This window comes from Tinamus guttatus, unplaced genomic scaffold (genome assembly GCF_059628265.1).
Source record: "Tinamus guttatus ecotype Peru unplaced genomic scaffold, ASM5962826v1 Tinamus_guttatus_pri_ptg000087l, whole genome shotgun sequence".
NCBI classification, from domain to species: domain Eukaryota; kingdom Metazoa; phylum Chordata; class Aves; order Tinamiformes; family Tinamidae; genus Tinamus; species Tinamus guttatus.
In genome coordinates, this window is record NW_028288621.1 from 1,616,954 (window position 1) to 1,723,327 (window position 106,374).

At 52.2% G+C, this 106,374-nt stretch overlaps 4 protein-coding genes and 1 pseudogene across 4 annotated transcripts; 4 read left to right on the forward strand and 1 right to left on the reverse strand.

Moving 5' to 3' along the window:
• The first annotated feature begins 18,618 nt into the window (after positions 1-18,618).
• On the forward strand, positions 18,619-36,306 carry LOC148595558 (ras GTPase-activating protein nGAP-like). Its single transcript, XM_088520391.1, is given in 13 exon segments — positions 18,619-18,799; positions 19,569-19,675; positions 21,089-21,198; positions 24,736-24,889; positions 26,074-26,172; positions 26,482-26,919; positions 26,921-27,034; positions 28,931-29,075; positions 30,281-30,425; positions 31,287-31,523; positions 32,115-32,316; positions 34,801-35,000; positions 35,646-36,306. Coding segments are annotated over 13 exon segments (2,793 nt in total).
• Positions 36,307-40,605: 4,299 nt separating this feature from the next.
• LOC148595559 (SUN domain-containing protein 3-like) lies at positions 40,606-45,480 on the reverse strand. Its single transcript, XM_088520392.1, has 8 exons — positions 45,404-45,480; positions 45,094-45,161; positions 44,536-44,606; positions 43,224-43,308; positions 42,539-42,651; positions 41,789-41,956; positions 41,321-41,407; positions 40,606-40,725 (listed from the first exon to the last, which is right to left on the reverse strand). The coding sequence occupies exons 1-8, from the start codon at positions 45,478-45,480 to the stop codon at positions 40,606-40,608; spliced, it is 789 nt and encodes a 262-aa protein (XP_088376518.1).
• A 5,198-nt stretch (positions 45,481-50,678) lies between these two features.
• Positions 50,679-59,116, forward strand: LOC148595560 (adenylate cyclase type 10-like). The gene is made up of 15 exons (XM_088520393.1): positions 50,679-50,755; positions 51,211-51,343; positions 51,712-51,771; positions 52,342-52,428; positions 52,829-53,109; positions 53,289-53,437; positions 53,981-54,106; positions 54,360-54,623; positions 55,052-55,375; positions 56,307-56,358; positions 56,730-56,946; positions 57,297-57,404; positions 57,665-57,843; positions 58,293-58,449; positions 58,904-59,116. Exons 1-15 carry the CDS (start codon positions 50,688-50,690, stop codon positions 59,114-59,116), a joined length of 2,418 nt encoding a protein of 805 aa, XP_088376519.1. The 5' UTR covers positions 50,679-50,687.
• A 4,104-nt stretch (positions 59,117-63,220) lies between these two features.
• LOC148595561 (adenylate cyclase type 10-like) lies at positions 63,221-71,262 on the forward strand (annotated as a pseudogene).
• An 893-nt stretch (positions 71,263-72,155) lies between these two features.
• LOC148595562 (adenylate cyclase type 10-like) lies at positions 72,156-83,072 on the forward strand. Its single transcript, XM_088520394.1, has 21 exons — positions 72,156-72,232; positions 72,688-72,820; positions 73,189-73,248; positions 73,819-73,905; positions 74,305-74,585; positions 74,766-74,902; positions 75,455-75,580; positions 75,834-76,088; positions 76,526-76,864; positions 77,384-77,435; positions 77,806-78,022; positions 78,375-78,482; positions 78,743-78,921; positions 79,370-79,526; positions 80,010-80,214; positions 80,292-80,388; positions 80,582-80,697; positions 81,348-81,465; positions 81,704-81,899; positions 82,230-82,418; positions 82,923-83,072. The coding sequence occupies exons 1-21, from the start codon at positions 72,165-72,167 to the stop codon at positions 83,070-83,072; spliced, it is 3,270 nt and encodes a 1,089-aa protein (XP_088376520.1). The 5' UTR covers positions 72,156-72,164.
• The last annotated feature ends 23,302 nt before the right edge of the window (positions 83,073-106,374 follow it).

Below are 106,374 nucleotides of genomic sequence, written 5' to 3' on the forward strand. Positions count from 1 at the left end.
TCACCCGACGGCACCTCCTCGGGCGCACGGCTCGAGTGGGGCTCCAGGTCGCACACGCTCGCTGCAACCGCCCCATCCTCCTCCTCCTCAGCAGCCACCGAGCGGTGGCTGGGGAGTCGCTCCGCCATCCTGGCCGCGTGGCCAAACTCTGCGGAGCTGCCCGGGGGCAACAGGGAAATTCTTGGGTGCGCTCAGGGGGCTTTTCGGCCAGCACCTTTGCTCCCGTCCTCTCCCGTTGCCGTCGTCCCGAACACTGCGGGCCGAGCCCGCCGGGCCAGGATGTCACAGCAGCGCAGTCACAAAGGGCCCCGCTGTCACCTGAGGCCACCTGTGACCCCCCTGGGGAGGGGCAGCGGGTGTCCCTTCAGGGGCGCACACCTGAGGGGTGGCTGCAGCAGGCTGGAGACCTTCTTGCCCGGGCACATGCTGCTCGGCAGCAGAAAGGTCCGTGCCCGGCCACGCAGACGTGTCCGTGGCAGTGCGGACGTTTCTCCACGCGCTGCACCAGCCTTGGCACCTGCAGCCAGGATGGGCTGCTGAGTGTGGGGCTGCCACCAGGCTGCAGCCACCTGCACAGCTCCCACCGCCAACAGCAGCCCTTGCCACCCCTCTGGGCTGGCCTCGGAGGCTGCTGGGGGCCTGATATTCTGGGCACCAGCTTGAATGTCAATGTTTCTGAAGAGACAGGTCAAAAAAAAAAAAAAAGAAATGGGTAGGAGTGGATTTTCAATCCTGGCAAAATAATCTAAGAAACTGAAGATCCACCAGCTGACTCTTCCATGCATGAGTTGAGAATGCTTTAGAATCATAGAATGCATAAGGTTGGAAGGGACCTCTAGAGGTCATCTAGTCCAACCCCCTGCACACGCAGGGACACCTAGAGCACATGGCACAGGGCTGTGTCCAAGCGGGTTTTGAAAATCTCCAGAGAAGGAGACTCCACAACCTCTCTGGGCAGCCTCTTCTGAACACAGATAAACAGGCGTTTATACTACCTACCTGAGTTCTGCATCCCCAGAAGGACCTGCTGCCTGTGAGTCATAACCAGGGTAGTTGGTGCCCTCGTGTATTCGAAATACAGACAGAGATCAAACACGGCATTCAGGCTGAACAGAGATGCAAGTGCAAGTTCTAGAATAAAGAAAAAAAGGTTTTATAATGCTAGATGGTATGACCATGAGTAATAACTTATTTTTAATATTAAAATACATAAACAACTGTCCTTGTAAGTGCCAGTCTGAGGACAGAGGTAAGGCTTCTTCAGGGGTTATTTTATACAAGAACCAGTTCAGACCTTTCTACGTTAAAATTCATTGATGTGGCTAGAACTCATTTATGGCACTATAATGCCTATTTGCCAAAGTGCAAGGTATTTTCCAGGCAGAACACAACTCTCTACAAGGAAGTTTCACGCTCCTTAGCAAGGCTCTTCCACCAAACCTTCTGTCCCTCATATCTGCATTTGCCTCACTCCTCCTCCTTTCCATCCTCCAAGGGGATTTTATACATCTCCTTTGGAGTCTACTCCATTGAAATGAACTTTCATTACCTGGAAATGTCACGCAGCCCCACAACAGGGCCACCAAGAGACTCTTCCATGTCACTACAGTGAGGAAAATCCCACAGCTTTAATGGGGATAAAAGAAAATAAAATGATGTTCTGCCTTTCTTTTTTTTTTAAAAAAAAAGCTGCCTTTAACACAACTTCCCCAGGAAGAAAACAGAAGCACGAAATATTCCTTCCTCCCATTACTCACTGATGGGTAGCGACAACTCACCAATGAAGGCGAGTGGCCAGAAGGGGATATTGTAGTATGTGCTGAGAAGTTTTCCAGTCCTGGTAAGGAAATACAATAAAACAGGAAAAGTTACCAATGGGCAGTAATGGGGTTCTGGGAAGAACCGAGGCCTGCACAAGGCAGGATGTTTTCTGTAACGCAGTCACATTCGCAGCCAACATACATGTCCACGCAGATCATGCCGGCAGTGCAGATATTCAGGAGCCCCCAGGCCCAGAGCACCTTCCGCTCTCCAGCCTCTCTCCTCATCCTCATGCTCCTGTCAAGGAGGGCACCTGCCGAAAGCCCTGGGGCTGCCATGGTCTGCGGCAAGAGGGAGACAAACACCCCACAGTTTAGACAGCCACATCCTGGCTCAGCACCACGCTGAGGAGAACAGCAAGAACCAAGAGCAACCTGGACAGAAGGACTTCACCTGAGGAGCTCCCGGTCCCGATTCCCGAGCGGGGAGCAGGGCTTTTGGCCAGCAACACTCTCCTGCACAGCCTGTGAGCGCCGTCACCCTCTCCAGGGAGAGCACGTCCAGGGGGCACTTCCAGCTCTTAACTCTTTCCTTCACAGAATCACAGAATCCTTAAGGTTGGACGGGACCTCCAGGGATCATCTAGTCCAACCCCTGCACACGCAGGGTCACCCAGAGCACGTGGCACAGGGCTGCATCCAGGCGGCCCCTGGAGATCTCCACAGACGGAGACTCCACAGCCTCTCCGGGCAGCCTGTTCCCGTGCTCCGTCACCCTCACTGCTAATACGTTTTTCCTTAAGTTCCTGCGGAACTTTCGCTGTTTCAGGTTGCGGCCGTTTCCTCTCGCTCTGTCGGTGCCACCGCTGGGCAGAGGCCGCCCCCTCCCCCCGCCGCCCCCCGCGCCCCAGGAGCGGCGCCGCCACGTAGGGGGAGGGGGGTGCGCGCATGCGCAGTGCGCTCTGCCGCGCTCGCTGCTGCCCCCGCGTGTCGGGGCGGAGGCGCTGCAGGAGCGGGGCGCGTGCGCGTGCGCAGTGCGGTCGGCTGCCCCTTGTGGCGCGCGGCGCATGCGCGGCGGGCGGCAGGTGCGCGGCGGCGGCGGGAGCGCGCGGGAAGGGCGCGGGGGGGCGGCGCTCGCGGCCCGTGGGGCGGCCGCGGCCGCGTCCTGCCGGCGGGGGCAGCGCCGCGCGGAGGCGGCGGCGGGGCCGGGGGGCCGGGGCGCGGGGCCGGCCTGCCCGTGTGCGGGGTGTCCCGGGAGGGCTGCGCGCGGGGCCGGGGCGGGGGGAGGCCGGGGAGCAGCGAGAGGGGGGGCGGCGGCGGGGGAGGACGTGGCCCCGGCGCTCGGCGTCCTTGGGCCGGGCGGCTCCTGCCGCTGCAGAGCGCTGGGGGCTGGTGACAGGAACCCGAGCCCTCGTTGGGGTGGGTTTGCAGGGCAGCTCCGCGGAGGGGGCCGCGCTGCAGAGAAGCGGCCGGGGCGTCGCGATGCCGTCGCTGCTGCTGCTGGTGTCGGGATCTGGGAGCTGCTGCCTTTGTAGAGGTGTTGATTGAGCAGACATTGGAAACGGAGCAATGTATTAGCTGGTAAAGTGTCTTTCGTGGACGTGTTCATGTTCATTTGTGATCCCCAAATGCAGAGGACGGAAGCGTGTCCGAAGAGGATGTCCTGTGTGCAGCGGGTGGGAGCGTTTCTGCCATTGCCGTTGCCCTGGGCTCAGTGCGGGCTCAGGGCCGACCTGTGGGCAGCCCCAGTGGAGCGGAGTGAGCTCGGCCGTGGGGCCACAAAAGTGGCCACCAAAGTAAGTTTGCTCCAGCAGAGAACGGGGCTGACACAGATCCGAGCAGCAGCTCCGTGGTCTGTTTTTTCCTGGTACAAAGTGGAAAGAGCAGTAACCACTTTGGTGGTGTAAGACTTTTGGAGGGGAAAAATTCTTTGGAATGGAAATGATTTTGGCAGAGGAAAAAAAATAAGGGTGGATGGGTGACTTTTTCAGAAGCTAAAAAGATTTGGAGGGAAAAAATCAGAAGGAAACATTTGGGGGTAAACATTCCTCTTTTTAGAAGGAATATTTTTTGAGGGAATTTTTGAGCTGGGAATAGGAAAATGTTTTGGGGGAAATTTTCTTGGGAGATGTTGAGAGATAATTATTTTATGGGGGGAAGTTATTGGGAAAGAATAACTTTCTAGTTGGATAAGTTGGGGGAAGATAAATAATATAGGCTCTATAAATAATATTTTGAAGCAAACATTCTTTTAGAAATAGTGGGGTTTTTTTGGCTTTGTTTCATATTTGCAACATCTAAAGCAGGCTCCACTTAAATGAATGTAGCAAAATAACTTTGGAGAAATATATAACTCTTCTTAAAAGTTATTGGTGTGTACTAGGCAAATATCTGAAGTTGGGATTTTTTTTTCCCTTTGCTATCACTGTTGTCAAAGAGAAGCCATTTACTGCTGTTCTTCCTGTGGCCCAAATAAAAATAAAAGCTTTCTCATGGTTCTTTCTTGCAGTAGTAAGGTAGCGTTATGTTCTTGCTGAAATGAGTGGAATTGTTGGAATGAGTGTCCAGGCAGTGACATTAAGGAGGAGACCCAAATGTGTGACCTGCTGAAATGAGGGCTGGGGGGCAGCATTGCTCTGGGGAGCAAGTAGATAGTATTTTCAACCTGTGGAGTTAGTGGAAGAAGTTCCCTGTCCTTGTCCTTGAATTACTAAATCCCGTCTCTCAGAAATTCTAATGAAGAAAAAGGTAATGAAGACCTTTTAAGTTTGGCTATCCTTCAGTGTTCTTTAAGTGTTTCCTTTAGTGGGTCCAGATGTTAACTTTGAAAGAAAAAGTAGAAAAAATAGCAATCGTTCCTCTTGCAAAGCTGGCTCAAGCTGCAATGTTTAAATAGCCATGTTGAGGGTGTTAGTAATCTTAGTGCCTTGAGTCACTTTGTTTTCCTTTACAGAGCTCCTGTAGCCACCAGTAAATCCTGCTGGGAGGATCCCTGTGGGAGATTTCCTACAGAAGGGATGAGGGCAGACGGCTTTGGGAACGGGAGGAATGCGCCGTTGTGGCCTGCTCAGTGCCAGGACGCAGCTGGGTCCTTCGCTAGCGGCGTTTTCATTTTCGCATGTCCCGGTCTGAGCTGCTTCTGCTGATGCCAAAAGCAGTGGTGCAGGTGGAGCGCCGCCAGCTCAGCAGGGCCGGTGAAGCAAAGAGCAGGAGAGAGCAGGTGAGAGCCGGGCCCGGCTCGGTGGGGGTCAGGCCCCAGCCCACGGGGAGGTGGTTCTTCCAGGGCTGCAGTGGGCATGAGAGGCAGGGGCTCCCCTGAGAGTGGGCCAAAGACTGGGATGTGTGAATTTTGGAGAATCTCTTGGCGAAAGTCATCTCTGTTTTCCTGTTAAGGTAAGGTGTAAAATGGGTGCATGCTTTGGGAAGAGCTCCTGTTAGTGTATTTGGTGAGGGGGCTTAATTTCCCTGCCTAGCCGAGGCGTCCGGCCTCGGGGAATTCTGTGTGCGTGGGCGAGCTGAGCTCAGCACTTAGTGCCCAGCGTGGCCTGCAGCGGTGCCGGCAGGCTGGAGTTAACGCTCCGCTTCCCCAGATTTCCTAGGTTAGGCCTAGATTTGCTGTAATGCAGGACTCTTCCCTTTTCTTAATGGGCAGTCTTGACCTCAGATCAGCCTTGGAAGCTGAGCCAACACTCGCTTGCCCTGGTGTGAGAGTCAAAATCCCAAAAACGTAACCTGCAGAGCCAGCTAGAGGAGAAACACGAGGGCAGGGAAAAAGGAAACAAGGAGGCAAGCAAAAATGGACATTTTCAGTATGTGCTCTCTCAGGCTTCTCAGAAGCTACTTTCAGGCATCATTCCTGTAATTTCTCAGCTTCACACCTTTTGCACAGGGTTTATTTATTTATTTATTTAAAGCCATCCTATTCTCGAAGATCCCTATAGACCAATCTTGTCAATCTATGGCAGCAGCCAGCTAAGCTAGAGATCAAGCCAAGGCAAGGTGAGAGCTGCCTGTTTCCTTCACTATCCTTTTTTTCTTATTTGCCTTGGTCATATAAGTGAAAAACCAAGAATGGGGTAAATTGTTCGCCAGTTGAATGTACCAGTAATATACCAGTAGGAGTCTATAAGACTGCCAAGAAAGATTTTTAATGCTCAAATTATTCTACAGTTTAAACAGGCAAACTCAAATGATGTTTTACTGTTTAGCAAAACATATTCAAACAATGCATATAGAAGCTACAGAGAGAAGATGCAGATATTCTGCATGGTACACAAATGCTTGGACATACCTTAAAGATAAAGATGACATGACAGCTGAAACTGGCATACAGAGATTGCACAGTTGGACGTTCAGCATCACTAGGTGCTATGTCCCATGCCATGCACAATAGCTGATACACGTTCTTTATTGGTTTTAATGTTGTTCCATTTTCAAAAAATGCAGAATGTGTATCTTATTCTCAGTTGTTTTTAAGAATATCTCTGTTAAATTTTGTTTGTTTGTTTGTTTGTTTTTTGGACTTCTGGATTGAAGAGGTGTCCATCTCCACATCTCCATGCCAGGAGCCCTGGGCGCAGGTGACGGCATCGCCTCGGGACAGGGAGAGGCTGGAGGGGCCGGGGAACCTCAGCACAGGCCAGCCGCAGGTGAAAGGAAGGTGAATCTCATATATATATATATATATGTATATGTTGTGTGTGTGTGTGTGTGTGTGTGTGTGTGTAATGGTTAGGGGTAGCATCACTGTCCCGTCCCCACGAGTCCGAGATTGCAGCAGTTCCCCCACGTCTGTCAGCTGGGAGGGTAGTTCGGGAGGGCCCAGACCCACCACCCCTGGCCTTTAACAAACTGGCCCAGAATTAAAGATTTAGGAGGGAAAAAAAACCTACAAATCCAAAAGACATTTCTGATTACACCTACTGAGAGCTGAGAGGACCTCTTCAGTTAATACGCACTCACAGGGTCAGTTTTAGGATTTAGCTTAGGGTTTAGTTTTAGCTCCTACCCTGCGTTCTTCCTGCAGTGCTGTGTTTCTACTCACTGTTTTTAGCAGGATTATGGGATTTTGAAGTCAGGCACCCAACTCTGCTACATTTCCCAGAGGTAGGAAAAAAAAAAAAAAAGGTAACTTGTAGGAAGTGTCACTCTCCAGTAGCATTACATGAGGGAAGACCACTGATATTTACTCACTTATACACATACGCTTTTAAAACACCATAGTTACAGTCTCATGCTGAGAGTGGCAGCACAAAAAAAGTAGAACCAAAGAGCCAGAGTTTTATCAGAAGATTGTTTCTGGGTCTGCCTTTCCCACCCCATCCCTTCTTTTTCGGTGTGAGAAGTTTCCCTGTTACCACAGAATGAGCCAACAGCAACTACCTGGTGAAAGGTGCATTTAAGATGTCAGGATTTCAACATCATCTTCAAGGGATAAGCAATGCATTTTTACTTCTGTATTTTTTTCCCTCTCCTCTCCCTGGAGGTGCAAGGAAAATTTCCTGGTGCCCACTGGTGCAAGCATGTCCGGGACGGGGCTGTCACACCAAGCACTAACAGACAAGAATTCTGTTCACGTGACTTGCAGGCATCTACTTTAGAAATCTGGACGTTTTAGTTTCCATGTTTAAGTGAAGCCTGGACAAAACTTGCAAGAAAACAATTGAGATATAGTCTTGGTAATAGGCTTTTGTGTTTTTTGTTTTTTTTTTTTTTTTTTTTTTTTTTTTGTCTAAGATCCAGACAGACCAATCTCGTCAATCTTTGGCAACAACCAGCTAAGTTGGAGATCAAGCCGCCAAGGCAAGGTGAGAGTTTTCCTATATTCTTCACTATACATTTTTCTTGTTTGCCTTAGTTATGAAACTGATAAACCAAGAAGAGGGTGAAGTTTCATATGAGGTATTTAATATACCAGTAAGAAGAAAGAATTTTAATGCTCAAATTATTCTGCAATTAAAACAGACAAGCTCAAATGATGTTTTACTTTTTATTAAAACATATTCAAACAATATAAAATATATATATGCTTTATATAAATCTATACATATAAAACAAGTATATCAATCTGTTTTATATATGGATGTATATAAAATATATGGATATAAAATATATCCATATTTATATAGTATATGTGTTTAGAAGTACTCTTGATTGAACTATATACAGCTAACAGAACAGTATGCAATTAAAATATTATTTTTAATAAAGTAGAAATGAAGTGTTCTGAAGAGCACAATTATGAAGCACTGTGGAGGTTTCTAATTATTTTCTTCATTTCCTGATAATAAAATATATATATCAATAAGCATAAATAGAAGTTTAAGAACCTGATAGTTTATTTCTTCACACAAAGTTAAAGAATCTGTAAATATATCCAACTGTTGGTGATATTCAGCAAAAACATGTGCTAAAAGCATCACAATGCTTCTATATTCTCTGCAGTTTCAGACATCCCTATGTGTCCAGAAGAGTAGAGGATAGAGAGCCTGGAGCAACAGTTGTTTCAACAGTTAGGAGGAGATCCTCCCTGAGAACCACACCTAAAAGCTGAGAAAGTTACTTTGTGACTGCACAATAGTTAATTTACCTTTGCTACTTGCCCAGAGCACTCAGAAGAAGAGAGAACTGTACTTAAAGCTAAAGGAAAAGGGAGAAAGCAAAGAAATCCAGGCATGTTTAATTTGAGCATTCCAATATTAAGTTGCAGAAGCCCACAGGTCCTGGATAACATAAATATTTTCCTTTCTCAAGCTAGTATGTGGCATTACAGGAGATGAGAAGGGAACGTTTTTCAGGCATGACCTCCCTGAATCCAGAATATCCTTATTCCTGCACAGTGAGAACAGAGCGTCCATTCTAACTCTTAATCTGATGTGAAAGAAGAGATTGAGATACCAGTGCCTAAGCAAAGAAGCTCCCTCTTTTCAAGGTGAACTCCAGAGGGACCAAGAATTGTATCTGTTCTCACACACAAGCGCTCAGGGACGAGTGGCCTCATGACTCTTTGGATCTGAGGACTCGATTTCCAACATACCTAAAGCAAACCAACACTGGGATTTCCTGGCTTGGGTGGTGGGTGCCTCCTGAAGACATTTGCTGACTGCTGACAACTCCTAAATCCTCTTTTACAGGGAAAGGACAGAGAACCTGAATAATTCCTCTAAAACCTGCCCAGGCAGAAACCTCCCTTTGTATCAAATTGGAGACACTTGAACATCGAAGTTCAGAAGAGATGATTGGGAAACTAAAGAAAAATCTCCAACTCTTCTTATGCTTTATAATTATTTTAAAGCTGTTGAAGAAAGGAAGGACTTAAGTATTCCCGTGTTTGCCTACTTGTAGGGGGAGAAAGAGTAAGTAAGAGACTGAGAAGAGAACGCTCCTTACATGGTCCCCCCCATCCCTAAGGAGAAAAAGAAAGAGAGAGAGAGAAAAAGAAAAAAAAGAGCAAGAAAAGCTTTCCACAGCCTCCAAGGTTAATTGCTTTGAAGGAGTTGTGCGGGTGGAACCATTGGCTTCAAGTCCAATCTTTTTTTTCTCCTGCTGAAACTGCAAATCATGATGCCAAATTTGTCAATGGTTTTGGAATATGGATAAATGTCTTCCATACGAAAATGACTAAGTCTTATGACAACTAAGCACTAAAGCAATTAATATGAAATAAGCATGATATCCAGAGTGCATGCAGACTGTGTAACAGTGATAGAATACTATATATAACCATTAGAAAATATATATAAAATTGACCATAAAGAGTTTAGTTTTGTCATAATTGTTCCAGTGCTGGTAAATGCACTGGCTGAAGAGAGCATATATTTTTTCCAGGTAAAAGATGTTGAAGTTCCTTGTTAGCTTAGTGACACCATCCAGCAGATGCCGAAAACAAAATGGAGACAACACAAGTTTAAAACAGCATGAGACCTTCTGGAAAAGCTCTTTAAGTCTTCAGGAGCTAAACAATCACATCACAGCACAACTGACTGCCAACACTGTTCAGGAGCTGTGCGTGGAGTGAGGCTGTTGGACCCACAGACAGCAACCGGGCAAGTGGAAATAGTGCCCACAACTGCCCATCAACCTCTGCTTCCCTCACAGCAGCGAGGGGAGAGAGTTCCCCACTTTGTTCTAAAGAACACTGAAAACAGACATACCACAAGCTTGCTGTAATCCCTCACAACTGGGGCATCTGGCTCTTCAGGAATTCCCACGGCTTTCTCCATGTTCATCCGTTGCTGCTGTTCTGCCTGAGAACATCCCGCTGGACTCTCACAACCCATGTAAGTTTCTGGAATGAAAACATGAGGTTTCTTACTGCCCAGTTGTCCAGTCTGTCCAGGTCCCTCTTTGTGGCAGCGCAGCCCTCTGGGCTATCGGATACTCCTCCCAGTTTGGTATCATCAGCAAACTTGCTGAGGGAGCACTCTGTGCCTTCATACAGGTCACTGATGAATAAATTGATCAGGACTGGGCCAAGGACTGACCCCTGGGGGACCCCGCTAGCTACAGGCCTCCAACTAGACTCTGCACTGCTGATCACCACCCTGAGCTCTGCCATCCAGCCAGTTCCTAACCCACCTCACTGTGCACTCATCTATCCCACACTGCCGGAGCCTGCCCAGGAGGATGTTGTGAGGGATGGTGTCAAAAGCCTTGGTGAAGTGGAGATAGATGACATCCATTCTGTTCAGCCTGGAGAAGAGAAGGCTGAGAGAAGACCTGATATCTAAGACAAAACTGCTTAGATGTAAGTTAAATTCTAAAGAGCCTCACGACTCAGCAGAACATCTGTACTTACGTGTCCATCTGTTGTAAAAGCTTAAATGTTATAGTGCAGTAACAAAGTACACTAAAACCAGATCACCTGCAAGCATAATTGTTAAATACTTAATACAACAAAAGATATTAAAAGATATTAAGTAGCAAAAATGCTTTTTCTCTGTTTTAAACTTCCTGCTAGAGTCGGTTTCTTTCTAAATAAGCTACTGTAAAGCAAAAGAAAGGTGGAATTTTACATTTAAGAAATTAGGTGAGCTCCCACCAATGCAGCTGCTTAGAAAAAATCAATCTAAAAATACAGCTCGAGAGTGCTGAGTGACAATCACCAGTTCCTTAGATACGATTAAATATTGCTACAATTTAGAGGTTTTGTAAATTTATTTATCTCATTTATTTAACTTTCCTCACCCTATTAAACTGTTTTCTTTGCACCTCAGTTCCTAGTGAGGTGCTCACAGGGGTAGATGAAAATATTAGTATGAAATTAGTGTAAGATAAGGTAAGAAAGTATTAGTACAAGATGAAAGTGCTTGAGCAGGGGAGTTGGACTAGGTGATCTCTAGAGGTCTCTTCCAACCTCAGCTATTCTATGATTCTGTGTATGTTGCACCTTGCACCAACAGGAGTTTATGTATCAAACTGTCGAATCCTTATGAAATATAAAATGAAATGAATGGTAAGAAAAACTGCCAGAGAAGGAGTATTTGTGCTAACAGACTAATGACAAATCCGTTTTCTTTCCCAATTCGTTCTCCTTAGGGAAATGTGATTTAATTGTCAGGGGGTGCCGTGATGTTTTGGTGCTTTTTTGTTTTCTGGTGCTTTGCTTTCTCGTGAAGCTATGTAGCAAACTCTTAAACTCTTTGCAGTGAGTAATTGTTTTGACTATTACTGGTGTAGCTGACTGGGTACCTCTATTGGCTAACATGTTTTAGGCCTGGAGCATGTATAGTCCGTAAGGGACAGCAGTTTGTGCTGAGGTCACTTCATGCTTCTTGCACTCAGAGACAAAGCCTGAAGCTCCTTTTATTATAGCATGTCCCAGGCAAGGGCTTGTTATGAGAGCCCGTGCCCTGGCACGAGAGTCAGCGTTTGTATGAAACCCCAGATTCAGTTAGCCGTGTGCTTCTCATCTTCCAGCTGCTTCTTACAGAGGATTAATATTCTCTCGGAAATCAGAATCCCTTAACTGTATATTACACAATTTGGGAGATGTTGATCCTCATGAAAATGCAGATGTAGTGGGCAGCTCGAAATGTAAGAACATTCCTTTAATTTGACTGACTAATCTACCTTGTTTTTTCCTGTAGTTACTTTACTTGACACTTATTTCTGCATTTTGGCGCTTGTCTAGTCCCAATTTATGCATTTGTTCAACCACAGACCCAGGCAGCAGCTCTTTTCCAGAGGTTTTGATGAACAGCATGGAAGAGTCTCGGTCTGTCCCTTCAGGAAGGTGGTCTTCCTCACGAGAGCAGGGATGGTCACAGGTCTTTTAGCAGGTCTTACCTGCCATTTACTCCAGCCACTATGTTTTTTAAAGACTCCTCTGTGTATATATGGTTAAGGGTGGTTACGGAAGTGAATTTGTGAACGTCTTGAGAATTGCTGATTAAACTGGAAATATTAAGGTTTAGGTCTTTATTTTAAAACAGAAAACAAAACCAACCAACCAAAAAAGAAAAACACAGAAAGAAAGTCAAGGGTAAATGACATCCTGCCAGCTGTAAGAATGAAAGTGTGTTTCACTCTCTTCTCTTGAGATCCTGTCACTTCTTAAACGTGATTTAATTTGGCTGTCTGCTGGTCTTCAACTGCAGGAGAAAATGCAAATCCAGAAACCAGTTTGCAGGAAATAATTTAAGCTTGGAATATTTGAAAATAGTCTGAGTCCTACCCTAGCTGAAGAGATGGTTAAGTCAGCTGCTCTTAAACATTGTGAGTGTTTGCCTTGTAAAATAAAAAAAAAAAAAGGCAAATGTGTGGAAAACTTGCCACATGAAAGAACTGTGGCAGTAAAGACCTATAAAGTAGGATTTGGCTAACTTTCTACTTCATTTTCTTCCAGTTAATGCTGGGAATGAGGATGCCCCTTATTTCAGCGGTGGGAAGGATGCTGCTGTATCGTCGGAAGGCAGGATGGTGCTGGCTACAAAAAGGTGCTAAGTGAAAGCTGAAGTGGTCCCCTCAAAGCTCCCAAGTAGCAAAAAGCCGCAGGTTTATGGTTTCACCATCTTCTGCTGCTCTCTTGGTGGGTCGGTAGTGCCAGTGTAACAGGAATCTCCACCAACATAGGGGATTTTTAAGCACAATAAGGAATATCTTCCATTTGAGAATGCCCAAGCTAGCACTGTGGGGACCTTTTCAGGAAGGGACCATGCATGAAATCGCGTGGTCTTTTAAGCCGACTCTAAAGGTGATGTACAAGAGGAAGCGGCCGTGCCTCCGTGCCGTTCCCAGCTCCGCGGCTGAACGAGCTCCGGCGGGAATTCTGTCGCCCGGCTCGGTGCGGCGACGGCTCCGCCGCCGTTCCCTGCGCGCAGGCTGCATTCCCGCCCGGAGAGCGGATTAGACTCTCCTTCCCAGATGAGCGATGGATTTAACGTTCAGCTGCTTCACGAGTTAGCGAAATGTTCCACCTTCTACACTGGCTTTAAAACTGGACTAAGAGTAGTGATTCTTGGTGTCCTGTCCGTGTTTGCACTTGGAGAGTCTTTACAGCCCGAGCAAAGGGTTGAGGGATTTTCTGTGTTTCCTGTGGATGTCCCTGTTGTTTCAAGCAGGTTTGTTAGGGATGGACTGAATTTCTCTCCATTCAGTTATGAGGGGAGTCAAGCTCTGTTGGAGGAAAGGCACATTTTTTCTACATAGTGGCATACGTGTGAAGAGCTTGCTGCTTTTTTTTTGTGTTGCACTGTCTGTGTTAAATTATTAATTGCTGAATTATTAATTCACCCAAACTTTTCAGAGATAGGGTTAGTAAATAAACCCTAATTACTCCTGATGTTGCAGGTGCATAAAGCATTCAGATTCCCTTGTTGTTCGTTTTTGCTGGTAGCACGATTAAATATGCCATCCTGAAGGCTGTTATCAGATAAAAGGAAGATAAAATTAACTTTGGAATGAGATTCCCAGGCTTAGAAGGGCCTGCGAGGAGGTAGCAAATCAGGCAAGAGCGTAGGAAGAAGGCTGAGCAAATTTAAAGTGTGCATGCAGTTAGCACTGAAAGTTGCTTTGGGATTGGAAGTTATAATGGGATTAGTTAAGCAAAGGATAAACATATGTAAGCAAAGAGTTTCTCGCTTGTGCCTCTCCTTTTTTAAAAGCTTAAAAAGGCCTGTATGAAGCTTTTGACACTGGCATTGTTTTCTGAAACAATCACAGGCAGTGGCCAGTTCTTCCCTGAGCTAAATGCAGCTTTTTCCTGGGTTAAAGGCTCAAAAATAACTGCCCTTGATAAATTACAGCTTTCTTGCTGTCAGATTTCAAGAGCTCTACCTAAACTGTGGAGTGTGCCCGGCAAGTAAAGGCAGAGTTTGTGCCAGCTGCATCAGAAGAAGCTGCAGTCGACTCTTTGCATCTGCTGTGCCCTGTTGAAAAGCTCTGAAATCAAGATGTGGAGAGAAGGCTGTTTTTTGGTTGTTCGTTTTTGTTTGTTTGTGTCTTTTTCTTTTGTTTTTCTCATGTCATTGATGGCTCTGTAGTTCTGAACTTCAAATACAAGTTTTTTCACTGCTTTCTTGAGGTTTTTTTGTACGTCACTGATCCCTTCTGTATGACCTCCGTGGATCTCGTGCTGCTGAATGTGCCTAGCAGTGTAGCATGCAGGTTCAGAGCAAGAATTCATATGTGGGAACTCTCCTCTTAATGTCAGCAATATGTAATCTCTTAAAATACATACAGCTTGGAATGGAATGGGGATGGTCTAGTCTACTGTGGTAAAAGAGCAAATACAGTGGGAAAGGTTGTATCATTTAATCCATTGATTGATTTGTTTGATAGTTCTTACCTGGAAAGAAGAGCACAAGGGAGAGCTGGTGGAAAAGATAAAAATCGGAAGGCTGAGAAATGAAGGCTGGGCTATTTCTTGAATGTAACAGTAAGTTGCTGGGTAAGGAATTGGTGTGCAGTCATCCTCTGTCTATATCTTGACACTCTTTCTGGAAAACCTCCTCCAGGCTTGCCATTCCCTGGAAGCCTGATTTCAGTAGCAAAACCCATTTAAGGAATTATTTACCCATGAAGCCACATGGCAAACTGAAGTGAAAGCTTTATTAAAAAAAAAAATGCAGGATGGCCAAGCGCTCCCACACAACCCCCTTCTAAGCAGAGCTGCTGCAGAGTAACGCCGTCGTCTCACGTGGCTCAAGTGTTTTGAATGTGCTCGTGTTGTCATCCCGGGTGCAAAGCCAAGTAGGAGGGCGCCTGTTGCAGCTTTGCAAACTTGTGCCCTCCAAACGTACACATCCAAACTTGTGCCATGCAAACCACCACAACGTATTAAATAGGGTGTGCGACCTGAAATCTGAGTATGTCCTAGCGGCTAGGCAGGAAAAGTGAGTTTTAGACCATTTGAGAAAAACGGTCCATTTAATGCTGTTTAATTTAGGCATGGTGGAGGCTTGTAAAAGGGTTGGTTTTTGCAGGGGACGTGCGGGAGATCTCTGCGTTGAAACAAAACGAGTGTGAAAATAGAGCAGAAAGAGCTGAGCCCTTCTCTGCTTGCAAGACCCAGAAAGTAAAGAGCAGGAAGCACAGAAGAGCCTGTTTGAATAAGTCTTTGTATCTAAGAAGTGTTTTAAGCTTATTTTAACTCTCAAAAAGCTACCCCACCTCCAGTGTGAATGCACTGGGGCATCCGGAGTCCCCCGCTGAAGGGTGGTAATGGTGTGTCAGCTGGAGCTTCCAGATAGTGGGGCAAAGGAAACCCTTCCCAAAGCTGGGAACTTCGCATTTCTTACTAGTCAAAGAATTAAATATCTTAAATCCTTCTCTGTTAACCTCAGCGCGATGGTTCCAGAAACTCTGTTGGAGCAGCCACGTCTGGGAGCTGCGAGTGAGAGGTGGCCGGGGCAGGTCAGTCCAAAGGGTTATCCCCAAAGCTCATTAAACTGCTAAGTGACTTGTTAAGGATTATCGGTGGGATTGTTGTTTCATTATTAATTATAGGAAATGATGCACTTAGATGGATAGTCCTTGGGTGTTTATATTCTAGGAAGATAAACTCAGATATATCCCAGATATTTTTTTCCTGTTCCACGCCTTATCCCAGGGTACTGCTCGCATATATTGGCTGTGTCCTGCAAAAATAGCTTGTCTCGATGAGCAGTTGCTGTGCCCTGCTGAGGAGGGAGGCTTGGGCGCTGCGTGTGCTGGGGCACGGGCTGCAGTGCTGTGGTGGCACGTTTCCTGTTGGCTCTGCTGCTCCCTCATAAAGGCGCTATGGTTTAAGCCACTGATGTCTTAAAATGCCAGGCCGTTGCTGTGCTGAGCTTCTTACCAACCTGGGGTAGCGCTGAGTGATCCTGAGAGTCTGTTTTCTTGTCCAAAACATGATCCAGGACAGGAGAGGAATGCAGAAGCGCTGTGAGGCCTCTGCGAAGGAGCCGAGTGGCTTGTCCGGCTGTGGCTTTTCCCAGTTCCTGACCACTGCTTCCAAGCAGGTGACACTGGTGTGTCACTGTCACGCAGAGCTGCCTCTTAGTTACCATTTCTCAGGGCAGGGGATGTCTTGAGTCAGTAAATGCCTTTTAATGCAAAGGCCTGGGAGGATGAATGTGGCATCTGGGCATGGAGCCAAGAACGAGGAGCCAGTGCTTAGCTGGCTAGTTTAACATTTGCCAAAGGAAGCAGCTTCTTTCCAGGACACTTAATTTTCCCCTTTTTGGTTGTGGGGCTTCCGCTAAGCTTTCCATGAATGCCCCAAGTCTGTCAGCAGAAGCGGAGGCCATTCAGTATAAGAGTAAAGTGCCAGTGGGCTTGTCTAGGGAAAATTACTTGAGCGGAGCAGGAGTTTTGGGTTATTTTCACAAAGATGTGACTGGTTCCCATGTGCTAATTGAGAAGTTTGTGTGTGCGCAAAATCCATTTTATTGTGTATGTGTAGCATTTTGAATACGGAGCCTGCCACCCCTCCAAAACCCAACAGCCGAAGCTCCCCTAGGCTGGATTGAAACATGTAGAGTAGTTTCTGCTGCAGATAGCTTGATGCAGCCTGGCTGTATGATTTGCACGCGTGATGCTTTCTGGGTGGTGATGGGGTTGTCAGCGTCTGTAATGTCACATTTGTTTTTGGAGGCACACGGGCCTTCAGTTTGGTAATTCAAAGCTGAATATGAAAGCCGAATGTGAATGCAAAAAAGTGGAGATCATTGTTAAAAATACATCTAATATTTTAGAATATGTGCACTTATATTCCTGTATATATAAGTATATATATTTAGTAAGGTTTCCTAGGTTGATGGCACCTAAACCTACAGCTTGATTCTTCTCGTGTGCAGAGGATTTACAAAGGGACAGTCATGTAGCCCAGGGACAGCAAAGTGATCACTCATGCAAGTCTATTTGCATTTTAATGAGAATTTAGGAAAGCAAAAATGGATTTCTTTTCCCCCCTGTTACCATCATGTCTGATCGCTGCAGGAGTGGCGTCCCTGGCAAACAAGAGATCGTTTTCAGCTCGTGCTGCTGTTGAAGGGCTGCTAGAGAGTGAAGGGACCGGCGGTACCGTCCTGAGAGCAGAAGGAATGGCAGCAGCCTGGGGGCCTTTGGGCAGTGCAAATTAGGAGGAGGAAATTAGCAGGATGCCACACGTGGGTCCTAGCGCCAGAGATTTGCCAAAATACTCCGACGTCCGTCAGGGACCTCCACTTGGATGATGTGGAAGCAGCACGGTCTGTGCCCAGCCAGCCCAAGCTCCTTCTCTGGAGACTTGCTGCACAGTTCTCACTCCTCACTCTTTCATTTCTGCCATCTGCAACAAGATCTTCCTATTTTTGCCACAGTTCCCCCCTCCCTCCTTTGCTCTGCGTTGCTGCAGCCTTGGGCAGACTTCTTTCCTTTCCTTTCTTTTCCAACTCAATTCCTCAATTAAAGCAAGGTGTACGTTAAGCTGGCTGAAGTTTGCTGGCAAGACAGGGCACTAAAGCACCCCGTGGTGCGCAGGCCCCTTGCTATTAATGAGTGTTGCTTTTGCCAAGCTGCATGGGACCGTGGATGGGCCATGGGACATTCGTGGAACTGAGCAGAGTTTCCCATCAGCTTGTTGTTTCACTTGCCTTTGTCCAAGGTACGCTTTAGGGTCAGGATGCTTTTCCTCTAGCAGTCTTCCCGCAGTGCTCCAGGCCGGCTGTGGATTACCAGGAAGGAGGAGGGAAGCAGCCAGTTGGGATCCTTGCTGTGCTGAAGATGCTGATGGAGATGGAAGGGTAATCACCTTAGAGAAACTGGGGAGCAGGGAAGGGTGTAGAGCTGGGCAAGTGAAGGATTGTGTGGAAATGAACAGAAGAAGTGCATATTTTCTCCTGAAAATAATTAACATTTGTCCTGCTCTCCATTTTTTCCTCTTCCTAGACCTCTAATGAAAGTCTGCACTTGCTGTAGGGAGAAGGGGCACTCGAGACTCTTCCCACAGCTGGCAGCGGTGTAATAAGGACGTGTAATCCTTTATAATCCTTTCTACCCGTTTATAAGATCCATTTCTCTTCTGGGAATCCAATGTGTGTTGTGGGTCAAATGGGAATTTAACTGTGAGTGAAAAACATAAGTTGAATGTTCAGGAGCAGAGATGAGTGGTCGGGGCAGAGGATGGTGATGGGAGGGGAGCGAAGCCGCTGAGCGCTGTTGCGGGCCCTAGGGCTGCCTTTGAGGAGCTGTAGTTTCAGCCTGTTGTTTGGAACCCTGGGAACCAGGGAATGGCCCTGCGTTTTGTGCAGCTCGGAACCGTTGTTGTCGTGATGTCACAAGGCGCCGCCAGTCTGCAGCGCCGCGCACCTGCGTGTCCCGCGGGTTCCCAGCGCGACCGGGCGCTTGTCTTCATGCTCCCGCCCGCTGCGCTGAGGAGCGCGACGCCGAGGGCGCGATGGGAGCTTCCCTGCAGCGCTGCATCGTGTGCTGCTGCTTGCCGTTCACGCTGCGTCCCCTGCGCCGGGGCCGTGTCTCGCGGCGCAGGAGGGTGCGACCGGAGCTTTATGCCAGCTCTGCATCCAGAGGTGCTGCTCGCGCTGCGTCCTGCGCGCCCGCGGCGGGGGAGTGGGGCTCGGGTACCCCTGTGCGGGCAGCGGCTCCCCGGGCTCAGCGGCGTCCCCGCAGCGGGCAGCCCCACAGCACCGTTATGGGGGTGAGCTGCTGCGGGGCACCACGGGGGCTCTTCAGCCCAAATCTGTCACGCTGCCCCAGACTAGTTTCAACTCCAGGCCTAATACTGCAGTTGCCCCCAGCTACTTAGCATTCATTCTCAAAGCTTGTAAGAAAGCTCAAAAACTGTCGGCACAGTCAGCATCTGCTTGGTAAACTACTCATAAGACTTGAAGACTTGTGGTTTCTTTTGCTCGTTATTTCCCTAATTAACAGGCAGCCTGGAGCCGCAGCGCCGCGCTGCAGGGCCGGCTTGCTTACCCGCCGCGATGCTCCATCTTGTCCTGCGGCGCCCGCGGGGGCTGCGTGTCCTGGCTCCAGCGCCATCCAAACCCCACGTGCCAGGGCATTGTGGGTAACGCCATCCCTGAAGAAAGCTTATAATAATATAAAGTTTTTGGAATAGTAGCGAACAAACAGCAATCAAATCATAAATACCAGCGGGTATTGATCTGCACCAGTGTTTTTTTTTTATTTTAACTGCTTACTGCCTATGAGCAAGTGGGATTCATAGCCTTGAGTCTCTGAGCGGAAATGCCATTGTAATTTAGCGAATAAATCAGAGATGGAGGAATTGGGCAGTGTTTTAATGCACTCAAAACTGTGCCGGGGCGCCCGCGTGGTGCAGCGCAGAGCCCTCCTGCGCCCACTCACCTCCCTCCTCTTCTCTCTCAGAGGTCCCGGCAGAGAGGTCTCCTTGCAGACAGAGCATCTCGGGGACCAGCACGTCGGAGAAGACCAACTCCGTGGATGCGGCGAACACGTCTCCTTTCAAAGTGCCGGTGAGTCCCGCTTTCCTGCAGGGGAGCAAATTTTCCCATCGAACTGGAGGTGGAGGTTGAAATACCATAACATATAAACAGGCTCTGAGAGGGAAGGGTATTTACTTAGTATTTCCATTTTTTCAGGTGGTTTTGGTACCTGCTGCTGTATATTACGGGTAATATTTCTGGTAGATCTGTAGTTTGCTTATTTCTCCTGGATGGATCTAAGGCTGCAAATAGTGACACGTCAGCATTAACGTGGGCAGCAACCTATATAAATACTTCTGAAGTTGCTGCCAGGGTTTGCATTCTATATTCAATTTTTGGCTAGGAGAAAAGTTCCTCTAGGTTGGTGATGGCATGTTATTTTTGCTGAGCCTGTAATGTTCTTAATGAAGGGGGTAAAGGAAGGGGCACCCACGGCGGCTCCGTGCAGCTGCTCTGCGGAGGGGGAGAGCTGATTCCGCCCCTCAAGTGCTGCTGAATCCTACTGGATTAAGGAGCTCTCTGTTTGCTCGGATCACGCTGAGGAACGCGCGCACGTGTGCCTGCAAGCCCTGGAAGAATCTGATGCAATATGGTTTAAAATGCGTGTTGTCTTCCAAGCCCCGCGCGGGGCTGTGGCGCAGGGTGGAGCGATGCCTGCTGGAAACAGCCGTGACTTCCCCGCGCGCGGAGGTGCCTGGCGCTGCCCGTCAGCAGCTGGAGCTGCAGCGGCGCTGCCAGGGGAACACGTGGCTCCCTGTCCTCGTGGCCCTGCGGAGCGCGGGCTCGGAGGAGGAGGTGCAGGCGGTGGTACCAGCAGCCCAGCAGCAGTTGTTTAGAAGGCAGGTTAGCTGGACATGTAATATGTTTAGGTCCTGGGTAGATTTGGGATTGAGTTTTGCTTCAAAACAGCACCTGGACAAGTATCTGAAGTCACTAATACTGAAATCTTCAGAGATTTTCAAGTCTGGATAGTGAGAGTTTTGAAACTGCCTGTTTTTTGGTAAGGCTTGTTGTATCCCAGTCCAAAAAGAGAGCTTGGATGCAATGGACACAAGGCATCTTCTAATCTTAATCCAAGAACTAAAAACATGGTGTGTGGAGGGGAGCATAGGGTCAAATACTGAGTACCCAAGACTACTGCTTGCTAATAGCGGAGGGGGGTTGTTTGTTTAATTTTTGAGTCTTTTGAGTAGTAATTGGAGTTCACTGAAGTTCACCTGTAACACGAGCAGTGCCGCTTGTTGCAATTCAAAGCTGTCACGCAGGGGAACGGTCATCAACAATCCTGTCCTGCCCCTCTTTCTGTTCTGGGAATCCCAATACAGCAGATCCCTCACAGCGGTCAGTGGGAATCACTGAGTGTGGATGCAGTGACACTGCCCTGATTGATTTGTTCCCGGCACAAGAGGTTCCCTGCTTCACTGCTGTGACTTCTCATTTTAGGGCCTCTTCAGTAAACGTCTGAAAGGCTCCATGAAGAGGACAAAGAGCCAGTCAAAACTGGACAGGAACACGAGTTTCCGTCTCCCTACTCTGCACAACGCCGATGACAGGTAAGGGTCAGAGCATCTCCCATGTGATGTCACCCACAGAGTGCACCTACAGCGTGAGTATTGCTGAGCACAAGCCCAGAGAGGTAAGTGAGGGAAGGATTTTATTGCCAGCTGTCAGATGGGTGTGTTTGGGACTGACTGATATGTTAGAATATGCGAGGCAGCACCAACACAAGGCTGAAACCTTTAACTACTCTTAACAGTTGACAAAAAAGGTCAGGTTAAGCATCTGCAGTCAAATACCTTTTTCATCTTCAGCATCCCTGCAAGTAAACACTGGGCCTTAGATTTCATGATAGAAAACCACTGGATCGGGTGGTTTTAGTGCCCCTTGCCTGCACGCAGTTGCCCCGGGGCTGCTGGTGCAGGCAGGTCGGAGTGAGCAGCCCTGGCCAGCCCCGAGGACGCGCGGTGCCGCTCCGGCACGCGAAGGGGCCTGGCTAAGGCCGTAGTTGTGTATCTGCTGCAGGGTGGAGTCCTACAGTGAACAGAGCATCTATTTCTCAGAAAATGAGAGAACTCAATAAGGAACTTAATTCTATCCATCTAAGAGCTCCTTGCGGTAAATTCTTGCTTGTGTCTCTTTTGCTGGAACTTTGGGCTGGAAATGGATTATATAAGAGGCAGGTAAAAGCTGCTTTTTCCTAACTATTTGTAAAGTCTCTTAATTGTCTTCATTAAGCCTTACAGTGCATTTTATTCCACAGTAGCTCAGCAGGAGTATCAGACAGAGTGAAAAATAGGTTGCCCTGTACTTAAGAGCTCTCTCCCCTTTTGCTGTTTAGTGCATTTTTGCTTCTCCCTTAGCTGAGCAGAATTCATTAGCTGAACCTGTCGTGCTGTGCCATTTCAATCGATGATTCTGTCTTCTCCATCTGAAAGGCAGTGCCATAAAATCGTGGAGATGGCTGTGGGTGTTGGAGGTCTTGTTGACGTGAGGAGCTGGGGAGCGGACGGCTGCTGCTCGCCGATGGTGGATGATGCTGTCCCTTTAGTCGTGGCAATGTCATGCGGTCCGTTTGGAGTGAAGTTTTGTTATAAACCCCTATTTTCAGGAAGCTGCAACTTGGCTGTATGAAACAGTGTGGTGAGCATAACCATATTAAAGAAGGTTACCCTGTGGTAAAGTACTTTTTGCTTTTAGTGACTTCTGTCGCCAGCTTTCTTTGAAGTTCTGTGATGCAAAAATCTCTGCCATAAATAATGTAAAGACATAAGTGTTTCCATAACATGCCACTCCTGGTAAATGTGGGCTGATGAGGCATCCTCTTCCAGTGGAAATGATACTATTTTAGGAAGGTCAATAAGCATTATTTACAATGAGTCGCTATGACTTTGCTTTGATGCATGATCTGCTCCACAACAAAGCCCTCTCCTCTCTTCAAAAATGGATCTTCCTCTACTGCCTGCCAGCGTGGGCATGAATTGTCAGCTAGACCTGAGTGGCACGTGGGTTTTCTCCAGTTGTGTGTGAAGCATAAAACTCCATCCACGGGGGCTGGCACGGCACGGCACTGCTCTGTTCCCTTTGCCCTCCAAGTCTCCTGTGCACGGATTTAAAAACAAGGATCCAAGAGGCAAATGAACAGGGTGGCAGGGCCCGACACTGGGATTTGGGAAGGAGCGACCTGGAAAGCCAGCGGTGCAGAGAACCCTGGATAAGGACAAGTGTCCACGTGATCCTCCTCCTTTCGGCCATGTGTCCGCCGAAGCAAGCGGAGGGCACGCAGCGTGGAAAAGGAACATCCTCGGAGAACAACAGAGCAGGAAGAAGCCGAGAGGAGCTTTCTTTGGAGAGAGACCTTTGTGCGAATGAGCAGCACGGCTCAAAAGCATGAGCCCTGTGCCAGGCTTGACTGCTGGGTTGGTGAAACCTCGTGCTGCAGGATCGTGAGGGTCAAGAGCACTGATGAGTCCTGCTTGGAGAAGGGAAGTGTCTAGGCACTGCTCGACCTCATAGGTACCTTCTGTTGGAAAGCCTGAGGCTTCATAGAGTTCTGTTCCCGCTGGTTGGCCACGCAGGCAGCTGCATGTAGGGTGCTGAAAGGTTGTAGTTAAGTCTACTGCTTTTTGAAGGATGCTTCATCAATCAAACCACAAGGGAAACTCGGTTCCATCATAAAGATAAACTTGAAAATAGTTTCTTCTCTCCCCACCACCGCCTGCCACTACCCCAAAGTGTCAGTGTTTATCTCAGAGCACCTGCAAAATGCAATTGGTGGATCCAATAGCAAGAAAAACAACTCTGAAGTCATGTGGGAATGAAGCTCTTAAGATGAAGAAGAGATTAGGATGCTGGGAGGAGAAGGGCTGGAGGGAAGAGGCGTCCAACAAGATCTCATCTGTGTTTTGAACTATGCTGCTCTTTGGACGTTTTTCCAACAGCAAAGTCAGCTCCAATTTTTTGGGTGCAAAAGAAGGTAGCATAAAGTAGCTGAGTCTGTGTAATTATTTGGAATTCATAGGAGGGAATGGCCATTTCCTCCCCATTTCCTCCTCTCGCTGCCCCTGTTTGTTTCTCCTTGCAGGGCAGTAGGAACATCCCTATCCTGCCCCGTGAATCAGCCCTTTCCCGTTTTAAGCAGGTAGTGCTCGGTGGCACCATGGTGCTGTGCAGGCTTCCAGGGCCAGGGTGACTGATAACATCTACCTTTTCTTGCTCTGACAAACACGGAGCCCTGCCTTCAAAGAAACTGTTGTGTAGCTTTTTAAAGCAAAGCCCTGTGAGGTTGAGAAGGAAATCGAGGCTGTCCTCATGTTGTTTTTCGCATGCTGCTGGGGCAAAATTCAGTTCACCTGTAGTTTGTTTTCGGAAGTGAAAGCATTAGTTTAGGCCTAAAAGTATTGTGTCTTTATTGTAGCTTATCAGCTCGGTGTTGGCCCTGGGGAAGAAGGGCCTAAGGTAAAGATGCCATCACCTGTTTACTGGGCTGTTGACAGCAGAGCTTCCTACTGCACACAAATGTCACCGTAAAATCGAACTGGGAGAATACAGAAAAATTTTCAGTGCCTTGGGTAGTTGGTTCCAAAATGCCTGGAGGAGGGAGGGGTATTTCTAGGGACAAAGAGGAGCCTGCACTGGTAACAGTGTCGTGGAGGTGACCCTGCCCAAGCCAAGGGACGCAGGAGCTGGTCAGCTAAAAGAGAGAAGAGCCACAGGTGTCGGGCTAGGGGCTAAAGGTGAGTAGTGGAGACATGGGGAGGAAGAAAAGGGGAAGCATTAATTGCAAAACTTCAGTATAGCTGAACGACTTGAGCGCCATAAAGTGGGAAATAATTGTGTTTGACTTTAGGTCAAAGACTCTATATCTTAAGAAAAAAAATTGTATCTTGCAGGGGGTATTCTTGCTCTAACAAGAGCAGCTACCATTCTGCGTTGGTTTAGAGATGTAGAGATGTAAGTGTGCTTTTTGCTGTTAGCAAACATTTCCCTAGTTGAAGAAACACCAGCAAGTCGTAGCTTTCTGCAGGATGCTGCCACATCTCTTAGAAATGGTCAGAAAAATAATGTTTCCGTTCCCCATTGTTGTTCTTCAGGTCACGTGGATTGCCAAAGCTGAAAGAGTCCCGTTCCCATGCGTCTTTACTGAGCCCGGGCAGCGCGGTGGAGACCTTGGATCTTGGGGCAGAAGAAAAAGTCTTTGTCAAACCACTTCACAGCAGCATCCTTGGTCAAGACTTCTGCTTTGAGGTGAGCACTTTCCATACACCCAGCAGATTATATGCTGTCAGTCAGTTTGAGTACTTATGTATTAGAGCATGCTGGCCTGTGATGAGGCAGCTGGAGAGCAAACTGGGAACACATGTTCTCCTGAGGTCTGCCGAATTGGCATGAGATCCCCAAGTCCTGATGACTTCAGCCAGTCAGCAAAGAGAAAACATTCTCAATTACTGCATCTTCTAATTGAACTTCTCTTACCTTGGGAAATCTCTAGGCATTTGTAGTCAGCACACGTATGTACGCCCTAAGCGTAGCTATTGCTTGTAAGCTGGATTTTCCTCCTGTCACCTAAATTCACTTGAAAATATACCATAACTGAGAAATGTCATTTCCAGTGTGAAGCATCTTGCAGCAGCTCAGCCCCTTCCCAGGTTGCTTGAGGAGAAGCTTCGGCAGCTGAGCACATTTCCATTGCACCGGGCAGCGGGGAGCAAAGCTCTTCTTTGCTTTTCAACGCGGGCTGCCTCCAGAACAGGCTGTTTGTGCTCCCACGGTCATTTCCCTGCAAGGGCAGCACCAAGCTGGATGCGCCCAAGGCCGTCGCGAGCGGCTGTGGCAGGGGAGAGTCAATGTGGCTTCAGCTGAGTCCTTTGCATGTGTCTAAAGCTCTGCAGTACAACCTGGAAGCGGCCCTGGCAGAAAGCCAGTGGGTAGCAGGCTCTTCTCTGAGCCTCGGCCAGGAGCTGTTCCCGCTCACTTGGCATTAGCTCCCTGAAGTCACCATTTCCAGGGAGTTTTGCCTTGTGCCAACACACTGCTAGTTCTGTCCTTCCGCTGTTCGTGACCAAATCATCTGGTCCCTGGGATTTTCTGGGGAAAACTGCAAGCGTTTCATAGCTATGGATCAATTAACAAGTGTAAAAAATAATTGACTGACTGATTATAGCCTTTGTAAGATGCTTAAGAGTCTTTTAAGAGGAACCTTTGGCCCTTCCTATGTTTCCTTTTATTTATTAATGTGAACTGACTTTTTTTTTTCTCTGTTTTCTGTGAGCCTCTCCATCTCTGCTTTCTGGGTTCTTCTAATGCTTTCCTGCCTTTTTCATATTTACTCCCTGTTTCTCAAACATTCCTAGTTGTCATCTTTACTTTTTGCAGGATTGTCCATGTCTTCTGGACTTGCTTGATCTCAGCTGATCACTTATATATTGCAGGTAACCTGCTCCACTGGCAGTAAATGTTTCAGCTGTTCCTCAGCAGCAGAGAGAGACAAGTGGATGGAAAACATACGCAGAGCAGTGCAGCCAAATAAGGTAATGGAAATTGCAGAAATAAAGAAGCAAAGGATGTGGAGCTCCAGGGCTTAATGGGCAGTACAGCACTGGCAAAAGGAAAAGGGATTTCAGAGATGGGTGAAAGGAAGTCGGGTTTTCCATGGGTAAACATGTGGTAGGTCAGCTCTGGAGCTGGCATGCTGCCTCCCTGGGAGCTTTCTGAGAAGAAGAATGTTCTAGACCCTATCTTGGACATGCAGAAGACAGCAAGTTGCTTCTGCTTTAGGAGAAAATATGTTCAATTTCCTAGAGATTCTGAATCAAAGCTGAGATATTTCTTCCATGCAGGACAACTGCTGTCGAGCTGAGAATGTGCTTCGTCTTTGGATCATGGAGGCAAAGGACCTGACCCCTAAGAAAAAGTACTTCTGTGAGCTGTGCCTTGATGACACTCTCTTTGCCCGCACCACCAGCAAAACAAAAGCTGACAACATTTTCTGGGGAGAGCACTTTGACTTCTACAGCCTCCCGCCTCTTCAAAGCGTCGCAGTTCACATCTACAAGGATGCAGAGAATAAGAAGAAGGACAAGAACAACTATGTGGGCTTGCTCAACATTCCCGTGGCCAGCGTAACTGGTCACCAGTTTATGGAAAAATGGTACCCAGTGAGCACACCTACACCCAAGAAAGGGAAAGCAGGGAGACCTTCCATTCGGATCAAGTCCCATTACCAGACCATAACCATCTTGCCCATGGAGCAATACAAAGAATTTGCAGAATTTGTTAACCAGCAACTACACTACGCTGTGCTCTGTGCTCGAACCAGTGATCAGCATCAGGAAAAAGGAGGAGATGGCTGGTGCTTTGGTGCACATCCTGGAGAGCACAGGGAGAGCAAAGGTAAGAGCAGGCGGCCCCTGTCCAAGTGACTCCCTTTTGCTGCTCGCAGTGGGTGTCTCTGGGGCTGCAGAAAGTAGGAAGCCTGGGCTGGCCTGACCGCACACAGCAGCAGAAGGTGCCTGTGGCATTTCTGGATACAGGATCGAAAGCTAGGAAAAGGGTCTAGAAAATTCCTTTGAGGACTTGGGCAAATGCATGTGGATGGGTGTCTTACCAACAAGCCAGTGCCCTGGTTGATGCCAAGATTGAAGATACTCTGTGCCAAGTGAAGAGGAGGAATTGGAGGGACCATCCAACCTTATGTTACTCTGAGCATTGGGACTGTTCTGAGCACCTGAGTGTTTAGGAATTTTAAGAGAGAAATAAGCTAGAAAGTAACTTCCAGAAATGCCTCTGATGCCTGAACTGCCATTGTTGGCTCAGGCTGAATCAGTTAATCACTTCCAGCCTTGATTTGGTCAGGGTTTGAATGGCTTTTACAGAAGCTGTGCCCAGTTAGTGTTGATCCCCGCTGCCCCAGGGATGTTATCAGGACTTCTCTGTGCACACTGGAAAAAAGTGCGTGAAAATGTCCTGTAGGGCTTAGACAATTTTGAGAAGTATTAAAAGGCATCGATTTACCTGGCTGCTCCTGCCAAGCTGGGTGTGTGAGAGGGGTGCCTAGCTGTAGCCGGCAGAGTGAGTTACGCGCCCCCAAACACAAGTGTGAGGGTTTGAGATGTGGAAGAGCAGCCGTCGGCAGCATCCAGGTGACAGCCCCACTCAGCTGCTGTGAAACAGCCTCTCGTGTGCCCGTAGTCGTGTACCCTGCCCGCCTTGATGTGCCCCTCTGAAGGGGGCTCTCTCGATAAGAGCTTGTTCCTCACCGTGCTGTTTCTCGGATCCAGGGAAGTTCCTAGCTGGGATAACTCCTCTAGGATGGTACTAAAATGCTTTTGGAAAGCAGCCCTTGGATTCCTGCAGCGCTAGCTGCAAGGAGTAGGCACGTTAATGTGATCAGTTTGTCTTTGCAGTGCTACAGTATTTTTGAAGGTCTCTTTTCCAGACACATTGAGAAGTCTGGGCTGCCACAACCTACAGCTACCAAGGTACCTTTGCAGCTCATGCTGTGGTGGTGCTGCTAGAGCTGCATGGCCCCAGCCTGCACCATGTGAAAATATTTCTGTCAAATTTCATCAGAAAGCAATAGCTAATTTGTTCTGAATATTTGCCCTAGTTTGTTCTGAATATTTTGTACTGATACATTAGTTTTGTGTAATCAGTAGGGCTAGGATGCCTCGCTGCAGTGCTCTTTGGAGGACATTAATGTTTGGAGCAGCACTAGCAAGTCACAGTTATCATTTAGTCCTAATTTAGGATCGTGGGTATTTTTTTCTTTTGAAAAGTAAAAAACCTTGGACAAAAATACAGCTCCTGTCCTGGAGATTCGTTAAGTACTGAGTGTTTCTTGTGATGTGCCGAGTGTCCTTGGCTCATAAGCACTTATCACTTGAGGAAAGAAATATTGCTATAGGACTAAGCCCTATATTAAGTGGTTTTTCACGGTGATGAAACTCGATTGTTATTTCCATGCATGTAGATCCACAGCAAGTATGCCAACGTTTTGTTCCAAGTCCAGAGCTGTTTTCATTTTGTGAATTAAGTTGTTGTAAGCTGTTCTTCTTAATTAAATTTTGCTGAGCTGCAAGAATTGATTCCTAACTTCCATCTTGGGTTTTTAAATGTATAGTTTGTCTGTGTTCAGCATGAAAAGCAGTCCTTGGCACCCCATGTCCAAAGCTAGACAGTTATTTCAGTGATCCTCTTGCTCCTGTGTTTATCCTTCCTCCTTGGCTTCTGCCTAGCGTGACTGAGTCCAGTTAGAATAACCTCTGCCCATGTTACTTTTTTCTTCAGGACTTCTTGACAGATTTGGTGATGTCTGAGATAGATCGTTGTGGGGAGCACGATGTCTTGATCTTCAGGGAGAACACACTTGCTACCAAAGCTGTTGAGGAATACCTAAAATTGGTAGGGCAAAAGTATCTTCACGATGCACTAGGTAAGAAAGTGCCAACCTGTCTTTTTTTTTTTTTTTTTTTTTTTTTTTTTTTTTTTTGGTATTGCAAGGGCTAATCCAGTTGCAGAGAACAATAAGTCAAGGAACTGGATTGGACTCTGTGTGCTGGGATCTGGGAGGTGACCCATCCAAGGACCACGGCTGTAGTGGTGAAGCCGGAATGAAAATTAATGACTTTTATCCCGTGGTCTAGAACATTGGTGCTGAGTGATAAGACTGTAAATCACAAGTGTTGGAGATGGAAATACGGCGTCAGTCGTGCAGCCTGTCTGGTGCCCAGGGCAAGGCTGCTCGTGACAATATATCCCTCTCATTCTTCATCACGTGCTGTGTCGCTAGGCAGTTCACTCCGATGCCGTGCTCTTTGAAAGAGTTAGTGACATTACGTTGGTGTGAGCTGTTTATTTTATCTGCGAGAGCGTCTCAATACACGATTAATACAGAGCCTCGTGGACCACAAGGAATGTCTTTCAAAGACATTTAAGGGAAAAAAATAACCCAGGAAGCAGCAGTTAAAGCAGAGCTCACCCACAGAAGTGATGCTGACAGTTTAGCAAGTAAGTGATCTAGATGGCCTCAGCAGGAAGTTTTTGGACCCAAGCAAAGCAGTTTAAGAAAATGTGGCAGCTGATTTCCTTGCAAGAACACTGCTGGCTTTAGTTTAGACAGGCTTGGTGGTTGGTTAAGGCTTTTTAAGAAAACAGAGGTCGAAAAGCAATACCCCTTTGCACGAACAAGCCTTGGGGTGTTAGCTCGGAGCTGGCAAGGTCATGGCAGGAGGTGAACTCAGAAGACACTGAATTATTAAACAAATGAGTGAAGGTTTTGTCTGGTGAACAGCAGCAGTTTAAAAACATTTCTTAGCATATGTCCAAAAAAAAGAAAAAAGGTGAATGATGCATTTAAATATATTAAGCAAGAGAAACCTCATCCTTTAGGACGAGTTCAGAGATAATAAAAATAAACGTCACTGTCAAGTGCATTTCCTGGGGAAGGCCTGAGGACAAGTAGCAAAGCCTCATTCCTCTGGGAGAGCCGGAGGAGCCAGGCCACCAAGGTCTGGTGTCTGGAGGCCGTGTCGCAAGGCAGCAAGGTTGCTCCAGAAAGGCACCAGCAAGATTGAAAGGTGCATCAGGGAGGCTGTTTCTATAGTGACTGTGGTCTGTCATCCTCTTCCCTGTGTCCAGGAGAGTTCATCAAAGCTCTGTATGAGTCAGATGAAAACTGCGAAGTGGATCCCGGCAAGTGCTCACCCAGTGAATTAGCAGACCATCAGAGCAACCTGAAAAAGTGCTGCGAGCTGGCCTTCTGCAAGATCATCAATTCCTACTGGTGAGGTGCTCTCTCCTCCTTCTCCCTGACAGCTCTTTGAGTGGAAGGTGTGAATTCCTCTTCTGAGGATGTGAAGCCAGCAGTCGTGCTAGGAAGTAGCCGTCTATCTTCTGAGACTGCCTTGTTTCCTTTTCTCACTGCCTTATTATCTGGGGCACAATATCGTGGGTGACTTTTCTGCCTAAACCAGGGGGTTCCAGCAGGAGCTTCTGCTGAAATCCTCTACAGGGGACAGATAGTGAGTTGTGCCTGAACAAGGAGGGAGTTAAGGGAAAAGACAGCTTAGCGGGAGCTCGGAATAAAAAGTGGGTTTGGTATGTATAGACAACTCTTTCTCAGCCCCTTTAGAATGGTAAAACCAAAAAGTGTGAGAAATCCCACTGGCCGAAAGATTTTTATTAATCTCTGCTAGTGAGTGTCCTTGGAAAAAAAATGTCCTTTCTGCTTCAGGGCAAAGTATATGCAAAGCAGTGGAAGAGCTGCACAAGCAACATACAAATTTCAATTATAGTTCATATAGAGTTACATAGTTCATTTTGATCCAGTTTGTTTTAAATATCTGGAGCACTCTGTTCCAGTGTGGTCGTGGTGGTTTTCAGTCTGCACATCGGTGGGTCTGAAAACAGCTTCATTTCACATGTTTGAACAAGGGATAATTTAACCAGTACTTAAGAATCACCAGATTAAATGGTGGTCTAAGAATAGATGTCTAATGACATTTTCTGGCCTAGAGAGGTGGAGTGGAAAATATGAGTCAAGGATGATTTCTCACAGTTAATTATTTCAAGCGATTGGTCACCATTTTGACTTTCTGCCTGTCATTGCCCACACGGTTTTGTGTCTCTGCTTGCTGTTTTTCAGCGTGTTCCCTCGGGAGCTGAAGGAGGTGTTTGCATCGTGGAAGCAGCAGTGCCTGAGCAGGGGCAAGGAGGACATCAGCGAGCGCCTGATCAGCGCCTCACTCTTCCTGCGCTTCCTGAGTCCTGCTATCATGTCCCCCAGCCTCTTCAACCTCATGCAGGAGTATCCTGATGACCAGACATCCCGCACTCTCACTCTTATTGCTAAAGTGATTCAGAATCTGGCCAATTTTGCTAAGTAGGTGGTGGTGATGACCTCGAAATCTCTGCTTCTAGGGGTGCAAATCAGGTCAAGTAAGGAGAGCCCTGCTTAGTGGTCACTTTTGCAGACTGCTGATTCTTGGGAAGAGCTGCACTGAATTCAGTAGAGGAACACAGGAGAAAAGCAAGAAGAGGTTAATGGATTAGCATGCCTGTATGTGCCTGTTTTATGCTATTTAAAAGAAAAAAAAAAAAAAAAAGTGCTGTTCCTGCCAAGGATCATGTTTTTTTTCCCCTTCCACCTCCCAGGTTCCCAGCTGAATGTAGGTCCAGGGGCACTTCTCCGTTAGGGAAAGGGATGCAGGGAAGGTGCTGGAGAGAAAACAAGTCTGTGGGAGGGAAGAGATGTTACCAACCCCCTTGTTGACAGTATGAGTGGCGAGTTACTAGTATTTAACCAAATCAAGAAAACAGGGAATCTCTTAAATTGCCCATTTTCTCCCCTTCCCAGACACCTTTTCAGAAAGGCAAGTCAAAAGATAACCATGAAGTGTTTTCAGACAGTTATTTTACCCTTGTGCTTTTTTGTGGTGGTTGTTGACTGAGTTTTCCCTCCCCTTTCTTGCAGGTTTGGTAACAAGGAAGAGTACATGGCCTTCATGAATGGCTTTCTGGAACATGAGTGGGGAGGAATGAAGCATTTTCTCCTCAAGATTTCTGATCCAGACACCATCTCAAACATGCCCAGGTTTGAGGGCTACATCGACGTGGGCAGAGAGCTCTCTGTTCTGCATTCCCTCTTGTGTGAGGTTGTTTCCCAGCTTGATGAGGTAAAGTGGAGCGGAGGCCTGGGAGGGCGAACGCGGCGATTGTAGCGTAGCGACCGTAAACACGAGGAGACATCAGGGGAGCAGCCGGAGCCGCGCTGGGGAGAGAGTGCCCAGCGGCTGGGGAGAGGAATGTGCGATAGGGCCATTGCCCAACGGTTCCCTCGCGCTCCCGCTGCGGCCCCGCCAGCTCCGGGAGTCCCCGGGGCGGCTGCTGGGGGCAGCTGGGCCTCGCTGCTGGTGCAGACACCCAAATCAGGTAGAGAGGGCAGCACTCGAGTGCTTGGCTGGGAAATGGAAATGTTGGGGGGAGGCTCTTTTGGATGCAAGTTGAGGCACCTGGCTGGACCCTCCCCTGCCCACCTTGGGTTGAAGTCATGTCCTGGCCAGGCAGAATTGCTCTCCTGGAAGACCAGGGCCAAACCCGCTGAGATTCGTCCATTTCTGTGACGTTTGCATTAGCTTTTAGCTTAGAGGGGCCCTTGCCAGAGCTGCACTCCTTCCTTGCCACGGGAGACGCTCGGCTGCAGCTCTGAGCACTGGGACAATTGAACTGCACAAGAGCAGAGTCTGGGTTGTTCTTCCCCAGCTACATTCCCTGCAAGACCCCAGATCATTAAAACCTTGTTAACAAGTAAAGCTGACGAGTCAGAGAAGCTGAGCTCCATGTCAGCTTTTTTTTTTTTTTTTTTTTTTCCTGAAAGTACTTAAAACTGTTCCATATTTGCACTTTTGGAGCTGCATAATTTTGTCTGTATTCCGTGCCTTTTGCAACTGGAGAGCTGAGGTGACTTGCAATGTGTTGCTAATGATTTTTGTTGCTAGAATGGTCTGCCAAGATACTGATTTGTTGGATATTTCTTTTCTCACAGCGCATTATTTAAAAGAAGGCACTGAGCTTTGTGCGTCAGAGTAAATCTAAATGTCCTTGACTCAGAAGGATAATGTATATTAATCTCAGTTAATCTTAGGCTGATAACAGTTTGTGGTCTTGTTTTTCTGTTTTCGTCATACATGCACAGAGTTTGCACTCATAGTGTCAAGGCAATAAAACCTTTGTTATAAAGACAGCTCAGCAAGCTCAGAAAAACAGGCAAAGGGAGCATGTAAAAGACCAGTTCCACCATTTCCATAAGTCGGGGTAAATCCGTCAGTGCCATGAACTGTGCCACCTTCCTCCAGCTGCTCAGGCCATCAGGTCAAGGGAAACCCAGTTTCTGCAGGGCAAATGGGTACTGCTCTCCAAATGAAAACGTCCTAAATGTCTCGGGCAGCTGGGAGGAGAAGGAGCCAGACGTAAAGCTTTAAAGCAGATGTGCTTTGTCCTTTCTGTAGGTTAGATGTATGGATCTATCCTAGCAGGCCCCTGGGAGCTGGCGTAGTGGATTGCTATAAAGAGAATTAAGGGATAAAGTTACACTGCAGTGCTGTTCTACTGTGGGTAGTGAGTGGGAATTGAGGAGACAAGTAACCTCACAGATCTTAATAGAGCAGGAGATGCTCTGTAAGAAAGCTTCTGTAAAGAAACCTCTCTCTGGAGTGACCAGATCCTTGCTCACGGGAAAAATAAGGACATCTTTGAAAAGAGGAATGTCTTTGAGGGAGTTTTATTGCAGCATTAAGTCTGTACCACTTTTGTCTCCTGCTTCGGGCACGAGAGCAAGCAGCACCGTGTAGCTGCTACAAGCAGTCTTGACCCAGAGAGGGCAAAAATAAAGAATCCAAAGGGGCAGCTTCCCCTTCGGGCTGCTGCCGTGCTCAGCCTGGCCAGCACCAGGCTAGGGCGGGATTAAACCTGAAGTCAAGCATTTAATCCCACCTTCCATGGCAGTGTTGGAATGAGGGTCGCTGGTGTTTTCATGCAGTTGCTTTTAAGAAGGGAGGAGCGCCTTAGTTTTTGATAACCGTTTGCTGCAGGAGACGGCATCAGCGTAGCATGCCAAGCCCAAAGCCTTCTGAAATGAAAACCTTCCTTTCCCCACCTCCCTCAACCCTCTCAAGTCTCTCATGACCCTCGAATGCCGCATCCCTTGTCTGTTGGCATGCATTTCTTTTACCACATGACTCCCTTTGCCTGGAAGGTTCCCTCCCACTAGCTGAATCTGTAGCCTTTAAACCCCCCTTACTGAGTAGATACTGTAGTTTTCACTTTGACCTCACCCAGCCTGGCTTTAGTTTGCTTTGCATGATAGTTTTGCATTGGAACAGCCACAGCTTGGTTTTGTTGAGCATGATTTTTTGTTTTGTTTTGGGGGATCAATCCTAAGTTCTTTTCTATTTCCCTTTCTTTCCTCAATGTCTGCTGCACCCCGTTGGTCTCCTCCATCCCTCTCGTCGCCGTGATTACGCTGCTCCGTAACACTGCCTCCTAGTCCAGGGACACCCGCACACAACCACCCACCCTCCTTCCTTCCACCTCCACCCCTCTGCCTCTGGGCATCGTTATCCAAAACCTGGCGGGTGTCACGGTGCTTGTTGTCCAATTAGGGTGAAAATTCCTTCCTACAGGCGACTGTGGCAAAGCTGGGACCTCTGCCTCGCATTCTCGTGGACATCACCAAGTCCCTGACCAACCCTACGCCCATACAACAGCAGCTGAGACGTTTCACTGAGCACAATTCTAGTCCCAGCATCAGTGGCAGTCTCCCCTCAGGCCTTCAGAAGATATTTGAGGACCCCACTGACAGGTTGGTCACGGCCGGAGCTGGAGGGGAGATGGGGGATGAGGAGGGTTCACTTCAGAGCGCCCAGGCAGTGGTGAATGCCTTATTGCTTGAACCTTCCCACACTGTAGGAGTGGTTCATGTGAAGCAAAAAGCTGGGAGGTGGCAGAAACACCAGAGATCTTGCACAGGGTGGCCTGTGCCAAGCTTCTGCACCGTCAGGTGTAGCTCCCATTGGAAATGCTGTCCCTCCAAGCTGCCTCGACTTACAGGAGCTTTCAGATAGCTCCTGCTGAATTTTCAGACACATGCAATAATATAGAGCTGGGGAAGGGTTAAATGGGGTCTGAAATGTTCCGAAGTCTTGCTGGGAAGAGAAGGCTGTAAGAGATGGGGGAATTGGTGGGAATGGTTTGCATTTCACCTGTGAAAAATAAATGTGAAGCACTTCTTGAATCAAGCCTAATGCTCAGAGGTAAGTGGTAATTAAGGAAGAGTGTGTTGTAACTTGAAACACTAAGAGCTCATAAAAGGAAATCTGGTTCCTTGAGTCTTTCAGAGCGAGGAAGTTGGTGGGGGGGTTAAATGAGGTAGAGAGGCTTCTCTGGGACAGATCTCGTGAGGATGCGGCTCATTTAAAAAATAACCAAATTCCTTTTTACTCCACAGTGACTTGCATAAGATGAAATCTCCAACACAGGAAAATGTAGATGGATATTTTAGAGGCAAGACCTTGCTATTGGCTCAGCAGGCATCTACCCAGAGCATGAGTTACTCGGATGAGGATGAAAGGGAGAGCATCCTGCCCAACGGCCGCAGCATCTCCCTCGTGAACCTGCAGGACCAGCACGTGGCCCACGGCGAGCACGCCGCGCTCATGAGCGAGGCACTGCTGCACCCGGCGGGCAGCCAGGTCTCCGTGGCCCAGGTGGCCACCATCAAGCAGCTGTGGGAGACACACAGCACACCCCAGAGCGCTCCCCAGGTGAGAAGGCCTCTGCGCCCAGCTTTGAACCGACAGGGCAGTCTCCAGCCCCTCTCCTTCCAGAGCCCAGTTTAGCACCTCAACAACCCTCCCGCGCCAATGCCGAAGACCTCGGTGGACTCCAGCCTGGAGAACTTGAGCACTGCCAGCTCCTGGAGCCGAAGCAGCAGCGAAGACTTCAAACTCAGCGGCCCCAGCAACAGCAGCCTGGAAGACTCCAGCAAGCGCAGCACGCAGAGCGAGGACTTGTCGCGGCGGCGCGCGGCACCCGACGGGCCCGTCCCCATCGCCCTGCCCTGCCAGAACAGCAGCAGCCAGGTGCAGATCCGCAGAACGGAGGCGTGAGAGTGCGTTTGTCCCATGGTGCTCATTTAAAATCAGAGCCACCTAAAAAGAGAAATGAATAAATACAAAATACCACTGGGTAAACTGCTGTCTGTTGTTTTCTCTGGATTTACTGGAGCACTCGCTCCTGCTTCCCTCACAGAGATCGGTTTGTTCCTCCCTCACCCTCACCCCGCAGACACGTCTCAGTGTGTGCCAAGCCGAGCGGCTGCAGTGTTTTGGGAGACAAGTCGTGTATCCTATTTAAATACTGAGATCATAGTGGATTCTTCTAGCTAAGAATGCTATCAGCTTCTTTATATGCACTAATTACTAGCCCCCCCCCTTTTTTTTTTTTGAATTCTGCATATAAACGAGGACTTTATTTCACCCAAGGACTTTATTTCACCCAAATGTCAAATTATACAGTTTTTAATTATTTATTTTAATCATGGGACACAGGAGACTAAAAATCCACTAAAATGGCCAGGCAGACTCTCCCTTTAAATAAATTATCTCTATGTCTTAAGCAAATGATTTCTACTCCTCACAATTAAATAGTCTAAGGTTTTTGGAGGGGGGTTCTGGCTTCAAATCCAAAGCTGAAGAATTTCAGTGGCTGAATGTCAGCCAATATCTTCATGGTCATCTCGGCACTAATCCCTGACTATTGCTCTGTAAACAACTAGTGGCTAACAAAGTTTTCTTAACACCCTCAGACTATCACAGGAATAGTCATGATTATTCTCTAATTCTCACCCATCTGAAAACTCTTTAAAGCACCATTTAGTGACATGACTAATCAGCAATCAAGTGAAGGAGAGATCCCAAGAGAGGTCGGAAAAGAGGTAGGATTTTTATACGAGCAGATGACCTTCTCTGGAAAAGTCACCCCACTTCTAGGGTGCTGACATTAAGGTTAATGTAATCACGGTTCCTTTTTAGCATTTCACCTGCAGATTTAACATAGCACCATTCACTGTATATACTATTACACTTCCTTTTTAAAGGTATTAAATGACCAGACATAGGAAACATAGGAATATATTACCTGGTAAAGTAAAATTCCATCTCAAAGGAAAAGGGTGGAAGCATGTCTGAGGACAACGAGGTATCTGAAAGAGATGGAATCATTTCTTCCACTGATGATGAAGCATTTTCATTGAGATATTGTCTTAATGAAGGTTCCTAAGAAAAGAAGGACATTCAAATATATTTATCTGAATCATGTATAGTCAGCTGAGAAGGAATTTCTGCCTGACTGAGGCACTTTGGTTCTAAAATTCTCCTGACTGGTAGAGGGGCAACTAATAGCTGGTAAATGCTGATCCACTTCTGCACCTACAAGCAGCTTTCGGAAAAAACAACACATTAAAAAAAAATCTTTCAAAGTTAGTGTTTCCCCCTCAGCTTTTCTTGTAGATGAGGGAAGCATGAAAACCTGTTCAGCTTCAATACAGAGACAGGGAAAAAACTTCTGCACCTCCATAGGGCACCCAGGTTCAAACACGCCTGACAAACTTTCAAATGAGGAGCGACATTTAAAGGAGGGGTTTGTTTATCAGCACACAACCAATGTAAGCAACTAAAACCCCTCTAGTTCTGCTGTGTGGAAACTGGGCTGCACAACAAGCAGGGCTCCAGGGCAGGGCTCCCCGGAAGAGCAGAGTTTGGGTCTGTATCCGATGGGCCCTCCCTCGCCCCGGCAGTGTGGAACATCCCGTTGGGAAGAGCCCTGCCTGGGAAGAATGCAGGGAGGTGGCAGATTTTGAAAGATGCATTAAAATCAACGAGCTTTTCCACCTGAAATTGTTCACTTAGGAGTGGTAACAGCACTGGGATGTAGACAGCACAGACAGAACTGCGCAAACTGGTGATTCCCAAGGTTTTGCCCTTAGGTTGTTTAAAAAATAATAATAACAAAAAATCTTTAAACATTTTGGGCTATGCAAACGGCTGACGTAATTAAGTACAAAATAAACATGATTTCTAAGCACTGCTTTGCTCTAAAAGCCCCCCAATGGTAACTCTACACTTTTCCCTGGAGCGTGTGTCACACCTAACTCCCATTGCCCACTGGAAAGCAGTTACAGATAAAACACTCCATGTCAAACATTATTTTTGATGTACATAAGCCATTAAAATGATACAAACTCTCCCTGTAAGTGTCACCTTGGTTATCTTAAAAGGTTTCTAAGGTCTTTTCAGGATGATTACTTTTTTTTATTATTTTTTTTCCCTCCCGAGGAATGAAGCTAACCAAAGCAAGCTGTGATCAGGAAGCAAATTACACTGAATTAGGGTACTCAGACCCGCTTTGAAGCATTTCCTGCTGCTGCAGGCAGCTCAGGGACTGCCTATCAGCAGGGATCAGTTCAGGCTGCCTGGAGCTGCCCTCCTTGCGCAGCAAAAATGCATCAGTTTGGGTGATGCTGATGCCCCCTGCACCAGGCAGATGCAGAGCAGGGGCTTTTCTAGCTGCAGCTGCTCGAGCCCTGTGGAAACTTCCTTTAAAGCCTTTGCTTTCCCTCGCGGGCAGCCCTGCCCCGTGGTCCTACAGCCAGAGGGGGCAGGCGAGGGGCTGCCCTGGGGCCGCCACGGCCCCTCTGCGTGCTCTGGGCCGCCCTCCTGCAGCCGCCCGCGCCCTCTGCCGCACTCACCCCCTGCTCCTCCGCTCTCGGCGCCAGCTCCTCCGTGGCGCCATCCAAGGCGGCGGCAGTGGCGGGCCCGGGTGGGCCCAGGTGTGAGGGCCGCCGTGCGGCGGGGGGAACTCATGGTTGGCCTCCTCGCCGCGGTCGCCAGGCAGGGGGTCCCCGCGCGGCGCCGTGTCATGTCCAGTGCGCGGTGGGACCACAGCACCGCCCCGGACCCGAGCCAGAACCGACACCAGCGTGACCCGAAGCGACAGACCAGGCTGCTTAGCTCCTATGGGGAAAAAGAAATCAAGCTTCAATATGTTAAGGTTTATGTAGCAAAGAACTTTTAACTCTGGGGGCTCATCAGGAGGCTTCTCCTGGGACTGCAGGAGCACTGCCATGGGCCTTGTACCCAGACCAAGCACAATGAGCCCCTGCAGCTTGCTTCTTTGAGGCTTTTAATGTGGCGGCCTCTCCTTGAAGGCCAGCACTGTCCCATGCCAGGGGCTGGCACAGCAAATGCTCAACATAGAAGCACACAAAGAGATTGGTCACAAAATGCTCGTCCTGTCAGGCAATACTAAATGACTACAGCATGAACCTGTGCGTCCTGAGTGCTCCCCGAGAGTCACTTCTGGATTCATAGGTGAGAGGGACACGAGCATGTCCTGATGTCCCTCCACAAGGAAAACATATCCTTTTTGCCCAAGGCAACATATGGCACCGCACACCTAAAAAGTCACAGAAAGTCCAAAAAAGAGCTGCAGCCCCAACCACTCACAACTCACTCCTTGCCTCCAGAGGCTAAAGCTTTGCAGGTGAGAGCTGGCAACCAGGCACCCATGAGGAAGAGTTTGTTCCACACCCCATTGGCATTACCACTATCTGTGGCTTCAGGTGATGGGTCCTGAGACAGATGCTTGCCCAAGGATTTCCCATTGACTTCACGCTCTGCACCGAGGGCACGAAGAGCTTGCCCTTTCTAGAGCTGAAAGGCCATTTTTTTTTTTCTCCAGCAAGAGATGCTCCTACAAGAGGGAAGAAGAGCAGTGAGGAGTTTACCACAAGGTTTCCTTTGCCCACAGATGCTCCCTCCAGCATCCTGCACACAGCTCACATGCACTCTTTTCTCTCTACAAGAGAAAGGGCTGCTCCAAGCTTCAACACATTTCCTAGCATGGCGCGGTCCTTTTGTTTTGGGACCAATCCTTGTGGAGCAGGAGTGCAATGAAGAACAAACAGGCGAAGAACAGAACTGCCAGGCAGCAAGACACACAGTCGAAGTCCCCCTTGTAAGTACATTACTCCTATGTTGCTTGGCAGAGGATTTGTTATTGAAGGCTGGAGACGTTTCTTCTTGTCTGCATGAGATTGCTGCATGACACAGCAATCTGGCCATTTCCTGGCCAAGCAAGGAAATGCTGTATTTTCTGCTTTACTGCTTTGCGCGTGTCCACCAAGCTCATGTGTCCTCCAAGCTCATATGGAGAGGCCCCTTCACCTCTCCTCTCAAGCTGCACTCCTGTCCACAGCAAGAACAGACCAAGTGGCGTGTGAAAGGAGGCAACCTGTTCCTTTGGAGAGCACCTAGGAAATGCCCTGCTCCACCCCAAACACAAGAGACACAACATTCTTTCTTTTCTCCTTTTCTTTCTTTTATTCTTTTGAAGAAAAGCCAGCAGCATTAGTGCTGCGATGCTCTTTTTCCATGCACCTGCACTCGATAGATACAGGTGTAGTCTGGATTTCCCCAGTTGCTCTCCACCTGGATTTTTATGTACTGAAATGCTTTGTGATGATGACTCTGCAACAAGAAAGTAAGCAAAAGAAACAGCATTACTGGGACATAAATAGCAACAAGAGCAAGTAGCATAGATCCTTTTTAAGCCACACTTGTGCTCAGGAAATGACACCAACGCTCTCAAGAGAGGGAGCTTCCTACTCCCTCTTGGCCCTCCTTTCCTCGGGCTCGCAAAGACTCCGCTGCAGCTCAAAAGCAAATTCCTGCTCTCAGGAAGGTGGCAAGAGCACCTGTGGAAATCTGAGGCTCAGTGATGCTGCGCACTGTGTTTGCCTGTCAGGCACCCATGTTTCTGGACAAAGCACAGGCTCCCTGCGGGTGAAGCACCACGGACACCACTGGCTCTGCCAAAAGCGATGGGTGCAGCTGGGGAGCTCCGGGGATGTCGGTGCCCATGCCTTGGCCCTGTTTGCCATCTGCTTTTACTTTCCTTAACACAGCCGGCCTCTGCTCAGCCTTTGCAGTGGCACGTGTCCCTCTCGTCTGGGACTCAGCATGCTCTGCCCCTACAGCCACCCAGTGTGGGCCCTCGCTCTGCCACAGACTTGCCCACACAGCCGCCTTCCTCCCCGGTGTTGTGTGCACACCCTTGCCGTACCATCAGTGGGAAGAGCTGCAGGACCTCCCTTTCAATGTCGTAGACGAAGGTGCCGAGCAGAGTGGCGTGTCCTTCGTCGTCCAGTCCCTGCGAGACAAGCACAAGGGCAGCAGGTGAGGCGTGACGCCAGCAAGGGCAAAGACGCAGCACGCTCAGGGCCCGGGATGCCCCATCCCTGCCCTCACCCTCGCTTGCAGCAGCAGCCTGCCCATGGGCTGTGATGCAGCTGCCCCTCTCGAGGGCCTTTTCAGCTGCAGCCCTCCCTTCAGAGGCTTGTCCGCAAAGCGCTGCACCCATCCTGAGAGCCCAAAGGCAGGCCAGGGCTTGAAAGGTGCCCTTAGGACAGTGCCGGGCTCAGCAGGGTGCAGTGCGTAGCCTCTCCTAGCAGGGGGGCAGGGACAAGACAGCCCCTGCTCAGCCCTTTCCCCACAGCCAGCTGGTAGGCGGCTCTGCACGACAGGCCCTTACCGAGACAGCGATGTCTTTGGGGGCACTGCTGACACTCCCAGAGGGTGAATGTGCTTTTGCAATGTGCTGCACAGCCAGAGCAGTGGGCCAGACTGGTTCAGGCAGCCTAATGACCACGTGGCCCTGAGAGCCTTGGAAGGGCCAGCACTGTCCTGGAGTGAGGTCCGTCTGAAAGCAGAAGGCAACAGCAATGAATGGTGAAGGAGTGCCGGCAACAGCACCTGCTCCTGCTCCTGCAGGCAGGAAGACGGCAGCCCTTTGTCGCTGGCTCGTATTGCTGCCCCTCAGTGAAGGCGTGGGTGGGAGGCAAGGGGCAGAAGCAGCAGGCCTTTTTCCCCACCTGCTTAAGTGCACTCTCAGTGTTGCTTACAAAAGGAAGCCGGCTAGGGCATGTAAGAGGGGCTAGTGCACAGCTGACTCCAGGCCCGGGCACAGAAACGTCCTCCAAGGCACTGTCAGAGAGCAGGTAGGCAAGTGGGCAATGTAGGGAGAAACGGCTTCCCCCAGCTGCAAGCCAGGGCCACGAGGCTTGTGGGCACGCTGCGGCCACACAGATGAGTTCATGTGAGTCCTGCCGCAGAGGGGAGCGCTGCTTTCCAGCAAGTCAGCCTTGAGGTGCCAGGAGCACAAGCAATGGCAGGGAGTCGAGCGAGAGTGCTGTACGGAGGGCCAATGCCCTGGGCCTTGCTCTTCTGCCACTTCAGAGGAAGCAACTCGGGCAGCAAGGATGTGGTTTTTCTGCTACAGTACCTTTAGAATAGTCTCGGGAGGGTTGGTGGTGCAGAGGAGCCAAAATACACTGCAGAGCCAATTCTCTGCCAGCGCGGCATTGCTGGAGGTTCTCTGCACATCAATTGTGGCACCTGAAAGGAGACCCATGTGCTCACCGTGGGGCAGCGCACGCCTGGTGCTCAAGGAGTCTTTGTGAGCCTGCGTGCCAGCTGTGCCTGTCACTGTTGCATGCAGTTACATCCCTTGTGAGGGGCTCTGCTGCCTAGGAGAAGGGAGATTCCTTGAGAGCAGCCTCGGCTTCTCTCCCACAGAGGCAGGAAAAGAGAGCTCTGCAGGTGGGGGCAGACAGCGAGGGCTCACCCCAGTGAGAAGGAGAGCAGAGCAAAGCGCAGGGCCTGCTGTGTGGGCAGCAGAGGACAGGGCATCCCTTCCCACTTGATCCTCAGGGCAATGCTGTGCAAACCAGGAGAGCCTCTGTCAGCACAGAAATGTGGCAGGGCGGTGCCAGAGGCAGCAGCAAAGGACGCGAAGGTGGCACAGGGCGGCAGTCCGAGAGCCCGTCGTGACCGCCTGTCTCTTGAGCCCCTTACCATGGCTCACGGCATCGGGGTGGTGCTGCTGAGCAGGGCCTGCAGCACAGCGCCCTTTGGCAAGTGCCATACACGAGCACAGCCCCGGCACCCTTGCCTTCGTGGCGCCATACCTGAGGATTGCAGGGCCCAGTCTGCCATCGGCAAGCCATGTCCTGCGGGCTCCACAACCATGGCCTCCCTCATTTGCTGCACTTGCTGACAAAGACACAAGGGAACACAGAAAAGGACCACGTCAGCAGGCAGTGCTGCACGACTCCTGAGTCCTACCACAGATGTGAGGGGAGAGCCTGTGCCCACAAGGCCAATGCAGACCTTGTGGCTAGAGCCCAAAGGCCCAGGGCTTCCTGAGGAGACGCACGAGCTCTCGGCAAACATGTGCCTGTCTGCAAGCCTTGTGCCCCATAAGCCAGGTCCCCCAGCCGTCTCTCCAGCCTCCTCCAAGCTCAGGCTGCAGATGGACTTAGGCCCTGCCAGGGCCAACTGGGCACACAAGTGTCTCCCCACTGCTCCCGGGGCCAGGCCAGAGCTACAAGCTACGAGCGGCCCATTCTTAAAGCAAGCAACAGAGGCAAGGCTGCTTCTGAACAAGGCCACACAGCAGAGCAAAAGGCAAGAGCAGGTGCCGCTGCAGAAAACTTTGCAGCAGCAGGAGGGCCAGGCATAGGTGCAGGAAAGGCAGGCAGGAAATGCTTCTAGAGCACCCCCATGCATTCAGGTAACTTTCAGAGACTTGGTTTCCTTACATTAAACAGAGTCAGCCCAAGCAAGAAGGTGACAAAGTCTGCCCATGCAAGGCTTCAGGCACAAAATGGAACATCACCTGCTTCAGATGTCCGAGCTGCCTGGTGAGGAGAGACAGCTCCTCCCTGAGAAGCTGCATCTCCCTGTCTTGCTCCTGCAGCCTATTCAGCAAGTCCCTGCAGACAGGAGCAGCAGCTGTTAGCGAGCTTTCACCCCTGCCAGGAGCACATGCGAGCTCGGAGAAGAGGAGAGGGGCCCGTGCATGGTGCCTTTTGTTTTGTGCCCTTTTGATGTTGTGGTGCTCCCCTCCCCTCTCCCTCCAGCCTAAACAAAAGCCAGAGGCAAGGAAAAGAGAGACGGCCTGGGAGGGCAAGCGGCGCACGCTCCGCTGACACTAGTGCGTGCCACGAGTCCTGCGCCAGCAAGTGTCTCACCCGTTGGCCTTTGTGTCCGGTGCCGGTGTAAACAATTTCAGCATCTCCTGGAAGGCAAAAGGTCTCCATGAACAGAAATCCTGGGAGAGCTGTGGGGCTTCACAGGGAGCCTTCAGGAGGAAGGCCCAGCAGAAGCTGTTGCATGCCTTTGGCAGAAGGAAGCTTGCAGAGCTTCACTCTGCAAGTCTCCGGAGCGCTTGGGCCTTGAGTGGTCTTTGCAGGAGGTGCCTGTCCCGCACTGACTGACCTGCGGCTTGTCTTGTGCCCACGTCGTCCAGTCGTGGAGACTCTCAGGACTCACGGGCCAATAAAGAGCAACTGCAATTCGGAGCACCAAAAAATGGTAATGACCTTGGTCATTATCATTAATGGTAATGGTCTTGGTAATGACCACTAGAGTAATGGTAATGGATTGCTAGAGGCCTGGTGCTTTCTGCCAACCATGGGTGCCAAGAGCTTTGCGGTAGGGAGGCGGAAGGGAAATGCTGCAGAGAGAGGCACAGTGGCACATGGGAGACGTGGCTGCAGCCCTGAAGGGTTGGCACAGTCCCCCCGTGTTGCCTAGCTTTGATTTGGACATTCTGAGGCAGGCGTTGGGCCACGCGAGGTTGCACATGCCAACCAAAGAGGGAAGCTGCACAGGAGGAAGGAGCTCTGTGCCCAAGGGGCTGGCGCTTCCTAATACCGAGAGCATCTGGAGCACGGCCTAGCGCAAGGGTGAACCCCTGGCCTGTGGACAGCACGCCTGGAGCTCCCTGGAGTGCAGAACAGCAAAGCTGACAGCTCTTTGCTCACAAAGACTCACCAAGAGCCACAGGGATCAGTGCCATGAGGATTCCAAAGAGCTTCCTCTTCTTGCAGATGGAATTTTGCCTAGAAAAGGGGGAGTTGTGTGGGTTAGGCAAGTTTCAAGCTGTGGGCAAGGGCCCACTCCAGCACACCCCTGCTTTCCGTGAGCTGCCTCCATCAGCACAGGCAGAGCTTGCTGGCAGCAAGGGCTCCAGGGAAAGCGTGGAGAGACATGGACAAGCAGATGGATAGCAGACCAGCTTGCCCTTGAAATCAAAGCAGAGGGCTCTTCTGTGCTCCAGAGGCGCAGAAGAGATGATACTCACATGGCCGAAAGACACGCGACAAGCCAGCTCCATAAAACCGTCAGCAGCACGGCCAGGCGCTCCGGAAGGCGGAACATCCTCCCTGAGGCAGCAAAGCAGAGGGAAGTGAGGTCTGGTTGCTACGGTGCCAGGAGCTGGGTCTCCACGTGAAGCCCTGTGCCCTTGGGAGGAATGTCCTGAGCCCCACTCCGGAGCAGCACTTTGGCTGTGCCACCAGACCGCACAAGGACATGCCATTTGTAGGTAGCATATGTGGTGTCTCCAGAATTCCCACTCTGAACATGACTGCATTGTTATTTGAGGGCCGCTTGGCCTGGGCAAGGTGGGATGGGTTGGACAGACGTGGAGCCTCCCAGAGGGGACCCAAAGCAGCGGCGTAGCCAACTTAGCACTGAGGCAGAGTCAAGCCAAAGGGCTCTGTGGCGCACACTTACCAGCGACACTGCTGGTTTGGTGGCTCCTGGTGGCGGGCAGCTCACCCACCGCACTGGCAACAGCCCTGGTCACCTGGGCCCCCAGCAGCAGCGGAGAGTCCCGCTCAGCTGCGGCTGCCCGTGACTTGGAACGGCATGCTCGCCGCGGGGCAGCCCTTCTTGGGCCCATTGCTGGGCACAGATCGGTAGCTGCCAATCACTTGCTCCTTGCTAGGCAGGGCCTCTTTGCCAATTGGGCAAAAAGACGGCACCCAGAATGCAGAGGAGCACGTCCGCTAGGGCCAGCGAGCCGTGAGGCCACAGCCAGGTCCCTGCAGCGGACTGAGGGCGGCTGTGGCCGTGTGGGCTGATAAAGGGCATCTGGCTGTGAGCTCACAGAAGCCCATGAGGTGGCATCAGTCCTGGTGAGATGACAAACTGGGACATACTCACCCCACGCTGCTGCCCGCGGCCCCACGTCCACCACCATGCAAGACGGCCCCTGAAAGCGCATCACTCCTCTGTTGCTTGGCAGAGGACTTGTTATTGAAGGCTGGGGAGGCTTCTTCTTGTCTGCATGAGATTGCTGCATGAGATTGATTATCTCCTGGTCGAGCAAGGAAACGCTGTATTTTCTGCTTTCCTGCTTTGCGTGTGCCCCCCCTTTCCAAGCTCATACGGAGAGGCCCCTTCACCACTTCTTCCTTTATGCTTGCCCTGCTCAAGCCGCGCTCCCGTCTGCAGCTCTTCCCACTCTAGCAAAGTTTTTTAAAGCCCTGTGGGCAAGACGAACTTGGATCTACCAAGTGAAAAGAGTCTCGGAGATGTGCTTGCTTTCCCTTTCACTAGGAAAGCTGACTTGTTCCCCCTTGAAATCAAATATTTTGGCTTTTCTGGACAAGAAGGGAGAACAAGTACTCACAGGGCAGAGATGCTGCTTGTGAAAAAGCTCTAGAACAATATAAAAATGTGTAAAGGGAGCCGCCCGCACCCTCCCCCCACGCTCACCCGCTGCTCCTTGCTCTCGGCGCCGGCTCCTCCGTGGCGCCATCCGAGGCGGCGGCAGCGGCGGGCCCGGGTGGGCCCAGGCGTGAGGGCCGCTGTGCGGCGGGGGGAACTCATGGTTGGCCTCCTCGCCGTGGTCGCCGCGTCGCGTCCAGCGCGCGATGGGACCACAGCACCGCCCGGCCCTGAGCCAGAACCGACACCAGCGCGACCCGAAGCGACAGACCAGGCTGCTTACCTCCTATGGGGAAAAAGAAATCAAGCTTCAATATGTTAAGGTTTACGTAGCAAAGAACTTTTAACTCTGGGGGCTCATCAGGAGGCTTCTGCTGGGACTGCAAGAGCACTGCCATGGGCTTGTACCCAGACCAAGCACAATGAGCCCCTGCAGCTTGCTTCTTTGAGGCTTTTAATGTGGCGGACTCTCCTTGAAGGCCAGCACTGTCCCATGCCAGGGGCTGGCACAGCAAATGTTCAACATAGAAGCACACAAAGAGATTGGTCACAAAATGCTCGTCCTGTCAGGCAATACTGAATGACTACAGCATGAACCTGTACGTCCTGAGTGCTCCCCGAGAGTCACTTCTGGATTCATAGGTGAGAGGGACACGAGCATGTCCTGATGTCCCTCCACAAGGAAAACATATCCTTTTTGCCCAAGGCAACATATGGCACCGCACACCTAAAAAGTCACAGAAAGTCCAAAAAAGAGCTGCAGCCCCAACCACGCACAACTCACTCCTTGCCTCCAGAGGCTAAAGCTTTGCAAGTGAGAGCTGGCAACCAGGCACCTATAGAGGAATGGTTAGAGAGTTGGGGCCATGCTCTCCTGGAGGGCCTGCACAACCCAGGCGTTCAGGTGGAGACTTGCCCCTGATCTTTCCTTGAGGCGGTAACAAGAGGGAGCTAGACTGCCTAGAGAAGTAAACTGAATGCCTAGGCAACTGCAAATTGGGAGGAGCCCTGTTGTAATCCAAAGCACGGAAACATAACGCCAGCCAATCATATGTATACACAAACGTGGGCTGTAGCCAATAGGGAGCTGTTTGAGGCGGGTGCACACCACGTGGGCAAGCTTAAACTGTATAAAAGTGCTGTTATTGCATTAAATAAACGAGCAAGATTCTTAACTTCCATTGAGTGTACATCTTGACTCCGGCTGACTTCCAACATCTGGCGCCCGAGCAGGGACACTGGAACTACGCTTTAATGCAGCTTGCCTAAGCACTGAGAACCCTTGAATCTGCATCCCGAGGACATCGGTCAAGGAGACAGACGAAGGGTCGGAAGTCAGAGGCAGAAGGTCGGCCCAGATAGAGCACGCAAGAGGCAGAGACCTACTGCGGTAAGACTGCTGAGAAAGGAAAAGAGAAGGGCGAGACAATGGACTGAGAGGTGGCACTCACTTTGCTGGGGCAAATTCTTGCTAAGCGAGAGGCCAGCATGAGTATGAAGAAGCTTTATGAGCTGTGCAAATGGGCACAAGACAAGGGACACTTGCAAAGCCCCAAGCTCCTCCAACATATTCTCTCTAAGAGATGAATTAAGCATGATGAACAGACCCTCTGCAAGCTTTCAATCTGGTGCAGAGAGAATGGGTTCAAAGCCAAGCCCCACCTAGTATTCGATGTGGAAACATGGGAAGACGTGGGGCGGCAGCTTTGGGATCGCATCACCAGCGAGGATAAAAATGTGAGAGACCTGACGACTACATGGAAGTTGGTCTTGTCTATCCTATCGAGCACTTCAGGCACAGGGCCACCGTGGCATTGGAAGATGCTGGTGTTTGAGGAGCAACTTGCGCCTGCTCCATCCGCGCCTCCATTGCCGGACCCTCCACCCGAGAATGAAGAACGGCCTGGCTGGGCCAAAGGCTTACTGGATCATCTTGAGACGCTTAAAAAGGGGACTGAGAGCGGAGGGGAAGCGGATATGGTAAAAGAAACTTGCTTTGATATGGGAGAAACAAGTGAGTGGGGAGTCATACATGTCATTCCTTGATCGCTTAAAGGAAGCCTTAGTGTGTGTCTCCCTGACACCTCAGGCAAGGGAGGCTATATTGATGTAATGAATATGTCATGCTCTTAAAGCAGATTGTTAGTTATACCCAAGTTAAGAGTTGTTGGCTTTGTGGAACAGGAGACCAATGTGACAACTTGTTAAGTGGATGGGGAATTTCAGGATGGTTACAATTGTTAATCCGAAGTGCAGGGATGGTGGTGTTGATATTGTGTTTTGTTGATGTTGTGTTAATTGTATCTTGCTTGTTGAAATGTATGTCTAATACGATTGAAAAGGCCTTAGGGAAGGGTTGGCTGGCTGAAGAACAAAAAGGGGACAGGGTTACTGTAGGTCATGAGCTGCAGAAAAGAGGAAGCAGCAAGGAACGAAACTGAAAGCAAGTTTGGGGAGGTGTGGCTTATGTACAGGCCAATCAAATAAACGCGTGAGCGGCTAGCAACAACCAATCCCGTGCGTCACATTGCGCAAAGACAGCTGTGTGTAACCAATCACAAGCGGCGGAGCGGCAGGGAGCAGCCTGTGGCCCGTGTCTGCTGGGCCAGGCCAAGGGCTGGGCCTGTGGTCTAGCGGGGATGGCAGAGCAGAGCGGGGGCACTGTAGTGGGGGGAATGGGGCCTTGCTGCCCTTTGGGCTGTGCTCCCAGGGGTCGGGGGCTTGCCTGTGCTGCAGGCCAGGCAGCCGTTGGCCCTGGAGGCTGCAGTGGGTTGGGCTCCTAAGCATGTCGATGTGCGCTCTCTCTCTGTGGCAGTCATCGGCCAGAAGGTGAACTTGGCAGCCCGGCTGATGGAGTGCTATCCTGGGGTAGTGTCGTGCGACACAGCGACCTACGCTGCCTCTCAGCTGCCCCATAGCTGCTTCAAGGAGCTGCCCGAGGTGAAGATGAAGGGCGTTGTTGATCCTGGCCCCATCCGTCAATATCTGGGCATCTCGGAGGAGCTGTGAGTGTCCTTGTTGAGCAGGCTGCTTGGGGGCACGTGGAGCCATGGGTCAACTCTTGGTCAGCACAGAGCAGCTGTGCAGAAAGAGAGCAAGCTGGGCCCTGCCTGGGCCTCCGTCCCTGGGGTTGAGAACATGGAAAGCCAGGGCAAGGCTCTGCTTTTGGCCTGCCTACCCATGGGTCTCCTGCTCTTAGGAGACTAGGAGTGATGCCGTAGGGATGGAGAAGGCTGGTGGGTGTCTGTAGGCACACAGGGCCTTGCAGCCCCTCTCCAGGTAGCAGGTGCTTTCCACCTGTTGTGCTTGCTGCATTTGAATGTTATCCTGGCTTGAACAGATAGTTTTTTTTTCTTGTTCGTCTTCACCTTTGCAGCATCTGCTGTAAGGCCCTGCTTCTCCAAGTTGCTCCTTGTGAGCAGAGTCCAGGGAAGCAGTTGGCAGGAACAACTGCTGGAGTGTGGGCAGCACACGAGGCCACTGCAAAGAAGAGTGGGCACCCAAGGGCACACCCACAGCTCCATGCATGACACTACACCCTCCAGCTTCTGCCTACTGAATTGACTTTATTTTTTCTCTTTCTCCTGCTAGCATGTTTGGCATGGAGCTCAAAAAGGAGAGGCCCAAGAATTCCCCCTTGCTCAGTAGGTAGAGAACACCTTGGTCTCCTGAACGCCCATCTCCTGCCCTTGAGACCAGCTAGTCCCACAGAGGAAATGGGGAGGCAGGGAGGGAGGGCATGTGCCATGGTGGCAAGAGGGAAGGGTGCCAATGGTTCTTTGCTTTTGAGCTTGCTGCAACTGCCTGCTCTCTTGCTTGCCTTTGCAGGCCGGGAGGAGATTGCCCTCTTTCGAAGCTATGTGCAAGGCTACGTGGCTAGGAAGGAAAGCTGAATCCTGGCACTTGAGGGCATGAAAGGCTCTGGAAAGAGCCATTTACTCGCTGACCTTGCCAATTTAAGTCGGGCTGCTGGGCACAGGTGAGTGCTGTTGAGCAGTGTGGGTGCATTGCCTCCCCTGCCTTCCTACTGATACTCAGAGGATCCTCAAGGTCCCCTGCCAGTGTGCCTGGCCCTTGGGCTCTAGCAGCCCTCATAAGGCAACGTCTCCATGCGCCTGGGAGCAGAGCAGCCGCGTGCTCCCCTCCTAGGTCTAGAGGCCTTCTGCAGCCCCTGCTGTTGAGCTTTGGGCCAGGCACAAAGCGAAGTAGAGCCTGAGCCCATGGCATTTCCTGCAGCTGCAGATTGAAGGGAAGAAGCCCAAGTGGCCTGCCTGACAAATGCTGCAAGCACTGAGGGGCTGGCCTGGGGCTGTATGTCCAGAGTGCCCTTGTTCTCAGCCCCACATTGTGCCTCTCCCTAAGAGTGTTGCTTTAGAGGTCTGGGACTCTTGGGGGCCTGTCTGAATCTCGGTGCCTTTTGCTTTTGCACGGCAGGGTAGTGGCTGTGGAGCTGACGGAGCTCAGCCTGAAGCAGGACTACTCCGTCGTACGAGTGATGCTGGCCATGGCAATGGGTCTGCAGGCCTGCAAATCCTGCAGCGCCAGGCAACTCGTACTGCAGGAGAATGTGGAAGAGTGGCTGGCTGATCAGGGACATCTTGGGATACACAACCCGTGCCTTGTCAAGTAATGTACAGGGGGGTGGCAATGACCTGTGCTTGACCAAGGTGAAATAAGGAAGCTGCTGTTTCTAAGCAAGCAACTTGCTGAAACTTGCCCGTACCGGTTAAGGAAGGAGGCTTGTGATTGCGCCATGCAAATGCAGCCTAGCAATCTGCTAAGCAACAGCCAACAGCCAATCCTGTGAGCTTGGGAAAGCCCCTGGATACCTGTAGGGTATAAATGTTCACATACCTGGGTTAATAAACGGAGCAAGATGGAAAACTCACACTGAGTCTGCATCTTGTAATCCGGGTCGATCTCCTTCAGGAGAAGCTCAAAGGAGTCCTGGAAGAGAGCAGCTACTGCCTCCTCAATGCCCCTTTCCTGCTGAAGGTGAGAGCGAGAGCCCTCTCTGGCCAGGGCCAAGGTCTGCTTGTGAGACGTCCCACGGCAGTGGTAATTTGGCTGCTCTCCTAAGCAGTGGCCTTAGCTTCTGGTGGAAGAGCCGGGGGATAGCACACAGCTGGTGTAGTCCCAGCGTGCAGCTCCCTGTTTGGAGTGAGTTCAAGTGCCAGGCTGCTGCTGGCAGTTCAGCGGCCTGGAAAGGCCATTGCAGAGAGGTTCTGAGATGGGGCTTATGAGCTACTGCTGAGCTCGCCACTGCCTGAGCGCTCTACCCCATCCCAGAATACCCACTGTGAGGAAACAAGCTCTTCTCCTCTTGCCACCCTCTGCCTTCCTCCCTCACCTCCAACACACTGGCTAGAAGCCCTCTGCCAGAGAGCCTCAGCAGGAGCTCTTCTGTAGGCTCAAGCTGGCGTCCACACTGTCTCCTCCCCATTGTGTGGAGGAGAGCTAAGAGGCTGAGGGCAGCACCGTTTTGTTCGGTTGGGCTTGCGTGCTGGGTTGTCTTGCTGAAATGCCCTGAAAGGCTGTTTCTCTGTTCCTGTGCTTTTTGGCCAGTTCCCCGTCTCAGAGAAGGTTTCACAGATGAGCGGCGCTCAAAGGGCAGTAGAAGAGGAGCTGGCTTTTAAGAAAGTACTGCAGAAGGTGAGCAATTCTCTCCCTCATGGACCAGAGAAGGAAAGCAAGCCAACAGGTTGAGGGTTCTGCAGCAGAGTGCTGGGAGGTGGCAGGAGGATGATGTACTGGAGTCATTGCCCATCAGAGGCTAAACGTCCCGTGCCAACCCCCGGGTAACTTTCCTCCTGTCAAGACAGAGGACTCGTAGTCAGGAGGAGGAATGGAGTCTTTCTGCATCCCCTTGTCCGAGAGACCTTCAAGTCCCAGAGAAAGAAAGAGTTGGGGAGATACTGAACTGCTAAGTAGCTAGGGAGAGGAAAGAGGCTGCAGAGCATTCTCTGTCTGGAGAGGGGCTGGCCAAAGTCCCTCACAGTGAAGATGCATGAGAATTGCTCAGAATCCAGCTCGAATAACCTGTTTGTTTCAGACTTTTGAAGACAACATCCTCTTTCTCGTTGACAACGCGCACCACATCGACTCTTCCTCCTGGGCTGTTACGTCACAAGTGCTCAGAGACGTCCCAAGCTTTATGGTCATGGGCTTTGCTCCTGGTCCCTGCAGAGGACAGAGGCTCTGCAAAGCTGCAGCAGACGTCATGAAGTTGCAGCAAACAACCTATATTCATCTGGAGGAGCTGAACCCTGCAACAGTCGTGCAGAAAGCCTGCCAGTACCTCGGAGTGGTCAGTGTGCCCCATGACCTAGAGATGTAAGTGGCAGGCAGGGCTGCTGAGCTCTGTTTTTCTGTGGCTTTCAGCAAGCGCTGTGTCTTCAGGACAGCTCACGTGCCAAAGGCAGGGGGAGTCGCGGCTGGTGAAGAGGCTGCTCTGAGGAGGGTCCTGCCTTCCTTTGCCTGTGTCACTCCCGGCTGCATCTGCTCCTTTCCAGGTTCCTGATGCAGAGAAGCAGTGGGATGCCCTACTACGGTGAGGAACTGCTGCGCTACCTCCACGAGCACAACATGCTCTTGCTCCATCCACTACGGAAGGATGATGGAACAGAGGCCAAGTGGGAGACCCTCTTCAATAAGCACCTTTGTGGCTGACTGCCTAGTTGGTGTGGTCCATCTTCCACCACCCCTTCTTGTCATTGTGTTCCCCTGTGAGTTTGGCGTGGCCAGATGGAGCAGCAGTCCAGAGCCTGATCTCCATCAGGTGTGGATTCCTGTGTGCCTTGCTGCTGCAATAGGCCAAGCACATGCTGGGGACTGGGGTGGCTTTGTGAGGGCCAGCAGCAATGCAGATTTGGAAGAAAATGACAAACAGGGAGAAGAGGTGCTCCCTGGCACTAAGCTAAGCCCTGCTGTGGTCAGGAATGAGCATGAGCTGAGGTGGTTCATACCTGGAGCAGTGCTGCGAGTCCCGTGGCTGCAGTTTCCCTTGTCTGCAGCCCTGCAGCCAAACATGGCAGGATTCATCCTGCTGCCGTGAGGCCCCAGCTGCTCTAAGCCCTGCTGGGGGTGAATGCGAAAGAGAGGAGGATGGAGGGAGGGAAGATCAGTAATGCTCTCAAGCTCAGGCTGTGGGACGAAGGATCTCCCTAGTGGTAACCGCGTTATCCTGCTGTTTTGCTCTGCTCAGCTTCTGTGATGGAGCCTCCTTGTGTCGGCCCATCCAGAAGGTCCAGCATGCGCCAGGACTGCAGGGTGTGCACCGTCAAAGCTGATGTGAACCTGCAGCACACTGTGCTTCCGCCCACCCTGAAAGGTGAGGGGCTGAGCCCTGCTGTACCTGCAGCATTCGCTCGGGGGTTTCTGCTTTCCCCAGACCCTGCTCCGTGTGATTGCACGGGAGATGCGCCATGTTCAAGATGTGTGCCCTGCATTGCCCTTGCCCAATGGGTTCGGTCCCAAGGAAGCAAGGCTAAATGCCAGCGCTTCCTGCGTTAAAGAGAATGAGGCCTCGCTGGCCTCAGCCTGGGGAGAGGGCAAGAGACAGATGTGTGTCCTGTTTTTGTCAGGGATTGCACTGACTGAGCTGGACAGCATGAATTTCTCAGAACGGATGGTTCTGAAGTGTGCAGCCATCATTGGGTCGATGTTCACCACAGAGCTGCTGTTCCACATCCTTCCCAAGTGGACCAGGGCCAACATGAACCAGATACTGACCATCTTGGTGAAAAGCAACATCTTGAGGTGGCAGAATGCCAAAACGGTGGCAGAAGACAGCAGTGTTTCCCTCAAGTGGTCTGCCAGAACTCAGGAGGAAGAGAAAGGCAAGTGGTGTTAAGAGGAGCCCGGGAGCACCATGGGCTTCTGCTGCTCCTGGTACTGCTCCTGCTGGTGCTCCCCAGGGCCCTGTGCACTGCCCCTGTGGCCGTGTGTTATGGCCAGGGCAGCCTCACCGTTGGGGGTGGGCTGGGATGGGGAGTGTAGTAGGTAGGGACTGCCCTTCAGAGACTGCAAAGCAGGAGCTGGCTGTGGCTTCCTTGTGCTGCCGGTTGCAGTGCCTCTGACTGCTCTCTTGTTAGGAGGCAGAGCAGAGCAGTCATGCTAGTCTCAGTGAGGCAAGGGGGCCCTTTTGCTCAAGTGCGATGAGGCTCTGAGTGCAGGAGCGCTGCTTTCCTGCCAAGGATCCCCGCCGAGGGCTCCCCGTCCTTCATGCGCTGGCTGTGATGGCCCTGAGCTGTGGCCCCAGCTCTGGCTGTTGCAGCACCCCGTTGCCTTTCAGAGGAGCAGCAGAGCGAGGAGCTGCAGGCCGACGTCCTGGCCTTCCGCGCGCCGCTGCTGCGGGAGGCCACCTACGAGCTGTGGCCCAAGGCGCAGAGGGCGGCCATGCACCGCAAGTGCGCAGCCTTCCTGGAGGAGCAGGCGCACAAGTGCCAGTGCTGCGGCGGAGGGGACTTTGTGGCCTTCCACCGCTTGGCTGTCAGCAGCACCCAGGAGGGAGAGAGCTGGGACAACGATGCTGGCAAAGGCTGCTCGGCCAGCTGGACAAACACGGAGACCGTGGGGGATGAGTTCCCTGCCACTACGGGTATGCTGCCTGCGTGCTCTGCAGCCTGGGCCTTCCCTTGGTGCTTGCACTATTCCTGGGGGTGCTCCTCTGTCTCCAGGCCTGTCTTCAGAAGCAATTCTCTGAAACCCAGGAGCGCTTTCAGTGCAGTGCAGATGCTTTCCCAAGAGAAGCTGAGTCCTCCCCTGAGCACAGCTGCACAGCTCAAGGCATGCTGTGCACAGAGCATAGAGCGTCTGTCCCCTTGAGCACCTTCCTGCCTTTCCCTGGAATCACCAGAGAGAAGCCCCTCTCCTGGCAGTGACGAGAGCCTTGGGGTGCATCCTGCAGCCCAGCAGGTCAAGGTGCATTTCCTGGTGGGCGTGCTACCCTTGCCCAAAACATAACACACCTGCAGAGAAGGGAGATCTTGGGGAAAAACGGCCAGGAAAAGAGGTGCCGCCCATGCCTTGGCCCTGTTGTCTTGCTGACAGAGTATGCAAGATGCAACTTGTGCCCCTTGAGAACTGAGGGGATATTTAACTGATGTGTGGTCGGTTCTATAGATATAGCAATATGGCTTCGTGCTTGACATAAGCTGACTTGACCTGACTTAGGCTTAGGGCCTGGCGCTCGGAAGATCTCGTGATGTTACGGAAAGCAAAGGGTTAACAGAAATTAAGGCGAGTCAGTTGTCTTACTTTGAAGAATCAGTACCTAGCCATGTGGGGTGGCATTGTTGCTGATTGGTGGCAGAGCAAGCTTCCGCATTCCAAAGGAGTATAAATGTAGTGAGCAGTAAACAACAAATGGCACTCCAACCATATTGGTGTTACGGGGTTTGTCCCCTAGCGGGGTAGGATGGCCCCGGAGAGCCTGACCTCTGGGTGAACACGTTTGTTGCTGGAGCCCGAAGATGGCTACTAGCTGAGACGGAAGACAGCGGCCGGCAACCCTCATGCTTTGTTTGCAGATCCTGCAGAAGCCAAGCAGAATAAAATGAGCTTCTGGATTGAGACCTTACGGTGAGGAGAGAAGCATTTGATTATTAGTGGAAGTCAGTGGCCTCAGGGTCTCCAGCGGGGCATTGGAGTTCCCAGGTTTGCCTACTGCCTGTGACCCCAGCCGAGGAAAGGGCCGGCCTGCTGGGTGGGAGCTGGGATGCGATGGCTTGAGGAAGCCGGGGGGATCACAGTGAGGACTGTCCCATTGCGGTGCAGCAGCCCTGGCATGCTAGGGCTTTCTGGCTGTAAGAGAGCCCTGCTGCAAGCTGGGCATTGCAGTGCTAGAATGCGAGTGCCAGGTGCGCTAGGAGGTGCTCTTCCTCGAGGCAGGCAGAGCAGGGCAGATGGTGCTAGTGTGTCTCCTCTTCCTCTGTGATCTTGTCTCCAAACAGAGCCACAGAACAGTTTATGGCCAGGACAGAGCAGACGGTGCCCAACAAGACCAAAGGGATGCCCGGTCCCGCCTGCTCCTGTGAATGCAAGGCCACTGTGGACTTGGTGCTGGTGCCCTTGGCTCACCACCACCTGGAAATGGGCAATGATGCCAGGGCAATTTATGATCTGCTGCAGAGTGCAGCTGGCTACTTGCACGTCTCCAACAACTACCTGGTGAGCCGGCCTGCTTGCCAGAGCCCCCTGCACATGGAGTCCTCCCAGTTGCCTTGCCTGGGCAAGCCCATTTCCCCCTTGAGAAAGGACAGGCCTCTGTGGCACCTGGGCATGAACGACTGTGCTCAGGCCCAGGCTCTTCCTCCTGCTTGCCTCTCCTGTGGCAAGAGAAGCAGAACATCGGCACGAGGTGCACCTGCAAGGAGTGCTGTGCTGTGTGTGAGGGTGGGCATTGCCGGGGCAGAGGTGACCCGTCCTCAGAGTGATGCGGGAGGCAAGCGGGTGGCAGTGGTGGGCTTCATGCAGGATCCGCACCGACGCTCACCTGCTCTCTGTGTGCTTGTCCAAAGGCCTTCACCAGCCTGAAGAAAGCTGAGGCCCTGACGAGCTCCTTGAGTAAGGAAGGCAAGGGGCTGGCCAGCTTTGAAGAAGCCGCCTTCCTCAGCCTGAAAGGGGAGGTAAAGTGACAGGGAGGACCTGAGGGCTCTGTTGGCGGGAGGACTTGCACAGTCTCCTGGGGGCCCTGGGGTGGTTGTGGGGACATTCCTGGCATTTGGAGGCAAGGGCGGCTGCTCTGCACAGCATCTTCTGTGAGCCCTTTGCCCTCCAGCCAAAGGCCGTCAAGGCCCGTGGCCCTGAATCAGTCAGAGACTTGAAATTTGGTGTGTCCTCAGTGGGAGCCCTTTGGGACTGCCTTTACAGCCCTTCTGCCATGCAGGTCTGCTACAATATGGGGTGCATGGACCTGGCAGAGAAGACCATCAGAAAGGCACTGAGCCTGCTGAAGAGGAAATTCCCAGTCACCTCAGCTGGTGTCTTTTTCAAGTTTCTGCTGGAGAAGTCGCCCCATGGCTCTTATAGGAAGAGCAGAGACTCCTCCAGCTCTCAAGAAGCAGGGTAAGACCCTGGCGGGAAAGGGAAGGCAAGAACGAGCCATTTCCGTGCTGGCCTGAGGTCCTTGGCCCACACCTGCCTCAGCTTCACTGCAGAGCGTAGCTCTTAGCACGGGGAAAGGTGCAGAAGGCCCTGGAGGCTGATGGATGGTGAGGTGGCCTGTGCTGGGTGTTCGGGATGGTGTGGGTGAGAGCAGGGAGCTGTTAGCAGGCGTGGAGGCTGTGAAGGCAGTAGCCAGGCACCAGGCTGCCATGCAGCAGCCCTTTTGCTCCCTGGGCTGTGCTGCCAGCACGTCATTGTGAGCAGTCATCTTTCCCTGGTGCTGCTTCTTGCCCCTGTCCCACGAGCCCTGCCTGCCTGAGCAGCCTCCTGCGCTCCCCGGCTGCCCCTGGCCCCCTCACTCAGCCCCCTGTAGCTCGTGGCTGGGCCCAGCAGCTTCTCCTGTGCGGCAGGAGGGAGAGGCTCCCCTGGCTGTTCCGGCAGAGCCGCTGCCTTGCCCTCCTGCGGCAGCTCTTCAGCCAGCGGAACACGTCCAGCAGGCAGAGGCTCTCGTGCCTGGCAGCGCGCATGAAGCTCCGCGCGGACGTGGAGTCTGCGCACGCGAGTCACGTGAGTGCCTGCTCTCTGCAGCAGCAGCAGACGCGTTTCTGACACAGCTCCTTTGCCCTGGCTGGCAAGAGGAGGCCAAATGCCACAGGGATGGTCACATGCTTGAGCTTTTCTTTGCAAGCCTTCAGGAGGCGTGGGTGTTGTTGGTTTGGGTTGCTCCTCCCATGGGATTGCTTTCCTGATTGTAACCAGTTTCTATACTGTGGGATTTCCTTGTGACCATTTTTATAAACCTCTTCTTTAGAAGCACTCTGTGGCCCTTGTCGTGACATGGCCACAATCAGAAGAGCATAAGAAGAGTTGGTCATCTGAAACCAACTCTTGGGTGAGAGGCTTGCGAGTAAAAGAGAAGAGGGAAAGTGCCCATTGGGTTCATGGCCTGTGTTCCCTAGGCCAGAGAATCCCCTTGGGGAGATTTAGTGTTTTGCACACTCACCTCTTTGGACCATTTCAGATCCTGTGGTCCTACATGGAGCACGCGCAGCACTGCCAGGAGCTGGGCAGCATGGATGAGTGGCTGCAGTACGGGTGGGCGGCCGTGCGGCTCAGCGCTGACGTGGAGCCTTTTGAAGGAGGGGTGCTCAGTGCTGCGGAAAGGGCCCAGGCCCTGTCCCATCTGAACCTCAGCCTGGGAAATCTGCCCCTCTCTGTCACCGTCGGTAGGTAGTGCCCGCACTCCCTGTGAGAAGAGCTCTCTGCAGAGAGAACTGTGGGTTTTTCATGGCCCTCGTCCTGCATCCAACAAGGTGGCTGTCCCTGGGGATGAAAGGGACTGGTGGGGAGAGGCTGTGCACTGGGAGCAAGGTGGCCAGGAGAGGGCCCAGAAGAGAGCCAATTCCTGCTTGTCTCTACACAATGTGTGCCTGTTTCGCTGTATTTTTGCGAGGCTTGAGCAGTGGGACAGCTTCCAGCAGCCCTTTGAAAAGGCAGGCGACAGAGAGGCCCCTGACAGGAGCCAGAGCGCCCGCGAGGGCAGCGGTGGCTCTTGGCTGCGGGAGGTGTTTGGAGGAGACTCCTGGCTCTGGCGGCCACAGGCAGCAGCAGGGATGTGCTGGGCTTGGCACCCGCCATGGTGTTTTCCTCCATCCCATCGGGGCAGCTGCCGGGTTGGGAGCAGCCACATGTGCCCTCTGCAAGGAGAGGCGCCCTGATGGCACCACGGGCACCAGGGGAACAACAGGCAGTGGGAAACACTTCCTAGAGGCTGAGAACAGGAGCTTCTTTTCCATGAGTGGGGCCAAACTGTTGCCCAGAGACATAGAGAGATGCTCAGAGTTCCCTCATTGGAGATAACCCAGACTTGCCTGGAAAAGGCTCCAAGATGGTTCCTGTGCTGGGAGCTGCCTTGCGCAGGGCACTGGACACCGTATTGCAGGCTCAAGGAATCTGCTCTCCTGAGGCAGGCTCCACAGATCCTGTGCTTTTAAACGTGCTCAGAAAGGTTCCTTGGTCTGTGCTACCTGAGCTAGAGATGCTCTGTCAGGAAAGAGCAGACGTGCCCTTAACACCTTCCTTCCTTCCGGAGGGCTTTAGCTGGGAGCCTTGTCCTTGCCAGGCTCTAGAACTGTGACTCATGCCAGGATTTTTGTATCCCATGAATATTTCCCAGCTTTCCTTCATCTGATCCCGAGGAAAGCCATTTCTCAGCTTGTGCCTTACCTGATCCCGGGAATTCTCCTTGACACCTCTAGGTCGTGTTTGTTCCTGGATATAGTTCCAGGCACCCTGGATTCTCCTGGCACCCTGCCTGTCTTTGGGATCTGTAGAGCCCCGGCACCCTGGATCTGCCGCACTTTGACCCCAGGCACCTCAGGACAGGCCCCCACACTGCAGTGCTGCTGTGCAGCCTCCCGCATGGAGCCCGTGAGGCACTGCCGGCCTCAGGAGCTGCATTTCGGCTTGGTCACAAGTTGGGGAGATGACCGTCTCCCAGCTCCCCAGCTACTGAAGCTTGTGAGCATCTCCACAAGCAACATCCCTCTCCTCCATGTCCTTGCACAGTCCAGGGGCAAATCGTGCAGAAGGGAGACCCTGTCCTCCTTGAATGCTGTCAGAGCTGCAGCTTTGCAAGCCACTGCAAAGGGCAGCAGGACCTTTGCTCATTTCTTTGGGTTGCTTATTTGGCCTCTAGCACCCTGCCTATGGCACAGGGGGCTGCACTTTACACCTGGGGTCTCTCCCCTTTCTCTCCCCTTTCTCCTGTGTGTGTGCTCAGTTTCCTCTGTGCACCAGGATCATGGGAAATACTGGTTTGGGCGAGTTTCCTTGAAGCTGTGACAAGTTGTGGAGCTGAAGGCCTCATGGAGGGAATTCTGGCACACGGCTGTTTCCCCACGCTCCCTCTTGCTCCCAGTCTGAGAGCTCCAAAAGGTCTCCAGGAAGAGCAGAACTTTTGGTGTTTGTTGGTTGGGTTTCCTTTGACATCCCCAAGTCCTGCCTGGGTCACTCTGAGCAGCCAAGGAAATCTTTCTTCTCTAGGGTCCTACATCAGAGGTTTCTCCCTACTTTTGCACAGAAGCGCAGGTGACTCCAGGATCCCCATGAAGAGCATTTGCCCACATCAGGGCCCAGGACTCCCAGGAGCTGGTGGCTCTCCCAGTCACATATGTCCTACTTAAGCTGACAAATTCTAACATCACCTTTCATCTACCCTCCCTAAACCTTTCCAATTAGCCGTGCAAGACTTGAAGAACATGATAGGAGGAAACACAGTTTGTCAGAGCTTTTTTGCTTTTTAATGAGCCCTATGGCATATTTTATGCTGAGTCCATGAACCTCTCTTGCTGAGAGGAGAATGAACAAAACATTCAAGAATTCAAAGTCAGGTGTTGACTCCTCCAGGGCAGCGTGTTGCACCACAGTACTAGCCTTCAAGTGACATTTCTTCATCGTAATGTTCAGTCTGAACTTTCCAAGCTGTTTTATTATTTTTTTTCCAGACATTTTCCAAACTGCTTCCCACTATCAAGGAAATCTCTTGGCCATCCCACAGTGTTGGGAACAATATAACCCTGCCTATCAGGACAGACTGGAATGTGAGGAAGTGGGGACTGGCCTGAGGAGAAGAGCCTGGGTGTTAGGAGCGAGGCCATATGAGCCAGTGGTGCGTGTGCACATGAATAAGGTGTAAGGGACTGTTTTGGATTGTGTTTGTCTCGACATTGTTGCCGTACCATTTAGGACTTCTTGACCTTCCTATTGCTGTTAGCAATATGGAAATGTAGAATGCAAGAGAAGATGACAAACAGCTCATCCCAGAGACCATCTCCAGGCACATGAAGGAAAAGAGGGTGTTCAGGAGTAGTCAGTGTGGATTCCCCAAAGGGAAGTTGTGACTGGCTGGCTGGATGAGAGGAGAGCAGTGGATGTTGTCTACTTTGACTTCAGCAAGGCTTTCAACATCGTCTCGCACAACATCCATGTGGGCAAGCTCAGTTAAGTGTGGGTTAGACGAGTGCACAGTGAGGTGGATGGAGAACTGGCTGGACGGCAGCGCTCAGAGGGTTGTGATAAACGGTGCCTAGTCTAGTTAGAGGCCTGTGGCCAGTGGTGTCCCCGAGGGGTCAGTACTGGGCCCAGTACTGTACAATATATTCATCAATGCTGTGCAATTTCTTCACCAATGACTTGGAGGTGTGGACAGAGTGGCCCCTCAGCAAGTTTGCAGGTGATACCAAACTGGATGGAGTGGTTGACACTCCAGGAAGCTGTACTGTCCTTCAGAAGGACCTAGACACGTTGAAGAGTTGCTCAAAGAGGAAGCTCATGAGGGTCAACAAGGACAAGTGCACGCTCCAGCACCTAGGGAGGAATAAACCCAGGCAGCAGTGCAGGTTAGGGGCTGAGCTGCTGGAAAGCAGCTCTGTGGAGAGGGATTGGGAGCTCTGGTGGGCAACAAATAAACCGTGAGAGGGGGCTGTGGCCAAGAATGCCAATGGGATTGAGGCCTACATTAGAGCGACCAAGAAGATCAAGGGACTCGAGCATCTATCTTATGAGGAAAGACTAAGTGAGGCTGGCCTGTTTAGCCTGCTTAGGAGAAGAGAAGACTGAGATCTTCTCAACATGTACAGACACCTGAAAGGAAGATGTAGAGAGGATGGGGCCAAACTCTTGTTGGTGGTGACTAGCACCAGAACAAGGGGTAATGGGTACAAACTGAAACACAGAAAGTTTCATCTCTATGTGAGGAAGAACTTATACTACCATGAGGGTGACAGAGCCCTGGAACACGCTGCCCAGAGAGGTTGTGGATTCCCCTTCTCTGGAGATATTCAAAACCTGCCTGGTTTTGACCCTGTGCCACGTGCTCTATGGTGTCCCTGCTAGAGCAGGGGGTGTTGGACTAGGTGATCTCTAGTGGCCCTTTCCGACCTCAACCATTCCGTGATTCTGGGATTCTGGGAAGGAGCCTTGCTCCTTGTGCTCTTGGCCCTGTGGCCAGTGCGGAGCTGAGCGTGTGCTGTGCCCTGTGCTCCCTTCTCAAGGGGACGCCTGGAGTGCCCCCTCTTAGGACACTGACTAGGCCAGTGTTTGTGCTTGGGAATGCAGGAAGCAGCTGCTTCAGGCACAGGCGGACATCAGTGAGCGTGCGAGCCTCCCTCCAGCTCCGTAAGGGAGATGGCGGCATTGCGCTGGGCGCAGAGGAGTAAGGAGGGAGTTGGGCAGCTCCGCGGCACGAGCTGGCAAAGCGCTGGCTTGCACAGGTGATCTCTGTTAGCCGGACCTATAGCGCGGTGTCAGCTTATGGGTAACTGCTGATACGTGGCCGATGTCGCTGTGAGCCGCTTGTGACCCTGCGTTGGTGGCAGAGGGCTGGCTGTGCCTCACAAGGGCCCGGGCTCAGTGTGCGAGTCTGCACAGCGCTGTCTGGTTGTCCTTCCTGCTGGGCACGGTCGTCTTCTTCTGAGGTACCACAGGTACCACAGGGCGCTGACGATGGCTTGTGCTTGGAAGCGACGCTCAAAGCGCTGCTCGCTGCTGGGGGAAGTAGTTGCTTTCGTCCCCGACCTTGGGGGCTGAGGACTTGAAGCACGAGATCTGCCTTGCTCAGAGCTTCCATGGAGTCCTGCTCTTTGCGGATGTCTCAGGTGGGTGCAAGTGTTATGAGGGGCAGGCATTGAGGAGAAGTCAGCGGCCTGTGCCACTGGGATTTAGCAGACCTTTCGAAGCACTGTCGTCCCACGGATCGTAGCAAATGGCTCAAAGGTGATCTCTTTGCTGCTGAGGTCTTCCCTTTGGGAGAAGTACCACTTGGATATTGCCTGGCCATAGGCATGAGGTGAGGTGGCTGTGGAACATGCTAGAGAGCCCCAGCCAAGGGCTGGCGCTTGCTTATGATGTCTAGGGGTGAGAAGGGGCAAGCCGTGTGCTCATGAGCACAGGTGGAATGAGGCAGCTGTGCCTGCTGCCAGAGGCCCCTGCCTGTTCTCCTGGCTTGTGTCTCTCTCTTGAGTACGTGCAAGTGATGTAGGAAGTGCCATGTCCTTGGTCCATGGAGACATTTGCTGATTTCTCTGTGCCACTGTGTCCTTGTTTCGGGCTTCACTGCTCTGACAGAGAAGTTCAGTCAGAGCACCAGCCTCGACCGGGGTGCGGAAGAGGTGACGCAGACCCTCAACCACTATATGGGTGACATCTTGGAAGGTAAGTGCTGCTCTGCAGGCGTGTGTGGGATTGGGCCATGAGGAGATGATGGTGCTGGGCAGCTGCTGCTGCCTCCTTGAGCAGGCTGGGCCTTTCTGTGGCCCTGAGGGCCAGCGAGGGCAGCTGGGCAATGCTTCTCCTGCTTTCTTTTGTGTGCAGAGATGCTGGCTTTTGGAGGGGACATCCTGAAGTCTGCTGGTAAAAGAGACTCAGCACATTGTGCTGCAGCTGCAGAGGAGCGCTGGGGGAAAGGAGGCCGGAGGCGCGGGGTGGCAGGGCCCGCAGGGGTGCCTCTCATGGCCCTGTCGTGCTCAGGGGGAGCTCTGTGCGGGCCCCAGGCCGGAACTGCAGTGGGACGGCAACGATGGCAGCAGCTGTCAGGGCACCCTGGGAGCGTGGGGGTCGGGGCAGCCCGTGGGAGAGGAGGGCTGGGGAGAGTCCTTGCGTCTGTGCTGCATGGCACCGTCTAGGAGGGAGGCCCATGTTCATCCAGCCACCCGGGGCACCCTCTTCCTCTGCCCATGTGGCTGCTGCTGCAGCTGGCCAGGACGCGGGGAGGGTGTCCCCATGCCCAGGGTGCTGCAGTTTGGAAGCAGGTCTTCACCCAAACACTGTTTCCTCCGCGTGCCTGCTGGCTCCTGCTGTCGCAGCAGCAGCAGGGTGCAGCTGCGGGAGGACTGTGTCTGATGGGAGCCTTCCCTGTGCCCTTGCTTTCCCTAGGGGATGCTGTGCTAGTGCTGTGGCGAGTAAATGAAGCCCAGCTGAGCGACACCATCAGCCTGGTGCTGCGGTGTAGCCAGCAGATCCAGCAGATGTACACGGTGCAGAAGACAGATGTGGGCCTGAAGCTGCACCTCAAGATAGGTATGAGGAGTGGTGGGCTGGCTGCAGCGGGCGCAGAGGCGTGTGTGGGGCTGAACAGAGACGCAGGGCGCTTTGCAGCGTTGGGGAGAGGTGCTGATCCCTCCCTGCTCGGGCGGCTGCAGGTCTTTGCTGTGTGTTGTAGGTAATTAGGGTCTGGCGGCCGGAAGATATCGCGCTGTACGGAAAGATAGGGCCCCTAATAGCCAATAGTGTTTAGTTTATGATGTAAGCAGAAGGATGTGACGTTGTAAACCTTAGCTATATAACACCTTGTTACCCATCAATAAACGCCATTTGCCATCCACCACATTCGTGTCAGCTAGCTGATGGCCCGAGCGGCCTGGAGGTGGTCACCGTGCCGTTCCTGAACCAGGTCGCCACGCCTTTGAGAAGCAACAAGTGGTGCCAAAACCCGGGGATCATCGCCTGGACGGGTAAACGGCGGCCGGAGTGGCTGGACCAACCCGGCGGGGAGGATGCTCCCGGAGCAACAAGGAGGATGGAAGCCCTTGTGAATATTGTATCGCATAAGCATTGGGGTATTGATTGTAAGGCAAAAGATTTTACTCTCGCTGTTGCGAGGCTTTTACAAATTAAGGTTATAGACCAGCCGGTGGATATTCTCCACCCTGAAGTGTGGGACAAATGTACTAAGGTGTTAGCCGAGGAGACGATGTCCTCAGGTTGTGGGAAACACCTTAAGTCTTGGGGAAAAGTTGTACAGGCTTTGCAGAAAGCTATAAAAGAGCAGGAGACCTGCGTGGCGGTGAGGAACTGTTTGTTGGCCACCCTGAAAATGGGAGTCGGGGCAGCCACACAGACTTTGCACCCCCCAGACGATGGCGATTCTGCTGGGCCTAAAGATCTGTGAGAGGGCGATACGTCCCCTGCATCCCCAAACCCCGTCCCGCTTACAGAGGAGCAGAAACAACCGAAATCTGTTTGGGACGAGGTAGCCGAGGAAGCTAGGAACATTGAAAGAAAGTCAGAGCTTGGGGACGTCTGGGCCAGGCCACCACCCTATGCGCCCCAAAATGGCGCCGAGCTGCAAGGGGAAGGACGGGACGAGGATGCCCCCGGCGGGAACAGGGAGGAAGCACTAGAACTAACAAGCGCATGCAAACAGGAGGGGGCGGAGAACGAGGAGGAGGAAGGTGGTGGGGGTGACCGGACAGGGGAGGGAAGCACAAGTGAGGGGCTGAGAACCGATCAGAGCGGCCATCTGAAAAAATGTAGACGGCGGGGCGAGCCAAGAGGGGGGGAACAGCCCGCCCGCAAGGAAAGTGGGCGGGGCCGGAGCCTAACGAAAAAGGGCCAGAGCCTGGAAGTGACAAGTCAGTCGAGCTCTGCCTCTAGATCAGACACCAGCTGGGATGAGTGTCTTGCGGACTGGACCATCGGACGCCCCCGTAACCTGTACGCCCCGGTGACAAGCGTCCCACCCGAGCCTGTGAGTTCCACGCTGACCGAATCCAGAAGACAACAAAAGAGCCACCGCAAGAGGGGGCCGCGATGCCTTTGCGTTATCTTAATTTTGAAGCTTGTCACTATAGAAGAAGTAGAGTCACACCAGCCCTTTAAATGGGTACTTGAACGGATCGAACAATCTCGAGTAATTAGTACAAAAATAACTACAGGGTCACCAGTTTTCAGTGCTTCGCCTTGCCAACTAGCACCCATTGAACCCTGTCCAGAGTCGATTGGAAATTATTGTTGTCCGGCATCCAACCCGTGAAAAGCCTACTGTAATCGCCCCGGGCAATACTATTGTGCATATTGGGGCTGTGAAACTATTGCCACAGCATGGAAACTGCAAACAGACAAATTCTTAAATATTACAGCAGGACCTAGCGGTTGTAAATTCTCCCAATTGAACTACTGCGGGACATTTAAGTACCGCGGACCATTTGAGGAAGAAACTTGCAAATATCTAAATCTCACCATGAAATCACCGGAGGATAATGGCTGTGTGATAGGACAAACCTGGGGTGTAAGATATTATGAACCAGGAAAAGATAGGGGTGGACTTTTCCGCATTAGAAAAGAAATAGCTCCGTCTGATAGGGAGCCCGTAGGGCCCAATACAGTATTAACTGGCGAAATACAGATCAAAAGACTAAAAACCAATTTAGCTCTAGACAAAACCAGGGACATACAGACTAAAAGATCAAAAACCAACTTGACTTTAAAATCCCCAGGATAATCTACCATCCAAAAAATTATGTGTATGAGTTCAAAAAAATTCGGCCAGAATATTACCTAACGAAAAGGGAACCAATTACAGCCTTAACGATAGCCGCTCTACTAACTTTAGGAGGAGCGGGAGCCAGAACAGGGATAGCTGCGTTAATAAAAGGGAATCGAGATTTTACAAACCTGCAAACGGCTATTGATGAAGACCTGACTAAAATAGAACAATCGATTAACGCTTTAGAAGAATCACTCCGATCCCTCTCAGAGGTGGTACTACAGAATCGAAGGGGTCTGGATTTGCTTTTTCTTAAAGAGGGAGGGTTGTGTGCTGCTTTGAAAGAGGAATGCTGTGTTTACGCGGACCATATGGGAATAGTAAGAGACACTATGACAAAATTGAGAGAAAACCTAGAAAAACGGCGAAGAGAAAAGAGAACCGCAACGCAGCTGGTACGAAAATTGGTTCATCGGTTCGCCATGGTTAACCACCCTGATATCTACCTTGATAGGGCTGATCACAATGATCATGATCTTTGGACCCTGTATATTGAATAAGCTCATGTCATTTGTCAAGAGTCGGCTGGAGAAGGTTAACATGTTAGTAGAACACCGACAACTGCTTTAAGAATATATCCACTCAGTATTATCCCCAAGTTATCCCAAGGTACACCCTATTCCTATACCGTGGTATTACCTGTCATCCCCTACCTTCTACGCTTTGTGCCTTATGTTTTTATGTCAAGTTTATGATATATAATTTTAAGATTGTTATAAACTATAAGAATAGAATAAGATAGTAATAAGAATAAGGTAATAATAACAATAAGTAAGAGTAAGATAATAATAAGTGATCACAATAAGATAATAAGATAGTAATAAGAATAAGATAATAATAAGAATAAGTAATTAGAATAAGATAAGTAAGAATAAGATAGTTGTATTTTAGCTAATTTTGTTATGCATAGGGAGGGGGGAAATGTTGTAGGTATTTAGGGTCTGGCGGCCGGAAGATATCGCGCTGTACGGAAAGACAGGGCCCCTAATAGCCAATAGCGTTTAGTTTATGATGTAAGCATTGGTGTTAGCGAGCTGATGGCCCGAGCGGCCTGGGGTTGGTCGCCCTGCCGTTCCTGAACCAGTTCGCCACGCCTTTGAAAGGCAACAGCGGTGGGAGGCCCCTGTGTGTTCTCAGGCAGCCATTTAGGAGCTGCCTGCAGGCAAACCGTGCAGAGGGCGAGCACAAGTGCCAGTGTGCTGAGCCCATGGTGGAGTTTCCAATGGAGCCTGGGAAGAGTCCAACTGTGGGGGGCTGAGGAGGTGCAAAGGCAGTGTGCCTCAACTCTGCCTGTCTCTCCCCAACAGGGATCTCCGCAGGGCACATGTCCTATGTGACTGTGGGAGATGAAAAGGAGCGGTGCTTCCTGATCCTTGGCCAGGCTGTGGATGACGTTTGGCAGGCCCAACATGCTGCCAATGCGAGTGACGTTATTCTGTCAGCCCACTGCTGGGAGCTCTGTGACCAGAGCAGGATCAGGACAAGGAGACTTGATGGATGTGCAGTGAAGGTGGGTGGGATGGCCTCTAGAGCAATTTGGAGGCCCTAGATGTGGGCCTGAGTTTGGAAGGTGTGAGAAGGCTGAGGAGATGAAGGTGGACACAGTTGCAGGTGTTGATGTAGATGGGGAGCTGTAGCTATTGCCCTTCTGTCCCAGGGATAGCACTGGACTCTGCTTACTGGGTTTGAGAATGGGGTCGGGGCACCTGGAAGGCTTTGGCCTTCGTCCTCTGTGGGTCATGGAGATGTTTTGGAGCCCTTTTTGTTCTCTGTGCCTTTAGGTTACAGGCATGGACCAGGTGTCTGAGGGTGAATATGAAGACATCTTGCCTCAAGTGAAACGAGGCCGGCTGAACTCCTCTGTGCCTCAACTGGCAGGTAAGGGCCAACTCTGTGCTCTTCTGGGGCCACCCAGAAAGATAGGGGTGGGCTTCTCCAGGGGCCAGTGAGGAATGCCCTGTGCCCTCTCTCGCTTGCACTTAGTGCTTACGCCTGTGAGCTTCATCCAGGGGCTGGCTGCTCCCTCCTCCTAGAAGGGGGCTGCTCTGGCTGAGCACCTGCGAGAGGAACAGAGATGCCAGTGGAGAAGAATTGTTTTCCCTGCGTTCCTGTGCCAGCCCCTGCTTCCCAGCACCCTCCTAGGCAGGCCCATGGCACCAGTGACCACGTGGCTCTTCCTCCCTTAGGCATCCTGAGGCCTGCTGTAACCCTGCCCCCTTATAATGTTCTGGGGAAGCAGCTGCACAAGTACATCCCAGCAACTGTTGTGCGGAAGGTAAGCCTGAGCTGCTGGGAGATGCATTTTGGGAGGGGAGGAGGGCTTGTGCACTGCACAGAGGGAGTTCTCGAGAAAGCAGGCAAAGAAAAGGCTGGCTTAGAGAGAGCCTGGGGCTATTGGGCACTGAGTGGCCCATGCCAGGAGCCTGCCCGCCCGGTGCTCCTGCAGAGAGAGGTGGGTGGTGGGAGGTGGATTTCCCTCTGCGTTTTCCAGTGCTACTGCTCTGGACATGCCTGTGGGCTAAGAGTGAGCCTCCCCTGGAGTCCTAAGAGCATCACTGAGGGTGGCCTGTTGTGTCCATACCTGTAGCAAGGTGGTGTGTTCCTGGCAGTCATTTCTCTGCTTAATGATTCATTGCAGGATTTTGTTGCATGTGCTGATGCTGGCTTTGCCCAGAGGGGAGGATTTATTCCTTGCTCTGATAGCACCTGCTCCTGCCCAGCTGTGTGCTCTCCTCTAGTCACTGCTGCAGGCAGCAGGGGCTCAGGCAGAGGCGGCTGCTGAAACTCTCCTGCTCTTGTCCTCCAGATCAATGATGGACAGACGCTGGACTGCTTATCTGAGCTGCGTCCGGTCAGCTGCCTCTTTGTCAAGCTGCACTTTGCAAGGGACGTCAGCTTAGAGCACATGTCCAAGGGGATCCAGGACAGCAGCGTCATTATATCGGATATCATCTGTCCTTACAAGGGCAAGATCAACAAAATCTGCCTGTTTGACAAAGTGAGTGTGGGGGAGCCGTGCACCCCACAAAAGTGTGGGCAGCGAAGCAAAGGGAAGTGGCTCTGTGTCTTGAGCAGTGGGCAAAAGCAAAGCAGCTCTGCCTTGGTGCTGGGATCAGCAGGCTTTTGCTTGAGGCTGCTCTGAAGCTCTACTGGGCTCCACGGAGCCTGGAATCACTTGGAAAGAGCCGATTGCTGTCGCCCTTGTCTCAAGGTGCGCTGCCTCCATCCTTGGCAGGGCTGCACGCTGCTGTGTGTGTTTGGACTCCCTGGAGACAAGGTGCCCAGCAAGAGCATCCACGCCTTGGAAAGTGCTCTCCGAATCTCCAAGGCGTGCGTCTCGAGGTTCACGAAGATCGAGTGAGTGGGCAGGCGTGAAGGGAGGCGGGCAGGCGTGAAGGGAGGTGGGCAGGCAGGGCTGTGCCCGGACCCTGCTGAATCCCTGTCCCTCTCTGTGTGTGCCAGGGTGGTGCCGTTGGGGTCACGAACGGGACGGTGTTCTGTGGAGTCGTCGGCCACCGCGTGAGGCATGAGTATACAGGTAGGACGCGGCCGCTCGAGAAGCGCGCGCCTGGGGGCTCTGTGCAGGCAGAGCCGTGCGCCAAAGGAAGCGGCGGAGCGGCAGGGAGCAGCCTGTGGCCCGTGTCTGCTGGGCCAGGCCTAGGGCTGGGCCTGTGGTCTAGCGGGGATGGCAGAGCAGAGCGGGGGCACTGTGGTGGGGGGAATGGGGCCTTGCTGCCCTTTGGGCTGTGCTCCCAGGGGTCGGGGGCTTGCCTGTGCTGCAGGCCAGGCAGCCCTTGGCCCTGGAGGCTGCAGGGGGTTGGGCTCCTAAGCACGTCGATTTGCGCTCTCTCTCTGTGGCAGTCATCGGCCAGAAGGTGAACTTGGCAGCCCGGCTGATGGAGTGCTATCCTGGGGTAGTGTCATGCGACACAGCGACCTACGCTGCCTCTCAGCTGCCCCATAGCTGCTTCAAGGAGCTGCCCGAGGTGAAGATGAAGGGCGTTGTTGATCCTGGCCCCATCCATCAATATCTGGGCATCTCGGAGGAGCTGTGAGTGTCCTTGTTGAGCAGGCTGCTTGGGGGCACGTGGAGCCATGGGTCAACTCTTGGTCAGCACAGAGCAGCTGTGCAGAAAGAGAGCAAGCTGGGCCCTGCCTGGGCCTCCGTCCCTGGGGTTGAGAACATGGAAAGCCAGGGCAAGGCTCTGCTTTTGGCCTGCCTAGCCATGGGTCTCCTGCTCTTAGGAGACTAGGAGTGATGCCGTAGGGATGGAGAAGGCTGGTGGGTGTCTGTAGGCACACAGGGCCTTGCAGCCCCTCTCCAGGTAGCAGGTGCTTTCCGCCTGTTGTGCTTGCTGCATTTGAATGTTATCCTGGCTTGAACAGATAGTTTTTTTTTCTTGTTCATCTTCACCTTTGCAGCATCTGCTGTAAGGCCCTGCTTCTCCAAGTTGCTCCTTGTGAGCAAAGTCCAGGGAAGCAGTTGGCAGGAACAACTGCTGGAGTGTGGGCAGCACACGAGGCCACTGCAAAGAAGAGTGGGCACCCAAGGGCACACCCACAGCTCCATGCGTGACACTACACCCTCCAGCTTCTGCCTACTGAATTGACTTTATTTTTTCTCTTTCTCCTGCTAGCATGTTTGGCATGGAGCTCAAAAAGGAGAGGCCCAAGAATTCCCCCTTGCTCGGTAGGTAGAGAACACCTTGGTCTCCTGAACGCCCATCTCCTGCCCTTGAGACCAGCTAGTCCCACAGAGGAAACGGGGAGGCAGGGAGGGAGGGCAGGTGCCATGATGGCAAGAGGGAAGGGTGCCAATGGTTCTTTGCTTTTGAGCTTGCTGCAACTGCCTGCTCTCTTGCTTGCCTTTGCAGGCCGGGAGGAGATTGCCCTCTTTCGAAGCTATGTGCAAGGCTACGTGGCTAGGAAGGAAAGCTGCATCCTGGCACTTGAGGGCATGAAAGGCTCTGGAAAGAGCCATTTACTCGCTGAGCTTGCCAATTTAAGTCGGGCTGCTGGGCACAGGTGAGTGCTGTTGAGCAGTGTGGGTGCATTGCCTCCCCTGCCTTCCTACTGATACTCAGAGGATCCTCAAGGTCCCCTGCCAGTGTGCCTGGCCCTTGGGCTCTAGCAGCCCTCATAAGGCAACGTCTCCATGCGCCTGGGAGCAGAGCAGCCGCGTGCTCCCCTCCTAGGTCTAGAGGCCTTCTGCAGCCCCTGCTGTTGAGCTTTGGGCCAGGCACAAAGCGAAGTAGAGCCTGAGCCCATGGCATTTCCTGCAGCTGCAGATTGAAGGGAAGAAGCCCAAGTGGCCTGCCTGACAAATGCTGCAAGCACTGAGGGGCTGGCCTGGGGCTGTATGTCCAGAGTGCCCTTGTTCTCAGCCCCACATTGTGCCTCTCCCTAAGAGTGTTGCTTTAGAGGTCTGGGACTCTTGGGGGCCTGTCTGAATCTCGGTGCCTTTTGCTTTTGCACGGCAGGGTAGTGGCTGTGGAGCTGACGGAGCTCAGCCTGAAGCAGGACTACTCCGTCGTACGAGTGACGCTGGCCATGGCAATGGGTCTGCAGGCCTGCAAATCCTGCAGCGCCAGGCAACTCGTACTGCAGGAGAATGTGGAAGAGTGGCTGGCTGATCAGGGACATCTTGGGATACACAACCCGTGCCTTGTCAAGTAATGTACAGGGGGGTGGCAATGACCTGTGCTTGACCAAGGTGAAATAAGGAAGCTGCTGTTTCTAAGCAAGCAACTTGCTGAAACTTGCCCGTACCGGTTAAGGAAGGAGGCTTGTGATTGGGCCATGCAAATGCAGCCTAGCAATCTGCTAAGCAACAGCCAACAGCCAATCCTGTGAGCTTGGGAAAGCCCCTGGATACCTGTAGGGTATAAATGTTCACATACCTGGGTTAATAAACGGAGCAAGATGGAAAACTCACACTGAGTCTGTATCTTGTAATCCAGGTCGATCTCCTTCAGGAGAAGCTCAAAGGAGTCCTGGAAGAGAGCAGCTACTGCCTCCTCAATGCCCCTTTCCTGCTGAAGGTGAGAGCGAGAGCCCTCTCTGGCCAGGGCCAAGGTCTGCTTGTGAGACGTCCCACGGCAGTGGTAATTTGGCTGCTCTCCTAGGCAGTGGCCTTAGCTTCTGGTGGAAGAGCCAGGGGATAGCACACAGCTGGTGTAGTCCCAGCGTGCAGCTCCCTGTTTGGAGTGAGTTCAAGTGCCAGGCTGCTGCTGGCAGTTCAGCGGCCTGGAAAGGCCATTGCAGAGAGGCTCTGAGATGGGGCTTATGAGCTACTGCTGAGCTCGCCACTGCCTGAGTGCTCTACCCCATCCCAGAATACCCACTGTGAGGAAACAAGCTCTTCTCCTCTTGCCACCCTCTGCCTTCCTCCCTCACCTCCAACACACTGGCTAGAAGCCCTCTGCCAGAGAGCCTCAGCAGGAGCTCTTCTGTAGGCTCAAGCTGACGTCCACACTGTCTCCTCCCCATTGTGTGGAGGAGAGCTAAGAGGCTGAGGGCAGCACCGTTTTGTTCGGTTGGGCTTGCGTGCTGGGTTGTCTTGCTGAAATGCCCTGAAAGGCTGTTTCTCTGTTCCTGTGCTTTTTGGCCAGTTCCCCGTCTCAGAGAAGGTTTCACAGATGAGCGGCGCTCAAAGGGCAGTAGAAGAGGAGCTGGCTTTTAAGAAAGTACTGCAGAAGGTGAGCAATTCTCTCCCTCATGGACCAGAGAAGGAAAGCAAGCCAACAGGTTGAGGGTTCTGCAGCAGAGTGCTGGGAGGTGGCAGGAGGATGATGTACTGGAGTCATTGCCCATCAGAGGCTAAACGTCCCGTGCCAACCCCCGGGTAACTTTCCTCCTGTCAAGACAGAGGACTCGTAGTCAGGAGGAGGAATGGAGTCTTTCTGCATCCCCTTGTCCGAGAGACCTTCAAGTCCTAGAGAAAGAAAGAGTTGGGGAGATACTGAACTGCTAAGTAGCTAGGGAGAGGAAAGAGGCTGCAGAGCGTTCTCTGTCTGGAGAGGGGCTGGCCGAAGTCCCTCCCAGTGACGATGTGTGAGAATTGCTCAGAATCCACCCTGGAAACCTGTTTGTTTCAGACTTTTGAAGACAACATCCTCTTTCTCGTTGACAACGCACACCACATCGACTCTTCCTCCTGGGCTGTTACGTCACAAGTGCTCAGAGACGTCCCAAGCTTTATGGTCATGGGCTTTGCTCCTGGTCCCTGCAGAGGACAGAGGCTCTGCAAAGCTGCAGCAGACGTCATGAAGTTGCAGCAAACAACCAATATTCATCTGGAGGAGCTGAACCCTGCAGCAGTCGTGCAGAAAGCCTGCCAGTACCTCGGAGTGGTCAGTGTGCCCCATGACCTAGAGACGTAAGTGGCAGGCAGGGCCGCTGAGCTCTGTTTTTGCTGTGGCTTTCAGCAAGCGCTGTGTCTTCAGGACAGCTCACGTGCCAAAGACAGGGGGAGTCGCAGCTGGTGAAGAGGCTGCTCTGAGGAGGGTCCTGCCTTCCTTTGCCTGTGTCACTCCCAGCTGCATCTGCTCCTTTCCAGGTTCCTGATGCAGAGAAGCAGTGGGATGCCCTACTACTGTGAGGAACTGCTGCGCTACCTCCACGAGCACAACATGCTCTTGCTCCGTCCCCTACGGAAGGATGATGGAACGGAGGCCAAGTGGGAGACCCTCTTCAGTAAGCACCTTTGTGTCTGACTGCCTAGTTGGTGTGGTCCATCTTCCACTGCCCCTTCTTGTCGTGTTCCCCTGTGAGTTTGGCACGGCCAGATGGGGCAGGAGTCCAGAGCCTGGTCTCCATCAGGTGTGGGTTCCTGTGTGCCTTGCTGCTGCAATAGGCCAAGCACATGCTGGGGACTGGGGTGGCTTTGCGAGGGTCAACAGCAATGCCAATGTGGCAGAAAATGTCAAATGGCGAGAAGAGGTGCTCCCTGGCACTAAGCTAAGCCCTGCTTTGGTCAGGAACGAGCATGAGCTGAGGTGGTTCATACCTGGAGCAGTGCTGCGAGTCCCGTGGCTGCAGTTTCCCTTGTCTGCAGCCCTGCAGCCAAACATGGCAGGATTCATCCTGCTGCTGCCAGGCCTCGGCTGCTCTAAGCCCTGCTGGGGGTGAATGCGAAAGAGAGGAGGATGGAGGGAGGGAAGATCCGTAATCCTCGCAAGCTCAAGCTGCGGGACGAAGGGTCTCCCTCGTGATAACCGCTTTATCCTGCTCTCTTGCTCCACTCAGCTTCTGTGATGGAGGCTCCTCGTGTCGGCCCATCCAGAAGGTCCAGCATGCGCCAGGACTGCAGGGTGTGCACCATCAAAGCTGATGTGAACCTGCAGCACACCGTGCTTCCACCCACCCTGAAAGGTGAGGGGCTGAGCCCTGCTGTACCTGCAGCATTCGCTCGGGGGTTTCTCCTTTCCCCGGTCCCTGCTCCCTGTGATTGCAGGGGAGCTGCGCCGTGTTCAAGATGTGTGCCTTGCATTGCCCTTGCCCGGTGGGTTTGGTCCCAAGGAAGCAAGGCTAAATGCCAGTGCTTCCTGCATTGAAGAGAATGCAGCCTCGCTGGGCTCAGCCTGGGGAGAGGGCAGGAGACAGATGCCTGTCCTGTTTTTGTCAGGGATTGCAGTGACTGAGCTGGACAGCATGAATTTCTCAGAACGGATGGTTCTGAAGTGTGCAGCTGTCATTGGGCCGATGTTCACCACGGAGCTGCTGTTCCACATCCTTCCCAAGTGGACCAGGGCCAAGATGAATCAGATCCTGACCATGTTGGTGAAAAGCAACATCTTGAGGTGGCAGAATTCCAAAACGGTGGCAGAAGACAGCAGTGTTTCCCTCAAGTGGTCTGCCACAACTCAGGAGGAACAGAAAGGTAAGTGGTGATAAGAGGAGCCCAGGAGCACCATGGGCTTCTGCTGCTCCTGGCACTGCTCCTGCTGGGGCTCCGCAGGGCACGGCGCACTGCCCCTCTGGCCGTGTGTAATGGCCAGGGCAGCCTCACTGTTGGGGTTGGGTTGGGATGGGGAGCATAGCAGGGAGGGACTGCTCTTCAGAGATTGCAAAGCAGGAGCTGTCTGAGGCTTCCTTGTGCTGATGGTTGCAGTGCAGCTGACTGCTGTCTGTTGGGACGCAGAGCAGAGCAGCAGCCTGTTGCATGGGCCATGCTAGTCTCAGCGAGGCAAGGGGACCCTTTTGCTCGAGTGCGGCGGGGCACTGAGTGCAGGAGCGCTGCTTTCCTGCCAAGGATCCCCGCCGAGGGCTCCCCGTCCTTCATGCGCTGGCTGTGACGGCCCTGAGCCGTGGCCCCAGCTCTGGCTGTTGCAGCACCCCGTTGCCTTTCAGAGGAGCAGCAGAGCGAGGAGCTGCAGGCCGACGTCCTGGCCTTCCGCGCGCCGCTGCTGCGGGAGGCCGCCTACGAGCTGTGGCCCAAGGCGCAGAGGGCGGCCATGCACCGCAAGTGCGCAGCCTTCCTGGAGGAGCAGGCGCACAAGTGCCAGTGCTGCGGCGGAGGGGACTTTGTGGCCTTCCACCGCTTGGCCGTCAGCAGCACCCAGGAGGGAGAGAGCTGGGACAACGATGCTGGCAAAGGCTGCTCTGCCAGCTGGACAAACGTGGAGACCGTGGGGGATGAGCTCCCTGCCACTACGGGTATGCTGCCTGCGTGCTCTGCAGCCTGGGCCTTCCCACGGTGCTTGCACTATTCCTGGGGGTGCTCCTCTGTCTCCAGCCGTGTCTGCAGAAGCAGTTCCCCGAAACACAGGGGTGCTTTCAGTGCAGTGCAGATGCTTTCCCAAGAGGAGCTGAGTCCTCCCCTGAGTACAGCTGCACAGCTTGAGGCATGCTGTGCACAGAGCAGAGAGCATCTGTCCCCTTGGACACCGTCGTGCCTTTCCCTGGAATCACCAGAGAGCAGCCCCTCTCCCGGCAGTGACAAGAGCCTTGGGGTGCACCCCGCAGCCCAGCAGGTCAAGGTGCATTTCCTGGTGGGCGTGCTACCCTTGCCCAAAACATAACACACCTGCAGAGAAGGGAGATCTTGGGGAAAAGTGGCCAGGAAAAGAGGTGCCGTCCATGCCGTGGCTCTCCTTTCTTGCTGACAGATTATGCAAGATGCAACTTGTGCCCCTTGAGAACTGAGGGAATATTTAACTCATGCTTTGTTTGCAGATCCTGCAGGATCCCAGCAGAATAAAATGAGCTTCTGGGATGAGACCTTACGGTGAGGAGAGCAGCATTTGATTATTAGTGGAAGTCAGTGGCCTCAGGGTCTCCAGCAGGGCATTGGAGTTCCCAGCTTTGCCTACTGGCTGTGACCCCAGCCGAGGAAAGGGCCAGCCTGCTGGGTGGGAGCTGGGATGTGATGGCTTGAGGAAGCCGGGGGATCACAGTGAGGACCGTCCCATTGTGGTGCAGCAGCCCTGGCATCCTAGGGTTTTCTGGCTGTAAGAGAGCCCTGCTGCAAGCTGGGCATTGCAGTGCTAGAATGCGAGTGCCAGGTGCGCTAGGACGTGCTCTTCCTCGAGGCAGGCAGAGCAGGGCAGGTGATGTTAGCGTGTCTCCTCTTTCTCTGTGATCTTGTCTCCAAACAGAGCCACGGAACAGTTTATGGCCAGGACAGAGCCGACGGTGCCCAACAAGACCAAAGAGATGCCCGGTGCCACCTGCTCCTGTGAATGCAAGGCCACTGTGGACTTGGTGCTCGTGCCCTTGGCTCACCACCACCTAGAAATGGGCAACGATGCCAGGGCAATTTATTACCTGCTGGAGAGTGCTGCTGCCTACTTGCACGTCTCCAACAACTACCTGGTGAGCTGGCCTGCTTGCCAGAGCCCCGTGCACATGGAGTCCTCCCAGTTGCCTTGCCCTGGGCAAGCCCATTTCCCCCTTGAGAAAGGACAGGCCTCTGTGGCACCTGGGCATGAATGACTGTGCTCAGACCCAGGCTCTTCCTCCTGCTTGCCTCTCCTGTGGCAAGAGGAGCACGACCTTGGCACGAGGTGCACCTGCAAGGAGTGCTGTGCTGTGTGTGAGGGTGGGCATTGCTGGGGCAGAGGTGACCCGTCCTCAGAGAGATGCGGGAGGCAAGCAGGTGGCAGTGGTGGGGCTTCGTGCAGGATCTGCACCGACGCTCACCTGCTCTCCGTGTGCTTGTCCAAAGGCCTTCACCAGCCTGAAGAAAGCCGAGGCCCTGAGGAGCTCCTTGAGTAAGGAAGGCAAGGGGCTGGCCAGCTTTGAAGAAGCCGCCTTCCTCAGCCTGAAAGGGGAGGTAAAGTGACAGGGAGGACCTGAGGGCTCTGCTGGCGGGAGGACTTGCACGGCCTCCTGGGGGCCCTGGGGCGGTTGTGGGGACATTCCTGGCATTTGGAGGCACGGGCGGCTGCTCTGCACAGTGTCTTCTGTGAGCCCTTCGCCCTCCAGCCAAAGGCAGTCAAGGCCCTTGGCCCTGAATCAGCCACAGCCTTGAAAGTTGGTGTGTCCTCAGTGGGAGCCCCTTGGGACTGTCCTTACAGCCCTTCTCCCATGCAGGTCTGCTACAATATGGGGTGCATGGACTTGGCAGAGAAGACCATCAGAAAGGCACTGAGCCTGCTGAAGAGGAAATTCCCAGTCACCTCGGCGGGTGTCTTCTTCAAGTCTCTGCTGGAGAAGTCGCCCCATGGCTCTTATAGGAAGAGCAGAGACTCCTCCACCCCTCAAGAAACAGGGTAAGACCCTGACGGGAAAGGGAAGGCAAGAACGAGCCATTTCCGTGCTGGCCTGAGGCCCTTGACCCACACCTGCCTCAGCTTCACTGCAGAGCGTAGCTCTTAGCACGGGAAAGGTGCGGAAGGCCCTGGAGGCTGATGGATGGTGGGGTGGCCTGTGCTGGGTGTTCGGGATGGTGTGGGTGAGAGCAGGGAGCTGTTAGCCGGGGTAGAGGCTGCAAAGGCAGCAGCCAGTGACCAGGCTGCCATGCAGCAGCCCTTTTGCTCCCTGCACCGTGGTGCCAGTATGTCCTTGTGAGCAGTCATCTTTCCCCGGTGCTGCTTATTGCCCCCCTCCCACAAGCCCTGCCTGCCTGAGCAGCCTCCTGTGCTCCCCGGCTGCCCCTGGCCCCCTCACTCAGCCCCCTGTAGCTCGTGGCTGGGCCCAGCAGCTTCTCTTGTGCGGCAGGAGGGAGAGACTCCCCTGGCTGTTCCGGCAGAGCCGCTGCCTTGCCCTCCTGCGGCAGCTCTTCAGCCAGCGGAACACGTCCAGCGGGCAGAGGCTCTCGCGCCTGGCAGCGCGCATGAAGCTCCGCGCGGACGTGGAGTCTGCGCACGCGAGTCACGTGAGTGCCTGCTCTCTGCAGCAGTAGCAGACGTGTTTCTGACAGAGCTCCTTTGCCCTGCTGGCAAGAAGAGGCCAAATGCCCCGGGGATGGCCACATGGTTGAGGTTTTTTTTTGCAAGCCTCTAGGAGGCATGGGTGTTGTTGGTTTGGGTTGCTCCTCCCATGGGACTGGTTTCCTAATTGTAACCAGTTTCTGTACTGTGGGATTTCCTTGTGACCATTTATATAAACCTAGTGTTTAGAAGCACCCTGTGGCCCTTGTCATGACATGGGCATAATCAGAAGAGCATAAGAAGAGTTGGTCGTCTGAGACCAACGTGAGACCAACGTTGAGACCGTCTGAGACCAACGGGTGAGAGGCTAGTGAGTAAAAGAGAAGAGGGAAAGCACCCATTGGGTTCATGGCCTGTGTCCCCTAGGCCAGAGAATCCCCTTGGGGAGATTTAGTGTTTTGCACACTCACCTCTTTGGACCATTTCAGATCCTGCGGTCCTACATGGAGCACGCGCAGCACTGCCAGGAGCTGGGCAGCCTGGATGAGTGGCTGCAGTACGGGTGGGCGGCCGTGCGGCTCAGCGCTGACGTGGAGCCTTTTGAAGGAGGGGTGCTCAGTGCTGCAGAAAGGGCCCAGGCTCTGTCCCATCTGAACCTCAGCCTGGGAAATCTGCCCCTCTCTGTCACCGTCGGTAGGTAGTGCCTGCACTCCCTATGAGAAGAGCTCTCTGCAGAGAGAGCCTGTGTGAGTCTGCTTCTGTCTTGCCAGGCTATCGCGCCATGAGCCTGAGCATGGAGCTGGAGAAGCCCGACCTGGACTCCAAGGTCCTCAACCCGCTCTTCACTGCGCTCTTTCTGCAGATGAGGTAATCCTGCTGCTGCACACCCTGCCCTTGCGCGGTGTCAGGGGGTCACTGCAAAGGCCAATGGAGTTGGCAGAAAGAGGAAAGGAGGGAAAGAGACGGAAGATGGGAAGGGGAGTGGGAAGCATTTGGAGGTGCTGGCTTGGATGCCACACCAAGGAGGTGCTCCATGGAGTCTCGTTGTGTTCCTCCGCAGGTACCCAGAGTGTGCAGAAGTGCTCTCCAGGCTAGAGAAGCAGGTGTCTGGAGAGCACAGGATCGCTGGGCAGGCCTGCTTCTTCTCCTGCTGCCTCGACCTCCTGCTTTATGCTGGTAAGTGCTCAGTGAGGAGGTCTGCAGAGAGGCAGGAGGCTTGCAGAAATGGCTTTTCTCCTGATACAACACTGAGCCCAGAGTCTCCAAGCAATCCTTTGGCGCCTTCAGCAGTGTGCTTGCCCATTTGGCTCTGTGGGTGTCTCTCTTTCCTTCCCTCTCCCGCCTCCTCTCTCTTTTTCTGCATTGTCTACAGGTGATCTCAGAGTAAGCTCAAAATGCTTGCAATTCCCATCTTTGCTTGGTGTGTTTCGGGAGGTTCGCCCTTCTGAAAATTCTTCTCAGGCTCCCTCTGCTCTGGCTCCTGGGGAAGCGGGCACAGTTGTGCTCGTGTGTGCCTGACCAGGAGGTCTCTTGGAGCCCATGCGCTGCAGTCACTCTCATTTGCTGATCAATGGCAGCAGCTCTCGGTTGGTGCTAGCAAGCTGCTCCTTAAAAGGACACTGATGTGAAGATTGAATAGCCCTGAGGAGCTGGGGGAGAGCTCCAGGCCTTGCATCGCTCCTCTTAGTTTTTGCTTGCCCTCTGAGTGCTTCCCAGTCCTAAAATGGGCCAGCTGTGCTTGAGCTTTCTCCTACTATGAGGGCCTGAGGAGAAGCAAGGCAGCGGAGGGCAGTGCTGCTTCTCTGAGATATGTTTGTATTACACAGGCTGGGAGTACAAGTCATTTGAGGAGTGCTGGAGATTCATAGAGAAGAATAAAGACAACTGCACCCTCAAGTCTCAGAATAGCATCCTGCTGCGGCTGTATTCGTCCCTGGCTCTTTGGTACATTACACACTTGCTCTGAGTGGAGTGGCAAGAGGCCCCCAGCAGTGGGTGATTCTCATGGGGGAGGTGGGTTTTTCATGTCACTCGTCCTGTGTCCAACAAGGCGGCTGTCCCTGGAGATGAAAAGGACTAGTGGGGAGAGGCTTTGCACTGGGAGCAAGATGGCCGGGAGAGAGCCCAGAAGAGAGCCCAATTCCTGCTCGTCTCTACACAATGTGTGCCTGTTTCTCTGTAGGTTTGCGAGGCTTGGGCAGTGGGACAGCTTCCAGCAGCCCTTTGAAAAGGCCAAGTGGCTGCTGAAGAGAGCCGACAGCTCCTTTTTGGCTACCCAAGCCCGCACGCGGATGCTGGAGTGCTACACCCTGGTGCTGAAGAATGACCTGGAGCACAGCTTGTCGAGGGCCCGTGAGAGCAGCCGAGGGGCTCTAAGGGTGAGGGACGAGGAGGAAGGGCATGTGCTGTGAGGGGGTGCAGGGAAAGCTGCCGTGGCCTAACAAGGCCGGGTGGAAGCAGCCGTGATGGGATGGAGCCAGGGCACAGGCAGAGCAGAGTGGCTTAAGAGAAGACCATGGCAAAAGCCTCCTGCTGTAATGCCTGCTCTAAAGGAGGGCTTGTGGCTCCGCAGAGCTTTGTGCACTTTGCCTGCCTTGCCAGCTGTGCACTCCTGGTTGCTTTGTGGCTGCTTTTCTCCTTGGGGAACAGGTGCTGCAGTGGAGCTCCATGCCTTATCCTGACGTTCCTCTCCCTTGTTCTCTCGGTAGCTTGCAGAAGAGGTTCTCTGTCGCTGCTCTGCATGCCCCGTCTTCTACCCCAGAGTCCAACACCTGAGAGCCTACCTTTTCCATGTGCTGGGGAACAAAGCAGAGAGCCTTGCATGCCTCAACCAGGCCCTCCAAGCCTCTAAGGTGCATGGCAACCTTCTGGAGAAGACATGGCTGGAGATGAGCACCGTAAGTTGATGTTCCTTGTCTCTGAGTTGCTTCCTGGGCAGAGGAGCAGCATGCCCTAGGAGAAGGTGGCACCAAGAGCACTGCAGCAGGTGGATGTAGGCCCAGCGCCCAAGAGAGCCTCAAGAGCAGGCTCTGACAGCCCTTGGGGAGCCCCTCAGCAGGAGGGCAGCGGCAGCTGCGCTGTGTCTCACGCAGGCAGGGCTGGAAGGGCACCTGAGGAAGCAGCAGGCACTGCAGCTGCTCCTCTGCAGCATCTCTGCAGCGCTGAGGAGAGGTGAAGCTGAATCTTTGCCTCTCCCTTAAGGCAGCTGTGGGAGCCCAGCAGTCTTCATTTGCTTTCCCTCTCCTTGCCCTCCCTCTTGGGCTTTTGCAGTATGGCAAGAGGGTTGGGGGAAGGAACAAGCTCCCACGAGAGGCTGTGCTTCCTTTTCCAGACAGCAGTTACAGCTCCAGGGCTCTCCTGTTCTTCTCAGCTATCACTTTTTTTTTATTATTTTTCCTTAGGAGTTGTGGTTCAGTGAACGGGGCCCTGTGGAAGATCTGTGGCTGAAGACAGCACCCCATTTTCCACATCTCTTTGAAGCAGAGCCAGAAGAGTGCAGCTGCAGGTACCTGCTGAAGCTGCCCACACTGCAGCGTGAGGATGCGTTCTGAGGAATTAAATAATTAAACCATGCCGTTCTCTCTGTGGTCTGTGGATCCAGGCAGAACACTGAAAGAGGACGCTGAAGGCGTGCAAGGAGTGTCTGGGGCCTGGGTGGTTTATGGAGAAAGCTAGACTGTGGGGAAGCTGTCACTGAATCTTGGAGTCTTTAAGAGATCCAAGAACGGCTGTAAAGCAGTTCAAAGTATTGTCCCCCCCGTCACTGCCTCTGTCCAAATGAGCATTGGGAAAAAGGCACCACAAAGCAGGTGGGCTCTGAGGGCTGCCTGTCTGTGTGGTGTGGATGCTCACACATCAAAGACATCCATACATCATTGCACGGAAGGCCTCCATGGAAGGCTCCAAATAGCCTGCAGCCGTGCGGTTTTGTACTCTAAGCGCGAGGCTACTGTCTGGGACAGTTGACTTCAAGGTGGCACCCTGGAGAGCTGGCTTTTTCAGACTTTCTTTTGGGCAAGAAATCTGTAATAAACTGCTCCCAGGTAGAGGAAGGCTGCTCCAAGAAGAAACCGGGAAACCTTCCAAGTGTGGGCGCAATCCTATGTGTTGTACTCTATGTAAGCTAGCTGTGAAGTGGAGAAGCCGCTAGCTTTCTATGCTAAAGAAGGATGCTAAAGAAGGATGGCCAAGAAGCAGGAAAAAGGGCACAGTCCTGCAGCGTATGATGTGCATGGACTCCGGTATAATGAACCAAAGATGTTTTATCAAGCATCAGATACAACTTATATACCATACTAAACCAAATATAATTCCTTATTTGCAAAAAGCATGCGAAGTGCAGTTACTAAATAAGCCAATAGTATAAAGAATCCATCAAAATTATCTAATAAGCTTCTTAATCACATGCCATGTGTGCGGTTGCAGTTTTCCTCTTTTCTTTGCTTTGTTCCTTATCTGTTGATAAGATGTTCTGTACTGTCGTCCCTGAGGTGAATTAACAAGACACCTGGACTGCCACCCTTGAGGTTGGTTATCTGCTAACAAGGCATCCTGTACTGCTGTTCTTGAGGTGGGCCTCCACACATGGGGAGATCTCTGGCCCCGGGGAGATCTCCTTCCCCATCTGCCCTCGGCTTTCGCATCGTTACCTCAAGGCTGGGAATTGCGCTCCCTTGGAAAGCCAACCTTTCAGCACAGTGCTCAGCAGAGCTGCAGCAGCTGCAGGGCCCTGCTGCTTGGGGCATGTATGTGCCTGCCCTCCCCTCTGCAGCCCCGCCAAGCCAGGCCATGGGCAGGAGGGCAGGACCAGACCAAGGCTGGGCTCAGCCACAGGCCACGGTGCCTGCAAGGTGCCCGGCAGCTGAAGAGAAGGAGACCAGTTTTACATCAGGGCTCCCAGGCCACTACCAACCCACAAGGGCTCTGCTGAGGACATGCACACCTCCCAGCTGGCCACAGTTGCCCTTTGGGCTCATTGGGCTACCAGGAAACATGTCTCCACCATGGAACACAAACCTTTCTGGAGGAATCACATGGGAAGGGCCATACTGGAACAGGGACGAAGGAGCAAAAAGATGAAGAATGCTTGTGGAGGCTGAAGCAGCACGCCAAGTGGAGCTCAGTCTCGGAGGCAGGCACCCACCAACACCATCATGGGACTGCGTGAGGAGACCCCATGGCCACCCGGCAAGCCCAAGCCCACGCATTACTCTCTGCCGCCGTGCTCATCAGTGTGGGGTGAGTCCAGCACACAAACACCCTTCTTCGCTGCATCCCCCGTCCCCTGCCGCTGCCCTCTTCCCTCCCCACCTTGATGCTGGAACATCCCAGAGGGGCAGTTATCGCCATGGGAACACGGATGCTTCCCAGGGCTCCGTCCCGCTCTGCCCCGGGGCTGCCCAGGCAGCAGCAAGGCCACATGTGGAGCAGGGCCACACAGCACCAGCGGCCACCAGCGGTGCCCAGGAGATGCAGGGAGCTGCTGGGCTCCAGGGCAGCCTGCACGATGGCTCACAAGGTAGGACCCAAATCCACCGCGGGTCTCATGGCCCTCAGACCACTGACATTTCCCTTTTCTCTCCTCCACTTTTCCCTCGTTCCCTTCCTGCAAAAGGGGCTGTCCATGGCAGGGAGGGAGGGAGGGAGGGAGGCTGATGCAGCCGAGCATGATCTCTGCCATGCCAAACTGCTTGAGAGTGTTTTTGTTTTTGTTACCATGGATGTTGTTTAGTTGATGATTTTTTTGATGTTTCTAAAATATCTATTAGTTACATATTTATTAAAGATATAATCTTGCAGTGTTGTGTGTTGATTCCAAGTGAGCTCTAGCACAAAAGCCTTTGCCACTGCAGGTATGTCCACAAAGACCCATTGTCACCATTTGGAACAATGGTAGAAATGTGTTAGCAGAACACCTGGTGGTTGAAAGTGCTCTTACAAGGGAAACTATGGCCTGGATGAATTAACTGAAAACTCATCAAAACTGAAAAAGGGAGCTGAATAGAGCAGCCTGAGCAAAACAAAACCATACATGGAAATAAGCAGCAAAAAGTTCGTGAAAAGGACATCCGGAACCGTAATAAAGAGAATGCTTCCTAAATCTACCCTGGTGTTAATAGTTTTATTCCTGATTAGGGTGACAACCTGTTTCTTGTGCCTAACAGATAGATGACTGCAATAAACAGTTCTTTTTCTCTAATTTCAAACAACTTACTTGACTGCTGTCAGGGGGACCATTCTCTTAGGTACCAACCAACAGCACCATCTTCTAAGGCACCAGGATTCAAAGGGAAGGCTAAGCAACGGATGGGGAGGTGGACTGCTCCAGGCTCTTGTCATTGCAGTTACAGTTGGCAAAACTTGTGCTTGTCTTCATATAACTGAACACTTCTGAGAACCAGATCTTTTCTCTTAATACTTCTGGACTGCAGGAGACCAGAATGGTCCTTTTGTTCAAATTCCCCCACAGTTCCAGTTCTAAGGAGCTCTCCTCCCATCATCCATTTCAGGGGAGCTTCCTGGCAAGTGCCTCGTCCCCCAGCTGAGCAGTTCTACATGCGGCATAAAGGGGATCACAGTGCCGGCAGAAGGAGTGGGCAAGAGCAATCCTCCTGCGAGGTGAGAGCCTGGGAGGAGGCAATGGAGCAAATCCTGTGTTCTGCTACTTGTGGGAGGCAGATGCGTCTCTCGGAGTGGTTGCTCCGTCCCACCACACGCTGGGCTTTCTTGCTGCACAACCAGCAGGTAGCAGTGTCAGGATCATCTCTCTCTCTTCTTCTTCATTCCAGGGGCGCATGCAAGCTCTTGCCAAGACCTCCACCACTGAGAGCAGTCAGTTCACATGGAAGACTGAACCCAAAGAAGAGTGGGCAAGAAGAGGCTGGTGATGACAACATCAGCAAAGGTAATGTAAGACCTGGTAGGAACTTGTTCAGAGGTTTGCTCCCCTTGCTAGGAAATTCTAGTCAAGGCACTAAAGTCATGCATGGACTAGCACAGGTGTTCAGCTCTCTCTTATCCCCACTTTCAGGAAGCTCTCTTGGGTAGAGCCTGCTTCCCCAGCAGAGCCACTGTTCAGGGAGTCTGAGTGGGGTCACAGCACCAGCTGAAAGAGAAGGGAAGAGCAAGGCTCCCGTGAGGTGAGAACCTGGGAGAGGGCCCTTGACCTAATACTGTGCGCTGGTACTTGTGGCACGGGGATGTGTTTCCTGCACACATTGTCCTTCTGAATTAAGAAGGGTGGTTACCCCCTCCCACCATGCCCTGTGCTTTCTTGCTGCAGGATGAGCACGTACCTGGAAACAGTGAGTCTTTCCTCTTAGGCTGCTTTTTCTCTTCTGGCTTCCAGGTCCAAATACAAGCTCTTCCCAAGACCTCCAGCAGCAGTAGCAGCAGTGGCCCGTGCTCCTGTTATTCCCAGCACCCAAAGGAAGGTGGAAGTAGCGGCTGGTAAGGACAGTTCCAGCAAAGGGAATATAACACCTGACAAGATTTTTTAGTCCTCTTTGCAGAGTATTCAAGCCAGGACAGAAATGGTAGAGTATGGCTGATGTTCTCTCTCCTATGCCCTTTCAGGGAATCTTTCTGGGAAGACCCTCTTTTCCCATCAGAGCCATTCTTCCAGAGACGTAGTGGGCTCATGGTGACAGCAGAAGGGAGAGAGAAGAGCAAGTGTCCCAGGAGGTGAGAGCCTTGGAGAAGGCAAGAGGGCTGCTGCTGTGCTCTGATCCTTGTGGATGGGAGATGTGTGACTGGGGTGTAAAGCCCTTCTTGACTCGGAAATGCTGTTACATGCTGCCACCATGCCCTCTGCTTTCTTGCTGCATGGCAAACATCTAGCAGCATCTAGTGAAACTGTCATGAAGTTTCCCTGGGACACAAAGTCTCCCTACGCTCTGGAAGGCTATTGCCTTCCTGTCACCATGACCTGGCTTTTCCTGGTGCCAGGCAGGCAAGTGCAGAGCAGCAGGCGAGTGCTGCAGATCCTCTTTCCCAGAGACTGTCCTATCTGATGCATCGTTATATGCTTCCTCTTTCCAGGTGCGAGCTTGAGAGGTTACCAGAAAGAGCAGGCTGTAAATACACCGTCGCCTATGCTTCACCTGCCCAAGGTAGTAAGCTGCCAGATGAAGGAAGCACTGCCATTAAGGTCCCGAGGGGACAGGAGCTGAGGGCCTTGGCAGAGGGGGAAGCATTGTATGACTGTCTTCAGCTACCCAATGGGCCCTTTCTCCTGATCCATCCTTTCAGGGAGTCCAGCAAAGTGCGTCATTACCCTGAGGAGACTTCGTGCTCAAAAGTGGGCACAAGTTCATGTGCTGCCCACCATCCAGGAGGAAGCAAGGGAGGCAGCCAAAACAGTAGTGTTTTTTCCCAGGTGAGAGTCTTGGAAAAATGGTTTTGAGGAGCCCTGTGTTTCCGTACAGTGTTTCATGCTCAGGATAACAGTGGTGCGGAAGCACCTCCTGTTGCAGAAGCAGGTGTGCTGTCCGGGAGCGCAAGGAGAAGAAACTCATCCCACACGCTCATGTCCTCCTCTCCTCATATGTTTTCAGATTGCCACGCTGTCCCAGCAATTCCTGAGGGCAGACAAGCCCTGCAACCCAAGGCCAGGCAGCAGCGCCTCGTTGTGAAGGATGTCCAACTACAGCACAGGTAGATCGGTTGAATGGATGGGTAGGATGTTTGTGTCAGCCTGGAGACAGCTCTGTGCACACACTTGACTGGCTGCTGAGGAGTGAGCACTTGCTTTGAGGCCACTGGAATAAGCAGTACCTTCTTCAGACTCTGATTTTCAAGATGCCACTTGTTCCAAATTTTCACGGGGTATTCTTCCTACAGATATTCTCAGGAACATCTTCAGAGCATTTTCTTTGGGCAATATTTCTCCCAGCAATATTAATCGTGAAACTTTATGTGATAGAAAATATACAGTTTCCTTGTAGATCAGTGATCGTTTAGATCTCTATTCAATGCAGAACGGGGCCCTGCACTGTGCCTTGTGAGCAAAACACTGCTGACAGAAAGGCACAAAGAGAAGGCACAGAAGAGCACAAGCTACCCCTCTGAAAAGGAAAAAAAAAAAAAAAAAAAAGATAAAATCTGAGACTCATATTCTGTGATATTGCCTTTCTGTGGCCTGCAGGAAATGTGCGCCCACTGCCTGAAGGAGGAGAAAAAGATCTTCTGGGCTTCAGTGGCCAAAGATATAAAAAGGAAGGAAAGGGAAGAAAGAAGAAGATGGCAGGAGGGGCGCAGAGCAATGTTAAATAGAAGCAATCTGCAAACAAACAGTATGTTCTCCTCTGTCCTTTTCCATTGAAGTGTTTCCTGCTTGCTCAAGAGACGGGTTAGAGAGCTTTCCAGCTGAAGGGCCTTGGTGCTGCTCACTGGAACGCCCAGTCTGTGGCAACAAAAGATTGGGAGGTCACTGGGGAACCTGGGAGGACTGTTAGAGAACCTGGGCTAAGGGAGGAACTCCTGGCCTTAGGGGCCGTTAACATGAAGTGGGGCTAAAGAGAACATTCTCCCTTGGAATTATTTATTTATCAGTCTAAACCTTTCTAAATTATCGAGTAAAGTCAAAAGAGTAAAGTGAAAGGAGCAGTAAAGACAGAGGAGCATCTCCATCAAAGCAACCTGTTTCCATTGCATTGGAGTAGGATGCAGATGTCCCTCAACTAGAAAAAAGCTCTTGATTTCTGTATCTGTTGGTGTGTACAGTGTGTGTGGGGTGCCTAGACGCTCTGAGAAGAAAGGTAGGTGAGATGTCTGAGAGAGAAGAAACAAAAGAGAAGCCAAAGAAGCGGTGAGGGCAATGCCTGTGGCTGGCTACCACAGGAATGCTGTATTTTGGCCACGAAAGCCCTTCCTTGACAAGCCTCAATCTACTTGCTTTTCTTAGTCCAAGCGGGTGTAAAAGCCCTTTGAGCCTTTCGTTTGCCTTCAGTGGGGTCAAGCACTCTCAGTGTTTCTTCTGCATTGTGCTTGCCTCTTTCACCAGCAGTCCCTCTGGATGTGGGGCAGCTTGGGTTTGCAAGAATTGGGAGGGACTTTTCTGTAGACTTCTGTGGTGTGTGGGGGGGGCACTTAGTTCCACTCTGCATGTGGAAAGACTTTCTCTTGCAAGAAACACTGCTATGGCAGTGATGCTGCGTGAAGAAAAATATTGGAGAGGCTGGTGCTGAAGTCCCATTGAGCTCTGTAAATGCAGGAAATAGCACCAGTCACTGGGGCTGAGGAGTGAGGAGGAAGAACAAACATGAGGGGAACGTGACAACTATGGAACTGCTCTCATTCCTGTGGGATATTCTCCTTCCTTCCTCAGGGAGGTGGAGCACTGCTGAGGACATGGAACACTTCTAGGGTTTACTTTGTGTTGTGAGATAGATAGGAAATTGTAAAGAAAGAGGGTAAGGGCAGTTGCTTGTCGTGTAGCACTCCTGAACTGAGAGCCTCTGCAGCTTCTCTTGGCAGCCTGAGGAAGTTCCGTGGGCAGATCCATATGGTCCAGCAAGTATAGGAATATGTAGGAAGAAAGGTAGGTGTAGCCAGGGATGAAAACAGTGGCCTAATTACTTGATGGATAAAGGATTTTCTGAGGCCAACCAATATGGGAACATATAGGATGAGAGAGAAAGAGCTGTGAGGATATAAAGGTCACCTGGGAAGGTTGTTGAAATACCCTGGATCCTGGGTTTAGAGGGAGCCTCAGTGTCAGTCCTGCTCCTCTGGCTCCCCACAATCAAGTGCCTAATGCTCCTGGATTTCAGAGGCACCTGAGAGTCACCTACTTGATAGTGAGCATTTGGAGCCACTTTCTTGCCTAGCCAGAATGCATAGCATTTCATCGCCCTTTCCCATCTCCTGCTGGTCATGGACACGGTTAACAGTCAGGAGTCTGTCTGTCTGCAAAGCCTTTATCCAAAGCAGTGCAGAGCAAAGGAAAGCAGATAGAGAGCACGCTGTCCTTGTGCTGCCCATGGGAGTGAGAGGTTTAGGCACGGGAGGGCAGAACGGTGCCTCTCTTGGTGCCGTCTCCGTGCTGTGCTGGAGGCAGCTTTCCTGCTCTCAACAGAGAAGTGGGTGGTGGCAGGGGGACGAGGAAGAGGCGACCCGACCTGCGCAAGCTTGGCAAGGCTGCAGAATGGAGAGGCCTCTCATTTAGGTCCTTTCACCATTTTAGAGCTCTCGTTTGGATGGTATTCCCAGTGCCTTGACTCATGGCAGCTCTACGAGCTTTTTTTTGGGACTGGAATTGACGGATCCTCTTCTGACATCAGCTTGAGGAATCCCACCTATATGCAAGCATCATTGCACAGTGTTCTTCTCATCTAACAAGGCTTTTATTTGAAAATTCTAACCTTTGTTTTTAAAACTAACGTAATTTTAATTAATTTAATCCTGGCACTTAGAAAACAATTTTGATATTACAATTCTACCCCTTTGACGAAGAGCACATTTTTGTCCTTGCCAGAGTTGGAGATGGAGTAGCGATGAATGAAGCTCCATTAAATCTAGCTGCTCCACTTGTAACTAGTATTTTGTGTAATGCTTTTCATGTCATTCTCTTCTCATTCATGCTCTCATATCATTCACTCTAATCCTCAGAGTCATTTGAGCCTAATTTAAAGAAAGGCTTAATTATTTGACTGGAATGCCATTCTTCTAGGTGTGGCAGAATGTCCCTGTACCCTCCTCCTCCTCCCCCAAGAGCTTGCTTAGGAGCAGTTTTTACATAGCCGATAGTCGACAGACAAAGGAACACACACGAGAGGGTAAGTTGATAACAACACCAGTCATTTTATTTGGAAAACGTAAGGGACTATCTAGAAAGGAAGGGGAAAAATAAAAAAACGAGAGTTTCTGGAGGTGGCTGAGGCAGCAGTGCTGGGAAGGGCAGGTTGGGTGCAGATGCTCAGGGGCTGGCACGCTGCAGAGAGCGGCAGCTCGCCGTAGCAGAGGGAAACCCTTGCTTCCCTCCTGGCAGCAGGAGCGATAGCGCTTCTTCGGCGGGAGCTGTTCAGGACACCTTTCCTCTGGAGACTGCTCCGTAGGTGTGGGAGGGGAGGAGGGGGAAGCGAGGCTCCTCTTGCGATTCCCTCTTGGATTCTGCTTGTGGCTGCTGCCTGATGCTGCTCCCAGCTCAGGCTGAGGGTGGTCGGTGTCTTTGCTGGCCACAGTCCATAGCACATTGTGTGGCTGAGCAGCAGTACTGGGTGTGCTGCAGCCTCAACACGACAGCAGTGCTCTGGTGGGAGTGGAGTGCTGTTTTTCACCTCTGCGGCCCTTTCTTTGTCACGACGCACCTCAATATACATCTTCCTGTTGTGGGGTAACAGCCTTGGTCTCTTCTTGGTGGAGGTTGAAAGCATCAAATCTGTAATGCAGATTTGGACAAGCTCCTCCTTTTCCAAGGGATCTTTGAATTCTTCCTTGGAGATGTCTTGCAAATCCTCTTTGCAGGAAGGGATGTTTAGTGGCTTGTCGCCTGTTGGAAAGGGGTCGGTCTCGTGAGCCGATGTGCCATCTGTATGCTTGGGAGAGCCCGGTGATTCTGAAAGAGATGGGGGTGTCAGATCCCAGGGCTCTTCTAATTCTTCTTCAGAAATTTCCTCCAGATCCTCAATGTGGTTGAAGACAATGTTCATGGGGGCATTGCCTGTGGGATCGGGATGCATCTCGGGAGGCAATGTGCCATGTGTGTGCTTGGCAGAGCCCGGTGCTCCTGGCAAAGCTGTGGGCGCCAGATGCCAGGGCTCTTGTGGAGCTGGCACCTGGAGGGAGTGGTCAGCCCTTGTGGTGGAGCTGCAGCTGGGCTGCTGCCCCTCATGGGCAGCACAGAGAGGTGCAGGCGCGGGTGCTGGCTGCAGCTCTTGCGTGGAGGTGCCGCTGGCTGCCTGGCTGCCTGTCAGCGGAGGAGCAGAGGAGCTCTCGCCCGGCTCCTGCTCCTGCTCTCCAGGGCAGGCACGCATGCTGGCGCCTGCTGCACCTCGGCCGCTGCGCTGCGTTTGCTCAGCCCTTGCTTTAGCCAGGCCGCCTGTCCCTTGGAAGGCTCTTGCTGGCTTGAGATGGGAGGGAAAAGGAGCAGTTGTCCTTTAAAGAAGGCAGGGCAAAGTAGCGATGCTCCAGCTTAGGGAGGAAACGGTGTCGAAGCACAAGCGCTGTCCAGGGAGACTGCAGGTTCCAGAGCAAACATTCCGCCAGAGCAGCTGGCAACCAGCTGCGGGGGCCAAGCAGCCCTTTGAGCCTTGGATGTCACAAACACAGAGCCATCGGTGTGGTGCCTTTGCGACGTGCCATCCCTGAGCAACGGCCTCTCCAGTAGGATGGAGGCTGCTCCCAGCCATAGCAAGTGCTTTGCCACCAAAGGCACCTCTGTCAATTCTGTAACAACAGCTCTCTGCTGTGTTTTGTTTCAAAAGGCCAGTCCAGCTCCCCACTGCAGGACTGAAAGTTACGCCTGACCATGTCTAAGGGACTTGTCTAAGGGTAGCTTAACCTTTAGCTTCAGTGCTTCCATATTTCATTGACTTAAAACAATTCTGTATGAAACCTATCTAGCTTTCAGCTAGAGAGAAGCCACCCTAGGTATGAAACGCACTGCAAGGAAAACAGGGACTGCGTCTGCCTTAAAGCCACCCTCATCCCTCAGTGTGTGCAGGGGAAGGAGAGGAGGATTGAAGCACAAGAAAGCACATGCCCTTTAGCTGTGCTCTCCCTAACGCAGGACTCAAGAGGTAGGAAGATGCCATTGAACTACCCTTGGGCCTTTCTAGAAATGCTCCAGAAATGTTCCCACTGCTCTCATCACTCCATCGGTTACTCACCAGGGTTATGGCTGTGGTTACTGATCTGGCAGGATTAAAGTGAGGCAAGGTTTGCAGGGCCACCTATCTTCCCTTTGCTTTTTCTGCACTCATTCCACACAGAGGAGCAAAAGGGATTTTTTGTATCCGATAGCCAAGAAGGAGCACACACCAGAGTGTAACTTAAAAACGCCAGTCATTTTATTTAGAAAACATAACGAACTTCCTAGAAAGGGAAGAGAAGAAAAAGAGAGTTTGCTGGAGGTCGCTGAGGCTGCGTGATGTATGGCAGGAACAGCATTGGGACTGTCTATGAATACTGTGATAATGAAATCCAAGCAAAACAAGACACACACACACCCCAAAGGAAAGCAAACAGAGCAGCACCGGCTCCCATCACCCCCAGCTACCACCAAACAGGAGTGTCCTGCATCTATGCACAGTGTCATCACTCTGATTAGAGAATGGCATTCAACATGGGGAAGTACAAGTAAGCTCATCATTCCAAGGCCCTTTGGCCCTATTGCCCTAGGGCTTTATCCTGAGCCTTTAGTCTTATCCCTTTAGCCTAAATTTCTAACTCTTTCTTCCTATCTCTTTAGCCCCAAGCTGTAGCCCTAGCCCTTTCATCCTAGCCCTTTCCCACTGCTTCTCCCATCCTAGCCCATGGGGAAATCACAGAGGAGCAGGAACAGCTCAGCAACCCCTTCTACCTTCAGGGTTTGGGTATTTCTACAACCTTCTTACCTGGGGTGCCAATAACCCAGTGACCAATCCCAGAGAAGGGCACTCCCTAATCTTCTACAGGTGACCTCTATATCCCCACATCTCCTTACCTTCACGAGGTGATCCTTATTAACCTTTCCTCCTAACTATTCCCATAATTATTGGCCTCAGAAAATCCTTTATCCACCAAGCAAGCAGATAATTGTTTTCATCCTTGGCCATAACAACCTTTAATCTATATATTCCTATACCCACCTTTTTGCCCTTCATTCCTGTCCTAGCCCTTTAGGCCTAAGCCCTAGCCCTTTAGCCCTAGTACTAGAGCTTTTTACCACCAGCCTTTTTGCCCTGGACTTTTAGTCACAGATCTAGTGCCCTAAGCCCTTTAGCCCTGGGCCTTTGGCCCTAAGATCTTGTTAACCTTAGCCCTTTAGCCATTCCCTATAGCCCTTTACCACTAGGTCTTTCTCCCTAAGCACTATCCTTGCAGTCCTAAGGCCTTAATCCTAAGCCTTTAGCCCTAAGCCCTTTTCCCTGTAACCATAAGCTCTTTAGTCCTAAGCCTCTTAGCTCTCACACTTTAGCCCCAAGGCCTTTAGCGCTAACTCCCTTAGCCCTTTAAGCCTAGCCCTTTAACCCTGAGTCCTAGCCCTTCAGCGCTGGCCCTAAGCCCCTTAGCCCTAAACCCATTTAGTCCCAAGTGCTAGCCCTCTAATCCCAGCCATTTAAAGCTAGCGTTGAATGGTACCCTTTTAAGTCTAACTCTATAGCTTTTTAGGCATTTAGTGCTAACTGTTTAGCGCTAAGCCCTAGCTTTTTATACCTGGAGCATTTAGCTTTTTCCCTTTAGTCTCAGTCCTCTAGTCCTAACCCTTTAATCTTTGCCCTTTAGCCCTATAGCTTGTTATCGCTAGCCCTCTAACCCTAAGCCCTAGCCATCCAGCTCTACCCCTTTAAGCACTTTCACTCTAGCCCTTTAGCTCTTGGCCCTTTAACTGTTGCCCGTTAATCCTCACCACTAGCGCTTTAGCCCAAACCTCTTCAGCCCTATCTCCTTAGCCCTAGTCCTGTAGCCGTAAACCTGTTAATCCCAGCCCTTTAAGACTAGCCCTTGAATCCTGGCTCTTTAACCCAAGTCCTTCAGCTGTTTGGCGCTTTAGCCCAAGCCCTTTAGCCCAAGCCCTTTATCCCCACCCCTTTAGCCCTGAGCTCTAGCCCTTTGGCCCTATCCCTTTAGGGCAGCCTCTACTTCAATGAAGGCAACAAAACAACACCTCTATCTTTATTTGAAATGAGACACCACACAAACATCTTTATTTGAAATGAGACACCACACAAACATCTTTATTTGAAATGAGACACGCACTCCAGCACTTTCTGCATCTTTATTGCTCAAAAGAACGTACAACCGTGCCATTCTCGCAACCTACTTCGCAAATCTAAACTTACCCTATAGACTTAGGAGGATCCTATAGGGATGCTATAAGGCTGAGGGCTCTGAGCCTAACGGGCTAAAGGGCTGACGCCAACAGGGCTAGGGCGAAGGGCTTGGCCTGAAGGGCTAGGGCTGGAAGGCTGAGGCCTATAGGGCTTAGGATCTTCCTTTCCATTTGGCCCCCCATCTTCTGCACCTGCAAAACCAAAAAACAGGTCAGTTAGCATGCGTGTTCCTTTTTAATGTAAAGCCTAACAACCCCCCAGGGTGCATCAGCGGGACATCTCCCTCAACAGCCACCTCTGCAGCATCACCACTACTACTCACAGCCCCCGGCACACACTCTGCCTTCCTGCTCTAATGGGCAAAGGCCACCGGATTCCCAGAGGGCACCTGGGAACGGGGTAACCGAGTGCCTCCAAAACCTCCCTGCTTAGAAAACCCCAGCTCCAGGACGGAGCTCCCTGCAGGCGCTGGAGACGATCGACACCTCGCAGAGCAGCCAGGACAGAGGGAAAAGCCCCGACTGAGGTTAAAAAAAATAGATCTATTCCTTACCTTATTTCTAATGCTTAAACAATTCTAAATGCTATCTACAACCTGGAAAAGAAAAAAAAAATCATTGCACACAAAGTTAGACCAAACAACCTGCAACACCCGTCCATCCCCACAGCATCACAGCCAGCAGAACTCTACCTTCCTGCTCTAAGGGGCAAACACCACCAGATTTGCAGAGAGCACCCGGGAATGGGCTGACCAAGCGCCTCCGAAAACCGCCCTGCCTAGGAAACCCAGCTCCAGGACCTAGATCCATGCAGACACGTTCAGTATCAAAAGCAGCCAAAGCGCAACTGCCCACCAAAGCTCAGCATAACTCCTGCTATTAGATCCACCTGCTTCCAGCATTTGCTACATAAGAGTGTATTGGCATGGTGGGGAACACCCCAAAATGACAACCAAAGATCAATCAGTCAAACAAGCAAACAAAATCTTTAACCCCAACCTAAACCCTAACCCTAAACCCTAATTCTCCAATGTTTTTTGCTCCAAGGCAAAAAGGATAATGATGCTGCTCGGTTCTTCTTGTCTGGGAAGAGGGATCACTCCTCTGCCGACCTGTGGTCCCGCTCGTCACTCTCCAAAAATCCACAGCACGTTGACTCCTGAAGCACCGAGACTGACGCGCCTGCAAAAAGAACATCACAGTCACAAACCAGCGGCAAGTTAAAGCTCCTGTTTACACCCCATCTTCCTTACAAGGAAAACTTCTTCATCTGCAGCTGGCACAAGACCAAGGAGAAACCTAAAACGTTTCCCGCGTGCTCACGCTCACCCAACTGACACAGTCCTACAGAACGGCTGCCCTTACTTAAAACGCCAGCAGGATTTTAATCCCGTCACCGCCGTCCCACGGAGCAGCCTCACGGCACCTCAGCACCCAAAGCTGCTGCTCAGCTCTCGCCGGCAGCGCGAGGGGACCCACGGGGCGACACTTACCCGAGCATGCCCGATTCCCTGGTCTTGATGATGTACAGGAACAGGAGCAACACGTGGAGCAGGTTGTTTCTGCCCTGAATGCGCGGGAAGAGAGAAGACTTTGGGAGCGACTGCAGGGACAAGCACTCACACCACTATCTTAGAGAGAATGTCTTATGCAAACCAACGGGCACATCCTGCCCTTAGCTTAGCCACAGCTGTACAGCTTTTCCTTCAAATCTTTTGGCAAGGTACGTATGCAGGGGGTGTGCACCATAATAGAAAAGGTTTAATAACCTGAGATGAGGAAAGACTATAATAGAAACCTCAAAAACATGGTACAACAGCCTGGGGGATTGCCTCAATATTTACCTCTCACTTAGACAAACATCAGAAAAAAATGATTTTTGAGGAGTTTTTTTGATGGCAACCATCCTCAAATACTCAGGAGTTCTTATGGCATTTTTCTGAAATTGGCGACCAAGTCACAACCCAGGGCTCAAGAGAGTATGAAAATGTGCAGGAAAAATCTGGTAGCTTGGCATTGAGACGAGATGGTTCCCTCCACAAACTCCTAGAAGGAAGCCTCCGGCTTGTTGGCATTCAGGAATAACAGCTCACATCAGAGCTTACAGAAATTAGGGTCTTAGAAGAAGTCATGAGAAAATGCACAGGAAGCTGCTTTCTGCACTGAGCCAGCCCACATCTAAATGTAGATGTGGCTAGTTACAATAAATAAATAAATAAATAGAACAAAAAAAAAACCCAAATCAGTTCTGCTGAACATTTCCTGTCAGCAGAACACACCTAACATGCTCCTACCTCCTGCACGTTGTAGACGTGGCCGTGGTAGATGACCTGGTAGTGTGGTGGGTTGATGCTGCTCTGGTAGATGCAGAAGAGCTTCTCATCCGTCAGGTCTGGGAATGAAGGTCAGAAAAGAAAAGAGGGATTTTAAGGGTGCCCATGGGATGCAAGGGGCAAACAGCAGCTAAAGCAGCAGCCCAAGAATGCCAGTACCTGGTTCATGGGGTGTCTGGATGAAGTGCTGGGCAGTGAAGGTTTTGCCATCGGGATATTGGATGTTCCATGGCAGCCTGGAGTCCAGATAGGTGCAGAAGATGTGCATAAGGATCTGTGCAAAAAAACCCAAAATTCACTTGAATGCCGTCAGAAAGACCGAGGAACCAAAGGCTACAATGCAGCAGCAACTCTCTTGCCATAATCTCAGGCATGAGAACAAATACAGGACACAGTCAATCACATGACTGATTTCATGCTAGTTTAATTGGTTTAATGCCTTTTTTCTTTCTTTCTTTTTTTTTTTTCAGTGCTGGTTTTCCTTCAAATACAGGCTAAGAGGGACAGTGTAACGATTGTTTTCCACTCCCTGGCTTATTCTGCAGTCTCTCTTTTAACTATTTCAGGTGAATTATCTCAGGCTGCTGCCCTCACAGTTACCTGTGGGACATCCCACAGGAGTCTAAAGAAGAGGCCGCCCCCAGACTAACACACACAAGTGCATTTTTGTGATCTGCACCACGTCCAGGCCCCTTTGCATTATTCAAAACTGCGATTCTGAGGATAAGCGAGGCAAAGAGGATTTGGACTTCTTGCAGCCACCCACAAATGCCTCATCCTGAAAGACGAGCAGCTTTAGGAAGTTTACCAAGGCATCTTTGAAAACTTACAGCGGAGTCGGTGGGCAAGTCAGCTCCCCACTGCCGGCCTCTGAAATCCCCTCCTCTGCCCCAGCGGAAGCTTCCCTGGGACAGCTCTGGAAACAACAACACCTATTCAGGTACTGGCGGTGGAAGGTGCAAGGAAGACCTATTTTGCACTAGCTTTGGGAACCCCACACCTCCGTGTGCATTGCCAGGGCACCACATTCACTGGGAGGAATAACTGAACTCATTAAATGCTTGCATATATTATATATACTCAAGGCAGTTGAGTTTACAAGGGAAGTTTTATTCCTAATTAACAAAGAGATTGAATAGGACACTTCTTGCCCGGCTCCGATTGAAATGAGAAATAAAACCTTCTAAAACCAGTCCCGGGCCCACACCACCACATTGCTACGAGCAGAGAAAGCTGTCAAAACACCCAGCGCTGCTCCTTGCAAAGCAGCTCTCTGCCCTGCTGGGACTGCAGCCCGAGCGTCTCCACTGACGGGGCATCTGGCACCACCAGTGCTTGACCCAGCTCAGCGAAACGCTCCCGAGTCTCCAAGGGGAGCACGTACCTTTGATCCGTTGAACCAGGTACTCCTGGTTGGCCGTGACGCCCAGGTACCGCGTGATGGTGAGCAGGCTCTGCCGAATGGCTGTGGCTTCAGCCAGCGCTGCCTGTTTCATGCTGCTCGTGCTGACTTGTGCGCGGAAGAAGAGCCAGCGCGTCACCTGCACCCATGACTCAAACGGGATCAGCCGCCCTGCCAAGGGGTCAACAAACGCACTGTTACAAAGAGGAACTGCCTCCTCTGCTCTAACTACTTGCTAAGCTCAGAGCTCAAGCTCACACCTTAGGCAGTGCCCCACACGCTCCCTACCCGGCCCCATGGAGCACTCGCTGCCTCCCTCCCAGCACAGAGCAGAAACCCTGTGCAGGGCTGGGCAGGCACAAAACCCTCCCTTGAAGGCTGCCTGGCGTAAGGAAGGAGAAACAGAGAGAGGCTGGAAAGGGAAGAATCAAAAGGAATTTTTAACAGAGAGCAGCAGAGGAACAGGGAGGTGCACAAGAGGCCAGCAACGGGGCAGTTCTTCACAGGCATCACAAGTGATGCGGGTCTCAGTGGAGACTACAAACCGGAGCACAAAAAAGCAGCCCATGTTGAAATGCAGCCAATCGAACCCTGCTCTGGGGGAAGGAGATGTCCGTGTGAGCTGCCCATGGAAGGGGCCCCTTCAGACTTGGCCTGGGAAACTGCAGCTGCAATTTCAACTCAGGGAAATGGAAAAACAAATAAACAAAATACCCTCAAAACATAAAAACACCCAGAACAAACCCAAAATAACAAAGCCACCACCAACAAAAAACAAAATTATCCCCAACAAAAACACCATTTCTTCCTACCCCCGACCAAGACCATTTCTTCTAATGCTCAGAGCTCTCTCAAATCCACCTCAGATTGCCCTGCCCAACCCCATCAGCATGACAAAAATCTACTACCAAGATCTTAAAGATGCTACATAACAGACAGGAAGAGCTCAGAGACAGCTCTCCTCATAACACAGAATTGTGTTTGGACACTTGAACTTCCACATATCTTAGGAATAACCCTTCCAGGAAAACACAATGCAACCCCATGGCTCCTCCTATCATCCTACCTCCGCTTGGCATTGCGGGGTACCCCATTCTTCTCAGCTGAGCGCTCACAGACTCCATCTCTTGGACAAGGGGCTCTAGAATTGTCTGCAAAATCCACTAGCAAAGAGAAATGCAAGCAGTGAAAAGGTTAGAAGCAACAAGGTGCTCAGGAAGCTGCTAAAGGACACCATCTCAGATCTCAAGAATCTTTACTGTTCAACCCCCCCACTCCTTTTAAAACAAACAAACAAACAAACATGCAATTGTATTTCCTTTGCTACAATGACTCCTGCTCCCAAGACTAAAATGTTCTTTTTTTTGTTTGTTTTCATTTCTTTCTTTATTATGCTCCTCGAGACTGTCAGGAAAAGCCACTGTGCTGGCATTTTCCATGCTTTACTTGAGCCCAGGAGAAGGAGGTTGAAAGTCAGGAGGAAAAAAAGCAGTTTGGAAATCTGCATTTTAGAAAGAAAAAAAAGCAGTCTTATCACATGCAGTGTGCATTAAGATATATTTGTCTCCTGCACGTGGCCTCCTCCCATCGGCATCTCCCCCACAGCGCGTCCGACTGCTCCTGCTCCAGCGCTGCCAGGAAAGAGCTCTGGAAGAGCAGCGCCAGCAGGAGCTGGGGGAAGAACTTCCCTAGCTCGTGCAGGCAGGGGGGCTGCTGGAGGATCTCGTGCACGCGTTGCCTGCAGAGAAAGCCCAGAGACAGCCCTTGCTGCTGACATGTCCCTCCCGTGCTGCTGGAGCTCGGGGTGAGGCTCCTCGCAGCACCCTGCGCCTTGGAGGGGCTGCCTGGCCAGAGCAGAGCCACGGCAGCTCCTGGGGCTCGGGTGCCACAGAGCCACCGTGAGCCTTCCTGGGCAGTGGGAACATCCCCCTGGAGGGCCACACGTAGCGTGGAGGCCACCCTGGCTGCCCTGACTGGGCCCTGGTGACGTTTCTGCTGCCTGGAGCCCTCACGTGGCCCTGGCCCCTAGTCCTGTCCCCAGTGCAGGCTGAGCGCGTGCCGCACACGGCAGGGCGATGCAGGGGTGCAGGGGGACACGCACCTGCTCCGGCCAGCTCCGTGTGTCCGGGTGTGCAGAGGGCCCAAAGCAGGCCCAGCAGCCCAGCAAGCTGGCGCTGGCCAGGCCCTGCCAGCCGCAGCCCCCGTCCCGCGCTGGGCCTGTGCGTCCCGGGGAGCCCCCACTTGGGGCTACATGGAGAAGGGCAGCGGGAGCCCTGCCTCTCGACGCAGGGGCAAGGGCAGCCCGAGGGGAGAGCGGGGCTTCCTCCACAAACTCACGGCCAGGGAAGAGACAGGCGAGGCCGCTGCCTTGGGCAGCCGCCAGTCCTGCAGCGCAATGAGCAGCTCCCGCAGCACCGGCTCCGCGGCGCCAGGTCTGGACACCAGCACCTTCCACGTGGCGCTGGCGGCACTGCAGGCCCAGAGCGCTTTGTCAGTGGCTGCCGCGGCTGCAGCCCCGTGGCCTGCGAGGCCGCAGCCCTGTCCCTGCCCACTGCCCCTGGCCAGCACAGACCTGTCACATGAGGGGCAGCAGCTCAGCAGGCTGGCGACCACCTTGTCTGGGCATGTGCTGCTCAGCAGGAGAAGAGTCCTGTCCAGGTTGCGCCGTGCGGACGCATCCCGCACGGCCAGGATGGTTTCCCACATTGTCTGCACCAGCCTGGGCGCCTGCAGCCCACATGGCAGAGTGTGAGGCTGTGCCGCACTGCAGCCCTTTGCCCAGCTCCCACAGAGAAGGTCTGCCCTTGCCACCGCTCTGGGCTGGCCACAGAGGCAGTTGGGTGCCTGGTACACGGGCACTCAGGGGAAAAACAAGCCCCCAAAGGGCCTGAACCCCGGCCGTGCCACCCGCAGGCTACTCACATGCTCCAAAAGGCACGCGTCGTCCATGACGAGCTCATCCAGCATGTGAGCAGCCGCCTGCGTGTCATAGCTGCTGCAGGCTCTCATGCCCCGGATGGCTACAAGGATGGCCTCTGCCTTCTCGTCCGGCCACAGGTGCTTCCCAAACATCTAGGGAAGAGAATAAGGCAGCCCCGAGAGACGTCACAGCCAGGCTCCCGACTCCATGGCCTGGCTGAGCAGCACGTGGCCCTGAGAGCGACACGGGGCAGCGCTGGCACAGCGAGTCCCTCCGAGCCAGGAGCCGGGGCTCTGCTGGCTGGGGTGACGGTGCTGGGATGGGGCTGGTGCCTGGGGTTAAGGTCCCCACCCGCTGCTCCTGCAGGGAAGCAGAGCTTGCGGGATGCAGGAAGGAAGCCCAGGGCTAGTACTGGCCTAAGTGCAAGCCCTCTCCTCAGCCCCACCTGGCAGCCGCACCTCTCCGCGTCCACGTTGCAGGCTGACCCCACAGCTGGAGGTCCCAGCCAGGGAGGCCCTCCTTACCCTGCTCATTTCCCTGGTGTCCCTGGACCGGGAAAGCCTCAAGGTGCCTGCGGTTTCCCAGTCCTCTCGGAGCTCCTGCTGCCAGGCACTCTCCTGCGACGGCTCCCTGCCTGCACGGGAGGGGAAACACAGGGCACTCGGCATGAAGGCTGCACAGCTGGACACGGCCCACGGAAGGCATCAGTGACACACCTCCCCTGGCAGGGGAAAAGGCCCCAGCAGGACAGAGAACGCAGCAGGACGCCCAGGGAGGCGCTGGACCTATTGCAAGGGGTGGGCAAGGGGAATTGCTTGCAACCACACAGAAATTCTTACTCTCTCCCTGCAGCAGGAACTCATAGAGGTGCCACAGGGCCTCCGCGGCCTCGTCACTGCGCCCCTCATCCTTGCAGGCACCACACAGGGTGAGATGTCCCACCAGCTGCCCCAGGACTGGCACGCTCTTCTCCAAGAAGCTGCCACAGCTGGCACCGCCTACTTGGAAGCATTCATGCACCTAGGGGAGGGAGGCAGTGCTGACACGAGGCCGGAGGGGCAGCGCTCAGGATCAAAGCCCTGGGCCCACGCTCCTAGCAGGCTTGGATCCGACTGAGCCAGAGCCTTGGTGGCTTCCCTTGGAGGCAGCCTGGAGCTACAGGACATGGCTGCATGCTGACAAGGGACAGGCAGTGGCTGCAGCTTGCCTGCACCATAGGCTCCTTACCGACACCAAAGAAGAGCTGGTCAGGAGATCCCCCAGTTTTGCAAGGCGTCCCACAGCCCTCTCATGCACAGCTGCTTGCCGGCACTCAGCGTAGGGCAGTAGGAGCTGCAAGGAGAAAAGCTGCTGCTCTGTCCTGTGTCCCACAAAATGCCTGGCCAGGTTTGTGCCTTGGAACACCTGCAGAGCCCAGAGAGAGAGATCTTGCATCCAGAGTCCTTTGTGACTGTGGGGCAAATCTCCCAGACAGGCCTGATGTGACAGCAGGAGCCCATGGGGGTTGTAATGAGTGCAGGAGTGGGTTGAGGAGGAGGGGATGTTGGCTGTAGCCAAGGGACACTGGACTCACACAGGAGAAATGTGGGGATCCCCATTGCCATGAGGGAGCTTGTCCCCTCTCCACACTGGGCTCTCTCCAGCCACTACTGGACAACTCCCCCCTGTCCCACCACAGGGCCTGGAGCTGGCAACTCTGCTCCTGGCAGATAGCAGACCTGCAGGATGGTCTTCATGTCCACAATGCTGGAGGAAGGGCTGCCAAGCATCAAGGCCTTCAGCATGCTGTCCATGGTGTCCAGCATCTGCAAGGGGGACAGAGGGTTGAGGCGCTTCTTCCCTATTGCCCCACAGCTGTCAGAGAGGGCTTGGAATTCCTCCTGTGCTAAGGGGACATGTAGAGTAGTGCTGAGGGCAGGAGAGCCCTCAGGCCAGGGGAGCTGCTGCTGCTGCTGCTGCTGCACAGGGCGCAGCCTGGTGACACTGCCCATGGCCCTGTCCAGGGCCAGGGGGAGAGGGCATGGGCGAGGAAGAGGCAAGCTGGGAGCCTGCCCTGAGCCTCACTTTAGCAGCCAGCACCCACCTGGGAGTAGAGAACAGCATCCAGATGCTCCCTTGGAGGCAGGGAGAAGACGCTGGAGAAGCAGGCTTCCAGCAGGCTCTCCAGCTCGTTGTCCAGAAGCAGCCCGGCTTTGCTGCAAGCACAGAGAGGGGCCTTTCAGTCCCTGGGGCTGAAGCAGCCAGCAACACACCTGTGGGGTGGCTGCAGCAGGCTGGAGACCTTCTTGCCGGGGCACATGCTGCTCGGCAGCAGAAAGGTCCGTGCCCAGCCACGCAGACGTGTCCGTGGCAGTGCGGACATTTCTCCACGCGCGCTGCACCAGCCTTGGCACCTGCAGCCAGGATGGGCCGCTGAGTGTGGGGCTGCCACCAGGCTGCAGCCATTTGCACAGCTCCGACCACCAACGGCAGCCCTTGCCACCGCTCTGGGCTGGCCTCAGAGGCTGCTGGGGGCCTGATATTCTGGACACCAGCTTGAATGTCAAAGTTTCTGAAAAGACAGGTCAAAAAAAAAAAAAAAGGGGGGGGGGTAGGAGTGGATTTTCAACTGTGGCAAAATAATCCAAGAAACTGAAGAGCTGACTCTTCCATGCATGAGTTAAGAATGGTATAGAATCATAGAATCGTAGAATGCTGAAGGTTGGAAGGGACCTCCAGGGATCATCTAGTCCAACCCCCCTGCACTCGCAGGGTCACCTAGAGCACATGGCACAGGACTTCATCCAGGCGGGTTTTAAAGATCTCCAGAGAAGGAGACTCCACAACCTCTCTGGGCAGCCTGTTCCAGTGCTCTGTCACCCTCACTATCAACAATTTTTTCCTTAAGTTCCTGTGGAATTTTCGGTGTTTCAGTTTGTGGCCATTACCTCTAGTTCTGTCAGTGGCCACCAGGGAAAAGAGGCCAGCACCATCTTCCTCACTGGCTCCCTTGAGATACTTACAGACACTGATTAGATCCCCTCTCAGCCTTCTCCTCTCCAGGCTGAACAGGCCCAGCTCTCTCAGTCTCTCCTCATAGGGCAGATTTTCCAGGCCCCTGATCATCCTTCTAGCCCTGCGCTGGGCTCTCTCCAGCAGCTCCACATCCCTCTTGTACTGTGGATCCCAGAACTGGACACAAGGAATCTGCTCTCCTGAGACAGGCTCCACAGGCCCTGTGCTTTTAACCGTGCTCAGCAAGGTTCCTTGGTTTGTGCTACCTGAGCTAGAGATGCTCTGTCAGGAAAGAGCAGACGTGCCCTTAACTCCTTCCTTCCTTCCTTCCTTCCGGAGGGCTTTAGCTGGGAGGCTGGTTCCTGCCATGCTCCAAAACTATGATTCATGCCAGGATTTTTGTATCTCATGAATATTTCCCAGCTTTCCTTTGTCTGATGCCTAGGAAAGCCATTTCTCATCTTGGGCCTGCATTTCAGCTTGGTCACAAGTTGGGGAGATGACTGTCTCCCAGCTCCCCAACTGCTGAAGCTTGTGAGCATCCCCACAAGCAACATCCCTCTCCTCCATGTCCTTGCACAGTCCTGGGGCCAATCTTGCAGAAGAGAAACCCCATCCCCCTTGAATGCTGTCAGAGCTGCAGCTTTGCAAGCCACTGCAAAGGACAGCAGGACCTTTACTCATTTCTTTGGGTTGCTTATTTGGCCTCTAGCACCCTGTCTATGTCACAGGGGGCTGCACTTTACACCTGGGGCCTCTCCCCTTTCTCTCCCCTTTCTCCTGTGTGTGTGCTCAGCTTCCTCTATGCACCAGGATCATGGGAAATACTGGTTTGGGCGAGTTTCCTTGAAGCTGTGACAAGTTGTGGAGCTGAAGGCCTCATGGAGGGAATTCTGGCACATGGCTGTTTCCCCATGCTCCCTCCTGCTCCCAGCCTGAGGGCTTCAGAAGGTCTACAGGAAGAGCAGAGCTTTTGGTGTTGGTGGCTTGGGCTTCCTTTGACATCCCCAAGTCCTGCATGGGTTCCTCTGAGCAGCCAAGGAAATCTCTCTTCTCTAGGGTCCTGCATCAGAGGTTTCTCCCTACTTTTGCACAGAAGCGCAGGCGACTCCAGGATCCCCATGAAGAGCATTTGCCCACATCAGGGCCCAGGACTCCCAGGAGCTGGTGGCTCTCCCAGTCCCATATGTCCTGCTTAAGCTGACAAATTCTAACATCACCTTTCATCTAC

Coding starts and splice junctions, on each gene's coding strand:
- LOC148595559 (XM_088520392.1), bottom strand. CDS start 45,480: ATGTTCCGCCTTCCGGAGCGCCTGGCCGTGCTGCTGACGGTTTTATGG. Junction 45,162..45,403: donor GTCGCGTGTCTTTCGGCCAT/GTGAGTATCATC, acceptor CCCCTTTTCTAG/GCAAAATTCCATCTGCAAGA. Junction 41,408..41,788: donor CCAAAGACATCGCTGTCTCG/GTAAGGGCCTGT, acceptor CTTGTCTCGCAG/GGACTGGACGACGAAGGACA.
- LOC148595560 (XM_088520393.1), top strand. CDS start 50,688: ATGAAAGGCTCTGGAAAGAGCCATTTACTCGCTGACCTTGCCAATTTA. Junction 50,756..51,210: donor AGTCGGGCTGCTGGGCACAG/GTGAGTGCTGTT, acceptor TTTGCACGGCAG/GGTAGTGGCTGTGGAGCTGA. Junction 56,359..56,729: donor TTCTGGATTGAGACCTTACG/GTGAGGAGAGAA, acceptor GTCTCCAAACAG/AGCCACAGAACAGTTTATGG.
- LOC148595562 (XM_088520394.1), top strand. CDS start 72,165: ATGAAAGGCTCTGGAAAGAGCCATTTACTCGCTGAGCTTGCCAATTTA. Junction 78,023..78,374: donor ACGTCTCCAACAACTACCTG/GTGAGCTGGCCT, acceptor GCTTGTCCAAAG/GCCTTCACCAGCCTGAAGAA. Junction 82,419..82,922: donor CATGGCTGGAGATGAGCACC/GTAAGTTGATGT, acceptor ATTTTTCCTTAG/GAGTTGTGGTTCAGTGAACG.